Consider the following 144179-nt stretch of genomic DNA (forward strand, 5'->3'; position numbering starts at 1 on the left):
AAAAATGATGTCATGTTCGTTAAATACGAAAATAAATAAAATTGAGATTTTTATTGGAGATAATATAAAAATGAACATACTAACCTTCTTCGGTATTCGCCCAACATTATTACATTTCATATAACCTTAATTTACTTACGTATATAAAAAAAATCCTCATGAATGTATTTATATTTATAAAGATTATTTATATTTATAATGTAGACGCACTTTATTAGCATGAGTGATAAAATTGCAGTTAAAAATAGGTCTGTTAAACGCATATAATTATTACGAGCGAGTTGATACATCGCGCTGAAACGGAGAAACGAGCGGAACGCCGCCGCGCGCGCTCGACTTGGACAAGTTCTACAGCGTGAACATAGCCGCACTATACACAATTTATTTTGGCAACATGAAGTTGGCCGAGGAGTGCCACTTTTAACTCCTCGAAGCCCTGCACTGGTAAGTGGTGCCTCAAATGGAATTGGAGTCACGGCAGAGATTAGAGGAGAGATTGCCGATGCCGTGTTAAAAATTCGTGGCGAATTCGATGATGACGCCACTTGCTGCCTGCAATCGAACTATACGCATCTAGAAAAGGAGTGTAGGGGAAGTATACGCATCCAGCGGCAATGGAGGAGAAGGGAGAGGCGCTATATATTCTTAGATCCACCGCGCCTGACGCGGCGGCGGAGGAAAAGTGACAAACGGCGACTGTAGAATTTGCGCATACACACCTCGCGGTAGTTTCAACCAACGCCAAATAACTATTCGGCCATATTATTGGACTAAAAAGAATGTTTAAACAACAATATAAGTGTAAAAAAATTAGAATCTAAAACTTTTGAAAACTTTAATTTTTTAGAGGGATTATGGTTAAACCGACACAAACAAGTTAAGCTTAAGCTTAAACAAAGCTAAATTAAACTAATAAGCCACTCCAGCCTCCCGATAAACATATGCTACTTTAAGTTTTCATATGCCAACGACGATCGTGGCGGCGCGGTCTACGTTGTTGCTTGGTATTCTTATGCACTCGGGTTCGAATCCAAGTCTCAGTAAATTTTTTTTTTCTACTTGCTGATAAAATATATAGTATACAATAATAACGCAATATACCATTCTACTTGTGCAATTATATTTCAATTTAGGTAAGTATACGGTACAGAGGGGACCTGCAATGTATAACTACCATTATTTATAGTTTTTTACGTAAAGAAAAAATACAATTTTAAATAAATTTAAATTATCTTATTAGTACGATAACGTTTTATTAAATACATTGATATTAAAAAAAAAAAATTATTAATTTGTATTCCTAAAATTCAAGAAGTTTCATTGTATACTGTTTTTCATAAACGATTAAGAAGTAAATTATACCTATATTTATTGCAGGCTCACCGTATACTTAGCTAAATTGAAATATAATTTCAGAAGCAGAATGGCATATTGCGTTATTATTGTATACTGTATATTTTATCAGCAAGTAGAAAAAAAAAGATTTGCTGAGACTCGAACTTGAACCCGAGTGCATAAGAATACCAAGCAACAACGTAGACCGCGCCGCCACAATCATCATTGATGGAGAAAAACTGAAAGTAGCATATGTTTATCGGGAGGCTGGGGTGGCTTTTTAGTTTAATTTAGCTTTGTTTAAGCTTAAGCTTAACGTGTTTATGTCGGTTTAACCATAATCCGTCTAAAAAATAAAAGTTTTTAATTATGAGGGTTGATTTCATAAAGACGATCATGGCCACTGACATTAAGGGCTTAAAGTTTAGTCTGTAATAGAGTTTATCGGTGATTGTTTATAAATATATCATTGTTTATGAATCATATTCACCGCGTAAGCCCGAATCCTTGACAGTTACCGTCGCTTATGTTATTTCTCCTCTATGCTCTGCCGCGCCGCGATGTGATTGTGTATTCTCTACTTCCCTCTTCGCCGCTGCTGCTGGTGAGGAAGCTAGTTGCGTACGGCCGCCCCTACTTCTCCTCCGCTGCTTCTAGATGCATATAGTTCGGAGCGAAAACCGCAGGGCGGCGCTAGCTTACGACTGCATATCGCACGGCACGCTTTCGCCTTTGCTCATTGGCAATCTCTCCTCTAATCTCTGGTCACGGCCACGGCGTTTCGTTTTATGTACTCTAACCTCCATAATTTGTATGTATGATATTGAATATGATTGTATGAAAAATACGTGCGAACAAAGGTTGAAAAATATGGCGAGTTTCAAAAAAACAAATACAAAATTATTTCTGAAAGCGACACCAGATTTAACGATCGACAATTTCTTCTGGAAAAATCATAATGTAAGTTACCAAATATAGAATACACATATATTGCTTTTATTGTTTTTGCATGAAAACGAATACTGAAAAAACTATGTTAAAAACAAATTTTATTAACTATTATTATCATTTTAATTATTATTATAAAAAATAAAGAACATAACGTATAAATTTGTAGAAAACTAAGATACCTGCAAGTAAATAAACACATGTTTTGGTATTGTATGTTACTGTTTTATTGTCTTCATGTATGTTCGCTTAACATCCCAAATGGAAATAAAAAGCGTACACAGTTTAGTTGAATTTCTGTACACTATCGTACGTTTCCGTACGTTGCCGTACAATAAAGTATATTTATGTTAAAATTTAGACATATTGTGCGTTATTGTAGGTCATTCTACGGTATCGTACTGAATCATATGTAAATTTAAAAAAATATACTTAAAGGTAAATCAAGTGAAAAACAAGAATTGAATTTTAATATTTCAAATACACCAAATATTCCAAAAATTGTTTTTAAACTTTTGTATGATAAAGTACGTTTTGAAACATTTGAGAACATTTTTGTAAGTTGTCATAGGTTTTAGTAAGTATTCATATGTTTAGGTATATTTGCATACATTTCAACACCTTTGCTTAAGATTTGGTACATTTTGTTAAGTTTTAATCCATCTCTGTAGTTTTTTGTAAACAAATATTTCCATAGATCATACATAAAATTGTATATTTCTGCATATTTTAGTACTTTCTTGCACCATTATGTACGATTTGGTGTATCATTTTGCGTTTCATATGTTTCTGTACATTTCCGTACATTTCCGTATGCTTTAGCATGATTGCGCATGAAGCTGCAGGAAATGTCAAAATTTTAACAGAAATACACAAAAGTCTGTTCACTGTACATTATTCTATATTAATCTGCATTGAAGTCCTTATGATTTTTCCATTTAGGAGATAACGCTAAGATTTAGTTAAAAAAATTTAAGTACAATACGTCCTCTGTGAATCATTGGAGTGCTCAAAAATATCATTGACTATTAACTCATACATAAAATCACTAAAAGCAGAAAATGTACCTTTATAAATAAATTAATAATCATGTTTGTTATTGTCTAAGTTACCACAAAACAAAAAGTTTTGATTCATATAAATTATTTTAATGGCAAATATGGAACTAACAAATATAGTTACCAACCTAAGGAAGAAGATTAATGAGTTGTAATACTCATCTGCTTAGCGCAGCTACATGTGTTTCCCAATACATTATTTATTTATTTATTTATTCGTTTAACCAAATAAGTTTACAGAGTATTTCACTGAAAAAAAAACTCCACAATCCTGCATAGAAAAACATACAGGGAAAAACCTGCTAGGCACAATCTCTACTGAGGTAGATGCAACAGGGCCTGAGCAGCGTTGAATGCTAGTTTAATATGCCAGAGGCAGTAACATCCTACAGAAGTAGATATAGCTATAGGCCCAGCATACCTATACAATAGATTATAATATAGGACAACATGATTGTTCGCACCAAGGTTCATATAAATACGTAATTCATATATATACTTAATACGTAATACATGAATTCTATGTGACTGTAAGAATAGCTTTTCAGCCCAATTTTCAGAGTTTTGTAAATTTTGGAATCTCAAATTTTCCAGAAAATTGCTTACACTTATGTAAAAGCTTAAAGAACCGTAATTTTGTCTTACAATCGCGTCCTTATATAGAAAAGTCATGACCGGATGTTGTGAAGCCAAGATAGACGTCTTTGAGGTTAGGGCGCGCCACGCGCGCTGTTCAACCTCTAATAAAATTATAAAATGCTTTATACTAATGATGACGAAGTCAAATTTGTTCACATTGGTGCAATTTTTTGTACCTGACTGCTATTTTATTGTGTTCATATATGTTTACTATTTTTTTACATGATCGCTGGATTTCTTACATAATTTTAATTCTCTGACGTAACTCAAAATCTTCATGTGATCGAATTTATTTATGCAAATTTCGCATCTTGATAATTATAGAGATTTTGTTACCTTCTTAAATTTTAAACTGGTTGTTTAGATGACAAGCATTAGTGGCTATGTATACCATACCCATGCTAGGCATGTAGCAATCCTGATCCTACTTGTCTACAAGTTTTTGTTGAACTATGCTATTTAAAATATTTTGGCAGTGGTTGTGCAGTTATACCTATTGTGACTAATAGGTATAACTAGATCATTAATTTAGGGATTATCACATTTTTAACTTGTTTACTTAGTTAATAGTTAATAGTGTAATAGTAAGAATGAGAACTTTAGTTTTATCAATTATAATGCAACACGTTGTTATTTGTTGAACTATGCTATTTAAAATATTTTGGCAGTGGTTGTGCAGTTATACCTATTGTGACTAATAGATCATTAACATTTTCATTGCTATCCATGCATAAGTATTTTCTTTAAAAAAAGGGAAATATGTTTATACTTTTAAAAAAAGAGATTTTTAAGTACAACTATTTATTTATTTATGACCATATACATAAGTCTTTTAAAGCCTTCCTATAGAGGCAAACAAGTTGCCTGTACATAGGTATGGCACAATAATTATACAGATAGCTTTAAATGAATGCTTATGAAATCTTTTAATTTATTTTTTATAGTTACTTTTCTAACTGTTAACTCTTTGAGATCATTAGAGAGTAAATTGAAAATTTTCACAGCCATGTAGTAGCTGCTTTTCTTACTTATAGATTTATTAATTTTTGGCAATGATATACTCTTTTTCCTAGTAGTTTTAGTATTTTTACTATAAATATCCCTTAGTTTCTGTCTATGTCTAATAACCCTGGTAGAAAAAACACCATAAGTTTTGGGTACACTAATTTCTGCTAATATTTTTACCATATTACCTACCATATGTTACCATATTCTGTAATACTTTTAATATAAATATATTAACAATGCCCAAAGTCGTTGTCGTTAAGGTCTGAGAAGTGAATATGAAGAAAAGTTCAGTAGAAGAGTCAGTGAGTCTAAGCCTATCATTATAACGCTATTCATTTGCATTGTAAAAAAGCTAGACAATTGAAATTTTACACAGATACTTGATATGCTATCTATAGAAACATGTAATCCAGATGATTTTAATTTAACTGTTTTCATTCATATTTTCACATTGAGGCCCATGTGAATTTTTTAATTTGGCAGGTCACATTTTGCTTATAGGCAATTACGCAGTAAATACTATCTCTAGCACATTGTATTTCTGGTTTCCATTTTTACATGAAGTAAGTGATAAATATTTTGCCTTTCTTGTCAAGACATAAATAAGAATTTTGACTTTTAACAGTCGTGTGAGATTTTGAGATCGATGCCTATTTTTCTATTTTTGCATTTGCTCTCATTCGAAAACTAACAGGTCTAGAGAGCTCATATTTTACATATAGATTTCTTTTGTGTCAATGAAACAATATACAAAGTTGAATTAACCTTAACTGAAATACTTTTGATTTCGATTCCCACACTGATGTGAATAACTTATACGACTAAATAATTATCATGGGTGTTGAAGTCGAAATCAAAAGTATTTCAATTAAGGTCAATTCAACTTTAATTATTTTCACAATCAAAACAAATCTATATGCAAAAAATGAGATCTCTAGAAATTAGTTTTCAAATGAAAGCAAATGCAATGCAATGGAAAAACCTCAAAATCTCCCACAACTGTTAAAAGTAAATATTCTCATTAATTCCTTGACAAAAAAGCCAAAATATTTATCATTTTCTCCAGGTAAAAATACACTGGAAACCAGAAATACTTCCTGCACTAGACACTGATTGTACATCTCCAAGAGCAGCTCAGGCCGTTTCAACGCGACGATTCTGAGCATTTCTACAGGGATGCCATCCCGGTGCCTTGCCACTCTTAAGGGACGAAGTTGCCACGATGAGTTCGCCTTCTATAAAAAGAGATACCTCTTTTTATAGAAACAGCCCATCGATTACTTTTGCCATCGTTTCAGCTTCCATAGGTTCCGTGTGTTTCATTTCGCCTATCTTTCGTGTAACGATCGCGTATCCATCGCCGAATGGGTCTTTCTCAACGTCGTCGATGATCTTTGTCCAGCGGTGGTGCTTACTCTCTTTTATCGCGTCTCTGAGAATTTTTCGCAATTTGTCCTGTCTTTTGGAAAGGTCCCGGGCTTGAGGCCTTTTCTGTTTCCAGGCTCTTTGAGCCTTTCTTCTAGCATGGAAATTTTCTTTCCTAAGCTCCGCAATGTCGTCTGTCCACCAGTACACCGGTATTCTCTGGTGGCTGGTAGACACCCTGGGCATGGTCGCATCGCAGATCTCAGTAATCAGGTTAGTAGTTCTCTCGACTATTGTCTCTGTTCTTTCGCGTCCGCCTAATTCGTGTGAGATCCCGTTAGATGGGAGGTTTGTACTTTGAATTAACTCCGCGAGTGTCTCGGTTCATGCGTCAGGTGTTCCATCTTGGCGCTCGACTATGGTTTCTCCTTGTACAGATTTGACGGTCTTCGTTGATATTGAATAGAATATACTGGTGGTCGCTAGCTGTATATTCTTCTGTGACGTGCCAGTCTCTTATGTTGCGGATCGTCATTTCGCTTGCGAAGGTTACATCCAGTATGGATTCCCCAAAGCCTGTTCTACGTTAGGTAGTGGTATTACCCTCGTTCGCTACTATCAAGATCAGCCTGGCTGCCATCTCGAGGATGGTTCTGCCTCTTGGGTTCATTGTCGGCATGCCCCATTCTGTGGCCCTCGTGTTGAAGTCGCCCCCATCACAATTTCCCCGGGGGCCTCTCTAATAGCGTCCTCTAATGCTTCTAGTTTCCTTGTAAACTTGGCGGCAGTTAGGTTTGGTGACAGATATACGCTGAAGAATGTTATGCGACCCATCCTTCCCCTTACGTAGTCTTCTCCCGTACCCGTATTCGCCAACCCACGCCTGGGCACCTAAATGGCGGCTGTTTTTTCGTCGTTTGACACCCAAAAGGGTGGGTCTAGGTTCTTGTATTGTTCGTTGATCAGTAGAACGTCCACTTTCTGCTCCCTAACGTATTGGATTAGCAGATCATGTGCGAGCCTACTTCTGTGCAGGTTTCCTTGGAGTATCCTCGCCATTATCTTTGGGTCTTGCTTGCGTTTAGAGCCGTCCGGAAGACTGCGCACGCTCCGGTGCCTGGAGTGTGCATCGTCCTGTCCTCAGGAGTCTTGGCGTCTTTGCAAAGAAAACACTTTATCTGTTGGGTCGGCACGTTGCATGTCGCCGCTCTATGTCCACCCGCACCACACTTCCAACAGCTAGGACTCCTGTCAGGGCCTTTGCATTTGGCTTTTACGTGCCCGTAGCTAAGGCAACTGTAGCATCGCGTGACGCTCGCTCACACCCGCACTTGGCAGTTTACCCAACCGATGCGGATCTTCCTTTTTTTGAGCAGGGCGGCGGCCTTGGTCTGGTCCAATTCAACTACTGCCATCCTCTGCTCTCTCGTGTTTGGCTCGTACAGATGGATTTTAACATCCTCTTCGCCACAGTTCGTCACGGCCGCGATAGCACTATTGACCTTTTCCTTTGTTGTAAGTCCATCGATGTCCCTGATCTCTAGTGTTATCTTGGAGATCTTGTTCTCAATCGTGCCTACTTGTCCGATTGCGTCTTAGATAGCTTTTTGCAATGAATTCATTCTGTCGTTGCTCTTACCTACCCCCACTAAAACGCCACCTTGTCTTGTTTTACAGACGAACTTGACCTCTGTGTTTAGTTCTTCCGGCTTTACATGTGCTTTTATCTGGCCCAAAATGTCAGCATAGGTTTTGCCACTCTCTAACTTTATCAGAATGGCGTCCGTCCTCTGACGTGGAACCTTCTCTTCTCTCATCTTTGGTTGGGTCTGCTTCGTTTTGTCCTACTGTTTCTTTTTTGCCTTCCTGCCAGCAGCTACTTCCCATTGTGTCTGTCTATGAGAAGTCTGTCCGTTCCCCTCACTGTCCCTACTTGTCGAGGGAGTATTTACATCCTTCTTGTCTTTTTAGCGGGGGTACCGCCGCCTCCGTCGGATGATGCTCGTACCCTCTTCTTCGACATTGATGTTTTTTGGGACTTTGCATTGTCCGCTCTAGGTTGTTGAAGGGGCTGCCTCTTCACGACAAGAAGCGTGACTGATTCGATCAACATTGATCCTATTAAGGATAATCCATCTTTAATCTCGGAGTTCACGCCCTTCTGCTTATCCAGGGCTCTCTTCACCTACCGTTCCACTCTCGTATCGGTATCCTGCAGCACTTATGGCGGTACTTATACTGGTACTGCTGCTTGATTTGTGGATTGGATATCCACCGTCTTGCGTTGTTGGCACCCTTAAGGTTTCAAATTCCAGGTTCTCCTGTGAGATTTCTCCGAGTTCATTTGTGGTTCCCATATTATAAGCATTTTTCTTCATCCCGGCATGTGTCCGACCCCCTGAACCCCCCCGTCTATGGGGGCAGCTGACATGGCCCCAACACATTACTGTAGGCGGTGCCAGACTGGGTACATCGTGTCAGGGTATAGCACGCGCTATCGCACTAGCCCACCTCCACTCTCTCGAGCCTCCCACTTCGAACAAAGGTTCTCGGCTCTCTGGAGAGTTTCCGGTGGATGTCACACAATATCACGCATTCGCTTGAGCCGGTTGACCGATACTAGCTAGGTAACCGGTCTCCCGTCTTGCTGTCAGCGGGAGCCAAAGATGGTTCGGGTCACTACGGCACGCAACCCCGGGTCTTAGAAAGACCGTTAGATCGCCTCTCCATTCAAGATCTCCTTTTGGTAGCTTACGGGTCGCACCGCACGGCAAACGCAGCGGCCTGATTTGGTCCACGGAGCTTATTTTATTTCAGCTCTACCCTCCGAGGGGTGTGCCTCAGCGAGCACTCCCCCATCCGCCACCCGGGGAACGCGCCACATACGGGGTTGAAATTTGATTCTTATTGATATTTTCTCCTTCAAAATTAATATCTGCATTACGAATTTTAAGAAAAGCACAATCATGACCTTTATAACAGTATTTAAACAAGTATTTAATACATCGGACAGTTGAACATACTTCTACATTAATATGATGGTTAAACTTTAATAATAAAAAAGGATTATAAGGTACAACAAATCTATTATCAGCTGTCTTTGGAGAATTTTTGTTTTTATAATTAATTTTAATACCATCATTTCTTCGTTTGTATATTGGATATCCTGTTGCTTGGAAACTTGTCTTATTATTATAATTTTTTGGAAATTTTTCAGTACATTTTTCTGTATTTTTATCCATACTAGGAGAATTTTTATTTATTACTTCACAAGGCCCACAAATCATAAACTGTTTTACAATGCTATACACGCGCCGATAAAAATTTTCGTTTGGAATTTCTGCATTTATTAACTTATCTACTTTTTCAGGAGTATCAAGTTTATAATTTTCATCTTAAAATAGTAACATATGCATATGAGGTAGACCTCGTTTTTGACATATCCAATACTTTTTTCTAAAATTCCATAATTTATAACTAATTCTTAAAATTCTTTCACTCACGGAAGTGACCGAAAATAACCGGCAATGAACCGGAAGTATACCGAAAATGAACAGGAAGTGACCAGAATGATAAAAATAAAAATAAAAATTTTAAAAAGTTTGATATGTATTATTCACAAACTGTAAATAATGTTAAAGCCTTTCTTGTACATAAACATATTTATATATACATATTTTAGTGTTGAAATATCAAAATATTTAAAATTATGTACACTTCTAATTGTATCTAATACTAAAAATCACATAAATATAACTCATTTTCAAAAATGTACATTTTAATAAATATTTAACGCAGTATACAATTGAACACACTTTAACATTAATGTGACAGTTAAATTTTAATCATAAGTATAGGCTATATTAAAAAACAAATCAATTATCTATTGATCTATTATCAATAAGGTATTATAAAATACTACTGTTTTAATCAAATTTTCATTTTTAAGAAGTTTTTGTGCTATTTTGATTGGATAAATATACAATTTTATTGTTATCCACATCCATCAGTATGATTCTTTCAAAATAATGAATACATTAGTTGTTTTATCAGCTAAACTTATTTTTTTATTATCTATACAGGGTGACCCAATTTAAACGGGCACCGCTCATAACTCGTCAGGGACAGCCACAATCGAAAAAATGGTAGAGACCAAAGTTGTAGGATATCGAAGGGGCAACCCGATGGTGACCTTGGATTTGACCTTGAACGCGTTTTTCAAGGTCATTTGAAGGTCAACTTTGGATTTTTAAATAGGAACCCCATTCTTTTATTGCGGGAATGGAAAGAGCGGTAAATTTTACGTTCAGAATGGTATGTTCGGTTGCGGCACTGAAGGTCATCTCAATGTCCTGCAGCCAGAATGAAACCCCCCCTATGTAATTCCTCTAGCAACGCCAAATTAAAAAAATAATATTTTTGGCGGAAGGCCGAGTGTGAGACTCTTTCGACAATTTTCGGAGGCTATTTTTATTTTTGCAAATCGAAAGTTCGGGCGGCAGGTACGGCGCGGGGCCGGGGCGCCTGCTTGAAAATCATTCGTGAGTTAAGCGTCGTAGGGGAAGGTTCGACGGAGTCGCGGTGGCAAGACTGAGCGCGGGACTTATTTTAAAAGGCTTATTTCGGGAGCCATTTTTATTTTTCGCACATCAGGAGTTCGGGTAGGTAGGTGGCGACCACCTAGAGGAGTCATTCGCAAGTTAACCGTCGGAAGGGATCATTCGGGGAATAGCGAGACTTATGTTTGGACGCTAGCGAGGGCTCATTTGCGTCTTGGCCGCTGGACAGAGAACATCTAAGAAGGGATTTCATCTCGGATACAAAGTAAAAGTAAAGTTTGAAAAAAAATAATTTGACCTTGAAATGACCTTGTAGGACTGGCTCAAATTCGAGGTCACAATTCTCCCCCCCCCCCCTATACAACAACTTTGGTCTCTACCACTTTTTTTAATTTGGCGTTGCTAGAGGAATTACATAGGCGGGGTTTCATTCTGGCTGCAGGACATTGAGATGACCTTCAGTGCCGCAACCGAACATACCATTCTGAACGTAAAATTTACCGCTCTTTCCATTCCCGCAATAAAAGAATGGGGTTCCTATTTAAAAATCCAAAGTTGACCTTCAAATGACCTTGAAAAACGCGTTCAAGGTCAAATCCAAGGTCACCATCGGGTTGTCCCCTCGATATCCTACAACTTTAATCTCTACCATTTTTTTTAATTTGGCGTTGCTAGAGGAATTACATAGGCGGGGTTTCATTCTGGCTGCAGGACATTGAGATGACCTTCAGTGCCGCAACCGAACATACCATTCTGAACGTAAAATTTACCGCTCTTTCCATTCCCGCAATAAAAGAATAGGGTTCCTATTTAAAAATCCAAAGTTGACCTTCAAATGACCTTGAAAAACGCGTTCAAGGTCAAATCCAAGGTCACCATCGGGTTGCCCCTTCGATATCCTACAACTTTGGTCTCTACCATTTTTTCGATTGTGGCTGTCCCTGACGAGTTATGAGCGGTGCCCGTTTAAATTGGGTCACCCTGTATATTATTTTTGATTGATTTTTAGCAGTTACTTTTTCTTTGTGTTGGCTTCTCAAGTTCCTCAATATTAATTTTATGAAAATTTAATTTAAATTCAGCAAATTTTATTGCGTGGTATACTAATAAACAGCGTATGAAACCATTATATGATGCACATGAAATATTCGTATTTACTGTTGATGTTGCGCATGAAAATTACTAATTTATGATTTATATATCTGATAAAAATTACTAGAAAAAACGAAATTAAGTTATCCTATGTATTTCGGGATACAAAGCAAATAAAAACTCTATTGTACCCATAAGTGCGAAAATAGCTCAGGTAGTAGGATAACAGATTACCACGCTGAGAACCTGGGTTCTAATCTCGCCCTACTAAAAATGGCCAATAAAAATAAAATTATTACGCCACAACGGACCTCCGGTAAGTGAGGCCAAGGTCTACGGCAATAATCCGTAAACGTCACGTTTTCCAGGCTTCTCTCCAGAGAAAAGTGGTCGGTCGCCATTTTTCTCGAGTCACGTCGGTTTGAGGGACGCCAACGCCATCTTGAACCACCAGAGTATGAATATCGCGGAGAAGTGCTGAATAAAGCGTTTGTAACGGTCGTTTCTTGGAATATAGAGAAGTCGCGTACGATTGAAGGTCGTTCTTGAAATTAAGAAGTCGCGTTTGTAAGCACGGACAGCGTCGCGTATTATTGAATGCGAATCGAGTCTTCGCGACGAATTATGCGGTAATTTATGAAGTAAAGTAGACCGTCGCTTTGCGAGAATGCGGAAAACCGAAGTAATTCTGAATCGTTAATAATCATTACTTCGTGGGAAACATTGTAATCATGTGAGATGTGACCGGGGGTTGAAGAATTCATTGCGACTTTTTTGTACAGTATAAAACAATTATTGTGTAACAAATTATTAAACCATCTGCCACGCAAGGCATTCCTGTCCCTTAACCAAACGTTCGTCTCCCTCTGTAGATGTAAATATCTGGAGAAGGTTAATCGTGTTAATATTAGAGTAATCTAACTGTTCGCGAAGCAAAAAAATAAGCCGTTAAAAGTGCAACGATACAATTAAGATTTCAGCTGTTTTTAATCGAATCAGTTAATGCTTTTTCTGCTTAAAATCTAACAGATTCAATGGGATTAATGCCGATTAACTTTTATGATTGGTTTCAATTGTATTAAATAGTTTCAATTTGACAATTCCGGATCTCAATTTTCCGTATTAAAACTAATTAAGCTTTTAATCGTTTTCAATTGGTTATTTTTAGCAGGGGAGTCAGAAAAACTTTTTGTATTATTTATTACTGCTCAATGGTTTCTAGATTTTGTACAAATAAACTCTTTTAGAGTTATTTTTGTAATAAACTACTAATTTCTGGCAATTAAATTATATACAGAAAATAAATGATTTCTACGAGCAATCTTTAAATATTGCTTATAAAGATCGCTCGTAGAGATCTTATAAAGATTGCTCGTAGAAATCATTTACAGAAAATGTACAAGTGATTTATCAAGTGATTTATAAATTGATAAATCGCGCCAAATCATCACTTGATAAATCATTTGACAAAGCAGTTGTGCAACGTCCATATCAGTAGCTAGTACGAGTATTGGTGGAAGATCCAAAGCAGCTACGCACAAGCCTGCTTGGAGTCCCGGGGCCTAGCATCTTTTTTTTATTTTTCATCGGTACGGGCGTGAGCAGCGAGTCCGGCGTTGCGGGCTTCGGCAGAGTAGCCACGCCTATTGGCTCGCTTTGGATGCTCTCTCTCTCTCTCTCTCTCTCTCTCTCTCTCTCTCTCTCTCTCTCTCTCTCTCTCTCTCTCTCTCTCTCTCTCTCTCTCTCTCTCTCTCTCTCTCTCTCTCTCTCTCTCTCTCTCTCTCTCTCTCCCGCGTGGACCCTGTCATCGGCGACCCCAGATACCTAGGCGCCGTCTTCAAACAGTTATTAACACCTAGACACTAAAAATTATACAGCGCACTACCTGAACTCCGACATGAACATAATTAAAAAAAAAACTAGCAATTCTCATGCGGAAAGGGCAAAGCCTTTCTCTTTCCTAGTCTAAAACGCGTTTTAGCCTATTTCGTATAGGTTGCGTATAGGCGCTTCCGTGCATATCAGTTACTCTCTAATCCTCCTAAGCATTTACATTTCACTCAAACCCAAGTAGACAAAGTTCACCACGTGTTTGAAGTGAGAGCCAGAGGAAGCCGGAGGAAATTAATAGCTTGGACCGAGCTGGTAATAGTCCCAAACCGGGATATGAGTATTTAATTTTTATAATTTTTCACTAATAATTTTGCACCTGGGAATCTCCCTAGTAGATCTGATCCGGTAAATTTTACTTAGGTGAAATTTAGCATTTAACTAACAAACTAATCCACCTCTAAAAGAACAAAATTCCGCTGTGTGCTGTCCGGCTGAACAGGCTACGTCAGTTACCGTCGGTTGTTCCAGGACGCTCGTCGTTTATGTTTACTCATTACTAAAATAGTCATTATAACAAACTTGAGCGTATAAATTTCGACAAGCACAAGGTATTACATGCATTTTACGTTGCCGTGTAACGCGTTCCTACTGTGCAGTGGAATTCTATCTAAGTGTATATTCAACAGTCAGTTTTAAGCATTACTTTCAAATATTGGATTATCTTTTGTATCCATTCTAACAATTTTATTCAACGCTTATAAGTCTTATTGAAAACCGGGTGCAAGTTCGTGTTATGGGCAAGCACACGAACAAGTTATTTTCTAAACATTTAGTATATCGTTACAAATCGAATCAATGAGTTTATTAACTGTTTTTCTTGCTCGCGCTATATGAATTATTCAATCCTGTTATCCTCATTTTAACATTCATCACGCATTACAGTAATCAACAAATATCTTTTCTTTTGTAATTTTTTGTTTAAATTTATCTTCGCATTGATTCTTTCAAAAACTGGTATACTATTTTTGTAACACAAGCACGATTTTCCCGTTTTTCGTACCTATTAAGCGGGCGTAAAGTAACTTTTTTCAGACCAGCAGGCAAACAAAAATTTTAGCAGGTGTTTTTAATTAAAAAAAAAATGGTCAGTACATATGCGTGTGTGCGTGTATGTAAACGTGGAAATCAGTACATGCGTTACAAAAAATATGGTGTGCACCAAGGGCTAAGTGGGCTTTTTGGCCTCGTGTGGTTGCCTTACTCGTCTGCGGCTCGGGCTAATTCACCTTGACTCGTACTGAAAACTCCACACTCGGCCTAAAAAAGTCCACTTTACGCCCTTGGTACACAATATACTATTGTGTTATGATATATTTGCATTAGATTTACATATTTTCGTACTGCTGCTATCTGAATAAATAAAGAGAATAAAGGCTCCATGGCACAATATTATATAAACATAAATATTTGATTTATTATTCAATCTTGATACTTCTATCCTATTCTGTACAACAGGGTCCTATATTATTATATATCAATATTTATTCAACTTTTCAATTTTCTCAATTTATCAGGTTGGGGAAAAATAATTTTGGTTCTTCCTAATAGATGGCGTTAAAGTTGTATATCTATAGAAATGCTTATTCAATGAAGCCACACTATAGCATGTTTAGAAGTTTAAAGTCGATAGAATATTCTAGGGTACAAAGTAGCGTCATTACTGATTCAAAAATTATTGCGCTTTGACAATGGAAATTCCAGAAGGCCACTTTCGTCACATTTTGCTTTTCTACCTATTTTCTACCTCCGAAAAGGGTAAACTGCAGCGCAGGCTCATCAAAAATTGTGCAGTGTTTATAGTGATGAGTGCTTAAGTGAACGCCAGTGTCAGAATTGGTTTGCTGGATTTCATTCCGGAAACTTCGATCTTAAAGATAAACCTTGCCCTGGTCAGTCAACCGTTGAGAAAGTCGATGAAATTCTTGAAAAAATCGAGATAGACCGACATAGTTCATCTCACGACATCGCTATGGAACTAAAACTCGACCATAAAACAGTTTTCAACTATTTACATAAAACTGGATACAAAAAGAAGCTCGATACTTCGGTTCCACACGAATTAACGTCAAAAAAAAAAAAAATGAATGGACCAAGTCTCCATTTATGAATCCCTGCTGAAACGAAACGAAATCGAGCCATTTTTTAAATAAATAATTACGGGCGATGAAAAATGGATCACGTACGATAATAATGTGCGAAAGAGATTGTGGGTGAACATAGGAGAAGCTTCACAAACATTTGCGAAGCCCGTATTGGCGCGAAGGAAGATGTTGCTGAGTGTTTGGTGGGATTGAAAGGGTATTGTTCATCATGAGCTGCTCAAACCTGGACAAATTATTAATTCGACTGTCTACTGTCAACAACTAATGCGATTGCAGCAGGCGATTGAGAGAAAAACGGCAAGAATTGATCAATAGTAAAGGCGTTGTCTTCCATCACGACAACGCTAGACCGCACATATCTTTAATGACTCGTTGAAAATTGAGAGAGTTTAGCTGCGAAGTTTTGATGCATCCACCGTATAGCCCGGACCTTGCAGAAACCTCAGAAGTTCTACAGTGACGGGATTATGGTTTAGTCAGAAAAATGGTTTGAAAGTGATATAGGCACAGGAGAGCGGAGGAAAATGTGAGGGTAAAGAAATCTTGAATAACGCAAACCTTGATGTTAGAGATTGTGCGTTTATTCGTTGCTGTTAGTCGCGTGACAAAGTCTGGAGGTGATGCGACTCGTGTCTTAGCGTCGGCCGTCGACGGTCTCGACCGTTTCACCTCCTGTACCGATCAACCCTGCTAAAAATATGTGATTGGATTCGATTGAAATCGATTAAAATTTAATCGATTCAATCGACCAGCCAAATTTGGTCGATTAAATTCCTATCGATTTAAGTCGTTTTAAATTACAATCGGTTTTAATACGAAAAATAAGTATTAAATTTAATATATTTTTATCGATGTTTATATAGTAATTATTTTAGTGCAGTTGAATTGTAATTTTTTTCACTAATTTTAATCGATTTTAAAATCTCTAATCATTACTAAATCGTCCATCGATCTTATTACTAGTTTTATGAATTATTGTGTGTTTAAGTTTTCGTGTACTTACGAGATACTCAATAAATCCAAATAAGGTAGCCAATTTCCGCCTACAGTTTATAAATGATCGTTGTAGATAACCTTATGTTGTGATAGTAAATGTTATCTATGATGATGATGATAGGTAGCCTGAGGTGTCTATGCAGGGATGCAGGTATTTTGCCTGTAAGGTTTTAGGTCACAGATGTGTATTTTTGAAACTAAATGGTTCTCTGCCGAAACTAACTCGTACACCAGTGGTAAAAGAACTTTTGTAACCGTGTATGGTCCCTTATATGGTTTCGCCAGTTTTGCCGCGAAGTTTTTTGACATGTCTGACAAAACTCGGTTACGCATTAAGACGGAATCGCCTACTTTGTAAGTAAGATTGCGGTGACTTTTGTCATAGTAATTTACTTGGCGATAGTGCGCGTTTTCCAAATTTTCTACGACCCAATCTTTAATCGCTCTTAATCTATATAGTCTTTCTGCCCACTGATCTACGTTACCCCGTTCGATGATATCTGAGTTTTCTACTTCTTTGCGCAGGAAGTGTATCGGTAACGGCTCGAGTCCAAAATTTAGGAAGGCTGGAGTGACCTGCGTAGGAGGTATTAAATGCAAAACGGAAGTTTAAAATGTGCTTGTCCCACTCTCGGTGATCTTGTTCGATAAATGCCGTGATCATGGTTTTTAGTACGCAATTTACTCTCTCTACTGGGTTAGCTTGTGGGTGATACGGTGGTGTGGTAGAATATTTGATATTTAGTTGCTTCGCGTATTCTATTAGAGTTTTATTAATGAATTCTGTGCCGTTGTCCGTTATGAGCACTCGTGGTGTTCCCCTGCGAGTTATTATTAAATCGTGTAAAGCGTCTTTAACCGATTTTTCGATGGCTTTTCTTAACGGTTGGATTTCTATCCAGCGGGTGAATAAGTCTTGTATTACTAACAAATAGCGTTTTCCCTTTTTGCTACGTGGCAGCGGGCCCACAATGTCGGCTGCTACAACGCCCCAAGGGTGTTCGATAATGCGTTGGCCTAGCATTCCCGGTGGTGCGAATTGCTCGGGTTTGGCTTTTTGACACGCGTCGCATCGCTTAACGTAATTTACTATATCCTTATACATGCTTGGCCAATAGTAATCTTTTGCTATGCGTGTGTGTGTTTTGTCAATGCCTAAGTGGCCACTCTGTGTGTCATCGTGTGCTTCGAACAATACTCGATCTCGGTCTTTTGAATTTAATACGAGTTTCCAAATAGATTGATCGCGTTTGATCGTGTCGAGGAACGTATCTTCGGTTTTGTGATACAAGATATCCCCGGCAATATGCCAATTATGATATTTCTTAGGGGTTTTCCGTACTTCGTCGATTCTTCTTTTATACCAGTCATCGTTATCGTTCTCAAGAGTATTGACCTCTTTGAGTTGATTTTCGTACATGCGTGATAACGCGTCAGGTACGTGGTGCATGGCCCCTTTTCTATGTTCAATATCGACGTCGTATGCCGTTAGATACATCGACCAGCGAGCTAGCCTACCTACGGGTTTTTTAAGTGTCTTTACTGCAGACTGCTATGGTCCGTAATGACTTTGAAGTGTGTGCCCTCTATATAACCTCGAAATTTTTCGATCGCCCAGATAACCCCTAGACATTCCAACTCTGTGGTCGTGTAATTTTTCTCGGCGTCTGTTATGGTTCGGCTTGCGTATGCGATAACTCATTCTTTATCATCTATGATTTGTGTTAAGACGCTACCTAACCCTACGGTGCTTGCGTCGACTTGTATGGTAAATGGTATTGAAAAATCGGGCTGCATTAATATAGGAGCGGTCATTAAACGTTCTTTTATGGTTTCGAATGCCGTTTGCTGTTCTGGTCCCCATTCCAACTTTTTATCCTTTTTTAGTAGACTGGGGATTGGCTGTATTAATAACGCAAAATTTTTCAATAAATCTGCGGTACCATGATGTCATTCCGATAAATCTCTGTATTTATTTTAAGGCGCTACTTTTTCACTGTCGACTTGAAGTCTGTTTTTGTTTACTAGGTAGCCAAGATATTTTACTTCGGATAGGCAACATTTGCTTTTTTCTTTATTAATTGTTAGGTTAGCGTGTTTAAGTTTGTCGAAGACAACCTTTAGCCATTTTAGGTGTTTGTCGAACGTTTCTGTGACGATGGTTAAATTGTCAAGATATGAATAAACGTGAGTTTGTAATTCGGGTCCGATTAAGGAATGTACTAGGCGTTAAAAGATGCCTGGTGAATTAGATAACCCATATGGCAAACGTTTAAAGTGGAATAGTCCTTTTCCCGGTACTGCGAAAGCTGTAATTTCGCCAAGCATTTTGTCAACTTCGTTAAATAAAATTGTTCCAACGGTGGGTGATATTGGATAAGGTCATTGTTTTATTGCAGGGTGATTATTCACGACGATAACGGCTTCAGATAGAAGATATCTTCATATAAAGATGTCACAGATAGCCTTTGGCTCAATTTTGTCTTTATTAGTTAGGTAACCTAATTTTTCAGAGATAACTTATAAGTCAGCCTTGTCGTTTTTTTTGTGTGCAACTTTTTTTGTCGTAGACTGCGTTTATTTTTATCGGGTGGATATCCCAATTTTTTGTTTAATTCGTCCAGTGAGGCCTTTTATGTTTTCCAAGCCGCATCGGACTTATTTTGCGACTTTAGTCTGCGCTTCCCGTACATTCTGGTCAATTTACTCTGAGGTAGCCTATTAATCCGTAATCGTTGCAGAATATTTCCGTTGGATTACATTTCGGGCAATTTATAAACCGTGTTCCGATTTTTCCGCATTTATACCAAACCGCGCGTTTTGGGCCTTCGCATTCTCGCGAGAAATGTCCGGATTTTCCGCAGTTATAACAGATCTGTATCTCTGTCATTGGTCTATTGTTGTTGTTATGCAGGTTTTTATTAGGTGATTGGTTTGTTGGTGGTCTCTGGTTATTGTTAAAACGTTTTTTGCGTCCGTAACCTAAATTATTTAATATTTAATAGTCTAGCTCGAGGTTAGATAATTTTTGTCTAATATTAAGTTGCGGGCGTTGTTCTCTATAAGCTAAGTCCGGTAGGAGAGAATCTTCGGCGCTCGGGGGTGGTTTGTATGTTCTCGCAATCATTAGGCCTTTCTCTTTGCGTACTGCAATAGCTTCCAGCTCTTGAAACTTAAAGATTTCGGACTTATTGATTCGGGTTTGTAATCTCGGTAGCATATTTCAGAGAGCCAGATTTATTTCACGGACTGGTCCTAGCGGAGGTATCATGCGATTAAACATTGCTTTGATATACGTGAGGTATATTAAACTCGAACGTGACCCAGTTATCCGAATTTATTCTGTACCACTATAAGGCAACTCTTTGAAGGAATAACGGTAATATTCCAAATAAATCATCATCTGAAATGTGCATGATTAAGCGCCCTTCCCTTAGTCGTTTCAAAAATTCTTCACTATCTTCGTCGCGTCTTCCAGAATATTTTAAGTCCCATTTGCAAATAAAGTCGAAAGCGTTAATGTGAGGTGCGATTAACCTACGCTCTGTGTTAATGGGCTGTTCGTTATTATTGTACGCGCCTCTATATTGTTGTCGATTATCGTTATTATTATTGTGAATTGGTAATTGTAGGCGAGACGGTCTAGCTATTCCGTAATTTAGGTAGCCATTTCGCCCTTCGCGTGGCATGAAATTATTAATTCTGGCCGGAATTTCACGTGGTGTCGTGCTAACATAACCATTCCCTGTATGTTCGGTATTTCTCGATAAATTTTGTGTTTGTAATGATATTAAATTATTAGGATTGACTTCTTGTGCTAATGTAGAATGTCGGTTGAAAGTAGCCTGGTTATGTGTGTTAAACATAGCCGTGGATGAAATTAAATTATTTCCAGCTAACTTCGTTGTCCTGTTCGCTCGCAGATGGTTTACTATTGGCCTATCCTGCACGTTTTGAAAATTTGTCGAATTGTGAACATGGCCATCTGAAGTTAATGTTAGATAACCTGAGTCCCTTTGGCTATTATTTTGCTAATTATTTGTGTAGAATTGTGTAGTGTCGCCGAATAATACGCTGCGTCTCGGTACCCGTAGAGGCCTGCTCTTCTCTATCTCGCCCGCGTTCGGTCTCTATAGGTCTCGATGTTCGCGACGCGTGAAACATTTGCTCTCGCGCCGTCGCTATAGGACCCGATACGCTAGATGTTAGCACTGGGACGTTCGTTGAGACCTGGTAGAAGGGCGGCAAATCATCGTGCTCGCGCGCAGCGCCTAACGGTGGAAGTTCCTCGTCGGGTTGCACTATGCCCCTCTCAATGTACACCACGTGTGCCAAACGCCTTCGCAGTTCGGCTAAGCTGACTGCTGTATTTAGTCCGCGGTCCTTCGCTTCGCGTTTAATTTCATCGTTCGACAATGCCATCTTTTTCGTTCTTTTACGATTTATTTGGTGATTTCTTTATTCTAGCGCACGTATTTTCAAGGTTATTTACGGGCTTTTTAAGCTCGCCACTCGTTGGATTATAGGAATCCATACGAGAATAGATTTTTCGTATCTAGCAATAGATATCCGGGAGAAATATTAGTTTTCAAGAGGTAACTAGTAGATATAATTTCAAATTAGAAAGCCAGAAATTGGTGTCACTACAAAATTATTTTAGATATCCAGTCAACTACTCTACAGTTTTTAACTTCACGCAATTAATTTTCGCACACGCGCTCTCAAATTTCACTCACACTGTTTGTTTCTTTTGTCTCGAGACGGCGATTTTACCGATCACGATATTCTTTTCTATCAATCTACACGTTATAGGACGCCAGTTTATAACTAAGGTTTTCGTGCTACCCCAGTTATGGTGCAATCTCTCGCCCGGGGCTTGGAAAATGACCCGGTGCCGCCAGGCGCTCCTCGTGAACGACAGAGTCTCGTGACTCTTTGTTTCCCGGCGCAAGGGTTTTTTTTTTGCACGGGATTTCTGCTCGGCTGCATGCAGCCCCGAAAACGTAAAGGAGAGAGGGCGGTTCGGGATAATAGAGACACGTGGTTTTTTAGACGGAACTGTATATTCTTAATAAATTCTTATAACTTATAAACGATTCGTACAAATTACTAAGATAATTCGTGAACAAAGGCAACGCCGACAAGCAAATACCCGTGCACGAAAGATATCCCGCGTGACTCGCGTGCGTCTCAAGAAGCAACCAGATCACACACACTAGCTCGCACTTTTCGTCTCTCACTCACTCACACAATTACGTCGCACGTGAATTCCGCAAAGGCCGAACGACTTATCCTAGAATTGCCCGACCACCTCACGCCTCGTGCGTCCAAATGTCGGCGCCAAGTATTAACCCACGGTTTCACAAAATAACTCTACACTTCTATCGTAAAAATCTTTAATTCTACACTTCGCTCATTACTCGAGAAGATAACCCATATAAATGTGATAACCCTTTATTCGACGGAACACAATACAAAGAGATAAAGAGATAAAGACAGCGATCCGGAGGTAACTAACGCGTACGCGAAATAACCTTTTTGTTTGCAAAACCGAACGTGGAACTGCCGTTCACCCGCTAGACGGATACGACCGGAGAACACGGAAAACGATTCAGTAACCTTGAATCCTTCTAGCTGGAACACCGGAAGTTGAAGTTGAGGCACGTCCGTTCGGGAGCAGTCGGGACAGGCGAGTGCCGGCTCGAGCGCTCGCGGCCGCCACTCTGCTCTCCCTAGCCGCCGTACCGCGCGCGCGTTTATTGGTCAACGCGTCGCGGCCCAACAGCCCGCTCGCTCGCAACACTATCAGTTCACGCGCCGTTGCCGAGTCGCGCGGTCGCGCATGCGCGCAATAGCCCCGCGGACACGATGTCGAAGCAGATAGCCACGATATTCGAATTCTCGTAGCACACAGACAGCCTTTCACCCGCAGACAACTAAGATAACTCTTGACTGCGGAACCCGTAGTGACTTCCAATACCCCGTCGTCAGAGCCCTTGACACAGGCGGCATCTGTCACTACGAACGCGAGACGCTGTAGTTTTATTCCTGGCGTTCGTGCGAGCGAGCTGCTATCACGCTGGTCCTGCTGCATCAGACGCTCACGTAGGTAGACCTCACGAAGGGCTCCGCCACCTCCATCGGCTGTCTTACGGTGCGCGGGGCCGACTTAAACGCCCTGTCGAGGTGAAAGGTCGCTGCTGCTGCGCCAACGTTGCTCGTCGTCTCCTCGCGTCTCTCACTCACGGGTCGGCGACGTGCGTTGTTCTTTTCGTCCATCGCAGCCACTGCTCCTCTCTCGTCGTTCACTCGAAAAATAAACGATGCACTTAGACACGTTCACTCTCTCATTCACACAGGTAGCCTTGAGACGCTCTACCCCGACCGCGTCGAACGTTATTGTTACACGGCGAAATTATGCCGTGTTACAACTTTAATAATCAAAACGAATACTATTTTTGCAATATCATTTAATTGTTATTTTATCAGTATATATAAATCTGTTCGAATGGTACTTTATTACGAATAATAAAAATAATAATCATTTTTCTAATATGAGTTGTTCGTGATTTTATCAATAAATTTGAATTGATTCATAAGGTAATTCGTTTCTATAATATTTAATCGGTCTCAATCGCAATCTAAATATAAAAATGAAGATATTTTTATCATTTTTTATGCGATGATAACTTTCATGCAGTTCAATAGGAATTCTTTCAATAAATATGAATCAACTCATTAGTCGATATTAAATCGGTTTAATGTTACAAATAATTTTGATAACATTTTAAGTGACTTTAATGATCGAAGTTTTATAATATCCCTTATGAAAAAAAAACTTTATATTTCGATTAGAATCGATTAAATTCATTGCGAAGCTAGTCGATATTAATCGACCCTATGTTTCTTAATATAACCGCTTGATGCCGCTTCAAATATTTATACTCGCAAGTGACAAGATTTCTTCTCCGTTACTATATAAGAAAGATCAAATGCAGTAGAAGACATAATAGATTTATTACCTACAATCGATTTGAATTGAAACTTTATTAAAATTGATTGACTTTATAAAACGATACATGATGAAAAAAATTCATGTCAATTCAAATCGATTAACACCACAATATACACCTCAGTAAAAACGATTGCATAGTTGAATACAGTACGACTGAATAATATCAAATGTTATTCTAGATATAAAAAATCATTAAAACCGTTTTTCTAGTGAACACAAGTACATTGGTTCCGATTTAAATAAGCATTGAATCGATTAAGTGAATATCCTAATACTTATGTATTCTAATCCGGCTTAGTCGATATTATTTTATCGTTTTTAATCGATATTAATGCCATCAATATATTACACACGCAGTAGCCTGAATATAATCGCTTTCAAATGTAAAACGCAGGATTAAGATATAGACTCGAAATTGATTCATTTTTTGTCCATCGATTTCAATCGCATATTTTTAGCAGGAAAGGGGGAAGGTAGCGGGGGCGGCTGTTTACTGTTTTATGACGCCAAGAATTCCCCGCGCCGGCGAGCTTTAGCCACCTGTATCGAGGTGCGGATGACCGCAATAAAAGGTTCGAGCACGGGCCCGAGCGTTTTACTGCTTCCTCGACGCGGAGGACTTATCTGTCCTAATGCGCTCGGCCGGGCCAGAAAAACCGAGCTCTAATCCGGACCGTGCGCGCGAAGTGTGCGCGTGTACGAGTGGTTGCTGTGTGGCCACCACAGTACCCCCTTGCTAGTGATGAAATCACGATACAGTAGAAGTTAACTTAATATTTACAATTCTGAATAATGATGTTCGTGTAAAGTTACGTGTATTACAATATATACATGTGTGTTATGATAGAAAAAAATGTGTCGGTGTGTACCTAAGGTACTTTTTCGAATATAACTAATAACATAATAAAAAAACTGAAATAACATAATTGAACTAATTGAAACTCGCTTGGTAACGTTCCACGAAGCGAATTATTCGGCCGGATGGACGAACTGTTGGTTCGTCCGACGTCCTCTCGTTCTGGATGGCGGTCGGCTGAATCGGCTGGTTCACCGGCCCACACACGTCACGCAGTATCACTGGCCCTCCGACGTTGGCAGAATGATGACGTCAATGTGCACGTGCCCCAATCTGGCCGTTGGTGGTTGAAAATTGCTGACTGGTGATGTGACGTACCAAGAGACCTTGAAGCGCTGGCACTGGATGCACGCCTGCGCCCCGGCTCCGCAGTCGGCTTTGATGGATGGACAGACGTATCGATGCGTCATCAGCTTGACCGTGGTCTTGATCACGTCGCAGAGTATTCGGGCGTCTGCTCTGTGTATCTCGACGAGTTTCAGCTGTAAGTCGGTGCCTGAAGTTTCTAGCTGCTGTAGCTCGGCGTCGTCTCGCTGTGCTTCAGCTAGCTTGGCGTAGTCTATGGGTGTAGAGATGCCCTCGATGCGAGACAGTGCGTCAGCCACGACGTTGTCTATGTCGAAGATGTGCCGGATGTCCGTGGAATACTGCCCGGTGAAATCGAGGTACCGTGCCTGTCGTGGTATCGCCTTCTCCGGTTTTTGCTTGAAGGCAAAAATTAGAGGTTTTTGGTCGGTATTTATAGTCTCTCGAACAAATGTTAGAGACTTGTGGATCTCGATGGACTAGTTGGCAATAAACAAAAACACTCTCAACCGTTAATTTGAATTGATATTCCGTAAGAAAAGGCTTTGACTTTTATTGAAAGATAGAGTGTATTTACAAGTGTTAAATCTAAGCAAAAGAAATGAAAGCTTCTGTATTAAAGTACCGACGCCTGAACAACGATATTGTTACGGACGACACTGCGAAGCGAGTACGTGCGCTCACAGTGTTTCGGTAATACGTACTGACTATACAATCAGCGAGAGCGGCAGAAGTCCGCTCGCGCAACAGGCGGAGAGAGAGAGAGAGAGAGAGAGAGAGAGAGAGAGAGAGAGAGAGAGAGAGTAGGAGCGAGCGAGCGCGCGTTTCCATGGCAACGCCCTTTTCGGTGCCGTGCGAGCAGGCTAATACGTTCGAATTCGAGCGACAACAGCTCGCCTTTCGAACCTTCTCGATCTCTCTCGGCGTAACCGTCTAATTTTTCGAACATACCGCCCCTCTTGCTGTCTCGCAACAACAAAGAGACCGACAATCAACAACTAACATTATTTAAAGATAGGAAATCCTACTTCGAGATAAGCTAGTCCCTATCATGACTCTACCGATCGAATATTCTCACTAAAATTTCTTTGGAATCAATCCTTATATCGAACATTCGATCAACAAACAAATTTACAACAATTTAAGTTTAACAACGTTACAATAAATTCGATACAATGTTAAATTCGCCTATATACTTGAATAATCTAATGCAAAATTTCTAGCAAAGCTAATACTAAAGAACAAAATAATAACTTGACTCTAATGAATCTACATTTAAGACAGTCGACTACGATGCTATCTATTCACGAGCTAAATGAGTTTACAGTGTTGGTGTTGTGTGTAAAATCTCTTCGATTGATGACAACTGGGAAACTCTTCAGTCTTGACTGGACTCTGGTTGAAGGCTGGAGACTGCCCACTGCGCACTCTCGTCTGAGGGCAGAAAGATGACCTTCACAACAGATCGCTGGAACTCGGAATTGGCAGTACGGATGGTAACAACTCAAACTAGACCATCCTTCCCTGGATGTACGGCTGTAATTCGACCCAGTGGCCACTTGGATGGAGGGCAGAGCTCGTCCTTCAGAAGCACCAAGTCGCCCGCGACCAACTGGCGTCCAGGAGTCAGCCACTTGTTTCTCTGCTGTAAATGATGCAATACCTCCAGTCGCCATCGCTCCCAAAAATGGTTTCTCATAACCGAGAGTAGCTTCCACCTGCAAGTGCGAGATTTTAGATTCACATCGTCAAAGGCAAGGCAAGTCTGTGCTGCGTTGCGAAACCCGAAACTCATGAATGGAAATTTAAAGAGTCCGAATGGCATGGTGATGGCTGTCTTGGGGATATCGTCCTCGGCGACGGGGATTTGGTTGTAGGCCCAGACCAAGTCAACCTTAAAAAAGATCCTCTTGCCCCGGAACCGCTGCGCGAAGTCTCGTATGTGTCATACTGGATACTGGTCCACTATCGTACGTGCATTGAGGCCTCTGTAGTCGCCGCATGGTCTCTCGTCGTCCTCGCCATTTGGTGTCATGTGTAGTGGCGAAGCCCAAGAGCTGTTGGACGTCCGTGCTGTTCCGAGGCGTAGCATGAGGTTGAACTCCTTCCTGGCTTTTTGGAAACGGTCTGGCACGAGTCAGCGGGGGCGACTGCTTACCGGCGGTCCTGGCGTCGTCTCAATGTAATAACGCGTCGTGTGCTGCGTCACTGGTGCTCGTCTATCAGGTCGCATGATATCCGGCTATCGGGCTAACAGCTGGTGGTAGCTTGACGATCCAGAGAGACCTTGACGCTCGAACCTCGTCGGTGAGGATCTGGCCTTGCGACATGCGTTTCGTCTCTCACAAGGAAAGGTACCCAACCCGAACTCACCGATTTTGACGATTTTCATATATGTTGTAGAACATAAAAAAATAAGAGACACGTATTTTTTTTTATCGGCTAATTTTCACTTTTAAGGGGTAAAAACCTCCCCTAAAGTTAACCCCCAAAAAGCGTTTTTTTTAAATATCTCGGCTTAAAATTAATATTTTTCAATGAAACAAATTGGAGGTTATTTCTTACAAAAAGAGCAAGTATTTCATGGTGATTTGAAGAGTAAGAGTAGCATCCCCTATTTTTTAGGGGTTGAAAACATATATTTTTTGGCATAATTTTATAATAAAAATGTTTAAACCGACTAAAAAAATTGGAAAAAATGTTTAAACATCCTTAATAACAAAATTTAGTTGACGTCTTTCGGTGTTTTCATAAATATTACCCCTAAGGGGGTAAACCACCCCTAACACAAAATAACTGTAAATATGTAATTCAATACATAATATTTCGTAGAAAGTTTGTATATAGAGGTTTTCGAGGTCGCTGATTACAAATCTGTATCAGATTTTGAAAATTCAAAATGGCGGAACCAATAGGACGGAAATATCGAAAAAAAATTTTATATAATAAAAAAGTTTTAAACGACTAAAAAAATTGGAAAAAATTTGTAAACATCTATAATAAACAAATTAAGTTTTTCGATTTTTTCATAGATACTACCCTTTAGGGGGTAAACCACCCCTAACACAAAATAACTATAAGTATACTTCAATCCATAATATTTTGTAGAAGGTTTGTATATAAGGGTTTTCGAGATCGCTCTTTGCAAATCTGATATCAGATTTTGAAAATTCAAAATGGCGGAACCAATGTGGTGGACGAAAATGTCGAATAAAAATTTTAACTTTCATAAAAACTTGTTATAAATGTGTTATCTTTGTAGCCTGTACATGTGAACTAAAGAGCCTTAAACCCTAAACCCCTAAAGAACAAATAGGCTAAATGGTTGTGCTTTTTAAGCAAACCACCTCAAATTCCTAAATTTGTAAACAAGAAAATTCTGTGTGTGAAGCAGTTTTATAATTTCCGTAGAAATTGTTATCAGAATGTTATTGAAATTCCTTTATTGTAAATTCAACTTATAATGTATTTTTGTTTATAATATTAGAGTATAATAATAATCTACAATCTTTTATCTTTTGCCATAGTGCATTTTTTGTATTGAGCATAAAATATATTATTTTACGATGTTTTTACAATAATGGTAGTCCTCATAAAAGTGTTTAAAGCACAATGCTTTTTTGCACCAACCACATCGTACAATTGCAATGTTTGTGCACCCTTCTATTTCACAATGTGTTGCACAAGACTTTCCAAAACTGAAATCTATAGGATTATCAAATTTATCTGGTTTTTCATTGACGTAACCGCTTTTATACCAGGAATATTTAAACAAATCTATATATCTCGGTGAAGACAGTTGGTTGTGAACCAATGATTGAAGTTTAATTATATTATTTCTCACATGTAAATTCATATCATGATCCATTAACATTACATTATCAGAAAATGTTCGGACAAAGTTTTTCCAAATACGGCATCCATAGACATCAAGTGGTTGTATTTTTCCTGTGGTTCCAGTTGGAATTTTTTTGTGTTAATAATTTTATTTTGTGGCATTGTTTCTTCTATAACTTTGTCACAATGACCACTCCAATAATCAAGTAATAGTATTGAGTGATGGCCTACATAGGGATAAAATATTTTTTCCAACCAGATTTTGAAGTGATCTGCAATTAAACGACTTACTAATTAACTGATCAACGATATTACAATGTAAAAATTGTTATTAGTTCCCTTACTTGTTGTTAATTTTTCAGATTTGGATGCTTCCACGTACACGTTTTCTGGTCTAAATATGTTTTGTTCTACAATAGGGCCAAACTTGCCACTTGGTTCCTTTAAAACAAGAAATAGCGGTGACAACAGTTGTCTAGTAGCTGATATTAGTGGCTGTATAGTATAACTATGCGTTGTTGCTGAAATTGACTGTACCAGACATTGCACTTGCTTTTCTCCTTCTACTGCTAATGTTCTTCCAGAATGCATTTCTAGCTCAAATTCATTAAATCGTATCAAATAGTATTATTATGGAATTCCAGACTGTAAATATTTTACTATAGATACAATAATCATTACTTCGAGAATTCATCTAAAAAACGTTTGGCTTACGAAATAATTGTAACAATGAAAAACTCCCAAGTTTGACAACATTAAATTTTATTACAAAACGCAAAAGAGTTTGATAAACTAATTTTATTAACCTATGTTTTTTCATTTGCAAAAAAGTGTGGACTTTTTGAATTTATAAAATTATATAATTATGCAATTTATGAAATACTTTATAATTTATGAAATTACTTTTGAAATTATGCTAATTTATAAAAGCAGAAAAATAAATAATCTTTGATTGAAACATAAAACGAGACGTTATTTGTTACATACAAAATGATAGAATAAAATATCGGTAATATGTCTATACTCGTGTCTACGGTAAAGCATAGGCCTTCGGCTTGTCTGGAGGTTAGGGGTTTGGAGTCGTTTGGTTAAAATGCACAACCATTTAGCCTATTTGTTCTTTAGGGGTTTAGGGTTTAAGGCTCTTTAGTTCACATGTACAGGCTACAAAGATCACACATTTGTAAACAAGTTTTTTTGAAAGTTAAAATTTTTTTTCGATATTTCCGTCCACCATATTGGATCCGCCATTTTGAATTTTCAAAATCTGATAACAGATTTGTAATCAGCGACCTCGAAAACCTCTATATACAAACTTTCTACGAAATATTATGTATTGAATTACATATTTACAGTTATTTTGTGTTAGGGGTGGTTTACCCCCTTAGGGGTAATATTTATGAAAACACCGAAAGACGTCAACTAAATTTTGTTATTAAGGATGTTTAAAATTTTTTCCAATTGTTTTAGTCGGTTTAAACATTTTTATTATAAAATTATGCCAAAAAATATATGTTTTCAACCCCTAAAAAATAGGGGATGCTACCCTTACTCTTCAAATCACCATGAAATACTTGCTCTTTTTGTAAGAAATAACCTCCAATTTGTTTCATTGAAAAATATTAATTTTAAGCCGAGATATTTAAAAAAAACGCTTTTTGGGGGTTAACTTTAGGGGTTTTTACCCCTTAAAAGTGAAAATTAGCCGATAAAAAAAAATATGTGTCTCTTATTTTTTTATGTTCTACAACATATATGAAAATCATCAAAATCGGTGAGTTCGGGTTGGGTACCTTTCCTTGTCAGTCGATCAGCTGGCTGCCTTGGAGGTCGATGAGTAGCCCGTAGTGCGACAGGAAGTCTGTCCCGATGATAGCGTTGGGCACGTCCGCGATCACAAAACGCTACAAGAATGCGCGTTGGAGTCCCAGGTTGAGTGACTGCGTCAGCGTGCTGTAAGTAGCAATGGCCGTCTCATTAGCGGCCGAGAGCTCGTACGTGGTTTTTTTAAGCTACCCGCGAATCGAAGCACAAGGATAGACGCAGAGGTCAACGCCCGTATCAATCAAGTATTTTAGAAGTATTTTACCCGGCTGTCCCGGTCCGTTACGAAAAGGCGGCGCGAGTTTGGGCTGGGGTCGCTCGCCACCATTAGCGACGACCCGTCTCGTTTTCCGCGAACTTGCAGGGCACCTTGCATTTGGTTGCTTCTGTTCCGAACTTCCAATGGTACCAACATTGGTCGTACTCCCGATTGCCGCGCGATTGTGAGCGGCTACGCGTCGGCCGCCATGACGAGCGCTCGCGATCTTCCCGGGCTTCTCGACGTATCTCGGCGATTTCCTGCCGAAACGATGTCGTGAGCTGGGCGATTTGTGTCGTCAGCGCCCCGAGCAGCAAGCACTGCGGCAGCTGTATTGTCGGCGCGCTGCGAATCGTGATATCCATGATGCTGTTAGCGAGTTGGGCGGTTTTATCAAGCGGCGTATTCTGCTGCGTGGCCAGGATCAACTGCACGCTCGTAGGCAAGCGACCGAGCCACAGCATTCGGAGAAGGGATTCTGAAACGCCAGTTCCGCCAAGTCCGCGTAAAAGTCGTAAAAATTCAGATGGCTTACGGTCGCCGAGTACCTGATCTTCCAGCGGTCTCCGCGTCTTGGCATCCTGCGACACCTTGAGTCGCCCGAGAAGTTCCTCCTTCGGCGTCGTGTACGGCGTCGCAGACGGCGGAGTGATGATCAGGTCCTTGATCACCACTGAGTATCGCAAATCCAAGCTACTGCAGAGGTAACTAAATTTGCTGGCTTCGCCTGAAATCCCCGCACCGGTGAAGCTGTGCTCCAGCTGGCTGAACCACATCTCGGACTCGTTCGGCACATGTGGAGGTGCGCGGAAGGCAATGTGACTGACTCCCAGCAAGAAATTGGCGACTGACTGCTGCTGGGCTTCGATGCTCGCTGCGTTCTGCGTCGTCGATCCCGTCATTTTTGCGTATATTCACTAAACTCGTATCACTCATCGCGCCGATGCTCGCCAATTGAATCGTCCGGTGAATGTGCGTTTACTTACGTCGCACTGTCGGATGCCGTCCGGGTCACCACTTTGGGAGTAAGGTAGGCGCAGGAGAGCAAAGGAAAATGTGTGGGTGAAGAAATCTTGAATAACGCAAACCTTGATGTTTGAGAGTGCGCGGCGTTTATTCGTTGCTGTTAGTCGCGTGACAAAGTCTGGAGGTGATGCGACTCGTGTCGTGTCTTCAGTTGAACTGATCTTAGTCGGCTCTAGCGTCGGCCGTCGACGGTCTCGATCGTTCCGCCTCCTGTACCGATCAACCGATCGGATTGTCAGGGACGGAGCGTGCGCGGTCCAGATAGCGCGTAGGTGTCGGGGGCGGCTGACCCAAGCGGCCGGCTGTTTACTGTTTTATGACGCCGGGGATTCCCCGCGCCGTCAAACTTTAGCCGCCCGCATCGATGTGCGGATGACCGCAATAAAAAATTCGGGCATGGGCCCGAGCGTTTTACTGCTTCCTCGATGCGGAGGACTTATCTGTCCTAATGCGCTCGGCCGAGCCGAAAAAACCGAGCTCTAATCCGGGCCGCGTCGTTCGAGGCACGAACGCTGGAGTCTTCGCGTGCACGTGCGTGTGAAGTGTTTATGTGTGTGCGTTTGCGTGTGTGTGTGCGAATGGGTGCTGTGTGTCCACCACAGTGGCAAAAGGTTATCGATCAGAACAGCACATATATCATTGATTAGTGTTTTTAATTTAGAATTTATATTAAAAAATTTACCTTAAAAAATATGAAAAAAAAAACGAAATTCCTTTTTCCAATCCCAATATTTTGGCTTGATTATTTTGATTTCAACAGTATTCAATTAATTTTATAATGATCACAATCGTATTGATTTGGCAAATAAAATTTAAACTTTATAGTTTAAATTATCTATACAAACACAAAATAAAAATCTTTCAGTTGTTTAATTACGTGATTTATCAAATGATTAATCGAATAATTTTTTGCGCCTTAATATGGCACACTATGACATAGTATAGCACACTGTGGAACTAAAATATTATTTGAAAATAAAAAAAAGTAACCTAAGGTAGGATCAAATACGGGTCTCCGGCGTGCCAGTCAAACGTATTAATGTTTATGGAAAAATTAATACTATTTGTAATAACTCCTAAAGTTACATATAGAGTCCGATCTTATTAGCTCATACTTTGCAGAAAAATCTCACAGTCACGCTCATACACGCACACACTCATTTTCGTAAACAAAATAGCGATTATAGCTATTGGGAGTAGGGCCTCTCGAGTACGAGGTATACGACCGACCCGTTCAGTTTAAGTCGGACAGCACAGGAGAGAGCACAGAATAAAATTGGACTCAGTAATTTAAAATCCTTTGTGTCTTTATTACACCTGGCATCCCACAAATTCCAATAGCACGCATAACCGCCTTATAACCCTGGTAGAAAATAAACCAACCATAATGGCACATTCACCAACGGTTGGCCCACGGCGTTAGCCAACCGCTGCCCAACCAAATTTAACTATTAGAAGCCTGCTACGTGTGTATTAGCAAACACGCGCTCTGCAGCTGATGCCGCGCATGCGCACTATAGTCACTTGTGGCGGCTCGTGCGTACACCTTTTCACATAACCCCAAAATTTAATGAAAATGTATACTCACTTAAGTTCGATCTAATGCTTGTTTATTAATAATATCAATAAATTATTTGAGCAGGCATTGATGATTTATCTTTTTTTACGAGTTTAAAATTGGACATCTGTTGCCCAATGGATAGTGTAAAAGCGTGACGAAATAAACGTGTCTTTTGGCAAATGGCTGCTGGAACTGTTGGCCAGACTTTGCGACGTTGCAAACGTCGCAGCCGCGTCGATACGAGGAATCTCGTTCGATGCGGCCAAGCTCTGAGTGCGCGGAAGAAACAAGCGAGTTGGATTGTTGTTGTCAGTGCCAGCCTGACCTCGAGTTCGAGGAACGGGCCGGCTAACCGTCCACGTTAGCGCGAGAGTGAGCATCGTTGGCGCGAGAGTGAGCCTCGACGGCGCGCGCGCTGATTGGTCCTCCGCATGTCGCGAGCCAATCAGTGGGCGCCGATGTGCGACTCGCTATCCGCGCGGACTGTCAGCCAATCAGGCGCGAGGAAGATGCGCGGGCCCGACGAGCGCGAGTGGAGAGTGAGCGCGAGAACGAGCGAGAAATCGGAGAGTTCTCTCACGACTGTCGACGGAGTACGTCGACGTGCGAGAGAGATACGTGGCCTCCTCTGTTGCGAGGAGAATCGGGAGAGTCTCCCGAGGTTGTGCGAGTGTGCGAGAGTGTGAGAGAGTCATAGGTGCAGCGCGTTGGCACGAGCAAGTGCCGACACCCGGACGAGCCAGCAACCATCCGCACGAGAGGAAGGAAGCTAGCCAGTCCGCCATCATTGTCCGGAGGACCAGAGCAACCTGCAGCCTTGGCGTGGGAGAGCCGAGGAAGCTAGCCGTCACCAGGTCCACGAGAGTCAGGGAGGCGCCGGCGGGAGCACCGACGGACGTCCACCAGGGAGAGAGCGAGTAAGAAAGTATTAGAGAGAGAGAGAGAGAGAGAAAGAGATAGAGAGAGAGAGAGAGAGAGAGAGAGAGATCCGAGAGTGAGACGAGTGTGGTGCGGGCACACTAGAGAGAGAGAGAGAGAACTCGAGAGACCAGGGTGTTGGTGTACAGTGCGGGCGCACACCAAGACGTCTTCTGCGCGAGGCGTCTGGCCAGCGCACGCGAGAGAGAGAGAGAGAGAGAGAGAGAGAGAGAGAGAGAACAGTGCGAGGAGACGCGTGTGCGTGAGATAGAGACAGCGCAAGACCCTATAGCTGCGCGGCTGCAGCAGGTCGGGCTTGCCACAAGCGGGAGGCATAGCCCGCGCGCGCGCGCGAGAGAGAGAGAGAGAGAGAGAGAGAGAGAGAGAGAGAGAGAACAGTGCGAGGAGACGCGTGTGCGTGAGATAGAGACAGCGCAAGACCCTATAGCTGCGCGGCTGCAGCAGGTCGGGCTTGCCACAAGCGGGAGGCATAGCCCGCGCGCGCGCGCGAGAGAGAGAGAGAGAGAGAGAGTCAGCCGTCAGCGGACTGGACCTGGGCCTGTGGCCCGCCGTCTGCTGCACGAGCGTGGCTCGTGTTTAAGCGTCCCAGTGTAAGCCCTGCGTGGCTAAACTGTGCGCGGGAGGCACTACAGCCACCGTATTGTAGGGAAGGGCTGGGCGAAATACATGTGCAATAAAACTTAACCATTGTGTGTGATCATTTTCCCCTCTCCCTAGCGTTCTCCCAAACGTGATGATCGCGGTCAAATCCTACGTTTAGAAAAATCCTAGTGCATGCAAGGCTCTAGGTGTTGCGCACCTGTGTTAGGAGGCACAGCGTCGCAACTTCATGAAATTGGCCCGCCGTTAGCGAATGTCTCGCAAACGTTTCTACCAGGGTAAAGACGGCGGTCCCACCTGGTAGGTAAGAGAGCAGCAACGGATAACTTGCCGATATCGGTAAGTTACCGACCATGTGGGGCTAGGCGTCGACTATGTCATAATCTACCTGAGCGCAAGTAGATGGCGTGCGTGTATGAAGCATTGGAGAGAGGGATAGCCCCAGGCATATAAGGAGATCCGCTGCGCTAACGGAGTCATTCGCACTCTGATGCATCAACCAGGCCGATAGAATGAACTGCTGATCTTATCTACCGACCAATCGTCCAGATACTTAGTATGAAAAAAAATTATAACATAAATCATACACTCGATCATAATTTTTCAAAGTCAGTAGATAATTAAGTTAATTTTTGTATGCGATATAATATATTTACGATTCCTCAACTTCGGTAGGAATATTTGTAACAGCAAAATCAAGTTTTATGATTTTTTTGGCGATGATCCAAGTGACGCAATTTATTTCTATAAGCAAACATGTATTTAAATAATTTATCACTAAGCTTTGAATTTTTAGTCAATGATGGACATCAAGAAACAATTTTATCCTACAGTGACTTTCTTTATTTTGATGTTTGCAACCTCTGTGATTTTTGATTTTTAATCAAGACTCTTACTATTGTTGCATGCGTTATAATATAGTACTAGCAAATAAACACGTTATATACTTTGTCTTTCTTGGATTTATTCGTAAAACTAATTACCTGATTTTATATTTTAGAATATTTAATTATACAAGTGATGTCTTTTTTTGTCTTTTTTTATTTACAAAACGAGCCATGTTACGTTGTAATCGAATAAAAAATAAAATTTTTTAAGAAAATATTCATGTTTTTTGTTTAATTTACACTTTTCTCCTCTTTGCTTGCCTTTTTCTCCTTTTTCTTTGACTTTCTTGTGATGACTTCCTGCCACGCTGCCTTTTTAGGTTGATTTTCCGCTCCTTTATTTCCTCCATTCTATCCTGTGGAGTAGTTAGGACTTCCTTTGTTGTACCCGCCTTCCGAGATCTGAGACTCGGGGTTGTCTGGGTTTCCCTCCCCTGAGTTCCTGGGCGTTGGCATTGCTGTAAGTTATCTTTTGTCATGCAGAGATTCTTATAGCTCACTCTTATGATTCGGGCAAGATCTTTAATTTGCTTGTGAACATTGTCCCTGTCCCTGACATAATCAGTTCATCGATTCTGCTGCCAAGGCGATCCAAGTGCGCATTCCTTTGCGTTATGCATACAGCTCTCTTATCCCTGTCTGCATCAACCTCCATTTCCATATCACCTGCGTCTCTACATGCAGCAGGGGTCAGGTGATAAACCTCTGCGGTTTCTAAGTGAGTTTGCCCCCCCCCCCCCAAACTCCACGGCGGGACTGGGTACTGTGGCTTGATCCGCTTGGGGTAGTAGTGTTATTAACTCACTATCCATGTTTGATTTATCTTTGGGGTTTCCTACCCTAGCCTGTTTGGTCCGCGGAGCATATTTTATTTCTGCTCTACCCTTCGGTCGGTTGAGAAGACCTCGACGCGCCGATGAGCATTCCCCTATCCGCCACCCGGGGGACGCGCCATATACGAGGTATCGGCATCCCCCCGCGTGCGCGCGTGTATGTGTGCGGTTCTTATTTTTGCTGACAGAGATATTTATGTATATTTATTCATGTAGTTATTTATTTATCAAGTTACTTTATTTATTTATTTTTTGTTTCTCATCAATTTTATTAAAATATCGAATTTTATGTTTCAGGCATCAGTTGTGGTAAAAGAATTCGGACCGATCGACTATATTGATTTTTCTCCCATAGAACCATATCATTTTGCTGTAACATGCTCTTGTCGAATTCAAATCTATAACCCTATAACTAAGTTAGTAACTAAAAATCTGAATAAATTTAAGGAGCATGCTTATGGTGGTACATTTCGTAAAGATGGAAGATTAATTTGTGCGGGCGGAAAGGAGCATAATGTCAAATTATTTGACGTGGCTACAAAAAGCCCTTTAAGAATATTCAATGTTCATAGTGCACCGGTCCACAGGACGTTTTTTACTATTGATGGGACACACATAATTTCGTTTTCAGATGATAAAACAACATCACTTTTGGATATACCCAGCGAAAAAAAAGTGGTTTGTTTTAAAGAACATAATGATTATGTACGAGCGGGTAGTGTTAGTCCTATATCCTCTGATATTTATATATCAGGAGGTTATGATAAAATTGTCAATATGTATGATACAAGAACTAATAAAAAAGTATTGAGTGTTAATCATGATGCACCTATTGAAAGCGTCATTTTTCTACCAAGTGGAGGAGTATTTTTATCAGCTGGTAATGGTTTTTTCTTTATAAAAATTAATTTTTGTTTGCTTAACTAATCATTTTTAAAATGATAGACATCCTTTTTGCCAAATTACAGGTAAAATTTTTTGTATATAAAAAAATATGTACAAAGTATCCTCCCTAATATGAATTTTTTCAGATTTTTGCTTATAATACCACATTTTCGTTGATAAATCATGTTTTACTCATTCAAATTTAAATCCCTCGATTCATAATAAAAATACAGATGTACAAAGTATCTTTCTAAAATGTCAGCCTAAAAGACCACTTGTTCACTTAGAATCCTACGGACAGTAATCTGAAATTGGTGAAAACCATTTTTAGAGAATATCAACATTTAAGTCAATAATTATAGTTGAAAGCATACTATAAATAATACTTGCCAAATCCTTCGGAACTAAGTTCTATTGTGCTTGGTACGGCTTTTCTTACCTGTATACAAAAATAAGCATTTCACGTTTTTTTCATAAAAATGTAATAAAACGGTCCGCTTAGTGTTAGTCGCGAACCGTGTATAAGTTCTAGACTCGAGTAGTTGTTAAGAAAGATGTAAGCACACCCGACGAATGTAATGAATCACCAAGGATCATCCGACTCTATGGGTGATGATCAATGATCTACGCAATTAAGAGATGCTTTGAAAGGAACCACAATCTCACATCTACAATTCTGTGTTACCGGCTCAGCCAAGGCAAGAATAAATAGCCCTGTCCCCGAATGACTCAGCGCAGCGAAGCTCTTTATATGTCCGAGGCTACCTCTCTCTTCTTTTTGATTTTAGCAAGGCGTTTGATACAGTGTGTCACGTCAGGCTACTCAGAAAGCTACCCTCCTTCAGCTTCTCCAAGCAGGTTATCCGCTGGCTTGCATCTTACCTTTCTGGTAGAGAACAGGCCGTCATTGGTGACAACAACGAACTCTCTACATTCCTACCACTAAACACCGGTGTCCCACAGGGGTCAGTCTTGGGCCCCTTATTGTTCGCGTTATACATCAATGATATTGGCCTCTGCCTTGACTGAGATGTATCCCATCTAGTCTACGCGGATGATCTGCAAATCTACTGTCAATGCCCCCTTGAGGAGCTCGATTCCTGTTCTGACAAGATGAGTGCTAACGCCGAGAGGATAATGGGCTGGGCAGCACTAAACAGACTTAAGCTGAATGTTAGTAAGACTAAGGCGATCGTCCTGGGCTCACCCTACTATATCAATGTTCTACCTTCTACTGCTAACACCTATATAAATATAGGGGGGGCCCAGGTCAACTTTGAATCATCTGTGCGCAACCTGGGGCTGGTGCTTGACTCAAAACTTACGTGGAAAGAGCACGTTACACAAACTTATAAACGTGCTCACTCTTTAATGTATCGGCTATATTTCTTTCGGAAGAGCACTAGCCTCAGGTTGCGCCAACATTTGGTGTAAGCACTCCTATTTCCCCTCATCGACTACTGCTCACTTGTTTACTGCGACCTGACTCAAGAGCTTGACTTAAAACTGCAGAGGCTTGTCAATACGGGAATCCAATACATCTATGGTGTAAAGAGGGACGAGCACATCTCCCCTTACAGGCGTGAGCTGCAATGGCTCACCACCGCCGGACGTAGGAAGTACTTCATGGCCTGTTTTCTTAGAAAAATTTTCAACACCTCAATACCAGCTTATCTACTAGCCTATTTTGACTTCCACGTCGCACTCAGGCCTGTCAGGGGCGAGGTGACTCCACTGGACATCCCGTCCTTCAAGACGGAGACGCTGAGGAATTCATTTTTCATCAGCGCCTCCTACCTCTGGAACAGCCTTCCATCTCAACTTCGCGACACACTATCCATATCACACTTCAAACAAGCAGCTAAAAATTATTTCTTTAATTTGGAAAACACATAAACATCGCACAAACATACATACATTCTCTTTCATCTCATGTCATCTCTCAACATCACACACACCTTATACTATATACCCTTACACAAATTTTATTTATTCATTTATCATAATACACTATATTTGTTATATGTACAACAAAATGTACAAAAATAAAGAGCAATTAATCTAATCTAATCTAATCTTCAATGCTTTATACACGCACGCCATCGATATGCGCTCCGGTAGATTATTACATAGTTAACGCTAGCTCCACATGGTCGGTAACTTGCCGATATCGGCAAGTTATCCGTTGCTGCTCTCTTACCTACCAGGTGGGGCCGTCGTCTCCGTAAATAAGGTTATTTTATTATGGCTCATAATAAAACTGTATTTTTTGTCACTGTGTCAAACTAACTTAAAATCTGAAATTTATAATTGTGATCAATTGGCGCGGTAGCGTCACTAAGGCGAGTTTAAGAAGCAGACAAAGCCGCGGCGCCTGTGACACAATTTACTTTTATATTGGTATTTGGATTTTTGAGGATACAAAAAAAATGCTTATCGTTACTGTTCGTGAGTTTTTTGGCTTATCAGTATGTTTTCTCAGCTAAACTATTATTTCTAACAAAAATATTTGTAAAAAAGCCGTTTCTTTTCATAATAGGCGAGTTGATATATCACGAATGTACAAAACAGTATCTCTACTTTTTTCTCCAGTGTGGTAGGATCCTGAAGTTGGCTTTCTAGCTCAAAAGTAGTAGGACCGTGAAGTTGGCCGCACAAGCTATTATGTGTAATACAGTTGGGTATCGCTTTGTTACAGATTTCTATAAGCTGCAGAGAGTAAATATATTTATATTGTCTGTTTGAATTTAAGGTTATGTTTTGAATAGCTGCTGCACTGTCGCTGCGCAAACTTTCTGAGTGTTCGGGGTCACCGATGACGGGGCCCAGAAAGTGGATTTCGTGACTTTCCGTGCATGCATGCAAATATCGTTTCGCGGTAGCCGGTCACGCTCGGTGTCTAGATGCCAAGGTTCTTCGATGACGAGGCTGTCGAAATATATGCGGTCTAGGGTGACCGATAACAAAGTCAGGCAGTGCGTAGCGTACTTCTTGATGTAAAAATGTTCAAATCAGTTATTTTTACTGTCCAGGTACATACGGTCGACAATGATGCTATCGAGGTAGTGCACTCCGTAGCTTTCATTGTCTAAGTGTAAAAACTCATTCTAGACACCAAAAGCTATGGGGCGTATTACCCATTTTAGGGCTCGGTACAATGTTTTGGGAATTTGTTTACTGTCCGTAAGATTTCAAATGAATAAGTGATTTTTTAGGCTAAAATTTTAAGAGAATACTTTGTACACTTGTATTTTGGGTATGAATGTAGAGACTTTACTTTTAATAAGTAGAAAATGTTTTATAAACAAAAAGGTGGGATAATAAGCAAAAAACAGAAATTAAGTATTTCTATTACCAAACATTTTCTAAACATTAAAATCAAAACGTCTGCAGTCTTACCAAATTTACAAGTGTAACATGTATCATATTTGATCAAAACCTTGATTTTTCGCAATATTTACTAGTTTTTATGTAATAACATAAATTCTAATGAAAGAAACCGGTTCAAAAGTGGAATGTGACATTCTTACATCATAACAATCGAGGCCCTAAAATGCTGCTTGAAGTCTTTGGCACTTATATTCCTCCTATTTCGCTTCTTGTCATTGTTTTAAATGTAATAGTATATTGTGCCAACGCCACACGAGTTGCACATGCTATTTTTGTATGAGTGTAAGGTATAATTCAGTTTGGCGCACGCATTTTTATTTATTTAAAACTTATAGTAAAATTCATTTATAACTTTATTGTATAAAATCTAGAATATGTTAGATAAACGTATTAGTATTTTTGAATGATTTATTTCCTTTTTTTATTAGTACGTACTATTGAAAAAATGATAAAATAAAAGTTCAGCAAATATAACAAAACTTATTCAATATTGAAATAGAGTAAATCTTCACATTCATCAGATTAAAATATACAACAGAAAACATTCAGCAGTAAGATATGGAACGTGTAGTGGGAGGGGTGTCAGTTGTAAGGGTGGGGTGGCCAAAAAGATAGGTATAAAAGGACTGAATCAAGCATGGGCGGAATAAGGTTACTTTTCCTTTCTTGCTTCTTCTGGGAGAATAACTCATAATGAGAGAATAACTAAGAATGGCTCATAACTCAGGAACTAATCAACAAAATCATTTGAAATTTCAACAGCAATTAGTTTGTAAAATAGTTAACCATTAAATTTTTTTGGAAAGAGTTTGACTGTTTACTTTTGGAGATATATAAGGGATCAAGAAAATTAAAAAAAAAAATTAAATCATCGATATCTTAAAAACCATAGGGTTTTGAAAGCCGCGCAAAGAACTTAGCCGAGATACATAAAAAATATACCTTTTCCCAAAGTCATAGATAATTAGAAGTCTTTATATTCTGTTAAACATTGGACATAGAAAACTCATTTTTTCAGCTTTCGAATTGTTACTGAAAAACTACGTAGTCAAACAAATTAAAATTTTTGTGGTACACAGTTTAACTCATAAGCAATCTTCAAATTTTTTTGTGGGACTTAATATTTCATTTAGAAGATATACCTTATTTCGGAAAAATCACCTTTAAAAAAATATAAGGGGCATGGCAAGTTACGGAGTAAGTATCTTGAGAGTTGTTTGTAATTGATCAATATATAACTTAATTGAATATAATGATTTTTTGTTTACTGTATTATGAATAAGATAATATGATTGTAAACTTGACTTTTTTAAATTGATTTCAGTTGTTTTTCAATCTGTAATTTCACTGTAAACAAAGTTATTGACACGCATGATAATACGCTAAAACATCAAATGCGCCTAACCTTTTTACTTTGGCTAACGAGGCAGTAAGTATAATCCACGATTGGCTAAAGCAGACTGGACTTGAGCTTGTTAGCCATAAAACGAAGGGTGTCCTTATATCTAGTAGTATGAAAATAGAGACAATAACGCTAACACTGGACGAACACGAAATAGACTCTCAGCCTATCATTAAGTACCTGGGAATCATCATGGACACCAGACTAACGTTTAATCAGTATCTCGAGAAAGTGAGTAATAAGGCAGCAAAAGTCGGTGCTGCACTATCGCAACTGATGCTAAATGTGGGTTGACCAACGTAGGATCGAAGGTTACTCCTAGCCAGTGTAACTATATCAATTATGTTATACGGTGCCCCAATATGGGCGGACGCTATCTTGGTAAAGTTCTATGCGCGAAAGCTGTCAACAGTTTATAGGAGAAGTGCATTGCGGATCGCTTCTGACTGCCGAACAGTATCAGAAAACGCAGTGTGCGTTATCTCAAGTATGCCGCCTATTGACCTTCTAGCAACAGAACGAAAGAATATATACGAAGAAAGCCAACGTGGTGACAATACTCAAAAGGAAGTTTAAAAATCTTCGGAAGAACAAACCATAGCTGAGTGGCAAAGAAGATGGGACTCCAGTGGAAAGAAGCAATAGACCGCCTTATACCACGTATTGTTGGCTGGACCAATAGACGATACATGGAAGTGAACTACGACCTTACGCAGTTTTTGAGCGGACGTGGGTGCTTTCAAGCCTACCTACACCGCTTCAAGATAAAGGACAATCCAAATTGCCCATTATAGATGCGGAGCATGTCTTCTGTGACTGTTCGCGATAAGAAATGAAAAGAGAAGAACTTGAGTGTTACCTTCAGACTAGGGTGACCCCTGAGTCAATGATGACAGCTATGCTATTGTCGAAGGATGGCTGGTACGCAGTAAACAACTACGTAAGAACTATTCTCAAGAAGGTTAGAAATGACGAAGAGAATAGAAGGGAAGGACAAGGCGAAACAGCTGAGTAAAACTGTTGCTAGACGAAGGCCATTAGGTAGTAGGTACGAAACGCTCCTCGGACTGATGCAGAGGAACGTAGGTCACAGAGTTAAGCTTTCACTTCCCTGCCCGATGCAGAGGAACGTAGAAGCTAGGGTTGAGTAACTCTAAGTGCTCCTCATATCGATGCTGAGAAATGTAGGTAACTGAGTTGAGCCCAGACTCCCTCACCCGATGCAGAAGAATGTAGGTGTCTGGATTGAGTCTGTCCAGAGGATGGCCGGTCGATGCTGCTCGAAGTAGACTACCGGACGATGCTGCAGGAAGTAGACGACAGGATGATGCAGAATAAAGCAGACGGCAGGATGATGCAGAATGAAGAAGACGATTTTGATCCTGAACCCTTAATCAGCTTGGTGGATGGAGGATGTATGGAAATATCAAACTTCAAAGGAGAAGCCAAAAAAGGCTAGTTAACGGGCCCCACAGAAGTATTGTTCAACGATAGTACCTGTGGAGATCCGGTGTCAGAGGGCCACTTGGGCAGAGCTTGCTTTGCCTACGCTACATAAAAAAAAAACATATACACATATATACATACATAGACACATATGTACATTTTTTTAAAACCTTTTTTTCAGGCTCAGGAACCTCGAAAACGTCGTTCTTTGAAAAAGCAAAATTGTGCAAGGATGCAATCGAGAATATCATTGAGATTAGATTAGAGAAAAACAGGTGCAAAGATACAGTTGACAATATTACTAAGATTAGATGAGAGAAAACTAGCGCAAAACGCGCTGCCTTCCATCGCTTCGCGCACGCCAAGCTCACCGACGCTCGCGCTGCGCGCTCACTACCCAACGTTTGTGTTAATTATTTACTTGATTAACCGTTGTTGTGAATTTGTGCTTAGTTAAAACATTTCTTTGTTAAAAAATATTCATCGAGGTAAAAAGTTGTGTTTCGCAAATATCTACAACTGTTACATTTAACATTTTTATGTAAAACGTACAGCCGCAAAGTTTTATGTTAAATAATTGATTTTTTGCTGTAGAAAAACGATTTTGGGCTGTCAACTCGAGTTATAAGCATTTTTATGATTTCTTGTTGGTAAAGAGTTATCAACAAAACTACCCCAAGCGGGTCAAGCTAGCAAGCCTTGTTCCGCCGCCGAATCCGATCGGGTGAAAGCCCCAATGGTGGACGCTGTCCCCATGGAGATTGGGGGCGGAGGGGGCAAACTCACGAGGTTGTGGAAACGACTCAAAGAGAAGGGAAGAAGGGACTCAAAGGGACTCAAAGGGACTCAAAGGGAAGGTAAAGCAAGAGCCGTCGTCATCAGGGACCCAAACTCCCAATCTGGCTATGCAAGGCTATCACTTGACGGTCCTGAAGGATACAATCAGGAAAACCATCGAGTACGCCGAGGGTAGAACCAACGTGCAAAGACCAATTAAAACAGGCCTTGCGAAGGCGATGGAAAAGCTAGGAAAGATAGAGAAAAAAGTACGTCTTTCTTAAAGGTGCCAGAGCTTCGCTTAGGAGGAGAATCTCTTGGACCAAGATCGAGCAGTCAGGAGAGTTTGGCGAGCATTGTCAGTGCCAAGAGCATAGGCAGCAACTCGTCAACGAAACAAATCGCAGAATACAGAGAGTCTCGGCAAAAAGCCATAAAAGCGCGTAATGAAGAAGAGGAGTGCATAAAAAAGCTGGAGAAAATAGTAGACGAACTTATCGGAGACCGTCAGTCCACACCAAGGGATGTAGGACGTATAGCAAAGCAAGCAGAACAACTTAAAGTTCTGTTAGAGGAACTAAGAGAAAAGTACGAAAAAGGAAATTTCAAAGATTAAAGCTATCAAGATACGGTTGAATACTATCAAGCGTGGCACGAGACACGAGAAAAAGCGAGGAGAGGTGCGCGAGGACGGCTCCTTAAGACGTGGTCTTAGCTAGTGCCGGAAGCAAAAGGTCAAGGGAAAGACCGACCAATAGCCCTGAAGAGAAGAACGTGGAAAAGCAAGTCAGAAAGAAGCAACGACATGAGAAAACAGCAATGCAACGTGAGACTTTCACCCCGAGAGTCCCTTACAATGCACCAGAGCCACTAGCGAAAGCCAGGCCCAACAAAAACAAGCGTTCAGAAGGGATGCTAGTTAAAGTGGGGCAAAACAAGACGTATGCGGAAGTCCAAGGGAAAATCCGAAAGGAAGTAAACCCGGACACCACTGGAACGATGGTTCTGGGAATCAAGCAAACAAGAAGTGGAGACGTCCTCCTTAAACTAGAGAAAGGGGTTGACAGGACAGCGTTTACTTCGGAAGTAGAAAAAGCAGCACTGGGCCTTGGACAGGTCAAAAAGGAAGAACGGAAGGCCACCCTAGAAATAAAGGACATGGACTCAGAAACTGCGCAAGAAGAGGTGAGAGCAGCAATAGGAGGAGCCCTCAGAAAGCCGGACAATGGCAGGCGGGTGACCCTACTGAAGCAATATGAGAGGTGTTAGAATGGCCATAGTGATACTCGGCGAGAGAGAGGCCGAGAAGTTACTAGAGATAGAGCACATCCGCGTGGGCCTTGTAAGTTGCAGGATCAAGAAGCGTGTAAAGGTAATAGATAAAATAGATTCGGGTTGTTTCCTCTGTAAAGAGGATGGACAAAAGGAAGAAAGCTGTAAACATGTAGCTGGCTCCGACGGCTGCACTGTATTCAGGCGCGCCTTAGACACGGCAAAGAAAAAAGAAAGAAGAGCTTAAACGATGGCAATAGCAGGCGAAGTGCTGGATGTAACAGCATCGAGAACATAGCAACAAGAAAACGGGGTTGATGCAGAAAGAAAAAGACGAGTTTGAACCTAAACCCCTAATCACTTCGGTGGATGGTATATGTATGGAAATGTCAAGCCCTAAAGAAGAAGCCAACTAGGCTAATTAACGGGCTCCATGGAAGTATTGTTTAACAATGGTGCCTGTGGGGTTCCGATGTCGGAGGGCCACTTGTGCAGAGCTTACTCTGCCTACGCCACATAAAAACACACACACACACACACATCCATACGGACATTTTCTAAAAACACTTGATTCGTACTTCGAACACACCAAAAAGTATTTTCTAGAAGTCTTGACTAAACTCAAAATTGTACTATTACAAAGCTTCCTCTAGGAGCAAAACGACTCTTTGTATACGGGGTGAGAAAATAAAATTTGGAAGCTTAATATCTTTAAAACTTATTAGCCTCTTAAACAGCTTAAAGAAAGTGATCAAATATAATGCTAACTAAATCCAAAATTTGAACTCGATTATTGCCTTTTTACTCCAGTCATCGCGTCACGTAGAAAAACGACTTTTTTCAGTTTTTGCGGGGTAAACTTCAGAAGCGGTTTTCATCCCTTAAATCGACGATTTAGCACGTAAGAAAAAATACGTGTCTAATTTTTTTTCGAGTACCACAACATATCACAAAACGATCAAAATCGGTTAGTTACACCTAAGGACCCTTCCTTGTAAAATCCCATAATCCGTATAACGCACCCCACGTAAACGTGAATTTATGTTATTTGGTCACTACTAATAATTTTTTTTTTCAAATCAAACCATATATTTTGTATATGAAATGATTGTCATTGAGTCATAATCGTACATATTTTTGTTACTATTTTTCTAACATTTTAGTAATATTTTATATAATTTTCAATTATAAATTATAGTAATGATTAAACAAAATTATATACAGCTCGATTAAGTTATAATAATAAATTAATTTCAATGTTTTATTTGTTATCTCATTACAAACTGTATTAAAATCACAAAGCATTATATTAACGTACTTTATACAAAAAATATAATTTCCGAATATTTTATTCTATAGGAACATGCTCTACAATGAAATATAACAAATGAAATATGTAATCCGCAAGCAAAGCGAGCATTTTTGGCTAACCTCTAATTAAATGCTTTAAATAGATATTATGTACTATACATTATGTACATTACTTGAATTTTGTATATAATATAAAATCGCCATTGAAATATAACCCAGCAAACAAGACATCTACTGTTGATATTACTATTATTTTGACAAAAATTTTATTATTATTTTTTCTTCTAGGTGGAACGGAAATTCGAGTGTGGGACTGTTTTGCTAATGGTCGTCTATTAGCTAAAATATCTCAACATCACAAGACAATTACTTGTCTACAGATTGCATGCAATGGACGCAGAATATTATCTGGCTCGTTAGATAAACATGTTCGAATTTATGACTCTGGAACATATAAAACGTTACATACTTTTGATTATCCCAATGAGATTCTTAGCATAGGCATTAGTGTAAGTATTAATCATAATTCAATTAATGACTGCAATATATTATTGCTTTGTATGTGTATTTACTTTTAAAATTATGTTTCTTTATCCCATGGCCGAAAGTACGTAGTTTCGGCTTGATTTAACTCGGAAACAACTGTGACATTTGATCACATAGTCTCCTTATTGGTGTAACAATTGCTGATTAGATATCTTACAAGATTGCTTGTGGCGTTTATTTTAAACTTATCTAAGCTGTGTTTTCACTAGTGCCAGGTGCATTAACGGATCTTTTCTTACTTGACTCAGGACTCTCGACTAGCAGGTGAAGAGATGAACTATTGAACTGCATGCAGAGTTTGAATTTTTCTCGTACATATCGCGGTCATATGCTGTGAGGAGTACTGACTCGCGGTCAAAGCACTTGCTCTGATTTTCAGCGCTCGGCTTCATAATGTCGCAATCGGTTTCTCGACCATTGAATTACACACATATGTACGCACATGCACATGCACTCACATACACATATTTATTTATTTATTTACAAAAAAATAAACGTACAGAGTATTTTACAAATAAAAATACCCATATCTTGCAGAAGTAAACACAGTTACCTGATCGCAAGTCTAGTGTTACGAAAACAGAAAAAAACGGTGCTAATTCATTGGCACGTAGCTTCCTCCAACTAAATTTATAGGTCCAATAAATAAAATATTGTTTAGAGGAAGTAAAAGTTTTGAAAAAAATCGGTTTTTACATTTTAGCTCTTTACTTGAGAACCGCTCGACGAAATCGTTTACAATTTTAGCAAAAAAGCATAGCTTTTTTCATGGTGAATCACCAAATAAAATTTTGAAGCATTTGACTACATTGTTTTGGAGATATAAGGAATCAATCGCCTGCGGCGCCCTCGACTCCCTATGTGTAATATACTATTAATTTAATGTTTTTTACCTTTATTTTACAATATTGACACAATATTGCAAATAATTTCCGAGCAATATTGTTACAATATTGTTATTGATTTTTTGAAACGCAATCCAAAAACTGAAAAATTACCCTTTACAGCAATATTGCTGGACAGTATCTAGAATGTTCAATAATCTTTCTGCAATATTTCCGAATCTGCCAATGCAAATTTAAGTCAATATTGCCGAAAGATTGGGTGCTATATGGGTGATGAGTTATTAGCGGTATCCATTTAAATTGGGTTACCCTGTTTATACACTATAGGGTTAAATTAGGATCGAAAAAGCGCCAATGTCTTGGATTTTGATTATTATTTTCTATTTTCTGTAGCTTTTGTAAATTATAATTTCATCTTTCCTTAATTACAAATAACTATTACAAAATGTATGTTTTCATAAGAAATCGAATCAAATATAGTTGGAGCAGGGAAGCTTGATCAGGACAAGCGCTATTAAAGATTATTTAAATACTGGGGTTCTGCTGGTTGACGTAATCAGTGTGGATAGACTTTTCTGTGCACGTTCCCGGAGACCCACTATGCCTTTAAAGTTATATTTTTTTGGAAGGATTTGAATGAGAGTGGTTAGAACAGGTAGCCTCGATCAGGGTAATTGCTATGAAGAATTTTCTGAATATCAAAATTTTATTTGTTTTCTAAATCGTGAGTAGGTATAACACAGAGCTTAGATCGGAATGAGAAAAGTTAAGGATTTTCGGAACGCCAAAATTTCGCCGGTCTGTGTAATCGGGCAGGATGGACCTCTTTGTACATGCACTAATCATGAGATCCGCCGGGTCCAGATAGTTGTATGTGATATTGGGCAGTTTGACTGGTCGTCTAGTTTGAACCGATGTAAGTACGCCAGAAAACATCCGTGCCCGGTCAAAAACTGCGTGAGGTAGTAGTTCACTTCCCCGTGTCTTATTCCAATCTAGACTTTTATCCTTGGGCGCCTTCTCGTCTTATAAGGCGATGAGTCCATCGTCCTTTGCCACGAGTGTCCCATCTTGTTTGCCATTCAGCCATCGTCTTCTTTCTTGCGGCATCCCAGATCTCCTTCTAGCTCTTGTCTCCGTTAGCCATTCGTGTATTATACGGGTCGCCTCTTCCGCTATTTCTGTCACCTCTTCTTTATGTTTCGCTACTATCACTATTGCTATGTCGTCAGCGAATCCCACGACTGTTGCTCCTTCAGGTAATTGTATTCTTAGTACCCCATTGTACATGATATTCCACGTCGGTGGGCCAAGCACTGACCCTTGGGGTACGCCTCCTGTAACTTTATAGCTCTTGGTACCGTCCTCCGTGTCAAATAGTCGGACATCATTTTTCTTATATATAAGTGCACATCCTGTTTCCGGAGTGCTTCGTGTATTTCGCTCCATTTGGCCAAATTGAATGCATTTTTGACATCTAATGTAACTATGGCGCAGTACTTCTTTTTTCCTCCCTTCCATCTTTTCCCCTCTATCGCAGTTTGCGCAGTGTCAATCACTAGGCTTACTGCGTCCAGGGTTGACCGATTCTTCCTAAAGCCATATTGGTGTTCCGCTAATCCACCTTTTCCTTCTATAAAATAATCAATTCTGACGCAGATTATGCGTTCTAGAATCTTACCCGGGGTGTCCAACATGCAGAGCAGTCTGTATGATGAGGAATCCTGGGGTGGCTTCTTTCCTTTTGGCAGAAGCACGAGACGCTGTTTCTTCTACTTTGTGGGGAATGTTCCCTCTTCTAGACATGCATTCTACAAGTCTACGAAGACCTCTGGATCAGCATCCGGCCCTGGGGCCTTGTTGTGTCCTACCCTTCTGCAGGCGGCTAACAATTCCTCAATCGTGATCGGTGGAATAGCCTCTTCATTCGCACCTCTTTTGATGACACTTGGCTCTTCGAGTTGCCCGGAGAACAGTGTGGTCACTACCCGGTGTAATAGTTCCGGGCATTTTGGAGGGGGTACGTAGCTTCCTTTAATCTTTTTCATTACGATTTTGTAAGGTCGACCCCAAGGGTCCTGTTCGACCTCATCCTGTAGTTCTTTAAGGCACCGTCGCTTGTTTTCGCGGATTGTCTTCTTAAGCTTCCTCTTAGCGTCCTTCATTTCTTGTCCGCGGGCATATACTATTTCCTGGCCTCTTCCGGTTTTATATCCACTTTATCGTGAGCCCACGTGACGATTTGGTAGACGAACCGAAACCCGAAACTCCGAATTGCCATCGTGAGCACACGAGGCAAACTGAAACACCCGAGTGACATCGAGCCTCGTCTACGTGAGCACACGTAGACGACACCCGGTGCCACCGTAAAATCCTAACCTACATTCCGACACATTGCTGCCACCCTCTGCCACTGTGAGCCTACAGGGTTAAGGAAGTAACCATAGTTCCGCCGGCGATTCGCCCGGTCGTGCGCTCACGTCCTGGTGAAACAAAGGTAAATTCCTAACCAACAAAGCCAGCCTTACGCCGACATCTCACGACTCGCTTTATCTCTGTACGCACACAGGATAAAGAGAGGAACGAGACGAGCGATGAAGACTTGTGAAGCCGTGCGCTCACGACTCCACAAATCCGAGGGACCTCAAAACACAGTAGCACTATCCCGGCCGTTACTGTGCGCACACAGAGCGGTCGAGATCGTTGTTACACGACACATTCGGATCAGCGTAGCCGTGCGCACACGACTCCACCGTACCGAATGGATTCTTAACCTCAAAAGCCGCCACCGACCAGTCATACCGCCACCGAACCGAAACACCGCAGCCGCGAACACCGAATCATTCTTGTAACGAAATCGCGTATATATTCTTGTAAATTGTCAACCACATTAGTTTAAAAAATTCTATTTGTAAAGGCAAAGTATTTTTAACAAGTCGCATAATTGATTTCTTTTTCAGCCGGAATTTAACAACTGATTTAAAAATGCTATTCCTTAATTAAGAAATATATTTTGGTATTGTTGAGAATATAAAAACAGACTCTTTTTTGCTCCTTTCCCCTATCCTGATCCTGGAACCGACTGACTATCCAGTCTCTTGGGGAAAGTTAAACCGTTACATTATGATTCTGGCCATTTTACGGTAATTTTATGGCCATTTTATTTATTAAAAAATATATATATATTTGCTCTTTTTTAATGATATAATTTATACAATATGTATATTCAACAATATTGTACCTAAAAGAGCATTAAATTGCCTCATACATTTATATGTTGTATGTATGTATATGCTTTCACACACACACACACACACACACACATTTATACGGACATTCTCTAAAAACACTTGATATTAACTTCTAACACACAAAAAAGTATTTTCTAGAAGTTTTGATGAAACTCAAAATTTTGGGGAAAGATAGATCTTTTGCTTACCTCGGCTCTTTTTTCAGATTCGTTTTAAAGATAAAAAGATTTAAATTCTTTGTCTCTTACCCTGATTACCCTGTACAACTGAAAATTACTATTTTTGTTGAACCTTACAACTTGCTAACTAAAGTTCAGAATGTTTTGAGAAATTTCATGGTTTTATGCGGTTATTTGGACCTTGTGGTACTTAAAATATTGAGGTTTAAATGTTTTATAAAAATTATATGATTTGATATTGAGACTAGTAATGGACAAGAACAGCGCCTGTCTAACAGCTAATCGGTGCGATTGTGGCCCACCCTTCGAAGCGTCACCGTTTCCCTACTTCAAAGATTTAAAACAAATCTTTCTAATTACCATAGTCTTTTGCTAAGAAAATTTCTCTTACAGTAAAATTATTAAGATTGAAAATATTTTTAAAAATTATTAATATATTCTATATTTGAAAAATATTTTATTAATTGGAACTATAAATTTAGTTGTTGTTAGTTGGTTTAGTCCTAAACCGGTAAGCGTATTCGTCGAAAAGTAATTCTACGGGTTGGTTGACTATTATAAACACGAAACTTTGAAGAACAAAGACTTAGCGCCATCGGTGTTTGACTACCTTCGCGATCTTGTTAAGAACAGCCTCCAGTAGTCACCGGGGAATTATCTCGAAACCGCGCTTAAGATTACGCACTTCTAATATTAATTTAACGTTCTAATAATGATTTTGCCACCTTTTCTCTAGTTATTAAGTGATTAAGTGTGTCGTTTTTCTAGTCGTTATATATTATCGCTTATTAATGTAAATTTATGGTTTTGGGGAAATACAGTCAACTTATAATGTCCCGTTTAATCAAAAATGTCCTAGCGAGGAATACTGCGCCAAGTTCCGAGATGCTATACCAGACTGGATTCGGGTAGAGCTCACGCACGATAATGATTTTTAACGTAGAACGAGAACGGTAAAATTATAAATTCCGACCGAACGAAATTTCTTTTAAGTCCCGGCGAGAGTTCCGCGTAAAAAGTTAAATTTCGACGCGACATACCGGATCGCATTTGCACAGAGTACGTCCAGGCAGATATTATACTGAGTGGTCCGGCTCCCTCTTTCCTTCACTCTTCTCCTCTGCTCTGTTCTGTTCTGTGCGTGTTTCAGTGATTCTGAATGTTTTGTAAACATATTCAATATTATGTTTGTAATTGTTTTACGCTATTGATACTTCATTCTGAATTATTATTATACAAGAGTTTCTTGTATGTTCTATTATTTTATAATGCTGATAATTCTTTTTGAATGAATTTAAAAAATGTCCGTATGGATGTGTGTGTGTGTCTGTTCGTATCGCCTCTAGCTCAGCTTCTACTTAGTGGATTTCAATACAAGTCACATTTTCTTTGATTTTACTAGTACATAGCGGGATAACAGTTCGTTTTTATATTTTCTGGGCCCGCTTTTTTTACATCGATTTCAGTTTTTTCTAAGCGAATAAAGTTATTAGAAAAGTTGATAAACTAATCGCTTAATATGTACCTGAAAAAGAATAAAATTACCTATCTTTTTACCGCGGAAAATTTATATTATCGTTCGTCATTTTTTTATTACACACCCCACAGCACAAATTTTTGCAATTGCTTTAACTAGAAACCTAAATTTTGAATCTTTCTAAAGAATCGTGATTATTGAAAGTTATTAGGACTATACTTCACTTAAATTTTAAGTCATTTCATGGGGCAGATCCTGAGAAAAACATCAACAACTAATAAAAGTCGTTTTTCTAGGTGACGCGGTAGCTGGAGTAAAAAGGCATTAATCAAGTTTAAATTTTGGATTTAGTTAGCATTATATAGCACTTCGATCCCTATATTTGGGTTGTTTACGAAACTAGTTAGTTTCAAAGATATTAAGCGTCAAAATTTTGTTTCTCACCCTGTATACTTTGCATAATTGAAAACTGCATCGCTTATATCTCTAGCGTCCTCACAGTGGCGGGTGGGTTAAGTATTTTGAACTCCAATGTGCGGGTACACGGCAATTGGCGTTCGCGGCTATCTCAGACATACTGCCATCTTGCGTCAGTATTCGCAAGCGGCGGCAGCAACGCCGGTTGTGCGGTGCGTATATGGCTGCCCTCCAGTACTCGAAGCCATCGAAGGTATGATCTTTGAATATACCGAGGATATACCGGGGGTGTATACCAGAGGTATACCAGGGGTATACCAGGGGTATACCGGAGGTATACCAGTGGGATATCAGGGGTATACCGGAACTAATCGAGAGTATTTTGGGCTATCTTCATGACAGTGCGGCCAACGTGACAAATTCCTCCACATATGTGATAAATACTATATACTAGACGAATGCACATGCACCTACATTCGCGCAATATATGCAGTTACCAGTTTAACAATTAGTTATGCGAGTTATGCGAAAGAAAGATAGGGAGAGAGAGGGAGATTTAATTTTATTTATATATATATATATATATATATATATATATATATATATATATGAATCAATTATATATATATATTATATATATATATAATTGATTCAAAATAATTGTATTCATCAAACAAAACAAAAAAGAACTTGATAGAATTATATATGAAGTAAAGACAATTTTGATATTAAGCAAGATATAATGTTGAAGGAAGCTACGTGCCAAATTAGCAGCGGTTTTTTTTTTTTTTTTTTGAAAGGATATTGAATACGATGGTTATGCTATGATGGTCCAATTTTTTCTCTAAAGAGATACCTAATTTGCGATAAACGAAAAATAACATTCGGCAATCAAATTAATAGTTTTATTAAGTTTTTAGAGTAATATTTATGTACGTAATTTATACTGTAACGTGGCAGTTCCGACTGAAGTAAAGCTTGAGAACGTAAAGCTGATTCAAACTGCAATGGCATCTATAACGGAATCTAAGATAAACTATTGGATAATTTTTAACTAATTTCTAGCTAATTTATTACCACAGTTAAAAATTTATAGCCGTTGCCGATCATTTTTTAACACCCCTTTTTTCTAGCTTAAGATGTCAAGCTGGCGGGATTCGCTGTAACTTTGGATCTATTCATCGTAGAGCATTCTACCTGGGTTTATAATTTTTAGCTCGATAAATTGTAAAGGAATCCATCCTTACATATTGTAAAAATTAATTTTTTAACAACAAATTATTAGAAACAAACAATAATTAGAAAGGACACTACTCAGCTATAGTTTATAGAAGAGGAGATCACCGATGGTGCCTTTCTTATGATCTTGTTCACAAGACTAAAAATATTTTTGATACAACATTATGCGTTGTGGCCCTTACCATATATGCAAGGGTTAAAATTTACTTTCTCTTAAGGTCCCCCTCTATACTCGATAATGTGCTACTATTGCTCTACCACTTTCATAAGCCTTGAAAGGAAAATTTCAGATAAAATATAATACTAATACTCGAATAGGATGCATAGATTTCATAGATTAAAACTCGGACTGTAATTAACGTAGTATATCGCGTATAGAAAGGGACCTTAATATACGAGCAAAAATATTTTTATACGCAAATTTACTTTATTCCAGCATTTTGAGGAAATAAAGAATTTATTTCTTGCATTTTGTGGGAATAAAGTTCTTCGCGGAGAAAAAAATATGAGGGAATAAAATGCTACTTTATCTCGCTTTTTAAGGAATAAAGTGACTGTTATAGTTCAGTCGTGAATAAAATTCCTTATTTCTATTACGTATAAAATTGTGAATAGTTTTGAAAAGTTGAAAATGATAATTTGGCTTGATGCTGTGTCCCAAATGTTATGTCATCAAGTCGGAAGTAATTATATGACAGTCACTGATGCGAACAATGAGGATAATTGAAAATATATACATGTAGAAGGATTTTGTGAGGTTAGGAGAGAAGAAATTATAAATTCTAAAATAAAAAAAGTTGGTTTCGACAATTACATGAACTGGAGTTCAGCTGAAATGGCATACAAATACTTTTAATATACGTATCTATAACGGTAGGATTCTCTTCCCTATTGATAAATCTCAGGTCAGATCTCACATGAGATCTCACGTGAGATCTTACCTGAGATCTCATGACAAAATCTCATCTGACCAAGTACGTAAATTAACTAAGTCCTGCACCTAAAAAAATTCCAAGTTCCGTGGGAAAAAATTTACTTGTAGAAGCGTGTTTTTTATGCGTTTCAGACGATTTTGAATCGTTCTACATATTTGCTAAATGTACATTTCGAAAGTTTTTATTCATAAAAAATTCACTTATAATGAACTATACATCTAATTTTTATACAAATATTTTACAAAATGTGTAGAAACGTGCTACTATAATAATTTTTATTCAACTGCTTTGGTTCACACTTTCGCAGTGGTCTCTGTGTGCAGGATTTTGCGAATCTTCCGAAGTAAAAAAAAATTTATGCTGCACTTGGGAACTATCTAGAACGATAAGAAATCGTCTAAAACGCATAAAAAACGTAGTTCTACAAATAAGTTTTTCCCTACCGAACTTAAACATTTTTCAGCGGCGGAACTTAGTTAATTCACGCACTTGGTCAGATGAATTTTTGTCATGAGATCTCATGTGAGATCTCACCTGAGATTTATCAATAGGGAAGAGAATCCTACCGTTACAGATACTACGAATATTAAAAGTATTTGTATTTTCATGAAAGTTCTTCGAAATATGTACGTCTTGCTATTACCAAATATGTTACATTAGTAATATCAAAAGAGCATCGTATATAGATAACATCTATTTTGTAATAAAAAACATACAAATTTACGAAATACTTATTTAGTACTCCTAACCACAAATAAACTTCCTGATACTGGTGTTATCTCTCTCTCTCTCTCTCTCTCTCTCTCTCTCTCTCTCTCTCTCTCTCTCTCTCTCTCTCTTTCTGTCAATCCAAATTTTTATTATTATTGTACACTTATTGAAAAGTTATCAAAATCAGCAATTTACAATTTTAATTATTACTAAATATTAACAGTATTTTTGAATAATTATTTCGAAATAGCAAACGCAAACAATCTAGCATTATAATTCATTATAATAAAAATAATAATGATAATTATAATAATGTTTAAAAAGTTTATTAAATTATAGCAAATATAAATCCAAAACATAATATTTTAAAGTAATAAAAGATTACATGCTTTTTACCTGAAAATTATCTGCTAATCAAATACGAAATTGGCACGCTTTTCCTTTGAAAATCACCTGGATATCATCTGATTATCACTAAAGCTTTTTCAGTAGGGAACGTAAAAGTGAACGAATTTTAAGTTATTCGGTGGAAGGGTACTATAGTGGGGTGGGGCGGTAGGGGATGGAGAGAAGTATTCCCAAAATAACTATATAATATAGGAAGATATATATTTTAGCAAAAACGTTGCTCCATCTGCCATTTCAGAAAAGCTTTCTCATTTCTTTGAATATCAGCTTGCCAATAAAACCTCGTATTTCGTCCCGAATTTCTGCATTAATCGCAACAAATATGGGGGATTTCAAATATCGCCCAACGAATATGGGGGATTTCAAAGAATACTTTTGAGGTTACGTTTTCTTAATAATTTTGATTAAAGCTGTTTATTACACTTTTACGCTGCATGGCCGTGATGACCCAAGCTAATGTAAATGATCAGATCATGCATTATTTGATAATAATTAGTGAATATATTTAATAATTTTTTCTAATAAAAACATTGTAACGGCCCCCCGGATTATTTAACAATATCCATAAATCTTGGCCGTGTACATCCGTGGCTAAAAAAGCCATGTTTATTATAATTTGTGTAGATGGCTAACGCCGTGTGCCGAAATTATCAACACGACGATTTAAACTTAATGCTGACGTTTATTCGGAACAATGATATGACACACGTTTATCTAGGACAAACAGTGGTTACTAAGCCTGAGATGTTCGAGGAAGAGAGAGATTTTTAGATTTAGATTTATATATGCTTTATTGTTATACATTATGTTGTACATATTGATTTATAGAGAAAACAAAGTAGAATACATTATTGCTAGATGTGAAAAGTGTGGAATGGAATAAAGTGAAATGAGATAAAGAAGTGTGTAGAAGTGCGTCATGATTATGTGTTTTCCAATTCAAAGAATTATGTTTTAGCCGCGTGTTTAAAGTGTGATATGGATAGTGTGTTGAGAAGGTGAGATGGAAGACTGTTCCGGAGGTAGGAAGCACCGATGAAAAATGAATTCTTCAGCGTCTCCGTCTTGGAAGACGGGATATCCAGGGGTGTCACCTCACCCCTTACAGGACGCGACGTGGAAATAAAAAAAGGCTATTATGTAAGTAGGCATTGAAGTGTTAAAAATTTTTCTTAGAAAACAGGCCATGAAGTATTTCCTACGCCCGGCGATAGTAAGCCATTGCAACTCACGCCTGTAAGGGGAGATGTGCTAGTCCCTTCTTACACCGTATCTGTTTCTGTCCCGTCTGTACAATATGTAATCATCCAGTGAAAGGATGGATGTTATCTTGTCGCTTAGCCAAGTCTCAGTTATAGCTATTACGTAAAAGGGGGAACGAATGGACAAGATGAGCCTGACCATCTCAATGTGACCCGTTAGGGAATTCGCATTGAAATGACAAACTCTCAGACCCGCAGATAGAGACGCTTTAGAGGCAGATGAGGATGAATTAGATGATTTAGATGGTGTTTTCCGTGTTGGCTATTGGCGGCGTGCGGGCTAAAAAGGCCTCAAGATATGTATCAGTAGAGATGACGGTGGCCCGTTCGCTAACCTCGCCAGACCAGATGTAGATTTTCCCGTCCCTCACAAAGGCGCGGCACCCCCTTCTCTTCTTTGCATCCAGCCTGGCCTTGATGCGCAGCTTGTGGATGTCTAGAAGAAAAAGCTCATTGATGTTAATAAGTCCCTGATGGTCTGGGCAGAGAGCTCTCGCTTCCTCCAGTAGGGCAGCATCCAGTTCACTAGTGTGAAGCTTGCGTTTCCTGGCTTTGGCCACGATAATGGAACGGGCCAGCGCACTGAAAGAGAGAGTGACAACTAAAGGCGGGAATCTGCTGTCACCTTTCGCGTTGGTGTTAGTTGAGTCAAGTCTCCCCATGGTCCTGATGGATGCCACATCCCGCCTTAGGACCGTGGAATCCAATGCAGCCAGGACGGTGAAAGCTAGAAGTTGCAGTGATGTATCCTGGGTATAGGCCAGGCCAAAGATCACCATCACATTATTTGCTGAATGCTCCTGTCTCCTCTGAACCTCAGCCAGCTCGCTGCGGAGGTTGTTGATCTCCTCAGAGGTAGGAGCAATGTTGATGTTCTGCTGCTCTCCAGGGCTCCTTGACGATAGCTTTTGATATTCTGCCTGCAGCTCAGAGATGGAGGACTCGTCATTGTTTAGTCGAGTCTTGAGTGCAGGCAGGTCGTCAAGGGCTTTGAGGCGGCTTTCGAGAAGGCCAAGCCAAGAATTAAGATTCGAGAGACCCTTTCAGACACGGTGTTTTGCGCCTGAAGGGCCGCGAAGATATCCTTCAGGTATGTCTCGATAGACGTCGCCTGTGTCCTCGCAGGCGATTAAGTCCTGGAGCCAGCAAGCGATGGGAGTGCCGATTTGTTCTTTTTGGGCACACCTGTGTTAGGCGTGCTCTTGGAAGATGTATTTGCTGCTGCTGCTGATTTTGCTCTCATCTGCGCGGTCTTGGGCGTGCCAGTGACATACTCATTGGCACAAGCAGCACAGGCGAGTGTGGCAACATTCCTTACCATTATAGATCTGAAAGCGACACATATGGTGTGGAATTGCTGGTCACACAACTCGCAAGTCTTCATTTTTCCTCTTGTTGTTTTTCTGCAGTGAGCCCACATGACGACTCAGCGTTCTTCTCACCAATTCTGCTCATTCTCGATGATGTTGAGTCTCCGTCGATAACTTACTGGCAGTCGATAACGTAGAGAATGTTGTAGGATAGTGGTAAGTGGTAAGTTATCGACAGAGCCAGAGACTTGATACTCTCGAAGCCAGATGAAGTGCTAATCGAGAAGGTAAAATTTGACCGACCTGATATTAATGATGGAGACGTTGCTGGTGGTGTTCCGTCGATCCAACAGGTGGCGCCACGTGGATCACTTTAAGGAAAAAGAGACGCCGTGCAGCGAGGAGAAAAAGCGTGCGAGTTTGCAGGTTAGGTTTGAGCGAAAGATGTTGAAGCAGAAAAATAGTGTTGAAAGAAATCGCAGCCTCCAGTGATGTATCACGTTAAAGATTGCAAAAAGGCGCATGCAACGATCTTGAAAACAACAGGCCCGAAGGCAGCGTGCGGCAGTAAGAGTGCTATGAAATACAAGCGAAGCAGAAAGGAACTTGTGTACTCACATGAGATTAGATTATATTAGATTAGATAGTTTTTATTTGCGTACATTATGTTGTACAATAATAAGATTATTATATCAGCATTATGATGTGAAAGTAGAATACAGTAAGTTGAGGCGTGTTTAGATTATGTATAGTGTAAAAGTGTACCGATGGTGAAAATTAATAGCGCGAGAATGAGTAGGTGTGTGCGTGTGCATGAGTGTGTATGAATTATGTGTTTTCGAGTTGAAAGTAGTAATCTTTCGCAAGTTTTCTGAAGGTGACAGTAGAGTCATGTTATCGGGGGGTACTTCTGCCGCCATCTTGTCCCCAACATCCGCTTCTGCCAAATTTTTTATTTATTAAGAACGTCATTACCTACATTCCTACAAATTTTCAAGCTTGTACCTTATGACGTAAGTTGAATCTTTGGATTGGCATGCTCGAAAATACACCCACGCATACGTCCTCCGTGTACACTTCTGCCTATGCGGCTATGTCTACTTCAATATGTAAGGTACTGATCTCGGTGGAGAACAACCTTGTACCTTATGACGACGATTTTAACTGGCTGGCTTTTGGACTAATATATGTAAGCGTAGCACCGCTAACTCAGACAGACAGAGAAGAACTGAGCGCGGCGCACTCTCGCACACGTAGCTCGCGCAGCAGAGGAGTGGGGGCTCACGGAGCTGAGCTCGGCAGAGCACTGCCGCGTCGCGTATGGGGGCGCTACTTTCAACACTCCCTCCCGCACACATACACGACATTATACGGCCTCTATTCATTCTTTCCTGTAACATAAGAGATTATTATAAAAATTTAAATCAATCAGTTTGTAATACTTTCGACGTTCATTATTGAATTTGTTAGACAAGCATGCAAGTTAAATGCCAAGGGTTTAGTAAATACGTCCGCAATTTGATCTTCCGATTTTATCCAAAATACTTTCACAAAGCCTCTGTCAACACACTCTCTAACACTTTTCTTTCACATCCGGCATATGTCTCAATTTATTGCTTCCGCTAACCTTCGAGCTTGACTCAGCCGCTTTGTTGTCGCACCACAATTTCAGAGGAAAGAAATTGTCAGTCAATATCACTTTCAAAGAGTTGTTCAGAGACATCAGTTCCTGGCAAGCATCACTCATCGAGACGAACTCAGCCTGACAAGTTGACAATGCCACATAATTTTGCTTGCGCGTTCGCCATGTAACTGAATCGCCATACAATCTAATGACGAAACCACTAGTCGTTCGAGACTCCTTGCAGTCGACAAAACTTGCATCAGAATAAGCTTGTAAGTCGTTTGATCTTCCCAAATAATTTAATCCTAGCGTTCGAGTTCCTTTCAAATAACAAAACACTCGTTTAATCATGTTCCGTATAACAAATATCCGGTCGACTAGCATTTGCTAAATATAGCAACGTTCCTACAGCTTCTCGATATGAAATATTTCCAATATTACTTCCTTCGATAAATTCGTTCAAATTTTCATTTTCTTCTCTATACTTTCGTTCACGATTTGCTACCTGATTTGTAATCATTGGCGTTCGCTTTGGATGCAATTTATCAAAACCAAACTTTCGAAGTATGCGATCAATGTATTCAGTTTGAGTTAGTTTCAATTCTTTCGTTTTTCGATTTCGTGTTATTTCCAGACCTAGAAAGATTTTTGGTTCTCCTAAGTCAGTCATCTCGAATTCATTCATCAGCTTTCGTTTGATCTCGTTGAGTTTTTCTACGTCATTACTTGATAACAATGTGTCATCCACGTATAGAATCAACATCAAAAATTTATTTTCCTGTCGCCATGTAAATAAGCATGATTCGTTTTCGTGGGAATGTAGACCAATTTTCAAAGCAGCTTCCGTAAATCTTTCGTTCCATCAATTTGGACTTACTTTCAGACCGTAAAACGCTCTTTCTAACTTGCAGACTTTACTCAATCTTGTTTCATTCGAATATTGAACTCCTTCCGGAATTTCCATATATATGTCTTCATTTAGTGTGCCATTCAGAAAGGCAGTTTTCACGTCCATTTGACATACTTCTAGACTATATTTATTTATGATTGCGAGCACTGCTCGGATTAAAGGTAATCGTGAAACGGGTGCATAGGTTTCTTACAAATCATAAACATTCTAATCTTTAAATCCTCTAATCACAAGTCGAGCCTTGAACTTTTCACGATTGTTACTTTCTATCTTTCTTTTCAATGCCCAACGTGAGTCAATAATGTTTGGCTTTCGTTCTTTGTCTTTCGCTTTTGGTCTGTCCACCAGACTCCAAACATTGTTTTTATACATTGAATTCAATTCCTCGTTGATTGCCTCTACCCATTTGTTCTTCAGCATAGGGTGCAGGATCACCATTAATGTTTGCAATCAAAGCTTGAATTTGTTCATCTGCTGAAGATTGTTCCTTTTCAACAATCAACTTTTTTGGTCGTCCTCTTTTACGTTTTTCAACTCCTTCATTCGAAGTTTCGTGCATCTTATCTTCATTAGATTGACTTTCGGGCTCAAATTCATTGAACCAATTCTTGCATTTATTTCTACATTGACATTGGCCCAGTTATTTTTTTCATCTTTCTTGTATTTGTCTCCAAAAACAAGTATTTCGTTGAATCTAACGTCGCGACTTTCGTATAGCTTTCCATTTTCCGGTTTCAGCAATAAATAGCCAGTGTCTTTGTATCCAACTAGAATCGTTCTAAAACCTAGCGATGGAAATTTCGGACCTACCTTTCGCTGTACTTTCATATATGCCAGACAGCCAAATCGTTTAATCTGTGTCAGGTCAACTTTGATTTGCGGATTGAATTTTTCCAACGGAGAAATCATATCGTTTGCTACATGTGGTGTCCGATTATATGCATAGATTGCCGCACTCAGAGCTAAATCCCATATGTTTTCAGCTTCGAGTCATACATTAGCGTTCAAATCTTACGTTGTATCGTTTGATTCAATCTTTCCGACGTACCGTTGTGTTGAGGAGTATCCGGACAAGCCAATTGATGTTCGGCTCATAGTTTCTTCAAAACTTCAACCGTATAACCCCCGGTATACTCAGTGCCTTGATCTGTTCGCAGGTAACACACCTTTGCGTCCCTTCCCAAGAGGTTTCGAGCGCTCTTTACAAAAGATTCGAAACAATAACCCGTTTCGTCTTTTGTTTTCATGGCATAAGCCATGACGAGTCTCGAACTATTATCAATACAGATATGTATTTATACCCTTTGGGATGAGAAGACGGACTTATCTTTCCCATAACATCCGAATGAATTATCTGTAAAGGTTCTTTCGCTCTAGTACGTGTAGTTCGAAAGGGTAATCTATTTAACTTTGAAATTAAACAAACTTCACAGTTTCTAATGCTTTCGTCGAACTTGCATTCTTTCAAATCTTTAATTTCGGGATGTTTAGTCTGTAATTTCTTTAGATATTCAAGCGACGCGTGACCCATTCGTGTGTGCCTCAGCATAGCTTTGTTACTAATTTGTCTCTTAGCACTTTCGAATTCTATTCTGCAGTCTGGATCTTCCTCAATTGAGGCTTGATCAATTAACACTATATTTCTATCTCTTACTGTCACATCAAAATACGAGCAGTTTCCTAAGTTTGAATTAACAATTTCTTTCTCTTTTTCTCTTTCGAATTCATTCTTCTCTTTCGTTTTCGGTTTCATTTTCCCTTTCAACTAATTCTTCCGTTTCCTCATTCGTACTTTCAATTTCTACACGATTTCTCCTTTTGCTTGCCATGCTTCGCGTTACTACGTATGCTATAACATCATTGGATTTGCATTTAGAATATCCTGAGTTATTTACTTCGAACTCTAGTATCCCAAAAGGTCTTTCATATATACCAGTCAATAAAGATTCGTTCGATTTCGAGTCATAAATGTCAATGCGTTGATTGTCTAAATAAACAGTCAAACCTTGATCAACAAATTTTCGTAATGAAATCAGATTTTCGGATAAATTTTCGGCCCATATAACATTATTTAAATTTAACAGTTTGTTTTTGTTCGTTCTACATACAATATCGCCGACTCCCTCCGTTTTCAACATCCCTTCTTTCAAATTATTCGCGCATTTAATTTCGTCCGTTCTTTCGTCAAAGGTTTTAAAAATAATGCGTGAATTTGTAAGGTGCTCAGTTGCACCGGAGTCAGCTAAAAATTATGCTAATACTTTTCCTTTCTCGCTTGTAACGTTCGTTCTTCCGATATTGCAAACTGACTTGATTTCATTATCTGTATTTATGTCAAAGTACTCACCATTGATATTTAAGACACCTTTGTTTTGCTGTTGATCTTTGTCTTGTTTATTATTGCCGTTCTGTTCGTTTCCTCCCTGATAATTTCGATTTTGATTTCCCCTTCCTCTTTTATTGTTGAATCGACCTCTTTTAGTATTCGAATCGTTCTGACTTTCATTCGGACGTTTTGTACCACCGCGATAATTATCACCGCCTCTACCCCTTCTATTACCACGACTACCTCGATTATTATAATTTTTATTTCCATACCTTTTCTCTTTCGACTTGGACATCCGAAATGGGCACTGTGCAGCTCTATGCGTCACGAATTGTCTGCATTCGTAGCACATCTTAAAGTTCGTGCTCTGCCTTGGACAATCGCGTCCCAAATGTCCATACTCATCACAGTTAAAGCATTTGGTGGCTGCTGTCGTTGCACTTCCAGATGCTTGCGTGTTTCCAGTCTCGCTTTCGTTCTGTATTATGTTATTTTTAAGACTTTCGTAAGATAAAGGTTTGTTCTGTTGGTAAGGCTTTCGAAATAGCATTATAAAACGAATCTCTGACTTCGTCATCGGTTAAGGATTTTACGTCCGGCAAACCATTATACATTCTAACTATGTCTTCGAATCTATTCCAGAAGGCAGATGTCCTTTCTTTACTCTGATTATATTAAATGCTATACAATTGTTCTCGTAATTTCCTAGTAGTTAAATTGGCTTCGCTGAATTTTAAAGTTTTAAGCTTTTCTAATATTTTTTTCGGTTCCTGAATATCACAAACTTTCGAATAATAATTAATTTCTAATCGTCCTATTAGTCTTTCGCAAACATCATATTTTTGCTGTTTTAAGAAACTTTCGTCCACATTCGAATCCGAGCTCTCTTTTTCGTCTATAACGTGCAACAAATTAAGAGAGCGTAATTCAGATTTAAAGAAGTCCAGAAAATATTCAAATCAAGCTTGAGTATTTAATTTGTAATCTCTATGCAACTTTCTGTTTCTAGATTCTAACGAGGTTTTAGCATTATCGCGTTCTTTAAAGCGCTTATCTATTTCTTTTGCAATCAATGAATTTACATTTACAGTGTCGGAATTATTTTCTGAACTCGGTACTTCATTTGAATTACTTACAGCTTTGTATCGTCCGGACATGTCTGGCATTGAGCCTGCTCGACCAATTGATGTTACTTTGATCAGATATTCGGACATAAGTCCTTTGGTCTGGTTTCCATATTCCACCAGTTGATCAAATTCTTCACGAGAACATTTAAGCAGATCATTCATCTCGTCCAACTTTCGTTTCATTTCGGCTTCCACTTTTCTTTCCCTTTCTTTCAATTTATCCTTAATTTCTGTGGAATTTAAGAAATCATTAGTTTGATTTTTCCAACTAGGCGCATTGTCGTTCCAAGAATAATTCATAAAGTCTTTATTTATTATAATTTTCGGAGGTTTTATAGTCGTGATATTCCCTTTCCAGCAGTTTCAACTCCTTTTCTTCAGCCTCGGATTTATCTGCAATTTATTGTACAATTTTATAAGCTTATATTTAGAAAGTATTGGACGCACCAAAGTAAGTTTATGCATGTTTTATTATTGCAGATAAACAGACTGTATATTTATGAGTCAAAACATTGCATTTAAAATCAAAAATGGGAATCGTTCTATAACAACTAATGTTTTTATTCTCATGACCGAACATAAGCCAATCAAATAAAAATGAGCAAGTACTCTGGCATCCGAACACAAGATTACCACAATATTTACTCAGACTCATATGGCTTATTGCTCTCTCAACCGAACACAAGTTAATCGAGCAACAGCGAGTGTATGCTGTCAATTTATAGTATCAAACAAGAGATCATATACCGATTTCCCTTTTGAATCCACTCTCAGTGGTGAACCAGATTTTGGTGTCGTCCAGGTGCTCCATCGCCTTCTCATTGGGAAAGTATTCCCGGAATCCCAAGTTCTCTTCTTGTGTTTTCAAGAATAGGATTAGAGTAGATCGATCTAGAATGAGTAAGGTGCAATTAGTATATCTGGTTTTTCAGACAACTTTTCTTGACTGAAATTTAGCTTTCATTTTAATTCTCGTTCTAATTAAACTTTCAATTCAACAATCCGTTCAAAACTAAACTTCCCTTTCACAAATTAATCTTTCCTTTCAAAATTAAACTTTCAACATTGTTAACTTGCCGTTCAATATTAAACTTTCAATTTTACTTTCCGTTCAAAAATTAATCTTTCAAATTTTTACTTTCCGTTCAAATAATAACTTGGCGTTCAAACATTAAACTTTCAATTTTAATTCGAGCTAAGCGAGCATAGCTTCCCGCTCTGCGGCGATCCACCTATACTAGCAACGCGCCCATATACCTATAGCGCGCGCGGCTTCTCGCGTCGGCCCGATCGATATTTCATGTGTGTGTGTGTGTGTGTGTATATACGGTTGCGCACCACAGCTTAATCTCGCGCGTTTGTTTTCGTTCTGTCTCTCTCTCTCTCTCTCTCTCTCTCTCTCTCGCTCGCGCGCGCGCTCGCTCTAACCTGTCCCGGCCGGCGTTTGACTTTCTGAGAAAAGAGCATGCGTTTCTTCACTTTGTTTCTAAAGCGTGATTTTTGTTCTTTCGGCGCCATTTTAACACATCAAATCTTTCGACTTTCCATCTTTTCTAGCTAGAATGATTTTACTTTCACGTGATTTTATTCGTCTATAGATTTTCGTGCGATTAGATTTAACTTTCCTTTTGAGATTTGGTTGCAACAATAGTATCCATAAAACGTTTCACTTCCGATTTTTATCTTTTCGATTAGACTTCCGAAAAACTATTTGTGTTGTTTCCAGGAAAATCGTCGCGTGCAAACAAAATACTTTCGCGTAAGTTATTTCGCATTCGATTTTTCTTTCTTAAAATTTTTATACACGCACTCCCGAATTAACGCACTTCTTTCAAACGTTCACTCGCGTTTAATTCACCTACTAGACGATTTTCCACTTACTTGCTTTCTTAGCAGCTTTCGATGCTTCCTGTGCTCCTTCGCCTCCTGCAGTCACGTTCTGCGCCGTGGAAGCTGGCTGAGGCTCCATGACCTGATGAATTATTGGTAATGTGGAGGCAGATCCAGGAGAACTGAACAACACTCTAGTCTTTAATCACTTTCGTTTATTTCGTTTAACAGTTTAGTCACTTCCGGTCTAATATCTTTTCTTCGTATATATATGTAAGCGTAGCACCGCTAACTCAGACGGACAGAGAAGAAGTGAGCGCGGCGTACTCTCGCACACGTAGCTCGCGCAGCAGAGGAGTGGTGGCTCACGGAGCTGAGCTCGGCAGAGCACCGCCGCGTCGCCTATGGGGGCGCTATTTTCAACAGCAATGCACGAGATAACCTATAAAACTTGTATGTATGAATTTCTAACCTCAAAGAAAATAAAAGAAGATTTCACTTTTTTACCAGCTTTACCAACCAAAAAGACTATTGGGCACCTGACTTTTATGAATAACTTGTTTATATGCACGTGTATCAAAGACCAAACAAGAAAAAGTAGGTCATTTTATTCTCTTTTAAATGGATTATAGCTGAATTGTTTGTAACAATGGGATGATTGGAAAAAACGCAAAATAGTGTTTTTCAAAAATAAAAAAAATGGCCATAAAAAAATAATTAAGAAAATAAAAAATAACTGTTTTTCATTTTCTAAAAACACTTGATTTGAACTTCTAACACACAAAAAAGTATTTTCTAGAAGATTTGAAGAAACTTAAAATTTTACTATTACAAAGCTTCCTCTAGGAGGAAATTTTAAAGTAGACTTGTGTTGTTATGTCGGTAACAAAATCGAAAAAAAGAACTTATATTACATTTTGCTTCTTGGCCACATATAAGATTTATTATACTAGCAAGTTTAGACGTGCTTCGCGCGTTCTTTTTATCGTATGATATATTTTCTCAATATACACTTTTTGAGGTTAGGAATTCATACATCTGCACAAATCGCGCGCGAAAACGAACAGCTAATCAGAACGACTCTTTACTGTCCTTTAAAATTGCGCAATCAATTCTTTCAGATAGAATGAGCTTTTCTTTACGACAATTTATATATTTAAATCACTTTAATGACTTAAATGGACCTATAAGATTCTATTGTATAAGAAACAAAAAAATGTGTGTTGAATAAATACATAAATAGTGGGCTTCAAACATAAAACACCTACATTTTGTTTAACAAATACAGTCACAGATCGGCATCATCTTGTGAAACTCAGAATGTAAAGTTTAAACAAAACTTGAATAATCATAATCCTGGGTCCAAAAGATTTTTTCTGCTAAAAATATACAATTGAAATAGATAACTAAATAAATTCTGAGACTATATCTTAATCCTGAAAACCGATTGTAATGTGTATAATTCATAATATTAAAATTAATTCGCATAAATAAGTTTGTATCTCTTAAGAGGATCGTTACACCAGTTTCGAAAAAACTCTACAAACATTTTTTTTCTTTTACATAATACTGTAATTATGTATGACCTTGTATAACGGATGTAAACTTTTTAAGTACGTCGGAAATAAACTGTAATTTTATTCTGTTTTATTCTATTCTATCCTATTCTAATTTTATTTATAAATTTCAGGCTGATGATGAAACGTTAGTGACTGGAATGACTAATGGCATGATTTCGATTAAGCAACAAGACACTAAAGGGAAATTTGTAGATTATAATAAAATATCTTTTCAATATGCATGTGATAATTTACATTTACCAAATATAGACACTCACGTACACGAGTCGGCAAAAGAAGTAATGGGAAAACACGATGCATGTTTAAGAAAATTCCAGTATTCAAAAGCTCTTGATCACGTCATGATAAATTACATAGTTAATAAGTGTCCACATATAACAGTAGCTCTTTTCCAAGAGTTAGTTCGGCGGCAAGGTATTGTTCAAGCACTCTCTGGACGTGACGGAAAATTCCTAATTAATATTTTGAAATTTATCATTCGAAACATTGGAAACATTCGATTTGGAAGAGTATTACTAGAAATAGCAAACATCTTAATGGGTATGTAATATAAATTAAAATATTATCCTATCAAAAAAATGAAATATGAATTAATTTTTCAGAAATCTATGACGATAAACTTGAAGAATTGAATTTAGAGGTACAATTAACATTTCGGCTATTAGCAAGAAAATTAGAGGAAGAAGAAGATTTAATAAAATATTTAACAGAGTTACAAGGTACTCTTGAAATGATTCTATCATCGTCAGAAACAACAATTATCAATACGCGATCCGACGATTTAACACCATCAGCGACTGCACAAAAAAATTTGATACTAAATATATAATAATAAAATTTTGATAGTTGTACATACTTTTTTATTTAATAATTATTTATGTTTTACAATTTTTTGTTAATATAGCCAAATTGCTTTTATAGCTGCTTTTCGAACAAATTTTGCTAGTAAAGCATTTTATTTAAATGACATGTTAGTTCTAGAAAGTACTTGTTAGGTGCTTTTTCCATGCATCAGATGACGATCCGTAAGGTATAATCCAACCAGATGGTACTTTCGTTCCTTTTGATTCTTCTAAATATTGGTCCCACGTGAATCTAAAATATATATGTAATTGAAATATTTATTTATACTTACGTATCTATATAAATTTAGTTCTTTAAGGCAAAATAAATATACAATCTCAAGGTAGCAACCGTGGTTCAGTTGAGGTAGCACAACACCTCTAAATCTTGGAAAATATGAATTTTTTATTGCTTATTTTTACGGAAAATTTACGGTCAAATTTGATCCAGTTATTCTTATCGCCATAAAAAATGTATCAAAGTTATACGCTAAATAATCAAAGTAGTTTTTATCATAAATAAGTGTTTTTAGTCACTTGCCACGGCTTTGTGAAAGTTCCGGACCGTATTCTTTACTCTACCCGGGCTTAAGATGTACCTTAAACATGCCCCCTCAGACCTAACGAAAGACATTTCTATAAAATATTAATTAAATATTATTATCCATACGTTGTATACGTAGCTAATAAATTAAATTAATATTTTTCACACTGTACTTGTTGCTAAAAACAGAAGATGCTAAATAAAGAAGATTAAAGGAAGCTACGTGTCTTCACCAAAATGCTCGGAATTATTACAGCGGGTAGTGACCATACTGTTCTCCAAGCAACTGGAGCAGCTAAGTGTCATCAAAAGAGGTGCGAATGAAGAGGCTATTCCACGGATTACGATTAAGGAATTGTTAGCCGCCTGCAGAAGGGTAGGAAACAACAAGGCCCCAGGGCCGGATGACATTCCAAATATTGCATTGAAGCATGCCATTCACGCTCATTCGGAGGTCTACATAGACTTGTACAATACATGTCTAGAAGAGGGAACATTTCCCACAAACTGGAAGAAACAGCGACTAGTGCTCCTGCCAAAAGGAAAGAAACCACCCCAGGAGTCCTCATCATACAGACCACTCTGCATGCTGGATACCCCAGGCAAGATCCTGGAACGCATTATCTGCGTCAGAATGGATCATTTTATAGAAGGAAAAGGTGGATTAACGGAACACCACTGGCTTCAGAAAGAAGCATTCAACCCTGGACACAGTTAGTCTAGTGATTGACACTGCACAAACAGCGATAGAGGGGAAAAGATGGAAAGAAGGAAAAAAGAAGTATTGCGTCATAGTTACATTGGATGTCAAAAATGCATTCAATTTGGCGAGATGGAGTGAAATACACGAGACCTCCGGAAGCCGGATGTACCCTTATATATAAGAAGGATGATGTCCGACTACTTGAAGGACAGAATCTTATTATATGACACTGAGGACGGTACAAAGACCTATAAAGTTACAGGAGGCGTCCCTCAAGGGTCAGTACTTGGCCCACCGACTTGGAACATCATGTACGACAGGGTACTAAAGCTACAATTATCTGAAGAAGCAACAGTCGTGGAATTCGCTGACGACATAGCAGTAGTGGTATTCGCGAAACATAAAGAAGAGTTGACAGCCATAGCTGAAGAGTCAACCCGTATAGTACACGAATGGCTAACAGAGACGGGACTGGAACTAGCCAGTCACAAAACGGAAATTATTTTCATTTCCAGTAGGAAGAAGATGGAGAAAATCACACTGACAATGGATGTACATGAGATCGTTTCTTAACCAACCATCAAATACATGGACATTACCATCGATGCAAGACTAAGTTTCAAACAGCATTTTAAGGCTCGGTGTTTACCATCTGGCAGTAAGAGGGATGGGTTTATTTGGTTTGAATCCGACACACGGCTGACATTGGGGATATCGAGTACGCAGAGGGCAAGAGTAACGTGCGTGGTTCGATTAAGACGGGCCTCGCGAACGCGTTGGAAGAGCTAGGCAAGATAGAGAAGGAAGGTATGTCTCTATCAAAAGTACCAGAGCTTCGCCTGGGAGAAGAATCTATGGGATCAAGAACGAACAGTATGGATAGTTTGGCAAGTAAGGTCAGTGCGAGAAGCACGGGCACTAATACGTCAATTCAACAAATGGCAGAAGAAGAGGAGCACATTACGAAGCTAGAAAAGGAAGTAGATGACCTAATCGTAGATTGTCAGTCCACACCAACGAGCATAAAAGGTATCGCAAAACGGGCTCAAAAACTCAAAAATTTGGTGACTTAGTTGAAGGAGAGGCACGAAGAAGGAGATAATAAGGATGAAGCTTACGAACATGGTCGAATATTATGAATATTATCACGAGGTACGGGAGAATCGAGAAGACGCGCACAAGGTCAGCTCATAAGAGATGCTGTACTCTCAAGCGCAGGGGCTAAGAGTCCGAGAAGTAACCCGACTAGCAGCCCAGAAGAGAAAGACGGCAGAGGAAAGCAAGTCAGAAAGAAACAACGAACAGAGAAAAAAAAAGGATGAACGATGAGAGCCCTATGCCGGGAACCACTGACAGCGCACCACAGCCAGCAGAGAAAAGGAGGCCCAATAAATGCAAGCAGCCTGAAGGGCTACTATTGAAGGTGGGACAAAACAAGACTTACGCGCAAGTCCTAGAGAAGCTACGGAAGAAGGTAAACCCAGATACCAGTGGAACGACGGTACTGGGAATTAAACAAACCAGAAGCGGGGACATCTTTCTCAAACTAGAAAGAGGGTCTGGTAGGGAGGCTTTTACGGCAGAGATAGAAAAAGCAGTACAAGGCGTGGAAGAAGTCAGAAAGGAAGAACGGCAATGGACCCTGGAAATACGAGACTTAGATTCGGAGGCAACAGTTGATGAAGTAAGAACGGCGATAGAAAAGGCACTCGAAAACCAGGACGATAGTAGAAAGGTGACCCTTCTAAAACCCAATATGAGTGGCCTAAGGATGGCCATAGTCATGTTAGTCAAAGGGCAGGCCGACGAGTTGTTTAGAATAGGACACGCCAGACCGAACCAAGTTGCGTTCTCTGCAAAGAGGCTGGCACGAAAGAGAACAGCTGTAAGCACATGGCTGGATCGGGCAGCTGCAGCGTGTTCAGGCGTGCCCTGGATACGGCGGAAAAAAGGGCAAGATGAGACTGTCCAAAGGATGTCCGGACGATGCTGTACGAAGAAGACGGCAGGACCATGCAGAATGAAGAAGACGAGTTTGATCCTTTACCCCTAATCTTTGGTTGATGGGGAATGTATGGAAATGTCAAATTTAAAGGAGAAGCGAAAAAAGGCTAGTAATGGGCCCCACAGAAGTATTGTTCAACGATAGTACCTGTGGGGGTCCGGTGTCGGAGGGCCACTTGTGCAGAGCTTGCTTTGCCTACGCCACATAAAAAAACACACACACGCACGCACGCACGCACACATACACACGGCGTACTTAGGCTAGAGCTACCCGAAGGTGCAACAGTTGTAGGGTTTGCAGATGACATTGCAGTAGTGGTAGTAACAAAGCAAAAGAAAGAGGTGACGGAAATCGCTAACGAGGCGGTAAGTATATATCCACGATTGGCTAAAGCCGACTGGACTTGAGCTTGCTAGCCATAAAACGGAGTCTATTCTTATATCCAGTAGAAAGAAAATAGAGATAATAACGCTGTCAGTGGACGGACACAAAATAAACTCTCAGCCGACCATTAAGTACCTGGGTATCACCATAGACGCCAGACTAACGTTTAAGCAGCATCTTGAGAGGGCGAGCAATAAGGCAGCAAAAGTCGGTACTGCACTATCGCGACTAATGCCAAATGTAGGTGAGCCAACGCAGGACCGAAGGTTACTCCTAGCCAGTGTAACTACATCAATTATGTTATATGGGCGGACGCTATGTTGGTGATGTCCTATGCACGAAAGCTATCAACAGTTTATAGGAGAAGTGCATTGCGGGTTGCTTCTGCCTACCGAACAGTATCAGAAGATGCAGTATGCGTTATTTCAAGTATGCCGCCTATTGACCTCCTAGCAACAGAACGAAAGAATATATATAGAAAGAAAATCGGCGTGGTGACAATACTCAAAAGGAAGTTTGGAAATACATAAAGAAACAAACCCTAGCTGAGTGGCAAAGACGATGGGACTCTAGTGGAAATGGGCGATGGACGCACCGCCTCATACCATGTATTGTTGGCTGGATCAATAGACGACACGGAGAAGTGAATTACTACCTTACGCAGTTTTTGAGCAGCATGAAAGGGCCTTTATCGTGTATAAAGTTAAGTAGGTGATTGTGCATATCGAGCCGTTCACAATGTAGTAAAAATGGTTGGTTTTTTATTTATTTTTAATGGCATGTGGATCTGCAAATATTGTCCATAAGCTTATTTTCTACATTAATTATGAAATTTGTAACAGTCTGAAAAATGGACTTTATGATTTTTATTTCAGACATGATAAAGAGGTATTTTATACCTTATGAGTTGAGAAATAATACATTCCCACATAAAAAGTCCCACATTGTTTTCACGTGAAAACTATGTGGTTTCTAAAATGTTTTTATGTTGTTATCACGTGGGGACTACAAGGCAATTATGTGGAAACCATGTGTGATTTTGCTGTGGTGTGACGTCCTGCGACGTATAGTAGATCAGCGGGGTTTATGAGTATCCTCCGTATACGCCGAGCGACTAGTTGTAATTATACACTTGATTTAGAATCTTGTACGACGCTCCTATCCGTCAACAAGAGTTATCCGGACTTAAGCCACGATTCCGATACCTATAGAACTTTATCTTGAATAAATCGTAAAGGTCAATTAATTGCAAGTGTTTTTCATTTGAATAAATCCATCCTGTATAAGCCTGGCCATAGCACGACTGCAGAGTTGCCAGCCCAAGCAGTTAAACCCAAGTAAATAGAAATCAATAAATAATTATCACAAAAAATTTATGATTGTTCACAAAAAATCACAACAAGATAATTTTTTACGAACAAAATAATTATAACATTTCAAAAAAATTTACAAAGTTTACGATTTTTTACATAAAATCACAAAAGAGTCACAAAAAATAACTATTAAAATTTATAAATAATATAAATAATTAATAATATTTATAATATAAAAATGTTGAATTAAAATATTGCAAAAGGTGATATTCGTGGTCAAAATATTGCGCAAGGGATATTTTTGATACCCAAATTTAGATTTTCACAATTATACCTTTCTAATATTTAGAAACTCAAAATTTAACCTTTCGTTATAAATCAATTCAAAATTTTCAACTTTTAAATCTTTATTTTTCAAAATTTCTCTACTAACCCCAAATGAATATTAAATTAAGAGATTTTGATACATTTTCTTTTTAAGATTTTAAAATATTTTATAAATATTAGGCGGATACCTTTTTTATTTGGCAGAAGTAACATATATTCATAAAATATTTTGATACGTTTTTATCATCTTTCCAAGTCATATTACTTATTTTATTAGCATCATTTTACAATATTCATAAAACAATTTTTTGAAATGTAAAATTATGAGGTTATAATACATTTTCTCAGAAATATTTCGAAATATTTTATAAACATTTTAGGGGTTTAACGGACGGAGTGGAGACGAATCGGAAAGCGAAAAAGAGTAGACGCGGACTTGAACCGCGGACCCCGAGATTAACAAGCGGGAGCTCTAACCATTAAGCTAACGTCTACGATGCAAGCGCATGCTATGCATCGTTGTACGGCTGTGCAGACTCTTATTGCTGACTCATCTTGCAGCACGCGTGTGCGTCTGTGATGGGGGTATCTTTTTTTAAGTCGAGATAAGTAAGAGACTACATTCGGGTAATGCATATTTATTTATTCTGCTTCCTACCTATGGAAGCCTTGGAGGTAATAGTACTTTTTAGAGTTTGATGATTTATTAGTACCTATTTAGTATAATCAGAGTAAGAAACGACAAGTTATAATAGTTAAAAATCATTCAAAAACAAAATCATTAGTAATGATTATCATAAATTTAGCCTCATAGTTAATTTATAAATATTGTCAATAGTTGTCATTAATCTTTTGCATATGCTTAACTTACTTCAAAATTGTGAGTTTGCATGTTATCAATTTTATAGTTATAATAGTTAAAAAACATTAACATTATAATTTGTAAATATTGTGCCGCAGTGCTTGGCAGTGATGCAATTTGAGACGCTGCGGAACGCGGAACATTGTGATATAATTAGGTATTTCAGAGGGCGAGTGAAATAAACGAGCCAGTAGTTTATCTTCTAAATATGTATAATAGATTTATTAACAGTTGAGATGAGAGGGCGAGAGCAAAACTGTACTTGTCTTGATCGCGTTGTGAACTCAAGTGAACGAGTCAGCTAGTTTCTGGTACTTTATAAGTTGCCTAGAAGATTCTAGTATAATCCGAGAGACTACGTTAGTCTATTATAAGTGTATAACCGCGCGACCATTTAAATGATTAATTGACTCTAATATCACAACATGCCCCCTCAATTAATTATTTAACAGAACATTGATATTTTCTTAGATAAAATTTACATTACAAAATTCGTCGACAATTAAAATCAATAAATACAAAGTATCAAAATATATTATTTTTGTTTATTAATACTGTCTTCTCTCTTCATTCTTGAGACCGATGTTCTCGACGAAGTCCCTCAACTTCCTTTGACTGATAGCCTTGGTTAGGGCGTCAGCAATCATGTGCGTAGATGGAATGAAGCTTACACTGATCTCACTACTATCAATGCTTTCGCTAACAAAATGGAGTCGCCTATTGATGTGCTTAGTACTGACACTGAACTTCGAATTCCTGCTTAGATCGACTGCCCCCTTGTTATCACAGAATATTGGAATGGGCTCCTCCTTGCGAATGATTGAAAGTTCAGCAGCTAGTCTTTGGAGCCATAATGCCTCTTGAGTGGCAGTTGACAAGGATAGGTATTCAGCCTCAGTGCTTGACAATGCTACCCTTGACTGTCATCTGCTGTTCCAGCTGATTGCCGCTCCATGCAGCATGAAGGTATAGCCAGTAGTGTAATGTGGGTCTTCCCACTCTGTTGCTCCTCCAGCATCGCAGTAACCTTTCAGTTGACCATCTGCCTCCTTCAAGTACCTGAGTTTATAATTTTTTGTACCTTGTAGATAGCGTAGGATTCTCTTGACCATATTCCAGTGTTGTTCGGTGTGCGAATGATTATATCTGCTGACAATGCTGACCGCATAGGCCAAATCTGGTCTGGTGGACTGTACCAGATACACCAGTGAACCCACTATGCTCTGGTATGGTGCATGATGAGGATTGAATGCTAAGTCTGATGATTGAGAGCTGCTGTAATCACCTTTAGGATCCAGCGGGGTACCAGTAGATCTGCAGTCTGACATTTCATACTGGGCAAGTAATGACTCGATGTATTCGGTCTGGTCAAGTTCAATAACGCCCTTGCTGTTGTCCACGTTGACTCGAATACCCAAGCATTTTTTGATGGGGCCAAGGTCTTTCAGTGTGCATATCTTCTGTAGGCCAGTTTTTAGGATGTCCAGAAAGTCGATGCTATCCGTGAAGACCATCAAGTCATCCACAAAGAGAGCTACAATAATACATTTTTTCTTATTAAAATAACTATATATACAAGTGTCTTGGTATGATTGGATCAGTTTTAATTCCTTCAATGTGGAGTCCAGCTTGCGATTCCAATTGCGACTGCCTTGCTTTAGTCCATAAATGGATTTGTTCAGCTTGCAGACTTTATGTTTCTGGTTTTTGTGAACGTAACCTTGAGGTTGTTCTAAGTACACAGTCTCTTCCATGTCACCATGGAGAAATGCTGTCTCAACATCAAGGTGGTATACGTTGAGTCCTCTCTTCACAGCGTAAGCAAATAAAAGCCTGAGTGATGTGTACCTGACTACCGGGGCATATGTCTCATCGTAATGAATACCCTTTAATTACGAAAAACCTTGAGCAACTAACCTTGCTTTATATTTAGTTGTTCCGTCTGCAGCTGGCTTCTTCTTGAAAATCCATTTACTCCCAATCACTGACTCACCATATGGAAGGTTGCACAGTACCCATGTGTTGTTTTTGATGATAGATTTGTACTCCTCGTCCATGGCTTGTCTCCAGTGATGAGACTCTGGTCCAGATAAAGCCTCCTCGACTGTTCTCGGTTCACCAAACTCACTGATTATAGAATAAACCACGTAGTCGTCTAGGTGTTTAGGTTTACGTTTTCTACGTTGACTTTTGCAACTGGGTGTGATCACTAGTTCATCTTCTGAATCTGTCAGATCCCTTGGTTGGTCGAGTTTGGTAACTGATCTGGTTTGTGGACGAGGTTGGTTACTCAATGGTGGTTGCAGGTCGGTTGATCTATCTGTCAGTTTGGCTGATTTCTTTATCACTTCATCTTGGTTAGAATGGATTTTTCTTTTTCTGGTTATCATTGGATCATCGTTTGCAGGTGCTCCTTTTACAATTTCCCTTTTCTTAGGTGTCTTATTTCTAATCTTATCTTCTTGATTTGCAGGTTCTTCAGTAGTTCTAAAATTTTCTTTATTTACAGGTTCTTCGTTTCTTCTAAAATTTTCTTTATTTACAGGTTCTTCATTTCTTCTAAAATTTTCTTTATTTACAGGTTCTTTATTTCTTCTATAACTTTCTTTATTTACAGGTTCTACATTTCTTCTAAAATTTTCTTTATTTATAGGTTCTTGAGCAAGTACTTTATCTACGTTTGACTCCATAGTATCTGAGAATTCTACAGGAAAATATGCTGGTTTGATTGACGATTCCAACTCCTTCTCAAGGAATTCCACATTGCTAGCCACAAACACTTTTTTGTCCTCTGCACTCCATAGCCGATAGCCTTTCTGATCTTCACTGTAACCTATGAAGATTGCTGGTCTTGAAGTGGGATCAAGTTTCTTTCTCTGGTGACTAGGAATGTATGCTCGTGCTTCACAACCAAAAACTCTGAGGTGTGACAAGTTGGCTCTGGATCCGGTCCAGAGCTCTTCTGGAATAACTCCACCCAAACACCTTTTTGGACTTCTGTTGGATAGATAACAGGCAGTTGAAATAGCTTCAGCCCAAAACTTGTAAGGTAGATTGGCCTCACTCAGCATACATCTTGCCTTCTCGAGAAGAACACGGTTTACCCTTTCTGCTCTACCGTTCTGCTGTGGTTGGTAGGCAATAGAGGTTTCATGCTTCACACCAAGTTCAGCTAATGCAGTCTTCAGCTTGGCATTGACGTACTCACCTCCATTATCTGTCCTGAATCTTTTCAACTTGCGGTCAGTTTGTTTTTCAACATACTTGATGAATTTCATAGTGATGTCCGGTACTTCATCCTTCTGTTTCAGGAAATAGACGAAGGTTTTTCGGCTGTAATCATCTGTGAAGGTTATAAAATACTTAGCTCTTCCAATTGATAATTCTTCCATCTGACATACATCACTATGAACCAGTTCAAGAATGGCTGAGGCACGCTTGTTGTTGATCTTGAATGGCTTCTGTATCAGCTTCCCAGCTATGCAGGTTTGACATCTGTATAGTTGATCATTCTTGAAATTGACACCAATAGCAGCCTCTCGCAGCTGCTTCAAATAGGCCTCGTTTAGGTGACCCATTCTCCTATGCCACAGCTGAATATCAGTAGGAATGGAAACGCTGAGTGCAAAGTCGGACCTGAGTGTATTAGTCTGAGCTGATCTCGGCTGAAAGGTTATCTTGTAGACGTTATTCGTGGTTCGCTGTCCCTGCAGTATTGGGATACCTTTGCTGTTGTATATCTGGCGTGTGGGGCCAGCAAAAATCACCTTTCCACCTCTTCTAGTGATGATACTTACTGACAGCAAATTAACTCTGAGGTCGGGTACCAGCAGCACATTCTCCAACAACACCCGACGTTCTCCAGTTGGACCGTGGTACTGCAAAGCGACATTTCCTTCTCCTTGAACAGACACTTTAGTTTGATTAGCAGCTGTTACACTCTTTATTCTGGAATGTTTTATGTTTGTCATATTGAGTCGGCTGGAGCACATATGCTTCGAAGCTCCGGAGTCCAAAATCCACTCATCTGCCTGTGTGTGTTTTGACTGATTCACTGCAAGGAGTGCGGTGCCAGCCGAGATTGTGTTCTTCGAGTCGACAAGAGCGGTGCCGACGTTCGCCGCGTGAGTATCGCCTGATCGTATCGAGGCTAAGAGCGCACACACGACGTCCTCGTCCTCGCTCTCCTCGTCTGCTGCGGCTGTGCATGCATTTTGCTTTTTTTTATCGGAGCAGTACACTTACTTGCTATATGGCCGAACTTATTACAGTTATAGCATCTCACGTTCGAACTACGCCGAGGTCCTGAGCGTTTATGATACCGTTTGCGCCCTCTATTGGCACTACTCTGTGGCGCGAAGTGCGTCGAGTGCACTTGCGCATGGAATGCTTCGTTTTGAATTTCGTGGCCGTTATTGGAGCATTGAGCTTCTTCTAAAAGTTTTGTTTTCACAAAATCTGCGGTTAAATTTTGGCCCGAATTAGAAAGAGCCATCCGTAACGGTTTGTATGACACCGGTAATCCGGCCAACATCAAAGCTCCTATCAAATCTGTCGGTATTTTCGAACCGATAGCATTGAGCTTTTGCGAAGTCCCTATTATGCGCGCTACATAGTCCTCCATAGACTTACAGTTTTCATACCTAGTCGTTGAAAGCTGCATAAATAGATTGACCTTGCTGTTCGCTCCCGGATCATCGAAGGTTTTGGCGAGTGCCTCCCAGGCATCCTTCGGTGATTTGGCGTCTTCAAGGTATGCGTAGATATCCGGTTCAACTGCCAGTATGATTCTGCCTCGCGCCTTCTGAAGTTTCTTCGCATCTGTTGATAGTTGACCACCTTGTGGAGCCTCAATCGTGTCCCACAAATCTTCTACTTCTAAATATGCTCTCATAGCTACAGCTCAGGATCGGTAGTTTGTCCTGCCGACCAATTTATCGATAGATAAAATTACACCGCTGCTCGTACGGCTCGCCATGTTACGGCTCTCTCTCAAGATGTCGGTGCTCCAAAATTTGCGTATCACTGTCCTGCCAATGCGCACTTATACTGCGACTAGAGCTTTTCAGATCTTCATCGTTGCGCCTGGGCCCATAACCTGATATAATTAGGTATTTCGGAGGGTGAGTGAAATAAACGAGCCAGTAGTTTATCTTCTAAATATGTATAATAGATTTATTAACAGTTGAGATGAGAGGGCGAGAGCAAAACTGTACTTGTCTTGATCGCGTTGTGAACTCAAGTGAACGAGTCAGCTAGTTTCTGGTACTTTATAAGTTGCCTAGAAGATTCTAGTATGATCCGAGAGACTACGTTAGTCTATTATAAGTGTATAACCGCGCGACCATTTAAATGATTAATTGACTCTAATATCACAACACATTGCAGACTGAACGATTCGGATTTGAGCGAACGAGCGGAATTATATTTTAATTTTCAAAGTCCAAATTTTCAAATATATTTTAACTATTTTAATTTGGGACAGAATATACTAAACCTTACTTTATAAGTAATATCGAGTCCAAAGTTTAAAAAAGTAGAAGTCGTCAAAATCTAAGTTGTGCTGTTCTTTACTAATAATTTGAGTTGTTCGAGCCTATTCGTATTGACCAACGATATCACTTTTTTACACGTTATTTTAAAAATAATTAACTTTACTATTTTTATGATCTTTAGCGTGTTTCTCGCAAATAAAAGACATATTCTTTGCACCATAATAAGTTATTTTATATATTATATAAACTATTCTTGAAAAATTTGTTTTCAATTTCGATATGTTGTATTAGTATATGAATATATAATCAGTATATCAGTATTAACATTGATGTCTGTTTTGTCAGATCCGTACATTCAGCAAAAGATTTGTTATTAAGTTTAATATACAAAGTTAATTAAATCGTACTTTTTTGTCAATCAATTTTCGAGTGAATGATTTTCTCCAGACGCGCCTCTGACTGCTCAGACACTCAAAAAAAGAAGGATCCTAGACAAATATATATATATAGACGTGTTTTTCTAGGATCCCAGAAAAATGGTTCGTAACTTTTCTAGGATAAAAGTACCTTCTTTCTAGAATCCTAGAAAAATCACTTGACTTATCTGGAATCTGTTGTGATTCTTCTAGGATCCTGAAAAAATCCTCTCTATAACTATATATACTACTAAACGAAATTAGAGGTCTTCAGCGACCACCTCAAAAATCGTATTTGAAATTCAATGCAACAGTAATGTTGATTCGAAATTCAAGTATAATAGATGTAATATCAATGGCACTTGTTTGAAAATCGTTAAATTATATGAATATAATATTGAAGCAGGAATAATTACAAGAGAAAATAAAGTTTTTATGCCCATAATCACTTCAGATACTGGAGAGAATTCTTCCATTTACTTTTTATAGAAAACAATTTCTAATTATATTAGCTTTCGAAATAACAATAAATAAATCACACCCTGTTGAAAATAAATGAATGGATATCCAGCTGGATTCGACATGGATACCATATGGATTCGACATAAATTCCACGTGGACCATAGAGATGGAAAAAATATAAAAATTTTCAATGATGGATATTGAATACCGATTTTCTACTCCGGTGACTTTATTTTGATATTTGCTACTTCTGTGATTTTTTAGAAATGATCCAAATAATTAATAAGCTTTACTATAGGCTTTGAATATTGATTTTAATCATTTTAAGCATGAATTTATCTTCATTTTTAGCTGATAATACACGGCCTCTAACATTCTGGGACCTATACTGAGACTTTTGCACTATAAAAAGGTATCTATGAATTTTCTGGTGGTCAATATTAAGGTTTAATCGGCTTATAAGACAGGCAACATATATATATATATATATATATATATATATATATATATATATATATATATAACGTTAGCTGTGTTACGTAGCTGCCAAAAGCTATACACACTGTTTGATCAACATTCAGAGATAATTTGTTTAATACTAACCACTCAGATATTACTTTCAAGAAATTAATCATGCTATCTGATGCATAGTCCCAATTTTCTCCTGTTGCTATTGTGACATCGCGAAAAACCCTAGGTGATGTCTTTGAGAGCACAAAACGTATTATCGTCGGTTATTCGAACGAGTATTGAAATGCTCTCTACATTCGCGAAATGGCTTCAGGGTGGTAAATAGAGTAGAAGACAGTGTTTGTAATAAAACAAGTTTTTCGGATAACCTCATAAGAATTTATGTATATTGTTTTAGAACCTAAGTACAATCAACGACGAAATAAAAGTTAAGTCTAACTCTAACGCTGAAGCTAAACTTATGACTCTCGACTCTGACTGTCAGTCTCCGGGACCGCGTAGATACTGCAGGGCCTCTTCTGTTGATGTTAAAGGCGTGACCTTGAGAGTGGTGGAATGAAGTCTCGACGAATCAAAGTGATTCGGCGCGGACTTACAAAACTACGAACTCGAATCAGCGTCGATCAGCTGAGCCTGCGTGGCGGTAAAAAATAAATTTAAGGCGACTCTTAAACCGGGGTAGCAGTTGCTGTTGAAAGCAGCAAGAACGACTGGAGCTATGCCTTTCTATTTCCGAGCTTTTGAGCGGTTTCTCCACGGAAGCCTTATTGCTATTCTTGATGCCATTACCAAGATACACGAGTATGATTTTGCCTTAGAAGTCGTTGATCGTTCCAATGAAGTTGTGCCCCTGTCGCTGGTCGTTTTGGTGTACACTGGATTAATACCGATTTTGTTGCTACAGAATATCGATGTGTATCGACCTAAGAGCATTTTCGATACTGTTAAATTAGGTAACTTACGATTGCTGATTTTTGTGTGTCAAGTTCTATGGAGATGGTACTTTTGAATAATGTGAGGAACGATTGAAGGCTGTTGGAGATCCGTCAGTTCTTACCAAGGATAAAGGCTGTCAAGCTTATAATGTATCTTGGAGAGACTATGAAAAATATTTAATTTAAAAATTATATTTGATAATTGTTTTGGTAATATTATTTATTTATTGATTACTGTTAGTCGTTAAAAAGAGATCTACCATCAACATCGGAGAAGCGGAAGCGTAATCCACTTCGTAGATCATTTGACAATAAAATAGTTCGTTACCATAAAAAAGAGTAATGGGCTTAATATTTTTACGGGTATTTTAATGAATTGCATATACTTCTAACAAATTTAAAGTAAATGAAGGAACAGCAAACTATGATATAGTTTTAAAGGATACGATTGTACTTGCATATATATTGTTCTTTGTTTTATGGTTTACATTACCTTTTGCATTGTTTCAGTTTATAACTATTTTTTTCACTCTCTTTACGTCCATGACCTTGAACTAACCTTGAACTGACCATAAATATAACCTTATGGGACTATAATGACCCTGGATTCGGATTCAGCGACCCCAAAAACCCCTAAATGTCATGGTTTGATTTTACTTTTTATGAATCTTTATGATTCGACCTTCAACTGACCTTGACCATGACCTGATAGGGTTGTAATAAGCCCGGATTCGGATTCAGCGCCCGAAAAAATCCCAAGATACCATGGTTTTAGTGTATTTTTCATGTATTTCGATAATTTGACCTACAACTGACCTTGAGAAAGAGTTCCCTTCCCCGTCGAGGTCGTGCCTAAAAACTCCTAAGAGCGGACGTTTTCACGTCGAACTTTGTATACACTTGTTTGCCACCCGAACTTTCGGTTCTCAGTTTTTATGACGCATAAAGCAGAAATCACCCTGATTGCGCAAAAGAAATTACGTGAAATTTAAACTGAGTAACATTTTGTTTTTTACCTCAAGATCCTTAACATACTCTAAATAACATAAGCTAAATAAAATGTAACATAAACTAAAAAAACCGCTGCCTAGTCATTGGCACTTAGCTTCCTCCTATTCTGATAGTGGAAGATAATTACATGGGACAATCACGTCATTCTTTGATTTAAATATTCGCATTCTTTTTCTTAGATAAATGTTCAATGACATAGTAGTATATTACTTATTGCTTTGCTTGAGCGGAAGCGACCTACTTTGTGAAAATAAATCATTTGAAAATAAACAAAACTTTAAATTTATCATTTACAAAATTTATTCACAGAAACGAATTGATAATAGCCTATCAAAATGTTAGGTCTTTGAACAAAAATTTTACCTATATTATTAATGATTGTTGGTACTTTCAAGCTCATATCTTAATATTTTCTGAAACGTATACGAAAAATTCTGATTTGTTTGAAATAAAAGGATATAATATAATATATAGATCTGATGAAAATGTCAAATCTTCTAAACGAATTATATGCTTCGCAAGAAATGAAATAAATTATAGAATCATGAAGTACATAACTTACAATTCATGTAAAGGTAGCATGTTACAAGTAGTATATGTGCAAGGATAGGGACAAGATGGCGGCCAAAGAGGGGAGGTAAGAGCCTCAGTCGGCGTACAAGGATGGGGACAAAGATGGCCGCCGTTGTAGGGAACAGCTGACGCTCGTACAAGGTTAGGTCCAAGATGGTGGACAGAGTGGTTGGTTTGTGTACCTCTCCCCTCTAGCCAGCGATATAGCGTGGCTATAGCGTCTGTGGGAGTTACCCCCTCCCTTCAGCAGTTGCCAATGCATCGTGTACATGTGGCGTCCTTTTAACTATGTGTTGGTGAGGTAGATTTCTGCACCTTCTAACACGTATGCATACATATGTGTACATGCACGTACGTATGCATACATATGTGTACACGTCCGTACGTATGCATGCATATGTGTACACGTCCGTATGTATGCATATGTGTACACACATCTCCACATTCAGGCATATGTGTGTGTGTGCACGCGAGCGCCTGCTCGAGAGCATCTATACACGCTCATATGAATATAATAATAATAATAATAATTATAATAATAATAATAAATATCAATAATAAATATGTAAAACTAAATAAATAAAAGGTGCAGGATATATGTTCAGTTTCGGTAAATAAGGAAAAATGTAATAATAAATAATTTTTAAACAATTGCAAATGTCTTTTACATTAATTTATTCAGAAAAGTAGTATAAAATTTTATAATATTTATTTTTAATAATAGTTATAATAGTGATAATTGGAATGTTACATACAAATTGTTTATAATATTTTAGGTTTACATGATTGAATACAATATTTCGAATGACGTTTATGACCACTACCTACATGATATTTATATTTACTACTATTTTTAAATTTGACTGTGAAACCACGAAGACGGTTATAAAAACGTTCTACAATTTTATCATTTCTCCTATAATCAGTAGTGAATAATTTACAAAATCTCTCTAATGAATAACCACGTTTCATATAGTCTAAAAACATTAGACAAAACTGACCACACACTTTAGAGTTTAGACTTTGTAATTGTAGAGTATTCCACTCATAAAAAATAGTATTACGCTGCACTGCTCTTATATGGTGTGGAAAAACAGGCGGTACTCCATAGCTGTCAAAAAAGACTCCGTGGCCCCGTCTGTCAATGTATAAAGCGACCCAATGAGATCCAGGCTGTGTGTGTATATCTGTATTAAATATGCATCCCGTCGGTCTCGTCAATGTCCGAGAAATCCTGTCGGCAGGGAATACACCCGCTGAAGGTATTCTTAATAAGCGTAGTGCATCCCGTATTTGACTCGTGTTCATCTTGTATATACGTAGAGTTTGTTTTAGGCGACGGTACTGAGTTTGTATAATAGCAACTGTTCGAAACCTCGTCGTATATTGGTTCTTCTAATGTGCGGCCAGGTGTTGGAGGTCTTGTATATTTAATATTTTTCTTCTGTTGTTTTGAATAATAATAATCCAGAGTACTAGATGGTTCAACACGTATACTCGTTGAAGACCCGCTAGCTCCTGTACAATCAGCGGGTGTTCGATAAACGAGTCTTGGATCCGAATAACTGTAGTGAACATCCAGGGCAGTCAAAAGAGCAATGTTCTTGTTAACCCATGCTTTAAGTCTGTAGGCATTATTTAAAGCACAATTATGAGTACCGTGATGTAGAGATCCGTGATAACAGCAGAAAATATCTCGTTTTGGTAAATGATATGTAGATGGACAATTATAATCCTCTAAATTTTCTATATGGCGTGTAGTTATACTTTGTATAAGTTTTGTCTCTTCAGCACCACGAGCAAAAATCTGTCTTGCTGTTCTTGCTAATTCTCTAAGATTAGCGTGTAGCTGACGGTATGGAATATCTCCTTCGAACCACTCTATACCGTGAACGTTACTTGTAAGCCAATTATTGTGTACTTGTATTTTGATAGGTAAGTCTGAGAATGAATGGGGTGCGGTCGCGATCCAGTGAGTGATATACTCTTTATTTAAAGAAACAACAGCAACTTCTTTGATCATGAACTTGTCAGCACTGTCACGAAAACCCAAAACGTCGACTATATAATCCATAATCTCGAGCTGTTGTAGATGTGTAGAGTAGGAAGTACAAGACCTTTCTAACTGCTGGTCATATTAAGGAGTTGTAATTTATACCTAATGCCGTACAACGTAATGAGTTTTGTTATCAGTAGGAGGCCTAACTTACGTAGTGAAAAGGGCTAATTAGTGGTCATTATATACAGTAAGTGAATCATAAAATTTCTAATAGCTAGCCTCCAAAATCAACGATGACTTGACGAGTTGAGTCAATCTCAATAATATTGTCGTATTCGGCATATACAATGCAATTAACCGATTGTTGTAGAACACTTTCGAATCGTAATTCTAAACGAATGGTGCCATTTTTTATCAGATTCCAGTGTATATTACAATTTGCAGATAGATCAGATGTGAGGTCAAACGCGTATAAACAATAACCGTGGGGATAATCTGTCCTCGATATATCGTTTCCATCGTTTGCAAAATGAATACCCGTGCCACTAAATAATGTATGATAAGCATCTACATATCTATCTGGATAGTTTGGCTGTATAGCTCTACTAGGTATTTGTATCCCGTCTACACTCATTACCAAGTAGTTTAAGTTGAAATGTTGAAAATTGAACGGATTCTCTTTTTTACTGCCGTTAAAAGCTTTATTTGAAACTAAGCCTATTATTATACGTTTTGGTATTTGACCGAGAATAATGTTGTCTAAAGTTTCTCCGGTTATACCAATGTGTAAAGTAAAGGATTTTACTTCAACACGCGTTAAAGGATATTTAGCTGTACCTTTATATAAAGCTTTTGAGTGTGCAAGCAAAATCCCGGGATTAATCTTAGCACGCCTCATACTCGTAATGAAGCATCCAGAATTTTCACTTTTAGATTTTCAGCCTCGTAGTTTATTAAACAAAAAGCATCTTTGGAACGTATAAGACGAACTCTAACTTCTACTCCATTGAGGAGAAATTTCTCCTGATTGAAAACATCAGCGTGTAAATGGCCCAGTAAATCAATAGTTTTACCACCTTTAGTGTAGTCACGACGAGCACAAGCCCCTAAATTAGTGGAAAAATCTGTTTTTCCATCACTGCTAGGTGTCTGTAGAGCTGCATCCATATGGCCAGGTGTATCATTACACCATAGAGCACACGTCAAATGGGATTTTTTAGCTTCTTCTGAATAATTAAGTAATGTTTCTATGTATGCACGATAAGCGTAAGCGTTACTCGGAGGTGAAACTGCTTTTTGATTAAAAAATACGTCCACTTGGTTAAAAATACTATGCAGGAAGTTGTTAACAGGAGCAACTAAAGTCTTATCTTCTATGGGTGAATCTCCTTTTTCAAGACGTACACTGAGATTTATCATAGTATGAGCCAAATCAATATAATCATCTGAGTTTCCAGGAATAAGAAATTCTAAATATGAATCTTCAGAAATACTAGTCACAGGTTTACACTCAATCCATTGAGTACCTTCTATAGACGTCTGAGTAGGCGGTAGAGTGAATAAATCAAGTTCGGATTTTGCACACTCGCAAGAGTGAGCGTGAAGAAAAGCCATGTTTCTTAAGCGGGACCAAAAATATCACGTACTGAACGCGTTTTCTTCTTAATATTCCGTGTCTTTCTTTTCTTGCTTGATTTTTGACTGACTTTCTTTGTTTTCCTCGTCTTTGCTTTACGTGTAGTGTGCTTTCTACGCTGGTTAACTTTCGACTGACGTTTACGCCGTTGTTGTCTACTTTTATAACCAGATCCCTCCATGAGACTCTATTTTTTCTTCAGCTTTTATTTTCAAATTTAGACCTGATTCACGGGCTCGCAAACGCAGAGCTTGTTTGAATGTGGATTTATTTTCACTTACATCATCTATTATATGCATGCCTGCTCTGAGTGCTTATCTTCCTACTGCGCGAGCACCTCGTTTCAGAAATGGCAACGCCCTACGAAAGAGACCTCCGAGAAAACTACCTATACCACCATGACCCTTCTGATACGGGGCTCCTGTATATACATGCTCGACACCACCACTACCGACTTGCGCCTCATAATAATGATCGTAATGCGTCATGTTAAATAGAGTTATGTTATTTGTCTAAAATGAAGTGTCACCGTCGACGTTCCACACTAGTATTACAAGGCCCAGATGATCTCTTATATCTATTCTAATGGTTCGAAAGCAATTCCTTATTAAAGGTACGTAGTTTACAGGTGTAAAAGTTTGATACTGATTAGAAGCAAATACATAATCCTTGTAATTGACAGGGGCTATACGCAGTAGAGCTGCTTGTACGTCACCAACAATCGTTGGTTCACATACATCTGTATAAATATACAATTGTCTTGGTAGTGCATTCAGAATACTAGCAGGGCGAGTTGCTATAGCAGGATTACTGTCTACTTTTATAAGTTCAGAAACCTCAGCAAAGCCTAGTATCACTAATGCAGCACGACTCATCTGCACTGAATGTTCAAAATTGCAGAGCTCATCACTGCATGTGCGTTCGGCAAAAACGTAGGTATTGTTATGTTCAATTGAAAATCTAAATATCATATGTGAATTGTTTATTAACCCATTAAAGCCCATGCTAAGACTGGTTGAGATAGCAAAAAACAAACTGTGCCATCCTTTGCATAGCTGAAAAATAAAATATACGTATTTTTTCTTATGTCATTTGCAATTGTTTATAACAAATTATTTAAACAAATTACAAAAAATTCATAATTTTCAAAATCTGAATGCGGAAATCGATTCTGGGGGTAAAATTGAGACGAAAACCCATATAACACTTTTCTGTCAGAGGCCAATTAGTTATTGTAATGTAGGAAGAAATATTCGGCCTCCTGAGAGTGTTTCAAAAAATCGTATAGAATGAAGCTAATTATTGTATTTATCCATCAATATTCACATGAATTATTGTAAATATGTTCGGTGGGATTGAATTATTGTTCATTCTCCGTCTCGGCATTATCAGTGACGTTACCAATGTAGAACAAAATAAAATCTAAAAGTTTTCCGAAATTATTATTTCAAAGAATAGATCCAATGTATGAATTTTTTCAACCGTTAGCCCGCCACTCAAACGTGATCTCTAACACGGAAGGATTTGCGAAATGAAATAAACTTATCCAATTACAGTATAAGATCTCAAAATTTATCAGTAAAAAATACTGATATGATTCCACATACCATGCAAGAGAATGAAAACACTTATTTGTCAATAGTTTATTTCTACATAAAGATAACATTTTGAACTCTGACAAAAAAGTGTTATATAGGTTTTCGTCTCGATTTTACCTCCAGAATCGATTCCCGCATTCAGATTTTGAAAATTATGAATTTTTTTGTAATTTGTTTAAACAATTTGTTATAAACAATTGCAAATGACATAAGAAAAAATAAGTATATTTTATTTTTCACTTATGCAAAGGATAGCACAGTTTGTTTGTCGCTATCTCAACCAGTCTTAGCATGGGCTTTAACGGGTTAATAGAATTTCATTTAAATGCTCTAAAAATTCTATAAAATTATTATAAACGCCATAGGGAATAGATGCGGTTACTTCTAGGTTATGAGCCGGTTGGTTGCCGTATATATCTCTATATAAAGGTGATATAGTTGAAAACATTGTTATATCTCTATCTTCTTTTCTTAAATGTAAAAATGAGCGCGGGAAGTGTATTTCAGAAATTCCTACTTCCCACGAGCCGTGCAAATTGATTTCTTGAGGTAGCTTCGTGACATAACAGGCAGTGGTGTTCTCTGGATATACTTTCATACTACTATTACTAGGTAAAATCATATAAAACTGGTTTTTCTTCATTTTGTTTAGATTTTTTTGATATCTTTAGCAGGTATCCAAGAATTAAATTTACTAGGGTAGCCAACCCAGCTAACAAAATATTTTTTCTTTTTACCTTCACCACTTGATTTAATAATTTTATCTATTTTGTATTCTGTGTTGGTTAAATCTTTTTCTATGACTGTGAGTTCTTCCTCATAAAATATACCGTCTATGAACTCACCATTTAAATCCTCGAGCTCGTATACAGGTGGCTTTCTATGTTTTAATACTTTGATAATTTTAAAAACTTCCTCTGACCAATTAGCCTCATAACCTTTCTCGAAGGTGCCTTTTGTTTTGCTTATACGCACTATGTCACGAACTGAATACTTGGGTTTTCTCTCCTGTGTTTTATACCTGAGATCCATGTTACGCTTAGCCTGTTGGGCATTATATATAGTAACAGCTGCTGGCGCCATCTTAATTGTAGAATGTCTAGAATTATTGTAACCATAAACTAGATCTTGCAGAATACCAATGTAACGTTTTGTGTTTTATGTGTAAAATAACGCCACATCCATTCTTTTAAAGTACGATTAAATCTTTCAACAATAGCTGCTTTAATGTCTGGATTTCTAGTTACCTGGTGAGTTATATTTTTTGATTTTAAGAAAGTTTGCATTTTAAGGCCTAAAAACTCACCACATTTATCAGTTTGAAATATTATAGGCGTTCTATCATTACTTCTCGAAAGAATTTTTTTAAACACCTCTGTAACGGTTAAACAAGTTTTGTCTTTAATAGGTCCCACAAAGACATATTTACTTAGTACGTCGATAACCACTAGTAAATATGAAAAATCATCGTTATAAGTTTTTAATGGTGTAAGCTCTATAAGATCACCCTCCCACACAGAATCTATAGTCGGTACATTATAATGAAGTCTTTGAAATTTTCGGTGTACTGGTTTATGCAATGTATAAGCATCTTGGGCTCTTAACCACTTGTAAATATTATTTTTATCTGCTTTATTCTTGATTTTATCGACAAGGCGATAGGCTCCTGCGTAGCCTGCTTCATCTTTTGGGTTATAATAAATTTTATTTAAAAACTGATTAGCTTCATCCATATTTATTTATTTTACAAATTACAAATTACATAGGAAATTTTAACCAACCACCTGCTTGTATAATATTACTACCACTACTGTTTTTACCGATTTTTCTTCTAGCTCTTTTACTTCGTACTCTGTATGAACTGTTGACGGTATCGTCGTCGGAGGCCACGTTGTCTATTGCTGCATTTATTATTGTCGAAGCATCCGTATATGAACTATTATTCAAAGACGTTGAACCTGTTGGAGTGGTGGAATAAATAATAAACACTGAGGTTAATAATAATAATGTATATTGAAAAAGTAGTTAGGCTTGAGAGCCCAGTAGTCGGCACGTCCGATCACATCGGAGTCTTACAGGCAAGGGAAGAAAGAGAACAGAGTATACAGTGTAGTCGGCGCTTAGAGTATAGTCGCGAGGCATGCGTGGTACACTTGCTCTCTCGTGAGCTCGTCTGACTGCACGAAAACGTCGTCGACCAATAGATGGCGCGACGTGTACCGGTTTGGTACTTATAATCAAGATTATAATACTTACTATATTACAACAGAACCATTAGTTGATTTTCTATTAGGTATAGGTGTAGAAGTGTATGGCGAGTTTTGAAGAGTCGTTTGTTTAGACAAAAGACTACTGTTGTTAGACCTCGAATAAGGCAATGATAGTGGCGTAAATTTTTATCCTTCTTTATATAATTCAGTGTTCCCGATAAATTCTAAAGGCATCCCGACATCGAGTAATAACCAACCGAAATGTTCACGTCCTGTAGCTCTCACGCCTTTTCTACTACGTACAGCATCATTTATAAGATCTATGATATTTGAATTTGGAAGAATAACTCCATCTATCGTTACTGTCCCGCGATCATTCCAGGTTAATCTTGATGAGTTATTTGAGTTTTTTAAAAATTGTAGCATTAACTCAGCTTTATGTCTATAGCTTACTGGTACTGACATAGCAATGGTTGCCATGTCAATGCCATACTCCTGCTCTTCTATTTTAACACTTGGCGTGTTTGAAATTTTAATATTCTTCTTTAGATCTTCTACAAAAAATAAATATCTTTGTAACACCTGTTTGTATTTTTGCCACTTTTCTCTCTCGTCTTTTTCAGAAGAATTTAAAATTTCATTCATTTTAAAATGTAATCGTGATAAATGGTTTCCAGGGGTTTGTACACTATTCGAGACCTTTACGACCTCGTTTTTGCTTAGTAACATGTCATTATTCAGGGGTTGCTGCTGCTGTTGTTGTAACTTAGTTATACTGTCATGAGGTACTAGTACCATCTTACGGGCGTGTTGCATTTTTACTGCCTACTTGGTATTAATGTCGAAATAATTGTACCTATAACAGGTGCTAGTAACGCACCTATAAACCCGTCACCTTTTTGAACAATCAAACGTTTTTTATTTTTCCAACCTTTCGATTTTTTGTCTGATAAACGACGTAAGATTGATTTATGTTTTTTGAGTTTGACTTTTTGTACTGCGTTTAAAGGTGCGTTACCTTTCAATGTGTTTAAAGCACATTCGCAGATACCTTTTATTAGATTCCGGTTTGCTTTTTTCAGTACAGCTTTTCGCTGCTCCTTGTTTAAGTGATACAGAGCATGTAATATCCTCGCTGTTTTAGCATCGAGTGACGTTCTAGATGTTGACGGTGCCATTATATACGCAGGACTGTTAAATCAGTCTCACCTACGTTTCTTTTTATATTACGTGGAATATAGACATATTGATGCTTGTCATCAGGAAAAATGCATGTGCGCACTCTACATGATTCAGGAGTACTTTGTTTTAAATCTAACAGTAAATAACCGCGAGGAACCGACGTGGCATCGAAATAAGCTTCTTGTAAGAATTTCGAATTTTCAGGATAAACTTGACGCGCCATATGCTGGATTTGAGCACGATCTCGTGGATTTTTAAAAATAACAATATAGTTAGCATTTAACGAAATATCTCTTTGTTTCGGTCCTTGATGAAATAAATTCTGTGAGATTAAAATACATGATAAATTTCGATGATGAGAACCTTTTGTAAAAAGATCACAAATCGTATTGTTGGAAGATTCGCGCATAAGGTAGTCGATAACTATTAATTTCGGTCTAGAATCCGACACAAAATCCTCATCCTGTGGAAGGCCTTCATGAAATTCGACGTCCTTACCGTATTCTAAGTAACCGTCTTGCCATTCTGAATAGTAAAGCATTTTACGGGCAAAAGGTGTGTCTGACATGACATCTATATTCCGAAAAAATCGTTTAACAAAGTGCGTCTTTCCGCAGCCTGTCGGGCCACATATCATAGAGGTCCAAGGGTGTTTCCATGGTAGACTCATTTTTATTTTTCAGAAAAAGCTTATTTGTCGAGCAGGTCACGCACGCGCTCCGTGTACACGACAAGCTATTATTTAGCTAATATACAAGTTCACTCCGAGGCCGCTACTCTAGCAATGACCGCTATCGTTTAGCTTCTTTCACTTTATAAGCTTGTTAGCGTATGTAATATTAATAATGTAATTCATAAGGTAAGCTATTGAATTTAGAAATAATTTACACATTAGAATTATTTAAAATTATTATTTATTAAATTTAGCAAATACACAAAATATTACATTTTAATAACGATGTTTCTTCGAAAAAGGCATTATTATTTTTTCATATGATAAATCACCACAAGTTCTATACATATATCTTAATTTTTTTGATACGTGTATTGGACAGTAGGGATTATCTGTAAAACCATATATTTTTTCAACGTTGGAAACCATAAAGTCGATTGACGTTACATCATATATCTCGATCATTTTTAATAAATGACTAATATGTCTATTTTTGAATGAAAAAATACAATAACGTTTATCAAGAATTTCATCGTCCACCATGAAACTACAGTTGTGTATTATATACCGACATTGAAATGAAAACAACATTTTAGTAAATTGTGAAAAGTATTTCAAGTTTTTTAACATATCAACGTATTTTTCCTTATTCTCTTTTTTCTTTAGTAAAAGTGTATGTACAATACGATGCCATGCCAGCCCTTCCAATGATTGTTTATACTCAGGAAAGAAGCGACAGTTAGATACGCTACAGTTTATGCAGAATTTTTCCTCCAGGTCAATTTTTTTAGGTACTGGAAATAAGAATAAAACAAACACATTAAGACAAAAATAAAGTGCTAACTCTTTAAACTTTATTCAATTTTATGAAACATTAAAAATAATAATCTAAACTAAGTTTTGGGTCTCCTTTTCGATGATTACAAAAATACTTATCACTATTAACGTGTATAGGACATCTATGGTTATCTGTACATACTCCAATATCATATTTGTTATCTATAGTAAATTGAATAGATAGTACATCACAGCAAATGATCCATCGTAATAAATCGGTGACTTTGGCGTTGTTTGAGTAAGTACAAAAATATTCATAGTCTACTATTGTAACTCTTCGAGGACAATCATCGGTATTGCAAAATTTACTATTACATATAATACACCACTCACACTTGCTTTGATATTTGACTTGGGCACTAAACTTTACATTGCAGACCTTCGCAAATACACTTAATTCATCTAAATATTTTTTATAATAATTATTTTTCTCCAACTTTAACCTAAGTAAATAACCTATAGCCTGTCTCCAGGCTATACCCTCCAAACTCTGCTTGAATGTAGGGAAATAATGACACGTCGGTACGTTATAAGTAGCAGTGCTCTCTGAATTTAAAGCTAAAACAAAAATTTTTTTAAATTAACATTATGTATATAACGAATAAAATAAATTTTTACATTCTTTAAAATGGTTTCCGTATATTTCGACTTTTATTACAATTTTAGTTGATTTATATTTCTAAGCAAAATATTTACAATATATACATTTTATAAATATTTCTTAAATTTTATTTACAATAAAAAGTTTATTAAACTTAATTATTTATACGTCTTTTTTTAAATCCATAAGGACTTGATGAATTAACGCTATTTGAGCGTCTTTTCATGCTGTTTAATTTACATGTTTTTGACTCGTTACATGGATGTAACGACATCATGCATCGCCGTACGCCTGATTGAAGTAAAATTATGCACAATTCTATCACCCTTATTTAAAACTAAAGATTTTATTTTTTTAAGGTTAATTTTACTATTTGTTGAATAATTTAAACTAATACCCTTAACTTTACACACCTCATGCGTGGAACCATCGGTTTTTTTAACTTTATACGAATAAAATTTGGGTCCTGCTGTAACGAATGACTCGATATAACTTTTCACACCATAACTTTCAAGCTCATCAGTCATATCACCTAAGAAACATCCTGTAGGTACCTTGTACTCTCCAGGGGTATTTTTATTTAAGTATATACAGGAGTCAGTGTCATAATACAGCACTCTCCTACCAAGTTTTTCTAAATAAGAGTATAGTTTTAACCTAGCCTGAGCCGTAGTATAAGCGGCTATACTAACGTTTGTTACAGATGATGGTTTATAATTATCGTCTGTGTAAGCCCAGTTGATATAAAAAGTTTCCTGATTGACATGTAATACATTTTTCAAGGTTCTATCAGATGACTGTAAAATTTCCATAAGCTTAACCTGATCCTTTATAATTTCTGTAACGCCCATATTTTCTCGCTGGCCAAACTTACCCCAAAATGAATTTAAACAAAGTTTAGCTAAAAATCTTAAGCCAGGATTTTTAGCTATTTTTTCTTTATCTAATTTTATACCCTCTTTTCGCTCATATTCTGAAATATAGTTCTCACGTGATTGCGCGTCGTTACAGTGACTGGGGTATCCAGAAGCTTGCTGTTTTAATTTTAAAAAAGTATTTATATAATCAACAAACAGACCCGATTCATTCTTCTCTGGATTATACTGTTTAACTTTGTACTGCCATATTTCATATATGGCAGTCATTTTATAACCTAAACTAAAGGCTTTTTTCAACTCCTCCGATATCCAAGTGCCTGTAAGCTCTCTATCTTTTAAACACTCGTGGTTACAATCCTCCTGCTCTAAATTCTCGCAGCATGTTCTACAAAGCGGAAACATTAGACGTTTGTGCATTCGCACAGGTAGTACAGGAAGAAATAAATCACGTGGAGGCAGAATTCGACATTTTACTAACCCCTCGACCCTACTTAAACAGTTATTATCCCCGGTTAATTGCCTACACAGATAATTTCATATGAAAATAATTTAAGCTGTCAACAAATTTGAGCCCTTCACCTATAGTCATAAGCATGATACTAGTACCATTCATTATAACTTTAGGTGTACTGTTTGTTTTTTCAACAAAGTATTTTAATATAAATTGAGCGTCAAAGCTCTTACTATTGTGTGCTATACACAATTTGTTTTATATTTTTTGGTTTTGACGCTTCTGCATTTATTATATATTCACTAAACAGTTTTACGGTGTTGGTGCCTTTGAACACAACAGTTACACCGCCGCCACAAAACTTGCATTCTTGATTCATATTTGAATCAATACATTTTTCACAGCATAACTGCGCTACACCTAAATTTACATTATGTTTAAAAGAAGTTTTACTGAGACCTTCGAACTCTTCCTCTTGGGTAGTTTCAAAGTCATAAAAAAGAAAAGCATGCGCTGGTTTTTCTATGGCTTTGCTATCTACCGTATTCTCAACATTTTTTTAAATTTTATTTCGTACAATCGGTACATACCACAAATGATTATACGGTCTTACGCATGTGCAAGTGGGACAGTATGATTTACCGCATTCATGAGCGTTCTGTTCAACGGATATGATATTATTACAAGTGTTGCACCTTTTCACGGCAGCGCAGATGCTGATATTTTTATTAAATGAGTTTATTTTTAAATATCTATTGTAACACGTTTCACCGTAAAAATTAAGTGAACAATCGTGACATTTTATTATTTCGGTATTTTTCGGGCACATAGGTGTAGTCATACACCGGTCACACGTATACGCGTATTTGTGCGTTGATTTACGATTTAATTTTTTGTTACAAAAGGGACAGTAATATCTACAAGCTGTTAAACCAGTTAAGCTGGTTATAACGTCAAAGTGACCTACCTCATTATCTATTTGCTTATATAGTATGTTTAAAAAAAGTTTTGGAGTTATATTTTCAGATTTTACGCATTTATAACCATCAAAAAATATTGAGTCACCAGTACCTAATTGCTCTAACGTGTATATGTTAATTATAGTCTCAGCTAATTTTAAAAAATCATGAAATTTTTTTATTTCGGGCAACCCACAACCAAGTGTTTCATTAATATCAACACCTGCGTTTCTACACAACTCTTCAGCTTTTTCCAGCTGAAATTTCAATTTACTTTTTCGTATCCGTTCCCACTCGCTCTTCACGATAGGCGAATCCTGCTCCTGTTTTGCACAGTGCGCTAAGGCTACGACTAAGGCGCGCGGTAGACATTTAGCGTCTTTATTAACTGTGCTAACTACGGATTTTGATTTTATAAATAATTTGTTAGGGATCCTCTACCCGTAGGCGGTGTGATGCTAATTATTCTAATACATAACGTGTCATCAACCTTCAATTCACGCGAACTCTGAGTGATAAGATCTATCATCCTCCAGAGATCGTTGAATTGGTAGTCGGTCAACAATCTAAAATTATGTAATGGTCCGTTTGGTAGAAAATTACTAGATATTGTGATTCCTACGTAATCAGTCGACGCACAATTTTCAGTTATATAACTAAATAAATTCCGCATACATCTCTGTAAATCATCCGGTCTATCGCTAACTAAAACATCTTCATTTATTTTTAAATTAACTTCCCTAGCATTAGTCTTAAATCTAGGATAGTAATCTATACTATCCGAAACTACAGCAAAGTACTCACTATTTTCCGGGACGACTGGTTCAGGTGCTCCTGGAAGGTCTGCAGCTGTTGGCGCGGAAACCCCCGCTGCTGCGGCCTCTTGAAGCTCTGCTGCTACCTCTTGAACCTCAGCTGCTGCGGCTTCATTAGATTCCGCTGCTGCGGCCTCCTGGAGCTCCGCTGAGGTCACCTCAGGGTGATCTGCTGTGGTTCTTTCACTTAGTGAAAAGTTTTCCTCAGCTGCTATGGCTGCTTCTTCCAATAGCGCGTCCGGAATCTCCATAGACTCTTCATCCAGGTTCTCCACTGTACGTATTTTTTCGTACTCATTGAAGCAGCCACTCAAATCACTGGTCCAGCCACTGCCTAGAATTGAGCCGCCCTCACTAGAGTCACTATAATCACCTATGCTATTCACACATTCTTCTTGATTTTGACGATGATGATTAGAACTTGCGTCGTCAAACTCTTCCAAAACCATCAATTCGGCGTCCCGATGGTCCTCGTCATTTAAACCGAATGACACGTCTCCAGGTAGCTCTGCATTCAGAGCATCGAGAGCATCATTCTCGCGTTGTAGACCTAAAATAAGTAATAATATTAAAGTCGCAGTTTTAACTAATATATTACGAATTTTAATAATAAATATTTACCCTCTCTCAGTCGAAGTAAATGACCCATCAAGGCTCTTACTTCAGGTGCGTTTTCGGTTCCTCGTGCTCTAAGCACTATAGACACGGTTTCTAAAGAGTCTAAATCCTCTTTAAACACCCTGTGTCTATGTAAGACACCGATACACACCGTGCTTTGCGTCTGGATAAATTCCCGGAACAACCTTCTCACATCCCTGACAGCATCCCTCAGCGCCGTGGTCAGGGTGCGGTTGGTCCGTTCTCCGCCACGAGGTTGATAGGCTCTCATATAGAGTTTCACTTCGTGAAGTTCATCCCGAAACCTACGTATTTCTTGAATACACCAGCTGTCACCTCTAGCGTGGAGGAATGCCACGTCCAGGGCATCCTTGAAGATTTTGAACAAAGACTCCGTCTTGAAATCCATTTTGTACACTCAAGAAGTTCTCTGTGACTTAGATAGCTGCACAACACACTAGACACTATGCACAATCCACACTTGTAGACAGTAAGTTTGGAATAGTAAACTTAACTACTCCTTAGGACCTTATATACCGATAGTTTCCCCACTCTGAACCTCCTGACGATACCGTTCTTTAATAACAGCGGACCATCCTTAGCCATACGTATATCCACGAAAATTATTTTATTATATGTAGGCACTTTAATGCACCTGTAATAAAATAATTTTGAAGGATACTTTTCGGGCTACAAAGTGAATCTTTGGAAATTCAGACGTACGTTTGGCTGGGGCTGGAGAGCGCTGAACCAACCCGAGACCCTTAATGACCTACCGAAGTGACCGTTTAGGGAGTTTAATGGTCTACAACGTCGCGCTGTGTATGAGTCGTTAATGACGTGCTTAGGACGGACACAGGCTACCCATGCATGATATTGCGACTGATGATCTAATAATAATAAAGTCATTTAGATAACCGATTCCTAACTAAAAGAACGATAACGACGCATCGTCATTACTGAGGCTGCCTTTGAACGACTGAGTTTATGAGACATTTTAAATGCATCAGTGAAACGTCGCTGTCCGATACTATCAGCCGTAGTGGGGCGACGGTATAGCGTACTATCTAGGTAATTATATTTAAACACAAATTTCACCATACTCTAGTCATTAGAGTTATTATTCATACATGCTCTTTTCTCTTTCCCTCTCTTGTATAAACACGTATACTACCCTTTCACGCAAACGTATTTAAAGGATGGCTGTAACAGTCTTTGAGTATTCAAGTTGCTACGGCATTAAGTAACAGACGTACGTTTTCACATCAGTTTTCACAGTAGTATTACAAGTTTTGTTTAAAACATGAACAACACTCGTTTGTCAAGAGATACAAAGCGCATCGCATTGGCATCTTATAATTCACGAGAAGATGCTCTGCAATATTTACTATATTCAAGAGTTTATCCATTAAACACATCGTGTACTAAAAAAATTATCGTTGGTCTTAAGCCCCAAAGCAATAACGATTTTACTTGTATTGTAAAAATAATTAATCAAACATTTTTTGGTATAAATTTCACAACCGACACATGGACTACGTTCAAACTACATTTTGCTAAAATTAATAGCTATTTTAGTGACGAAGTACAGAATAATCCAGCAGCTTTTGACAAGATCTCGTTCAACGGAATTACACTGAGCTTTACAACTTCATATGGGACCAAAGCTATATTACTGGATAAAATCGAGGAGAAGACCACCACTAGCTACACATCAGTAATCACTAATGAACGTGTAGAATATGAAGTGAGCAATAAAAAAAAGCGTACTCTCCTGCAATTGTTCTACAAAAGACGACTTTTGAGGGCATTGTTAATATGCTTCAGTGTATCGACTATACGATTGAGGCATGTGTCAAAATAGCCTCTGCAGTGTCACAGTGCAGTAACGATATTATTAATAATGTTTACAAAAAATTTATTGAAAATACTGTACTCCCTCAAACTAAATCTTATGTCAAACAGTATTTACGCTCGAAAAATACTGAAATTAAAAATGCAATATCAACTAACTTTGACGAGAATTTTAATAAAAATTATTTTGACGTAATTTTTAGTGAACTGCTAACACTACATTGTAATATAATATCAGAAACTGTAATGGAAAAAATTATGACACCTAAGTGAATATTATTATTGTGAATTATTATTCCATAAATATTGAAAATACAGCACATGATATATATATATATATATATATATACATAAAATAAAAACCTGTTTTTCCTTATTTACAGAAACTGAACATATATCCTGCACCTATTATTTATTTAGTTTTACATAATTATTATTGATATTTATTATTATTATAATAATAATTATTATATTCATATGAGCGTGTATAGACGCTCTCGAGCAGGCGCTCGCGTGCACACACACATATGCCTGAATGTGGAGATGTGTGTACACATATGCATACATACGGACGTGTACACATATGTATGCATACGTACGGACGTGTACACATATGTATGCATACGTACGTGCATGTACACATATGTATGCATACGTGTTAGAAGGTGCAGAAATCTACCTCACCAACACATAGTTAAAAGGACGCCACATGTACACGATGCATTGGCAACTGCTGAAGGGAGGGGGTAACTCCCACAGACGCTATAGCCACGCTATATCGCTGGCTAGAGGGGAGAGGTACACAAACCAACTACTCTGTCCACCATCTTGGACCTAACCTTGTACGAGCGTCAGCTGTTCCCTACAACGGCGGCCATCTTTGTCCCCATCCTTGTACGCCGACTGAGGCTCTTACCTACCCTCTTTGGCCGCCATCTTGTCCCTATCCTTGCACATATACTACTGTTACATTATATCGATATGGTCATGATAAATATTGATGAGACATATATTTTAGCTGGTTATAAATCACCTGTAGTTGATAAATAAACATTTTGAATCATTTGAAATAAATAAGTACAATGGCAGTAACGTTATTGTTATTGGAGATTATAATTATGATGCTTATTTAGAAAAAAGCTTTATTGAAAATTACCTTAATAATTACAATTTAAAAAGAGCTCTTGAAACAAAAATTTCGACGACAAATTTTAATACACATATAGATATTTTTTATTAATAAATAAAAGCAATGAAAATTTTGAAGCAGGAGTATACGAAACTTATTTCTCAGATCACAAACCAATCTTCGTTGGTTTATCTACTAATAATTTAAATATAATTGATGAGAGTAAAATCAACGAACATACCAAAAATAATAGCGTCAGCAGTGAATCCAATATTTTAAATATTATTGGTTTACCGAATCAGGACAAAGTATCATGTTATACCAAAGCAACAATTCAGTCATTATTACACTGCAATACATTTCGAGAATACTGTTTAAATTTTTAAGAATTTTTTGTCAACATCAACCAACGCTAAAGCTACAACCTACACGCATCATTCCACCACACCCACCATCAAGCTCATCTGCCATGTCTTCACCCGATTCTAAGGTATCTCGGTCTGAAGGTCTAAGAGTCGGTCATTTTAATGCGAACTCTCTTACGGGTCACGTTGAAATAATCAGGCTCCTCTTGTTTACTCGCTCTCCATTCCACGTAATAGCTGTGACCAAGACTTGGCTGAGCGACAAGGTAACATCCCTTCAATAAGGTTTGTTAAAATAGTATATTTTGATACGAGTGCGTAACACTCCCACTTGTGTAGAATCAACTTTTTGCATGTGTATCAAATGTTATTTTTCGATACAGGGGGCGTAAAATGTGCTCAAACACGCTGTGCATGCATAAAAATGCATTTTACGCACACTGTAAGTACTTTTTTTATGTAAAATTATATGGTTATCATTTTTCAATTCAACATGTTTTCTCTAAAATCAATAGTTTACGAGATATAGTCAAAAAAACCATAATTTTGCAGTTATTTTTGTTGCAAAATACCTTCAAATATTTCGAGATGTAGACCTAAATATTCTTATTCTGAAATATCAACCTAATAGATTGACGTGATAAATTGGGGGGATCTTGTACTTTTGCCATTTTTTTAAATATTCTTGTTCTACAATATCAAATTATATCAAATTGATAGATTGACGTTGAAAAATTGAGGGCACCTCGCAAAAATACAGAAACTTAGCTGGCGTGTGTATTAATTGATCCTTAGTGGAAAAAGAATACTGCACATAACAGTTTGTATCTGAAGCGTTTAAACTAAAGCAGAAGATAACTGCACAAAACAAATTTTTAGCAGAAGAATGTCGGAATAGAGACAGAGATAACAGTTATTTACAGGTATTATTAGTTTTTTTTCCAGTTTTTTATCCCATTATGTTATTAAAGGCGTGTTTAAAAAAGAAAATGTACATTGTGCAACTACGGGGGGGGGGGGGGGGGAATTGGCTTTTTCTAGCGATCGTCCGAGACTGAAAAAGCCACTTCCCCCCTTGTTACACACCGGGTTTTTTGTAAACAGGCCCTTTTTTGTGCACGGAAAATGCAGTGCAATAAAATATTAACAATGTTTTTCACTGCTTGGATTTTATTTTAATTGTTTAAAGGAACAAATTATTAACAATCATTCAATTGTTTATTTAAATAAAATTTGTAATATCATAAATTATAACAAGAATAACATTTTTAATAATTTTTTTACAAACATTTTTCAACAATTTTAAACATTTTAAAAATTCTGCTTTTTCAGCAGGCTAAAAAGTGCGCTATCGATGCCCCGATTATAAAAAGGACGGTACACAACAAGGGGCGAATTGGCTTTTTCAGTCAATTAAAGTGTTATCATTTTAATTGACTGATTTGAGATTTTGGTCCAAAATCACCGATGCCAAGAAAAATGTGAAATTCTTATCAAATGTACTCGAAGCCACAATGAGTGTTTGAATGGGTTCATTTTTAGTTTAATATTGTTGAACAAGGGATTTTGTACTATTATCGTCTTAATACAAACAATTTCTACTTATTTTATTTAATCAGACAGCATGACATTATAAAATAATAGTTGATACCACGGTAGAAAATTAACGGTTCAAATTTGCTAAGACCTCTAGATTTAGCTAACTGTTTTAACGGTTGCCAAGCTAAAGTTTAACAAAAAATGTGGCTTCGGAACCGCTCAGTTTCCAAGATGTCTGCCGGAGTCTACTTTGAGGTTACAAGGTTAGGATAATCACCAGCTAAATGAATCAGTTTAATTTTATTAATATTTTAGTTTTTTACATTTAATACAGTCCTACTCCACTATCTAAACAAGGTTTGTATGATACGCATGCACTGCACTTTATTTTCCTTGACCGTACTAATAGTCCGGGGGCCCACAATACCTGCCGTGGCCATTACGAGCCCGCCCCGAACATTAAGGTTTTTTTATGTATTTTCACCTGCTGAATCCGAATTTCGAGGGTGTTTGGCTCCAAAGTGGTCAGAAAAATGTTATTAACAATTTATTGTTGCAATTTCGGAAATAATCGTTTTTAACCGGAACAAATGGGTTTCCAACTTTTAACATGCATGTGTATGTTTTAAATCATAAGTTTATCGATAAACAACGATGACTTTTACAATATTTAACATTTATTTATTTTCGGGTTCGCGAAGCGCGATCTGCTTTACCGACCATGCGCTCGCTCTCGCTCCGTATTTCGCTCCGTGCTTCGCGCACCCAAAAATAAATAATTGTTAAATATTGTAAAAGTCGTCATCGACAGCTGATAATCTGCTGATAATCATGCCAAAATGTCAGCTGATTATCAGGTGATATTAGCTTAATATTTTTATTTAAGCTGATAGTTATAAATATGCGTTTATATGCGATGAAATGCTAGTGATAATCAGCTAATTATCAGGTGATAATCATCAAACATTTTTAACCATCAGTATATTTTTTCGAAGTTTTTTTAAATTAATAAAATGTATAAAATTCATATAATGAGGGCCTAATACGATGTTATCATCCAGATGATAACACCAAAACACTGGCTGTGAGCTGCAAAATTGTTATTTATTAATATTTAGAAAATTTTTTGTTTGAAGCAAATTATTAGAAAATAAAAATTTTGCAGATCACAGCCAGTGTTTTGGTGTTATCATCTGGATGATAACATCGTATTAGGCCCTCATTATATGAATTTTATAAATTTTATTAATTTAAAAAAACTTCGAAAAAATATACTGAAGGTTAAAAATTTTTTGATGATTATCACCTGACTAGCTGATTATCAGCTTATAATCAGTTGATTGTCATCTGCTTTTTTCAGTCGGGGTTGTTCCTTCAGGTAATTGTAGCTTTAGTACCCCGTCGTACATGATGTTTCAAGTTGGTGGGCCAAGTACTGACCCTTGGAGGACGCCACCTGTAACTTCATTAATCATGGTACCGACCTCAGTGTCATATAATAAGATTCTGTCCTTTAAGTAGTCAGACATCATCCTTCTCATATATAAGGGTACATCCTGCTTTCGGAGTGCCTCGTGTATTTTACTCCATCTGGCCGAATTAAATGCATTTTTGACATCCGATGTAACTGTTGGAATTCGCCAATAATGTGTACGCATAAATACACACAGATATACACAGGTACACACAGGTACACACAGATATATACAGGTACACACAGGTACACACAGATACAGATATACAGTACAGAGAGGCCTAAACCGAAAAGTCTACTACCTGGGATTTATGACACCCACGCCAGCGTCAGTCTAGTTGAAGCAGCAGCGCTTCAGTCCAGGCAGAACAGCAGCCAAGCGCACATCAAGGGAAGGGCACACAGCCTATAGTTTTCTACAGTATCTATACCTATATATAGATAGACTATATATATATATATATATATATATATATATATATATATATATATATATATATATATATATATATATAGACACACACACACACACAGTTAAGCAGCAGTCATACAGTTTTCATTGATATTTACACTTATTTTTGTACACATATTTTAATAATTGTTAACCAACAAAGTATTTTATATAATCATACACTCAACGCATATTCCTGATATTTCCAACAGTAACTATGGCGTAGTACTTCTTTTTTCCGCGTATGTATGTACATGACCATGGGTATGTGTGCGTGTGTGTGTGTGTGTGTAAGTAAATGTAGTGCTGACGTAAGCGTGTGTGAAGGTAGTGCTGACGGGGATACCCCCACATTAGTCGTCAGTCAACCATCGGGGAACTAACACCTTAAGAAGTCGCTCTCCAAAGTGTTTCGAAAAACCCGAGGTACATTGGATAAAAAAGAGTAGAGAGTGTGGGGTTCTCTCCAAAGTGCCTTGGAAAATCAGAGGCACTTTGGATAGACAGAGAGGGGGAGGGGTTTCTACCAAACTACAAACTGCACCATGGAGAGTAAAGAATTTTGACCTTGACCTCCCAGTGGCTTGGGTGAGGTCAAGGTCAGTTTTGTTTACATTCTCCATGGTACCATGGTACTACTATGGTTTGACCTCATATAATTTCCTCCCTTAAAAATAGTTTACTTCTCTGTCAATAACCAAACTTTTTTATATCAATCCTGCTTACAATATCTCGTATTATAGCAGGCACGCACAAGTATATACAAGCACAAAAGCGGTAGCGCCGGGTCATGACTTAGGATTGCCTCTATTTTATACACCTGGAGCTGCTTTGGCATGTTTGCTAACGTATATGCATACCTGTTGTAGCGGCTATGTTAAACCTCAACTCACTTACTTATACTTGTGTACTTACGCTATCTCCGTGTTATGCCTATTCTCATATCAGACAGCTTGGTCCACAGTTTAGAGAGGATATTTCTTACTCTACAACACCCGTGTTTGTTTTCCCACACTTTCCCAGGTTTGGCGGAATTTATAACCACCTTAGTCAGAGTTTCAACAACATGGAGTCCAAATCCATACCATCAGTTTTGGCTTCAGAATTACATTTTGTCTTATTATTTTCATAAAGTTATTCAAAAATTATAAATTTTAGTTTGACAGCACTGTCGCTAATTGCTTCGTTTAGAAATTTGATCAGGCAAGGCCTATGCTATGTTTTCTAAGATTATAATTTGATCGGAATTAAAAGTTCATTTGTTTTATTAGTCTCAGGTTGCAATATCCCGCACACGATCCGCGGATTAATTAAAATCAAATCAATATAATATAATTCATAAATTCTGAAGTCACTCGACTATTTTTGAGAAATCCAAGAATGCTTCGCTGCCCCGCTCTGGCACGTAAACAACACCGCAGAGTAGCCAGCAGCGGCGGGAGAGGAGCATAATAAAGATTGCGTAACAAGAGCGAACACGTACCGGCGTAGCTCTCACCTATGAATACATGTATGCGTGCTGTCTAGGACCGAGCGTGCGCAGCTTTGCTCGCTAATATTTTTATACGTGCGAGATATGCGAGGGTATGATTAATTTCGGCGACTCGATTCGCGCTCGCATAGAATGATATAAAAGGCCCTGCGCGGCCTAGTATATTCACTAGCTCTGGCGAAATTTAAACGCGCTAGTCTCTACTTAAGAGCAATTTACGCCTTGAGTAGAAACACTTAGAAATATGATTTCAAATTAAACTCGTTCAAATGATAACGCAATTTCCGCGTATCATTTAGACTTAAATTTAACATATCAAAATTCATATATTGATAAACATAATTCAAGTAGAATTAGATGACGCAATTTATGCGCATCTAATTATAAATTGTATCTCATCAAAATCAACACTTGCGCATTTAAATATAAAAATATTTAAGCGTATCATTTACGAATCAAATATAATATATAGATTTTACACGACATCTATAAAACGCACTTTAATTTGTTAGGGATAACGCAAAATAACGCGTATCCAATAAAACTCTATTGTAAAAATCAAAAGCGGCTTGAAGATTTCCAATCACTTTGACTGGGACATTAGATTCACGGTAAAATCACAAAACATCAAAACCCAAGATGCATTCTTCGAGCTGTTAGCCTTCAAAGACAGCGGTCATGACAATACAAAATCAAATTTAAAAAAACCAAATCCGGATAATATTAATACCGAACCCGCAGGGAATAATTATAAAACACCTAATCAACAAACAAATTATCAAAATAAAACAAATTTCCAAAAGAAGTCACCGCAAGTGCAAACGTTAAATGCAATTGAGGCAAAAGCGAGTCACCCAACAAGTACCCTATCAAAAGATACGGGTACAACGCAACAACGCAAAATAACGCGTATCCAATAAAACTCTATTGTAAAAATCAGAAGCGGATTTACACAATTTTTCGTTAAAAAGAATATTGCAATTTACGCAATATTCTAAATAAGAACGATTCATTGAATATATTTCAGTTACTATTTAAACATATAACAAAATCTTATTTTGATAAAACCACTACCTGGTATCCCGGACCTGACCTATACTTAAATCATCAATTATATTCAATTTTCTCTTTCTTTCTTGACCTGTCGTCAGAATTACGACACAGGGCAGTAAATGTTTATAGCTATTTAACAATAATATAAATGAAATACTCTGCACTGGACCTAGAAGAACCGTGACCGTTTCAAGGTATAGGTACATTTTTATATTATTTTAGATTTTCTATTTCTGAAAGACGACTTTCAGCGTCCGAAATGTAAGAAGATTAACGTTTATGTCAAAATAATTCGTTACGATCAATTTATTTTATCTTTTCTAAAAAGTTTTAAACTACTTAGAACTTATGAAGCTTTGTATTTCTGAATAGAGACATTATTATGACAAACGATTCGCTCGATACGAGCACTTGAGCACAAGAAATGATTTTTTTCATAAAATTTATATGTACTAGAAAAAAATAAGCTATACTTTATCATCTCACATTATAAAAAAAAACTCGCTTGCAATTTTTGTATGCGCTGCGTCCATGCTTTAGTTGCCTCTATAGATAGTTTGATGACATGATTTAATATGTCCCAAAGGCATGAGTAAATACTTATGCAATTAAACTAAGCTCGTTCTCTCTATGTACATTACTCTTCAAAAAAGTGATACCGGAAAATTGAAGCCAAAAATAGATTGGTTGATTTTGATGAATCGAGAAATGTGATTGGTAATGGCGGCGCTATAGCTGATATCTAAAAACTCACCATAATTGATTGTTTTAATGGCGCTAAATTCAAAAATTTTAACCTTAAAATGTAGCGTGCGCGGAACGCGCTTAGATGCACATAGTATTAAATAAATACAAACCTATATTCCGAATAAATTTGTAAGTTGCAATCAAAACCATCAATCAAGTATATTATTTTATTAAATAACATTGATTCCCAATCACTTGAGATGTTTTTGGAATATTTGGATATTTTATACTGGTTATCGGTTTTTATCATTAATTTTAGTCCTTTTTCTTCTAAAATGTATTCTTTATCTAGTACTGCCCACTGTTGTGTTAACGTCGCTGAAAAACATAGTTTATAGTTAATAATTAAGTACAAAACACAGGCTGTTGTGGGTCACAGTCTATAGGGCGTTTTTTACGCAGCAGCCAAGATAAAGCGATCTTCTAATCAGGCATCGATTTCATCGCTTCTTACGATGACTGGTGCAACTTAGATTTTCTACGATTTTTAGCACAACTCAATTTTTTACAGTTATTCAAAAAAGGACTAAATTTTTTGGTCACAAGATTGACTTGTCATTCAAAAGCACAATACTTACTTCTTAGAATCCGTAGTGAAAATGAAAATTCAGCTGTAGTGTGTGAAATATGCCACACTGTGCCAAACTGTGCCACGTCGTGCTACTCTCATGTCATTTCGGATATGTCGCTCGAATTAGCAAAGATTAGCACAACTTGGCAGAGTATATACGACACAGTATAGCATGAATTTGCACGATTTCAAATAGTATGACACAACCTGACATAATAGGGTATAACTCGCGTTGAGTGACAAAGCTTATAGATTATAAAAAGCTTGAATAAAATAATCCAGAGGCTTCGACGCTTAACAAATCGATAGCTAAATGGAATATGGTCGTATCGTGTTGGCGTCTTCGAAAACGACGTATCTTCGCGCACAGTGGTGCAAAACGGGATTTTTCATTTAAAAAATTTGGTAATAAAAAGCCAAATATGGATCCCCCTATATAGAGAACAATTCTTATTTTATGTTTGTAGATGTATATATAAATATTTTATTTTTAAGTGGCATTTGGAACTCGATAGTTCATCGCCTCATCGACGCAAGTCTTCCACGCTGCCCTGTCTTGTGTCAACCCCACCCAAGATGCACCCCTCCGATCGACACCCACCCGTCCTATTTCTACTAGATTCGCTTTTACGTTATCGTCCCATCTGCGTCTAGGTCTACCTAGAGGTCGCGTTACCATCGGCCTGCCCTTTATTATACGCGCTACTGTACGGTCGTCTCCCACTCTCGCTACGTGCCCTGCCCATCCCAATCTGCGTGATTTTATTATTCTGTTAATATTTGGTGACGAGTACAGATTGTGTAACTCATCATTGTGTAGTCTCCACCATTCCCCGGTTTCCTCATCGTTCTTCGGCCCGTATATTTTTCGCAAGCCTTTATTTTCAAATACCCTAAAACGGTTTCCCGCCTACTTAGTGAGAGACCACGCCTACTCGGACCTTTCACGTGCTTCCGTTCAGACATATTTGAATCAATCTCACGAGTTTTTTTGGTACACCGAGAAGTACTAGAATTTGATACATTTTGCTTCGCTTAATAGAATCGTACGCTTTTTTAAAATCTATAAATAGTTGGTGTATGGTTTCGCAAAATTCCCACTTTTTCTCTAACAACTGTCTTATGGTAAACATTTGATCGCTCGTCGATCTGTTGCACCGAAATCCGCACTGATAATCTCCTACTATATCTTCCGCGTATAGAGTGAGTCTAGCTTGTATTACGTTTGACAGAACTTTGTAGCACGTTACTAAAAGTGAGATACCCCTATAGTTATTGCAGTCTGTCTTATCCCCCTTTTTAAAAATCGGTATAATGATAGATTCCTTCCAATTTTCGGGTATTGTTTCATTTTTCCAGGTGGCACATACTAGTTTATAGATTTTAAAAGTAAGCTCGACGCTCCCATATTTGAGTAACTCAGCTGGTATAGAGTCATTCCCGCTGCTTTGTTGTTTTTTAGTTTTTTAATCGCGGCCTCTACTTCTTGGTAGCTCGGTTCCTCCACGCGGAGTTCAACAGTGTGAATTTCGTCCCCTAATTCTTCGCTATTTTTGTGCACGTTTAATAATTTATCGAAATAGTTTTTCCACAGCGACAGTAATTCGTTGTAATTTATTACGAGGTCCCCGTTTTCGTCCTTCACCAATTGTGCTCTATTCCTAAAACCCTTTTTGATGGCATTAATCCCTCTGTACATTTCGCGGGGGTTATTTTTCTTACTGTTTGTTTCTATTCTCTTAATAAGATTTTTTTGATACTCCCGCTTCTTATTTCTGTAGATCACACCCGCCTTTGCCTTACGTTAGAATACTCTTCTACGGTCCTATCGCTTCTATTGTGTAAGCTATCTAATTTAGCCTTTTTGCGCCTTTCAAACCAGAGTTTGCACTCTTCGGCTAGCCATCGTTTGCTCTTTTGCTTTTTCTTTATACCTATTACTTTGTTCCCGGCCTCTTTTACCGTTTTTTCGATGTCCCCCCATAAGCTATTCGGTTCGTCATTCCCCTCCGGCGATGTGTTTGCTTCTTCAAGTGCCTGAAACCTGTTATTAATTTCTATCTGGTACCTAATTCGCTCTGTTCTATCTCGTAGCTTTTCAATATCGAAGCTTTCTACCTTCTTTGTTCGCTTACTATTTTGATTCGCTACTAATCTAGCTCTTAATTTGGTTACTACTAGAAAGTGGTCCGAGTCGCTATCTGCCCCTCTACGAGCCCTTACGTCGAGAACGTTAGTATGACGTCTTTTTTCAATGAGAAAATGATCAATTTGGTTCTGTGTGGCCCCGTCCGGCGATGTCCACGTTGCTCTGTGTATGTCCTTCTGCTTAAAACATGTAGTTTTGATTATAAGATCTTTTGCTGCCGCGAAATTTATGGCCCTAATACCGTTATCGTTGCTGGCTTCGTGCAAGCTTTCCATCCCTATAGTAGGCCTAAACATTTCCTCCCGACCTATTTTAGCATTGAAATCGCCTAATACTATTCTTGTGTCGTAAGACGCGAACTGATCGATTACCTGCTCTAAAGTTTCGTAATAGAGATCCTTAGCTTTTTCTTCTTTGTCCTCCGTAGGACAGTGTACATAAATAAATATATATCTATACCATTCACCTTCGATAATGATTTACGAGAGACTATTATTGACGGATTTGAAACTTTTAACCGAATGTATGATGCTTTTCCTTACGAGAAATCCGGTGCCTAGGGATCCCCCGCTCCCGGCCCCATACAGGTACGTAAAGTTACCCGATGCCAGTACTCCGCCATCTGGCCACCACGATTCCTGCATTGCCACTAAATCTAGATTGTACCTATCAGCTTCCTTTATGAGTTCTTTAAACGCGCCTGCGCTGTATAGAGTGCGAACATTCCTGGTTCCGACCCTAAAACCCCTTTTGGTTTGGTTTTGATTTTTTTGAGCCATGATAGTATGTTAAACCCGCGCGCTTTGGATCCTGTTCCGATCGCAGGTGAGTCTACCGTTCTAGAGGTGATAACCCCCATACCTCTCTAGAACTAAGTATAAGAGCTTTCCGACTTTGATGAGGACAGTGTAAACTCGTCGTCAGACACACTACGGTTTCATTCTCGCATCCTAACGCCCCCCTGCAAGGCAGCGCGCCTTTGCTGGCATCGTTACCGCGTAAGACCAGGTGACGAATCATTCTACACATCCCCTTTCGGGGCAGTTTTCATCGCCCCCGCATCCTCCTCGGCAGCAGGATTTTTGCCCATTTTTGTAATGTGTGATGAAAGAGATAGATTAAGAGATAAGAGATAATGTGAAGTGTTTTTTGTTGTGGTGCTTGCGTAGTGTTTCTAGATGAATGCGTTCGACAGTGTGGGCTCATCACACCCACGCCTGTTCCTATCGGCTGTCCGCGGCCGCTTATTCAATTTATTCGCAGCTAATCTCCTTCTCAGGGGCTGTTCCTCTATCCGCAACCTGATGACGCGCTGTGTACTGGTGATAGGCACCTACCCGTCCGATCTGGACGACAACGCCCAAGACCCGCTTAGGGTAGCGGCATTGTAACGGATATAACAACTATATACCTATATTATATAGTTGTTTTGGGCCAAGGTGAAATTCAGCCGCCCCTCTCGTCCCCTCCCTTAGCCTTTCCTCAGCCCCTCCTCAGCCTCCCACAAAATAACATTGAAACGTTTCAAAAAACGCGTTATTTTCTATTCATGAAGCCCCCCTCCCCTCGCCTCCTCCCTTATTGCCCCCTCAGTTACTTTATCCAACATTATAGTAAAAAATATTATTCGTTATGTTAAAAGTTCTATTTTTTCCATGCCACCCATCAGGTAAATAGAAGAGCGCATTTTTTCTCTGATGACAAAATTTTTAATGTTTTTTAATGTTTTAGAATTAGAAATTAATATAGAATATCATAGTAATTTCAATAAGCAATGATGTATTTTATTTGTGTATTTTCAATACTTTATTCTGTAACAAGCGGTCTCAAATTCATATTGCGCGGGCTCGTTTGTTTGAGCGATGTTAGCTCGGCATGCAAGCGCAGTGTTGCCAAGTCGTGCGCGGAGGCGCGCGTGAGACACTGCGCATAAAGGTAGACTATTTCGGGCTTGAGACCAGTAAACACACGTGCGCGGAGACTAAACTAAAGTATCCCGGTAAATGTATCGTGTCGACGAGCATCATCCGAGCAATCAACTCCCATGGTTGGCACCTTCGATCTCAGCTTGACGTCCAGAAGCAGCTACCCAGGAGTCTTTCGAGGAGTGGAGCAGCTTGGCTAGGAGGGACGCCTCCTTGACCGGAGTCTGTCATTTGACCTTGGTCACCAGAGATCGTACTCGACGCGTGCTTCGCATCTCCGTATATCTCACGAATTTCTTTACGTGACTGTAAAGACGTCGAAGTCGAGATTCTTGCCACCGAATCCGCGGCTCGTTTACCGAACACCGTCCTCTTGCGCGACGCGCGTGACTATTGTAAACAATTAAAGTGATTAATATATGCAACTATTTTATTCACAAGTTGCGCTTTTTGCTGTTACGATCCCCGTCCATCCTATCTCCTGTTCGCGGACTTGACACGGTCGGACTGGGATATAGCCGCAGCATCGTCGTCGCCGTTGGCAGCCGAGCAACTAAAGCGCAGCGAGCTTCACTCACCGTGCATTTTGTATACGCGAGTGTCTTAGTTGCAGTGCACAAAGTCGTCATTGCACCGACGGTTAACGTGGGTGACTCCAGCGTCATCGAGGGATAGCCGTGGCGTAGTATTTTAACAGATAGAGAAACTGCTTGTTGACTCTGCGGCATCTTCGTGGCCGCCGTGCACACGGCCGGTTCCCCCGTCACAAACTGGGGCCTCAACGTTGCAGGTAACGAGCAAGAGCGTCGGAGTAGGTGGGCATTAAAATAAATTCGTGTAGCGAGAAGGAAGAATTAGCTCGTCTCACGGAAAAACGAAATTTAACCCTAGCGCAAATGACCGAAGCAGATACGATGGCGGCTCTGCCATTCGTATTTACAGGCGTAGCCGCAGAATAATGCGAGAAAAATAAAGATGAGTGGTAAAGCTGGGAGTTCTATACGGCAGCGGCGAGACGGTAAGGCACGAACAGGCGATTCCAACAACGGACGCAGAGAGAAGATACCAAGGCGCGCACGGGCCCGTGCGCGATTTTGTGACATGCCTAAGAGGCATGATGAAGGAAATAAAGCCACAACCAAGCCTGAAAAAACAACTAGACCTTTTACATTAAAATCTGATGCCAGAACTGCAAAGGTTGACCCGTCATATGAACTGCTACGACTGGAAAAGTTTCCAAAGAAGCCGAAACCGTACTGGCGACCGGGCAAGAGTACCGCGAACCACTACCACTCGAGCAAATTCTACTAGCATCGCTTGCGTATATCTCACCGACGAAACGTAAACAGCGTGGCGCCTCAGCTGCAAAGTGGTATAGACAATTACTGGAAATTTACGCAACGTTGGCCGGGACTTTGACTTGGCTGACAAAGAAAGATCAGCCGTTCGTTTGGGGCGATGAACAGCAATCAGCATTCGTTTAATGTTTACGCAAGGTTTAATGATTTGTGTCAAATATTAATGCATTACCGTAATGTTCTACATTTTTCTGCACATTCGAGGAAATTTGTGGATAGTCAAACATTCTTTTATTGTTTTAGGGAATCCTCTCTAAGGACTCGGATTCATATTCTACAGACAAAACCGTATATATTTGCCCTGCTAAGTTTTACTTCGCCCAACTAATTTTATTTTCATCCCGCAAAACTAGTTTTCGGGAAAAATATGCCATTTCTGGCCCGCTTATCAAAGGCAAAAGATGAATTTTTCGGTGGGGGTGGAATTAAACAATATTTTCGAAATGAAATAAAATTGGCCCTGGGAACAAATATTTTGCCTGAAAAAAAGAAAGAAAGATTATTAAACGCAAATAGATGATGTCTAGGTTTTCGGGGTCACCGATGACGGGATTCATGGTCCGCACTTAGGATTCCGTTTTTTATCGATATCTCGTAAAGGGAGGCTTTTCGCGGAAAGCGGACAAAATTTTCGCCCAATAAATGGGGCTCGAACATCGAATTTCCATTAAGGTAGTATAGTCAGAATTTCCAATTTAATAATCGCACTTGAAATATTAAAAAGCAAGTTCAAGAGTTCTTGCTTTCTGATTTTGGCACCAAGATAAGTGTTGATAGCGGAAATCTCTTTTACTACAGGCAATACATTACTCAACTTGTGTGTACTATAATGTAGTAAAGTTTTAGTCCATATGAGATCGCTCTCTCATTCTTGAGAAAAGTTATTCCTTAGCAAAAGAAAGGACAGATAGAGAAAAGCTGCTGCAATTAAGCTAGGTGGATGATGGTAAACTGTGATGAACCAGGCATTTCTCCAAAAAGTATTTTACTTTGCTTATGTGTGATGAACTGGCAGAGCTTTTCCAGCTTTACTGTATATCCTGAGGAAGTTCATCGGAAGCGGCCGTTCAAATGAAAATTCTAGTGTTTTAAACATGAGAAATTCCATTTGTAAAATTTCTGGCTTTGTGTAAGCATTATCCGTAATACATACGGAATCGCTTATTTCTGGAAGAATACATTTCTTCATACATGCTAGCTATAAACATAGCTCTTACACCTACTAACTGTTTTGGGGTACTAACTCTTTTGAGTAATAGGTCGATAGTCCCGTAACAATCGATCAATAAATCCTTTTTTGTGAATAATTAATTTTAATTGGAAATTTGCCCGCGCAGAACGTAAATACAAGCATAATTTCGACGTTCCAGATTTGAAAAGTAATCTCAAGGGTACAACACAGACTTCTGTCTCAGGCGGCCCGCGCTAATCACCCTTCACTGTATACTTACTGGCCTGGGTATCTAAGTGCGATACTGCAGCTAACACGTCCGATTCCGTTATGGTGCCAAACTCGAAATGTTCCGGGAGGTCAAGACTTTCCAGGGTTAGAAGATACTCCTCAACAGTAGGAGCTAATGGATAATTGGAGATCGAGCTGAAATGCTTGTTGAGTTCATCTGTGCTAAAGCGAAGTGGCAAAGGGGCCTTAGTGGCAGAAATTCCAAACTTCTCCAGCTCTCTCCAGATCTCGGCAAAATCAGTCAAGGTTGACAGGCGTGAATAGTAATAATTCAGCCTGGCTTCCTCGACCTGTTTGTGAGCGTTGTCTCTAACTAGTCTGTATAAGCGGAGATCTCAATCAAGCCTGGAGTCCCTGAAACGCCTGTAATGTCTCTCCCTTTCAGATACAAGGTCACGAAGAGCCGTGATGAACCACGGGTGACGTTGTTTTCTCGGTGTTACAGTCCGTAATGGGGGGGGGATGATTAATGACTTTAGTGAGGTTAGCGTTAAGTGTAGAGATGCATTCGTCAAGTGATGAAGCGATGAGGGATGACCAGTCACATGCGCTAAGAAAGTCCCTTAGCTTCTCGGCGTTGATTTCCTTAAAGTTTCTGTAGGAGTATGTGTTAGGTACGTATCGTGTTGTCTGTACGTCGAGAGTGGCCGTGATAAGGTCACGTCCATTGATGAAAGGTGAGTCTGTCTTCCAGTGTGACAGCAGGCGATCCTGCTCGTCGATTAGACACAAGTCAAGCCAGGTATCCGAACCCTGTTTATGATGCGTGGCACCATAGGGGATAGAAGAAAGGGAATTTTCATCAATGAAGGCCTTGATGAACTTGGCATATTCAGATGAAGAAAGCTGGTCAGAGTTGAAGTCTCCCATTATGACCTTCGTGGAGTAGCTGTGCATGTGGGTTGTTAGCTGGTCTATAAAGTTAGAGCCTTGGAAGAATGGAGCGTGAGGAGGACGATACACAACCCCCACGAAGATCGGAGAGATTCCCTTTGCCGATACCTCGCAGAAAAGATATTCAGGCTTACCTGGCTTGCCTGACCATTCACCATCAGATGATGAAATAACGCTAGCTGTCAGTGATTTATGTATGTAGAGGGCCACACCTCCTCCGTTTCTGTTTCTGTCCCGTCTGTACAGTAGGTAGTCATCCAGTGAAGGGATGGACGTAACCTTGTCGCTCAACCAGGTCTCGGTAACAGTTATTACGTGGAATGGAGAGCGAGTGGATAAGAAAAGCCTGATCATCTCAATGTGACCCGTAAGCGAGTTCACATTAAAATGACAGACTCGTAGACCGTCGGACAGAGATACCTTAGAACCGGATGAAGACATGGCAGATGAGCTTGATGGTGGATGTGGTGGAATGATGTGTTTGTGTTGTAGCCTCAGTGTTGAACGATGTCGGCAGCAAGCGGAAACCGGGCTAAAAAAGTCTCCAGCTCAGCGTCGGTGTTGATGACGGTAGCACGCTCGCTGTCGTCGTTGCAGCGCATGTAGAGTCTCCCATCTCTGATGAATGTTCGGCAACCCTGCCTCTTCTTGGCCTCCAGCCTGGCCCTCGAACGCAGCCTGTGGACGTCAGAGGGGAGCAGCTCGTTGATGTTTACGAGTCCTTGATGGTCAGGGCTCAGAGCTTTAGCTTCCTCCAGCAAGGTGGCGTCCAATTCGCTGGTGTGCAGCTTACGTTTCCGGGCTTTGGCGATGACGATCGAGCGTGCAAGCGCACTTGAAGATACGGTGACGACTAATGGTGGCAGTCTGCCGTCACCCCTGGCAGAGCTGTTGGTTGCATCAAGCCTCCCCATGGTCCTGACTGATGCTATGTCCCTTCTGAGGATCGCGCTCACGACTGAGAAAGCGAGGAGATGCAGCGAGGTATCACGGGTGTAATGCAGGCCCGTGACAAAAAACACACTGTTAGAGGTCTGCTCCTGTCGCCTCCTGACCTCTGCCAATTCACTGCGCAGGCTGCAAATCTCCGCAGCGCTGGGCACAGTGCTGCTGTCCTGCCGCATTGTCGGGCTCCCTCGATGAGAGATCTTAAATTTGTGCCTGCAGCTCGGTGATGGTGGACTCAGCATTTTGTATGCGGGTCTTGATGCAGGCAGCTAATCGAGGGCCTTCAGTCGCCTCTCAATTGGGCCCAGACGCTGCTCAATTTTGGAGATCCTCTCCGACACGATGTTCTGTGTCTTGAGGGCCTCCGTTTGAGCATTGCGAATGTCGTCAAGGGCACTGCGAATATCCCTCAAGGTAGCCTCAACGGACGGCGTTGATGTTGTCACACCGGCCGAGCGGGCTGGTGAGGGATTTCTCGATGTGTTCGTTGATGGTGGTGCTGACCTTATCTTCTTGTTCCCCGGCTGCTGCTGTTTGGGAGTGCTCTTGCCTGCTGATGTTGTTGCAGTTACTCCCGTGGCTGATGTTGTAGTAGAGGTGGACTTAGTCCTCACTTTGGCACCCGTGGCGTTGTTTTTGTTTGCACATGGGAGACAGGCGATGGTCTGCCTGTCATTCACCACGATAGCCTTCACGTTGGTTGTGTTCTGGCACCTGGCGTGGTAGTACAGACCACAAAACTTACACCTTTTGGGGTCTTTGTGCTGTATAGGTTGTGTACAGCTGCTGCATGACTGAAAAGGCACTTCCACGCTCTTCTCGCCGTTTGAACTCATTTTTCGTCGATAACTTACTAGCAGTCGGTAAAGTAGATATTCGTAGGAGGATGATAAGTTATCGACGGAGTGAGAGAGTAGATGTTGTAACTCTTACGGCTAAATGGAGCGTTAGTGGAGAGAGTGTGAAAGTACCGACCTCGAAAAGTGTGAAGACGCCGTGAAGATTTTCCCGCGAGGCAGCAGATGTCGCCACGATGTTGATTGCAGTGAGAAAGAGACGCCGTGCAAATGAGAAATCAAGCCAAGCCAAGCCAAGCAGTTTTGGAGGTTAGGGGTCTTGTAGAAAGTTTGCAGTGGAAATGATAAAAGAGAAAAATTGCAGCCTTCGGCGATTTATATATCGACGTGAAGGTTGCAAAGTGAAGCGTGCAACTATCTACAACAGAAGAGGGCCCGAAGGCAAGGAGCAGCAGAAAAACAGTACAGAAAAAATGATGTATCAGCAGAGCTGTCAACTGTACTCACCAGAGAGAGAGAGAGAGAGAGAGAGAGAGAGAGAGAGAGAGAGGGTGGGAGGGGGGGATTTCAAAGCTACCACCCATCCTCGAGACTCTGCGCAGTTTTACGTCAGGACTCGCGGTATATTGGTCGACCTCTGTCGTCTGAGATTACCAATTTTTTGGCTTCTGAGACCCCCGGAGTGAGTGAATTGTGGTCCTTCCAAAATTGATTTGTTAAAGTACCGAAGTTGTAGCGTGAGACCTTAATGGGTCTCGGTCTACTGTAATTAATTAATTCAAATGTCTGTAATTATTAAAATGAAATAAAAATAATACATGTATTAAAAAACCACTGTAACAAATTTCAATTCTCATATTTGTTAAATCGTATAATATTTATTTTCTATACTTTCAAAGAATTACAGATATTTGAATTAATTAATTACAGTAGACCGAGACCCGTTAAGGTCCCACACTACAACTTCGGTACTCTAAGAAATCAATATTGAAAGGCCACAACTCACTCACTTCGGGGGTGCTGGAGGAAAACATATCAATGTATGCTTAGCCCATGACTAAGGGATGATAAGGCCTATGACGCGTCTGGATATAGCTCGAGATGTTATTGCTCGTATACGAGATTTTACGTTTTGATAACAGACGCGGAGTTGTTGGATTTTCGCTCAAAGTCTCGAGAGAATACATTAACATTGTTGCAGCTGTCAATGCACTAGCTTCCACGAGAAATGGATATTTAGAGGAGCAGAAACGAGCTGGTCAGCTATTATCACAATCGCTGCTGCCAAGAGTCTCAAGATTTTGAGTTATCGAAAACAAGGTGCAATATTATGATCTCGACTACCGCAATCAAACTCCCCGCAGCACGAAACAGCTGCCGCGAATGCGGACGTACTTCGCTCATTGATGTCGCTCCTGGAAAATCGTTGCGGCTCGCGCACACACGTCCCCTCGTCTATCAATCGCGTTAATAACCTAGTCTACAAAAGTCGAGAGAGAGAGAGAGAGAGAGAGAGAGAGAGAGAGAGAGAGAGAGAGAGAGAGAGAGAGAGAGAGAGAGAGAGAAGCAAACTTCAGGCGAGGGCGTTTACAAGCCGCAGACGAGTACTGCAACCACACGAAGCCAAATAGCCCCCTTAGTCCTTGGTGCATACCATATTTTTTGTAACGCACGTACTAATTTTCGCGTTTCAAACTGCTCTTGTTGAATTTCACGCGAGTTTAGAAGATTTGAGCATTTTCAAAACTTTTTTTGCCCACCGGTCAAAAAAGAGTCACTTTATTCCCTATTAATAGGTACGAAAAACGCTAAAACCGTTGGTGTGTTACAAAACAGATTTTTCAGTGAGTACAATATGTCGCACTAAAAATAAAAATCGTAAACGGGAGCGTAACTCGGCGCTAGTCCCGGCGCTGGTGCCATCTGAGTGTAAATTTTGAGCTCCCCTTAGTAACTTAAAGTTTTTCTATGTTTTTTGGATTCTGAATCGAAATTTGTTAGTTACGTAGTCTGAAACCCGTCAGTTTTTTTGTTATAAACATATTACTGATTTACAATAAACAAATAATCGTTATTTGCAATTGAAAAAAATTTAGTTGCATTATTTAGGTATTTTTGAATCGAAAGCGCTCTTACATTTTTTTTCGTAAAACGCATACTTTTTGAGTTGATGAAATACTTTGATTTTTTGAAGATTTTCGATTAGAACTTTCATATTATTATCGTAGAGCCTGCATTGCCATAGTACATGATTGATATCCTCGTTGGAAAAATCGCACTTGCACCGAGCGTCATTGACAATACGTACACGATGAAGAGATTCAGCTAACCCGTAATGATTGGCTCTGCATCTATTGACAGTGACAATGTAGGTCCTTGAAAGCTTAGACATCATGTACCAAGGGTATTTGGTATCTCTAAAAAAGATTTCAAAATATTTCTAGCCCTTAAAGTTTCCCTGAGACAACGAGGTGTAATTAGCGTTAAGACGCATCGTTTTCATAAATGTCTCTTTAAGATCGGTAAAGGGAACGGCTGGGGACTCAGTTGCTTTGTTTTGAGTTGCTATTTTAGCGAGTTTGTCGGCATATTCGTTACCAAAAATGCCTACATGCGAGGGGATCCAGTAAAATCTCGGGGCATAAGTTGGGTTTTTGACTGTGATTTGGGAGTATGTTTTTTGCAATAAAAAATGAATGGGTTAGTTTTAACCGTTATTCTATTGTTTGCCAGACTTTGCAGAGCACTTAAGGAGTCGGAAAAAATTGCAGCATTTTATATGTTGTTATGAAGAATGAATTCTAGAGCTTTAGTAATAGCGCCACATTCGGCCGAGAAGACAGACATTAATTTACTATGACTTGTTTTAAGTTAGATGTTAAGACTAGGGCAGTATATACTAGAGCCAACAGATTCACCTTCACTAACCTTGCTGCCGTCAGTGTAGAGGGCATATTTTGTCGCTAGTCAGTAATTCGTCAATAACTTTATTCGGGTTAGATGAATTTTTTCCTATATCTATATTAACAGTAATATTTGAAGAAATAACATCATAATCGTAACAATATGCATTAAATTTTACATTTTTAATAATATTATTTTCGAATTCCATGATATCACAGATACCTTGACTTATTATTCTAAACCTCTTTGGTTGTTTTTTAATGTAAATATTGTAATAAGTTAAAATGCACTGATACGTCGAAGAACTTGTATTGGACATTTCTTTAGAGAGATAGGTATCACAGAGATATTTTACCCTAAAGATAAGAGGAACAATTTTAAATTCTGCATGTAGAACATTAGTAGGAGTAGTTATTCTATCTATACCCTAAAGTGATTCTAATCTTAATGTCAAAAAACCGGGGAATTGAATACGGTTGTTGGAACTGAGCCATGTCTCGCCGCATATAATAATTAAAGGTATGTCTGTAATCATAGTTTAGTCTTTTTAAGTCGATCAAACGTCCGAATCAGATTCACTTAGAAGATTATGCGACTTTCGTATTTTTTTCTTTATTCTCGCAATTCTTGCTTTGAGACTCTTCTCAGAAACTATAGGATAGCTTAAATCAAGCATATCTAGTAAACCTTCAGTGTCATCAGCGTACGAAACTGCTATTTCTGCAACTTTCGTTTTGCCATAAGTTTCATTAAAAAACCGAGAAAAGTTGTCAAAATCTAGAGCGAACTTTTTTGGCATGGAGTTGCTGGATTCTAACGCAGATTTGACTGCAGCAAGTGATACAGCTGTGAAAGTGGAGTTGTCTACAGTTCCTGTTCCGTTGGAGTTTTCGTCGTTTGGTTTAATTTTCTTAGCATCAGGTTTTATAAAAGTATTTCGCCGATTTAAACGCGAGTTTAGCGCTGTTTCATCTATGTATTGATTCTACTCTTCGAGACTCTCAGTAGTAGAAGAAGTAGCTTGTCGCTTGTGTCCTGTATCGATTGTTGTTAGGAAAGGCTGAAGAGGAATTCTGTTTTGAATATCATCTTGACCTGAAGGACAGACTTTGGCTATGTGTCCATGCTGTTTACACAAAAAGCAGTTGGCTGATTCAGTACTCAGAAATATCCAGTGCGTAGTTTCGTCGTGTATAATTTGTAAAGAATCAGGTAGCAAGTGCTCATCTTCTTCTTTAATAATTATATACTTGTCTTCTGAAGGACATAATATGAGCACGGACCGCTTTGCTGGACGGGGGTTTAATGTGATACATTTGGGAAACGGTTAAAATACCTTTACTTGAAAGGCTCTGAATGATGACATGATGCGGAATGTAAGGGTTGACATTGGAAATGACTACTATACGTTTATTTTTTTCTATATAGGGACGGATAGATAAAACGTTTTGATTAACTACCACTTTTCCACTCGCTAGTTTGTTCACTAAATTCACACTGTTCAGATAAATGCACTCACGATTGCCAGATATCTTGGAGATAAAACGCACGTTTGATAAATTGGTAATTTTCTCAATGCCGTCCAAGTAATCATCAATGGTGCAGCCTTCTATAGAATCGAGTATGATCGCTTGATCCTTGGGAGGAGTGAGAGCAGATGGGGCAATACTTGCATATCAGCTTGTATAGGTGTGTTCACGGGGCGTCGCGGCTGACTCGCATTTCGTTCGATGCGCGTGCGCGCTCATTGCGCATGCCGCGTCTATCGCAGCCGCCTTTACACATGTTTATGTGCGAGACTCGTGTTTCGTCACAAAACATAATATCGTAGGGATTAGATTTTATTAACGACGGACAAAACATAAGAGAAACAGGAGTAAATTTAACGTCAAGACACAACTGCATCAATATAGACGATAAATGGAAAGTTGCGAAATGTTCGTCATGGTGACAGTCATAGTTTTTTAGATTTTCTTTACATCGAGATCTGACGATGAGACGAATTAACTTTAAAAAAGCGCAATATGATATAGTTGTTAATGTCATGTTCATTGAACTACTTCGATTGGTTGTTAGAGTCATACAACAGACATATGACATTGTAATTGTTTTAACGCGGTTTTCTAATGTACTTAACACGGGATCGTTTATCAAAGTTACTATGACTATTTGATTCTAATAAAGTGATCGACATCAAAGATCACGATGGCTCGGTGGTAAAACGATTGCTTCATAATCTTGAGGCTCTGGGTTCAAATCTCCACGAGTCCGGATTTTGTTCAATGTAATATCTATGAAAAAATTAATTCTCGATGCAACTTACAAATCAGCAGTACAAAGAAAGATAATTAATATGTATCAAGTAGGGGTAAAATAATTATTTATTTTTATGAGAATTTACGATATATCATATGACAATCATATGATTCTCATATGAGGATTCGGTCGAAAGTATCATATGATTATCATATGATTATTTTCAGCAGAGATGACAGCCGGCAGGGTAGAATGCGTACATTACACAGCCACACAACCAAAATTAATTGTTTTGATCTGGGGTTGAGACACTTATATCCTATAGTATTTTGGCCTGCTGAATCCAAATCTGCGGTCAGTTTAACTCTATCAGGTCAGGATCGAGGTCATTTCAAGGGCAATTTGAGAAAAAGCTACTTTTACGTTTTTAACTTATATATGTCAAAATTTTATAAATTTAAGAACTAACTTTAGAGTTTATGTAAGCGTCTTTTACTCATTTTCTTTTTTGGTGCTGTAACGAGTTCTCTTTTCTTCAAATGATCTGTGCAAAGGTTTCCTTTTACGTTTTTTATCTTTTCTTTGCGCATCTCTCTTAAGCATCTAACAAAAGTCTGCCATCATATTTTCATCCCACGTACCCTGATATCGAGTTTCCATCACCTTTATGTCTAGGTGAAAGCGTTCACCCTGCTCTTCGCTAAAGTCTCCAAGATTTTCTGGAAATTTATCTAAATGGGAATGCAGGAAATGCAATTTTAAATTCATTAAACATCCAGAGTTTTTGGGAAACAGGAAAAGCCCACAGTATATAGAAATCGTTGCTAAAATGGTGAAGGACTTTAAAAAATTGGGAGCATAAAATTGCCTACTTTTTCCCGCAAGATTTTCCAGATTGACCGTTTCGTTTAATTTTTATGATAAAAAAAGGTGATTGTAAAAAAAATTAATATTTCCAAAACTAAATTGTCAAACGTTTTGAAAAAATGTATGACAATAAAAAACGATAATATCTATTTGCGGTCAAAATTTTAAACCATTTTGATGACTAGTTTTCAAGCTACAAATAAAAAACTAAAAAATATGGGTTTTCTATGTCGTGCGATTAGGGGAGTAAAAAGACTTTAATTAAGTTGAAATTTTGGAAAAATATCGATCTTTTGATCACCTCGGCTAGGTTCTTTTTGCAGCTTATAACACCGTTTAGTTTAAAAGATATCAGGGTTCAAATTCTTTGTCTCTCACCCTGTATACCCTGTATAACTGAAAATTACAATTTTTGTTAAACCTCCTAACTCGCTAACTAAAGTTCAGAATGTTTTGACAAAATTCATGATATTATGAGGTTACGAGAACCCTATGATATTGAAAATATTAAGGTTTAAATGTTTTTATGAAAATTATATGATTCGATATTGTGACGGGTGCTCTTTCGGTAAAATAACTAAGTTTGAAAGTATTTTAAAAATCATCAATATACTGTATATTGAAACAATATTTTATTTATTGGGCTTATACATTTAATTGGAGGAAGCTACGTTCCAATGAATTGACAGCGGTTTTGAGTTTATTTTAAATACATAAAAATCTCTATTCGCAATGGCAACCTCATAATCAATTGAAAAATGACACTAATAGGTACCCCTCATGGTCACCTAAATTAATATGGCCAATCAGAGCCATAATACACACAGCTAAAAACTTGAGCGCATATATGCTCACCTCTTTGCATTTAGTTGATGAGGACCTTGCAGACGATCTCCACTATGCAGTATCAGGATTTTTATCTGAATTTATAATAGAAGCCGCTACGATTTTTCTTATAACCTTGTAATATACCTGGTAGACATTAGTAATGGACATTTGCCTAAAAATAGATTTAAAGATGTATTATCCTGATGATTGTTCAAAAAACAAAAAAGGAAATTAATAAGTTTATACTTACAAATGAGTTCTTTGAGTCCGAATCTCGTCTTTCCTATCCTACGTAAACCTCTCACAGTCTGCCTTCCTGTTTTGATCGGTTGGTATATCAAAATTAGCAACACTTGTTACTGGCTTTACATTTACATGGCTTTAAGTCATCTCTTCAGCTAACCAGTAACAGTTTTCCTTGTGCGGCAAAAAATAATAGCCTGTCCAATTGTGATCAAGCCATAAATATTAATAATAGCTTGATATTTTTTAACATCATCTTTACACTTAACGTAATACTGATTAACATTATATACTGACTCTTCTTCTTTCAGTAGTCGAATGATAATTGGATTACTGAAAATCTCAGCAAAGTCCATAACTTGTCGTATATTGCAGGCAAAAATATCATCTAACACGCTTGAGGTAGCATTAAATGTCTTCAAATACCCTGACTGACCATGATGGCCTTGAGTGACGATCATAACCGCTACCTCATTCATGACTGTTGTAGTCGTGTATTGAAAGTGATATTTGAGCTGCTTCAATTACTTTTTTGCTTTGACTTATTATGATGTAGTTCATCCCAAACGTTGTAAGCTTGCAATGGTGGACGTAAAGAAAGACGTAAAGAACATGCAGTCCAATATGCACAACGTGTAATGCAATAATGTATAAACTTATACAAGAAGAGGAGACAAGAAACCGCTAAATAAAAAATGATCTCTGCATGTTGAACTGGCTTCTGCTATATTGCCCAAAGCTCATACTGCCTGTTCTTGAACATCATTAAATTCAGAACTACGCAATGCTATAAACATAGGCACTTCACCTGTATCGACCACTATGCGAGTTAGCATTTAATCTGTCATACTCTTTAGCTAAAGACTCTGTCTGTGATTTGACTGCAGCTTTATCTTGCTTTTCCTTTTCCAGTTCACTTTCCAACTACTTTAATTTAGCCTTCAGCTCAGTAGCTTTGTCGTTCACTTTATTTGTGTCATTCAGTGCACTTTCTCCAGATTTTTGCAGAAGGTTTCTTGCTGTTAATGTAGTAGATTGAGCCTGCTTAATTAAAGCTTCACTCTGGGCGGTAAGAGTAGCTTGAGCTAAGATCAGAGTAACCAGTCTACAAATCACAAGACTCAAAAATAGTTCAAATCCGAAGATGCAAAAGTTTCTCTAAGCACGAAACAGCCTCATGTTGCCTAAGACAAAAAGATTTTCATTTCATCACGAGAAATGCATGTATTTTTTACTGATAAATTATATTACAGATCAAAGTTATATCTAAACCAGCTTATCAATTTTTTTCAATAGACACATTTCTAATTGTATGCAGTCGATTACATATATCATTTATCGCAGATTTTAATTAGAAACTATACCCCAAACATTACATACCTTGCATCTCAGTATCCAAGTGCGAGTGTGCATGCTAAGTAACTTCATGGCTTGAGTACTTCCTGATCTCACGAATAGTATCTAACAGCCTAGAACTATAAAAATAAAATTTCAAAATGAAGTAATAATCAATAATAGTTCTTTAAAATAGTAGTCCTAAACTCGACTAACCTATAATGTGCATCCGATCATTATTCGGCGACTCCGCACTACAGCGTAAACAATGCATATAAATTGCATACGGGGAAAAAATATAACAATTCCATCTAGCGAGTCAGTACGTTTTCTCGGAATCATCTTTAACTACAAACTATCATTTCAACCCCAAATCGATCGCATACATAGAAAATCACTAAAATCTCTAAACTTAATTAAATTTCTAAGAGGTACGTGGTGGGGATGCGATCCAGCCACTTTACTGATTCTATATAAGAGCTTTGTAAGATCTACCCTCGACTACGGATGCTTCATATTCATTCCTACGCAAAAACTTTAAATTGAAAAGATAGAAAAGATTCAATACGCTGCTATCAGATATGCACTCGGCTTCAGAATAAGTACACCAACCAATGTTCTCCTAGCCGAGTCGAAACTTGACCCAATTGAAGAACGCACCTCATACCTCTGCCTTAATTACATACAAAAAATCATATCTAACAAAAACCTGTAATACACGAAACACTCGTTCACTTTAACACCAATCTAAACAAAGGAAATAAAAATAAAAAATACAGTAACAGACTACTACTCCAATAGATCAAAACTGCATTCCCCAAGGCCAAAGAAATCATATATAGATTACACTATAACAATTACGCTTACAAATGCGACGTTTTAACCTACACTGTCATTACTAACACCGAGTTAGGAATAATCCTTAAAAAATCCACTGATCCCAATAAAATACTCGATGACCTTATAGAAAAGGCAAAAGTGTATGCCATTTACACTGATGCCAGCAAGATAGAGAACGGTAAATCGGTTGGAACCGCTTGTGTCATTTATGAACCGCCACACTCCGTTAAAAGCATAAATCAAAATGCCTCGATATTCACCGCAGAATGTATCGCTCTAAACCAAGCAGTAGACTATGCATTAACAAGACCGAACGAAAATGCCATTATCTTCACGGATTCCTTAAGCACTATAATGTCTCTCAGAAACCTTACGATTAATGTAAAAAGCAACCCCTATATCCTTGAACGTAAGAAAAAAAATCTTGAATTCTCAGAAAAAACTACAAACGGAAGTATCATTCAATTCTTTTGGGTACCAGCACATATAGGAATCCGTGGAAATGAAAATGCAGACTTACTGACTAAATCTGCAACCCAGAAAACGATTACAAGCTCCTTAAAAATACTCTTTACTGACCTCAAAGAACAAACCAAATCCACTACTAATAATAATACCTCCAAACTCCTCATAGAACAAAGCGCCTACAAAGGAAGCGATTACTTCCGCCACTTTTACAATAGCTCATCCAAACCCTGGTTCAACAATCTAAAACTTCCTCGCGAAATCCTCACCACTATCAACCGCTACCGATCTGGGCATTATAGCTTAGCATCTTCTCTCTCTAAAATTGGTCTTGTTGATTCTACCGAGTGCGAATGCGGATATGAAGAACAGGACATTAACCAAGTACTCTGGCAATGCCCACTCTACGACACACACCGTCTCAAATTTATTTCACAATTAAATAAAATAAAAACATTTCTGCCGAATTCCTACACCTCACTACTACACAAATCGACTCTCAGACTATGTCAAGTCATACACTCATATCTGAAAAACTGCGAATTACAGCTATAAATCATATTATGTAAATCATCGTTCTTACTAAACCAAGCACCGGCCAAGCACCGGCCGTGGCGGCCCGACAAGCGATTCAGTCGTAACGCGCCAGGCGGCGGGCGCAGCAAACACACCTGCCCGACATACACGCACAACAGCACACACATACACGCCGCGGGGCTTTATAAGGCCGACCGCGCGGCGTCGCTGACAGTTCAGCTCGAGCTTCTAATCCAGGCAGTACCGTAAGCATACAATACTGCAAGGAGAGCCAGAGTTAGACCACCGCCGACGAATCCGTCTCGTGTGCACACGTGACAGCTAGTTCTCGATACCGTACACCGATTCTCTGAATTAGCGTCGTGAGAACACGAGATAATCAGGAAACTAGAATAACAACGAGTCTCGTCCTCGTGAGCACACGCCGATCAACAACTATTTGAATTGCACAGGCGAAATATTCCTAACGCCCGCGAATACATATTTCTGTTACAGGTGGGCCTTAATATCACTCACCCACCTTGTTGATTTATCCACAAAATACATATTTACTTTTGTTAAACAATACAAACAGAGTCTTTAATACCCCTTTTCCTCTAACCAAATCCTGGATCCGACCGGCTACCCGACACCGGTGAAAAGTAGAAACGTTACAGTTGATTTCGGCGCACGACACAATCTTCTACATCTATATCTACATCTACATCTTCTACATCTACATAATATTAATTTGCTTAAATTTCTGTCCAAAACATCATTTCCAGTTCAATTTATTCAAATTCCTCCAATACCAATGAAAATTTTTTTAACTGTCACATGAGTTCTAATATCTAAGAATATTCTTACCGTTTCATTTTTTTTTAGTGCACCAATATTGCAATATTTTAATGTAAAGATGAAATATCGCACTTTCCGGATATTTCAGGGAATCTTTCTGGACTTCTTGGAATTTTGCTCTTCCTGGAATTTTGACGCTCATAGTATACTTATGATTATAAACGACGTTTCTTGGTGGTTAAACTTGGTGTAATTTTAAAGGTAGAACCATATATCATTTACCATAACTATAATGGGTTAACTTAAGGGTCAACCTGACCCCTGGACATCATCTACAGTAAGTGAAAATTTTATTTGGTATATTAGTTGTAGTGAGCATTGTATGGTAGACCATGTTTCGCCATTCGGGAGGTGATTTTAATACCTGGACATAGTCTGCTGTGGTTAAATTTTTTTTTAGTACATTTCTTGTATACTTATAGTGCATTGTATCATAGACCCTGTTTCGCTATTCGCTATAATAATAAGTGTCGAATGGTTATGTATCAGTAATAAATGTGTAACCTGAATAAGGGGCAAATTTTACCCAGTTTTCATCGTGTAAGATACACAAAGAAAATTAGTTATTGTTTAACCACCTAAAAAACTGGACAAGTAAAAATTTTACTAGTCATTTTTGTCTTAGGTATAAAATATACCATTTTAATTAAGACTAAATATATTTAATAATGAAAACCAATTAATAATATTTGTTCAGTTCATTTTTAATGAGTTAAGTAGGGTAGATGCGGGTTTGATGGGTATTTAAATTTTGCGCCGCTGCGCGCTCTCCGTTGCGACGTTGAGCGGCGCGCACGCATGCGTCGAGGTGCGCGCCGCCGGCCCCGTTCGCGAGCGCGCAAAAGGCCCGCGTGCACTCACTCCTGTTAGGACCGCCAAGCGACTCGTGCGTCTGGCTTCCTTGCACTTTTCTACGTTTGCATTGTAAAGTGAATTTGAGATCTGCCCTTCTAAGAGCAATCCCTGTTCAATTCGTTCTGCATTAGTGTTTTGCGTTTTGCGGAAAATTCGCGATCGCGTCGTTCGCGTGTGTGTGTGCCTCGAGACGTTAGGCTAAGTGTGCTTTGGGAAGGTGCTCACCTTGTGGACGTGGTTCCTTCCAGGGCGAGCGAGCTGCGGCAACACCTTGTTGCCCTCGTGCCAAGCGTCTGGCTCCCCGAGACGTCGGGGCGCGCTTGGTACACGGTTGCGGACCATCTTCTCGCTCCCCAGGCCCGGTTTCCAGACCTCAAGGACTAGGACAGAAGCAGCGGCGGACTACAGCGAGGCCAGCTCATCGTCTTCTTCAGCTGCAGCTTATTTCTGTGCAATATTGCGGTAAGAGAGCTCTCTGCGTGCGTCAAAGGTACCTCGCGTCTTTGCGTTTCTACGTGCGTCTTTTTGGATAAGTTTTTCTTCTCTAGAGTCACTTTTCTTTTCTTTCATTTGTATAATTTCCTTTTCTTATTTTCAATAAAGCTTACACTTGCTGAGGCTTTTACCTCTGATCCGTGAGGGTTTTTATGCCACAGCAAGTGCACTTTTCTTTTACCGCGAAATAGTGTGTTTTTAATTAAAGAACCCTTCACTCACTCAATCCCTTTCCTTGTCGGAACTCACTCTGAGTTCTTCCACTCATTTTTAAATTATTATGCAATACTTTAAAAATAGAAAATATATTAAAAATAAAATATATTCAATCAATATTTAATCAATAGCTAATACAACCATTAAATTAAAATAATAAATATTATTACTAGTATAATAACCTACGCATTTTACCCTGTCGGCTGCCATGCTACCACGCGCCCCATGAAACATGGCTTATATTACTACATTAATATACTTTTTCATTTAATATTTTTTAACTTATAAATTTAAAATTATCTTATTATTATATTAAACTTAAATTAAAGACTTCAATGTTATTCCCTTAAATTTTTATATTAGTTTACAATTAAATTTATAGTATTAACTAAAATCTAATCCCTACGATATTATGTTTAATACGTCACATCACATTAAAATAAATATATTTTCTCAATAACTACATAATATTACTCAACAACAATACATTCTTCTAATTCAATTTAAATTAAAATAATAAGTATTAAGATTTAATGTTATAATTACTTCAGATTTTAAAATAAAATTAGATTTTTAAAAATAGTATATTATTTTATTATTGTTTTTGTTTCATAATTCTTTTATTCTAAATTTGTGGATTATATATTTTACAAGGTGAAATGTTGGCAACTATAAGTTTTGTCTCCAGCCTGGCAGAAAATAACCCAACAGTAGATTATGGTTGGCCAATGAACCTGCAAAAACCGTCACTTTGGCCAACAGTTTACCGTTGGTAAGCATTTCTACCAGGGCATAAATATACGCTAATGAATGAAATGAAATCAATTTTATATATGTCAAGCATCAAGTATTAGTTCAGCAAGTGAGATATGGTCAGCTGACTAGTGGTTATTAAAAAACGACGCGGAGTCCGGGTAATCGTGATCCTCCTGCCTAGCGGTCCAGCGCAGTGGCCAAGTCTCGCAGCCTGTCCAAGATTAGGAACGTCGTCGACGAGAGAGAGAGAGAGAGAGAGAGAGAGAGAGAGAGAGAAGGTTTGTGCGACGCGCAGTGCATGGGAGAGAGTGTATGTGTGAGTGTGTATCACCCATGCGAGGGTGATCCGGCGCGCGCGACCTTCACGACGATATACGCGTGCGAGCGCGATTATTCTGGCGTCGCAGCGAGTCGCAAAGTTGTTGGCGACTCGCTTATTATTATTTTATGATTGTAAATTCACGTTTATTTCGCGACTAGCAAATATAACCATAGTCTTATTATTTTACGTAATTTGTCATCATTTCTAAACCTCGCTCGCTTACTTCCGATTCCTGTTCCTTCCTGCGAATACTGCCGCCTCCACGGGCGTTATTTATTAGTACTTATTTAATGCAGTTGAGCAGCCGGAGGTGAGTAGGGTCTATCCACTACGCACTCCCCGCACACTAAGGTAAACCACGCAGCTATTAGACTGATGTATAAGGTACTGCCATCTCACCATGAATCTACGACCAGATACGCCACCTAAGAACAGGGTACTACCATCCTGCACCGATGACGCAACTGAAGGAGGGATGGGAGAGGGCGTACTAATAAAGGGTCAAAATTATTTATATTTTCATTCATTCCTTTGTTATTCATTTATTCCTTTGATAGTTATTTGTAAGCGATACTGGATCTCAGCCTACAGGAGATGGAGTAGACTGCATACATACTCTTCGAGAGCCTGGGGCTCATGGACTACTAAGTATGGTGGATACCGGAGCAAGCAGCGAGTACTACCATTCGCACGTTACTCAGTTGAGAGCCAGATCATTAATATGCTGCTGACTCCGGGACTCCTTATATACCCGAGTTACTCCCTCTCTCCTGTGTTACATGCGCGTACGCCATCTACCCGCGCATAGGTAGACTATTTACATTTGGCTACTAGCGCCATTCGGTCGGTAACTTGCCTACGCCAGGCAAGTTATCTGTTGCTGTTCTCTTATCCCCGGGCTGGGCCTGCCGTCACATTAAATATAGATAAAACAGTCTGTATGACTTTCGACAGCTATGTTGATAGTGTGCCAGCACAAACAAATATTAAAATGAGAGACAAAACTATTACCCGAGTTGAAAGCGTTCAATATTTGGGGATTGTCATAGATTACAATTTAAAATCGAACAAACACATCGAATACTTAGTCAAAAAAACAAAATACCTTGTATATATATTTTATAAAATTGCTAGAACAATGACATTTGAAACTCTTCGTATGATTTATTATGCTTTCTTTTATAGCATAATAAGTTATGGAATCATAGCTTGGAGAGGCGTATATAAAAATAACCTAGATATACTACAGAACAAAAAAATACTAAAAATAGTAAATAAAAACAATTTTATAGTTCTTCAATCCACTAAATATTGAACAACTATTCTGTTTTGAAGCATTGAGACTACACTATGATGACCTTAAAACACAATTTCTTACATCGGATAGCATAACTAGGAACAAAAGTATTATTATATCCAAGAACAAGAAATGAATTAGCAATAAGAATAGTTTTAAAAAAGCCATAGTAATTTTCAATGCTCTACCAAATAATCTAAAAACTGTAAATATAAAGAAATATGTACAAATGAAAATGATTAAAGACTGGATAAAACTCAACTGTTAGTAGTTAGATTAAGATGCTTTATATATAATATACATTATCGAAGTCACTATTAACTCAAAGTGATCTCAATAATATATTATAGTTATATTGTTTTTCTTTATTGATACAAATCAGTAACTTGTTTTTTTAGTTTGTAAGAATTTAGATATAAGTACTTTATTTTTATATGTATTCATTCTTATATTTTGTACATCCCAGTCCTGCGATCAGGTAACTGTGTTTATCTTAGCGGGGATTTCGGGTATTAGTTGTAAGATTAATACTCTGTAAATTATACTGGTCTAATAAATAAATAAATAAATTATATATATATATATATTTTTATATATATATATATATATATAAAAAAGAAACGAATAATAAAAAGTAATTACCAATTATATTATTGAAAAATGTATCTGCTTCAGCAAGTATTCTGCTGCCTCTTAGTTTTAAAACTTCAACTTGTGTTTTTTTAAGGTTTTCTACTTCTTGTATCGTATTTAAAAACTTCCTAACCTCTGTGCGTTTTGTTTGAACGTCTAATAAAACAATGTCTGCATCTTTACGTAACATATGCTTTTCCTTTTCCCAAACTAATTCATTTTTTTTTTCTTCGATAAAAGTGTCTATATAATTAATTAGTTTACGTTTTTTAGTAAGTGACATATTTTTAAATGTTATCCATTTTTTTTTATTTTCTTCCATTGTTTTTCGTGAGTAATAACGTTTTCGTAATTTTCTCTTAAAGTTACTCTTAAAATTATTCTTGCATTGCTTAACTATATTTTCAATTTGACTTTTGAACGATCCAAAATAGTTTACTCCGTCGCCCCATATATCTAAACTATTTATATTGTTATGCATCGTCTTTTTCAGAATTTGTAATTCTTTTGTTGCATTACAAAAGTTTACCATGTTAAGTTTATTAAATGAAATTTTAATATTTCCATGGTTGAGATTATTGTAAGTTTTTATCAAAAATCTAGATTTATTTTCTAAATTCATATCGGTTTTTGTTTCTGAAAACATTAAAAATAATCATATATTTTTAATTTATATATAAAAGCTTGAACAAAGAAAATACGTTAAAAATTTTTTTAAAAGATTTAATGAATATTTGAATATAGTAACCGTTACCTTTATATAGTTCGTTACATATGCAATAATTCTTTTATCAGTTGAGATTCAGATTCTCTCAACATTTTTTCAGCTTCTGAATATACGTCAGTTTCTTTCAGATCTTGTTCAGAATCAATTATTTTCTTTAATTCTTCATGAGCCTTAAATAAACGACGTTGACAATCTGGTATCATCATAAGTGATTCCTGCAAAACTTCTTCTTGTTTTTTAATTAGATGCTCATCCTTACCTGTAATACATTTTTTAGTTAAAAATAGATAAATGAAAAATTAAAGCGTGGCTTAGTTGGCTAAAGCGCACGCCTTGGCCGACCGAAACATACTCGCTTAAGGGGTCGTGGATTCGATTCCTAGTAAAGTGACTCGAATTTTTTCTAAGTTTTTTTCAACGGGAAAAGTACCCAAGACATCAGCTGTTTGGAGGCAGTTTTTTTACAGAATTTTCCTTCAACATGATTCTGGATTTTCCCTGCCTTACAGGCGCAAGCCTGGACAAATGCAAAACAGTGGTAGGGACTGTGTATGTAAGGTAGGAATTGAGGTATACAACCCGATGCATTAGGCAAAGAACAATGACTTTATCAGGGAGGAGCTGATTTCTGAAATACGAAACCTTCTTCGCAAAGGTCTACGCTGAGACATGGACTAGATGCTCTCTCGGGGACAGAGGCTGCTGGCTTAATCAGCAAGGTGTGCGTCTGGAACATCTCCTAACTGAAGAATTCACTTAGGGAGATTAAAACGCTGCGAACTTCATTAGCAGTATATTTTCTCCAAGTGATATGGTGTTTAAATGAATCGTTTGTGGTGGGATTACATGAAGTGTATGGTGGGGAGGTGGTGGGGAGCGTAGACTCACACGTGGTGTCTCTCGCAGCACAGCACAAGTCGCTACACGCATGGTGTGACAGCGTTTAATGGTTAGAATCGTCTTCCGCGCACAGAGTGAACGCACATCGCGATTCGGCGTGCACGGCACTGCGATGCGCGGTGAGCGTTTCTCGGGCACCGCGCTTTCTGCTGAAAACTTCTCTCCGTGCATCTCGACTGGACCTACAGTTTAATTATACAGTACGAAACTGTATACAATGGGATCCCAACCACTGGAGCTTTGACGTTATAAGACACTTATGTATATACCCTACAAACGTATGTAAACATAGAGGTGTCCCGATTTCAGAAAAGCCGAGAGTCAGGCTTGAACCCAGAACCTTCGGATTACTAGCTCGACACACTGCCTACTGAGCCATCGCCGCTCTACTTAACACACACTTAATAGCATTATTCGTGACAACCATCCTCATAAAATAACGACACAAGTTGCCCTGAATTTAAATTACAATTACTAAAAAACACCATAATTTAATGGGTATTATACAACAAGCACACATCAGTTATGGAGTATATATATATATATATATATATATATATATATATATATATATATATATATATATATATATATATATATATATATATAGTTTCCATGTATCATATAATAAACATAGTTTATACTTTCTACATATCTTACAATATTTAACGAAGGCCTGGAGGGACTTTAAACAACGCTATTAGGGTACTCGTGCGGGCTATAACAGAATATGTAATTGTGTGAAAGTGGCCAATCAGAACGCCAAATTTAACTATTTTTGAGCTAAACTGCGCAATTGCGCTAATTCGAAGGAAATATGGAGCGTAATCGGGAAACTTGGAATCACAGGATCCCCCGAATCGCGACAAATGCTTACCGACGCAAATGCTCTTAACGCACACTTTATCGGCGCAGCTGAGCCAGCCCTTATACATCTCTCCAGGGTGGCAGTGCGCCCGCCACTTGATTCGTAGTTATTTTTTAGATACGTGATGGTCGAGGATGTCCTTCGACGACTTCTTTGCCTACAACGCGGGGGACGTCGACGGGATCTCTTTGAAGGATTTAACTGACTACCTAACGGACACGATGCACGCGCTGCTAGACATTTTCGACACTTCCCTTAGACTGGAAACGTGCCATTGTTCTGCCATTGCCATAAAAAGTGTTGCTGACTTTCGCCCAATCAGGCTTCCGTAAAAATCATAGCACACATACTGCGCTCATAAAAATTGTCGATGACATCCGGGAGGGCATCGATGATAGGTATGTCACTATATGGTTGGCATTGATTTCTCACAGGCGTTCGATCTGCTCAAAATACACTTTTTCACTAGAAGAGCTGCATTTTGAGTATTTAGCCTGTAAGTTTGTATGTAAGTTTAGCCTGACAGAAACATTTATGTAAAAAAAATGCGCTGCTATAGACTGGAGTGTAGACGGGCGCGTGCGCGCTGCACGATATGCAACCATAGCGTCAGCTCTAGTCAGCCAGTGTCTACAGGCTTCTGTACGCAGACACAGACACACACACACACACACACACACACATACACACATATATATATATATATATATATATATATATATATTGCTTTACTCGCGTAAATAAAGAAACCTGTTTAATCAGATAATAAATAAACAACGATCAGTTGAGTACTAAGGCGTATCCGATGTAAAATTTCACGCTCTTCAAGATGGTGGCATCCATTTTTCTGTATTTACCACTGTTTTCGAAAAATTGACGAAAAATATATTGTTTTGCTCTTTTTACCCCCACCCCGGCCACTATGAGGTCTGCAATTTTACATTAATGTTTCTGGCAGGCTAAACTTACATATACTCAAAATGCAGCTCTTCTAGTCAAAAAGTGTATTTCGAGCAGATTTTGACTGGACTACATCATCGGAGTCTAAAAAAGCCAATTCGCCCCTTGTTGTGTATCGTGCTTTTTATAATCAGTGCATCGATAGTGCTCTTTTTAGCCTGCCTGAAATAGCAGAGTCGTCCAGTATCTCATAATAGAATTTCGTTGTAAATTTAAATTTTGTTTGATGTCATACGGACCGATGGTATATACATACATGTATGAGATGCGTCACACACATACACATATGAAAATACAAATATCTGAGGCGAAAGGGTTTTTTCCCTAGGGGCGAAAGTGATTACTGCCTTGAGATATATGTATATATGTATGTGTGGGTGTGTTGTATATATACAAACAAAAACACTAAAAAGGCCTCTCGCCTCAGGCTTGAAAAACTCTACTTTCACTTCAGGTTTTCGTAGGCGAAAAGCGCGTTTTCGATGCACGCGTTATGAAAAATGCTATATGCAACACTAGGCAGAAGTAGATTTTCCCTTAGGTGAATATACTTCCCGTATGAGAATTTTTTCCACCCGTAAATTCACCCGCGGGAAAAATCTTTTTTTTGGCCCCATGTTACATAATTGACTATACTATAGTCAATCGGCTTCAACATTAAATCACTTCTTTATTAAGTTATACTTGATGAATCTGTACAGTTTTAGTGTAAACATGTCTTTAAAAGTCATAATACATTTTTTACTTTTCCAAGATATTAATGTTAAAAACAAATTTTTTTAAAAACGCGCTTTATTTTAGTCAATCGGCTCCAAAATTTAATTAGTTCTTTGTTAGCTTGAACTTGATAAAACTGCAAAGTTTTAGCGAAAAATACAAATGCGTTAGAGAGTTATCGTGGTCACCATTTTTGCGCACATACAGACATACATTTTTCAAAAAATACTTTTCCTAACTCAGAAACCTCGAAAACATCGAAATCTATCAAAATCTTTGATATCGAATTTTTCACCATCATAAGGCTTTCTCTTGGAGAGAGCAATACCAGGTAGGAAAACTGCAAAGAAAGCGTATGCAAGTAAGGATAATAGGATCATGGAATACTTCCACATAAAGGTGGACGGCTCCCGGCATCTTGGCCAAAAAGGGAAACTGTGACACTCGGTGCAATGTTATAGGAATTTTTTTTACTGTCCGTATGATTCTAAGATGAACAAGTGGTTCTTTTGTGCTAAAATGTTAGGACAAATAAAACTTTGTACACTAGTAGTTTTGCTATGAAAGCAAGGATTTTGATTTGAATAAGTAGAAAATGTTTAGCGATGAAAATACTGAATTTTTTCCTTTTCTTTCACGTATAATGCCACCTTTTTATTTATAAAATATTCTATTTATTCGAATTAAAATCCCTGCATTTATACTAAAAATACAGGCGTACAAAGTGTCCTCCTAAAATTTTAGCAGAAAATCAACCAATAAAGAGTATTACTGCGATAATTTACAGAATCATAAGTGCTTCAAGATATTAAACATGATTCATGTTGGGTTTTGTAGGCCTTATAAAACGTCGAGCGTCTTATGATATTTATCATTATGTTAGCATTATTCAGAGAGTGATCATGGCCGCATACTATTGTAAGAAGCTAGTGAATATTAAAGCCTATGGGCTTATAGCTCGACATTATAGAAATATTACTGAAATATTAAATAAGTAGATTAAGCTTAATAATTAAAATTTTAAATATTTAAAACTATCGCTTCAAAATGCTACAACACACCTTACAAGCAGAAATTTGTATCAACAATTGTGCTACTCAAGGGATTTAAAGAAAAATTAAAGTGTTTATTTAATCGTGGTGAAGGTGTGCGTGAAAACCCCAGTAATAGAGTGAAATGGTATGATTTAGAAGCAGAACTTCTTATATGCGTGAAATGAGAACTGTTTGTCGTTAATCGTAGCAACTGAGAATAAATTTCTTCGCATTTCTGGCACATACAGCACGTCATGCAACTCTCTTTCTATAAACTTTCCACTTACGAGGTCGGTAATAACGACAGTTCCTGATCCTTCTGTAGGCAGGAGCTTGGCGTCAGCTATTTTCACATAACAAATTTCACTGACGGGATTCAGCGACGTGAAGAAATCTTTTGTATAATCATGTCATGTGCTTGCTTGCACCTGAATTTGCTAACCATATGTCTTCATCACGTTCACTTGTTTTAGAATAAAACGCACTTACGTCACAGACGTTTGCTGTTGCTATATATGAGTGAGCTGTTGGCTGCGTATTATTTTTCTTGTCTGGACACTCTTGCACCCAATGTCCTTTCTGCTTACATGCTGCGCACTTTGCACGTTTCTTTAGATCTTCGATGCTCTTTTTCCCTTTGACATGTCTAGAATTATACTTCGTTGCTGCGGGCTGCTGGCTATCTAACTTCAACTTCAGAGCTTCGACTTCAAGAGCTAAGGGCGCCGGAAAGCCAAAAATGTTTGCGGTAGGCTATTCAAAAGTCATGACATCATATCCTTGTCAGACTGCTTCTCACCTGCATCTTCAAGTCGTTTGCAGATATTAGCGATGGAGCTTGTTTTCCACCGAACTTAATAAAATCGTTGCTGCTTGCGAGGCGGCCGCATTTCACTTTTCCCAATTATCCGATTTGTCGGTCTTACTGGGCTCTACTTTGCTAACGTCGATATGACCAGCAAGGTGTTTGCTTCCTAGCAAAAATCGAACTACTTACTTCCACAACTCGTAATTCGTTTTGTTGAGCTTGTTCAATTTAAAAATTTCCTTATCAGCCATGATTAAAGAAACTGCTGCTAGAACTTACACAAACTGTGCAAAACTGTGCAACGCAAAATTTGCACAAGAGACTATCTAACGCGATACTCGTGCGATGCTAAGCTTTGCTTTTTTTTAATATTAATTTAATAATACACTGGCTCAGTGGAAACGTGCTGGGCCCATAACCTGTTGAATATTTGAAATAAATATTTAAGCAGAGGCTTCCAAAAATAAGTGTATATTTATCAAAACAAAAATATAATATTCAATACAAGTTGTAAGAGCGAGACAGTTAAGAGCATCACAACTGCTCGTGCTCGGTGTAGGACTTAGACTAACTACTATCCTCCGCTGAGGGCATTACATTACCACGGTGACGCGGCTCTTATTACCAACGGCTCATCACAGGAGGGACGTTGCCGATATCCAGGTATGCGACTACGCGATCGAAGCGTGAGCGGACGGACCCTTGATTAATGGCCCCTTCCGCCTACCTGGGTATCATAAAGGACGCGCGCACAGCGGAGTGCACGTCCCTTGTTAATCCCTAATGGCCGTGTTTTTCGCACGTATTTATCGTAGGCAATAAACGCACCATGTCTCTGAGAGGCTTATCAGCATAAAGGAGTAGACGCGCTGCCGAGTTCGGCGACGAACTCGGTGCAGCGACTGCTCTTGGGTTTTCCCCGCTATGATAAACTAAAACAATACTAGGACTATGCTTATTTCGAAATTATACCTACATGCCAAATGTTAGCAAAAATCCAACATTCGTGAACATAGGCAAACGTAACAAGTAGATATCCGAACATAAAAGATACCCTGTATGACTCGTGCGCGCCTTAAGGCTCAAGGAACAACCAGTTAACACACTCGATCAAACGCTTCGTTACATATTCACTCTCACGCTTTCGTCGAACAGTATTATCCTACGCTTTTCACTAAATCCTTAACTCTACGATTTAATTATTACGCGATGAGATAAACACTACGATAAACTAGATAGCTCTTTCTTTGGGACAGAACACAAGATAGAGAGAAAGACAGCGATCCGGAAGTAAACAGCGCACACGCAAGATAATCGAACCGTTCACGAGACCGAAACGTGGAACCGCTTTGCACCCGCGAGACGGATTCGACCGAAGAAGAAAACAACTCATTGACCTTAAAATTCCCTTGAAAGCGATGTTGAGCTAAAGCACTGGGGCGAAACTGAAGTATCGGGAACACGTCCGTTCAGGAGCAGTTGGGGCAGGCGAATGCCGGCTTGAGCGGTCGCCACTCTGCTCTCCCTAGCCGCCGCGCTGCACGCACGCTGATTGGTCAGCGCGCCGCGGCCCTGTGAGACTCTATGTATTCGTTGAAGTTGCAACCCATTAGTCAGAGCTTGATTTAAATTTTATGTTATAAAAGCTCGCCAAACCATTTTGCAGGATCAGGTCCTCTATAGGTACGATAATATGAGAGTAAATCATCGTAACTTCATTTCATATAATATCCAATACTAAAAGCTTCGTGCTGCTGATAAGCATTTCCGACTTTTATGTCTTTAAGGATGCACTCAAATTCGGCATAAACTACAAATGGTACATTTTCTTCGGTTTTGAAATTTTTAATTTGCAGAATCGAATTTTTGGAATTTGGCAAGTTTACTTGACACTTATTCAGTTATGAGCAGTCACGTTCATGTATCTGTAATTGCGATTAAGTTCGAAAGTAATGTAAGCATTGATTGAAGACGTATAGTTTAACTTTTTGTTTTGATAATTGTCTGGATACTAAATGAGACGAATCCTTAATCCAGACATTTAATGATAAATTATAAGTTTGTAATTAGCAT

At 38.5% G+C, this 144179-nt stretch overlaps 4 protein-coding genes and 1 pseudogene across 6 annotated transcripts in view; 1 reads left to right on the plus strand and 4 right to left on the minus strand.

Annotated features, from left to right (window-relative positions):
• The first annotated feature begins 1934 nt into the window (after window positions 1-1934).
• Window positions 1935-70272, plus strand: LOC100123359 (U3 small nucleolar RNA-associated protein 15 homolog). The gene is made up of 5 exons (XM_001606938.5): window positions 1935-2295; window positions 37236-37818; window positions 47710-47930; window positions 69509-69938; window positions 70001-70272. Exons 1-5 carry the CDS (start codon window positions 1993-1995, stop codon window positions 70225-70227), a joined length of 1764 nt encoding a protein of 587 aa, XP_001606988.3. The 5' UTR covers window positions 1935-1992; the 3' UTR covers window positions 70228-70272.
• A 21350-nt stretch (window positions 70273-91622) lies between these two features.
• LOC116416446 lies at window positions 91623-92057 on the minus strand. The gene has a single exon (XM_031925129.1). It carries the CDS (start codon window positions 92055-92057, stop codon window positions 91623-91625), a length of 435 nt encoding a protein of 144 aa, XP_031780989.1.
• A 3643-nt stretch (window positions 92058-95700) lies between these two features.
• Tbca (tubulin-specific chaperone A) overlaps window positions 95701-144179 on the minus strand; it is a 95589-nt gene continuing 47110 nt past the window's right edge. Inside the window, exons 1-3 of one of the 2 annotated variants that reach the window (XM_031925106.1) lie at window positions 136847-136867; window positions 110413-110620; window positions 95701-96434 (exon numbers count right to left, since the gene is read on the minus strand). In XM_031925106.1, the coding sequence (XP_031780966.1) occupies window positions 95914-96434; window positions 110413-110452 (561 nt within the window). In that variant the 5' untranslated portion in view covers window positions 110453-110620; window positions 136847-136867 and the 3' untranslated portion in view covers window positions 95701-95913. 2 annotated transcript variants of the gene reach the window in all.
• Window positions 128194-129504, minus strand: LOC100116144 (annotated as a pseudogene).
• On the minus strand, window positions 135804-136724 carry LOC116416453. Of its 2 annotated transcripts, none has more exons than XM_031925144.2 (2): window positions 136102-136724; window positions 135804-136008 (listed from the first exon to the last, which is right to left on the minus strand). In XM_031925144.2, exons 1-2 carry the CDS (start codon window positions 136712-136714, stop codon window positions 135953-135955), a joined length of 669 nt encoding a protein of 222 aa, XP_031781004.1. In that variant the 5' UTR covers window positions 136715-136724; the 3' UTR covers window positions 135804-135952. The 2 variants fall into 2 exon arrangements, with proteins under 2 accessions (XP_031781004.1, XP_031781005.1); XM_031925145.1 differs by having other exon boundaries at window positions 135880-135991.

The sequence above is a fragment of the Nasonia vitripennis genome (assembly GCF_009193385.2).
Source record: "Nasonia vitripennis strain AsymCx chromosome 2 unlocalized genomic scaffold, Nvit_psr_1.1 chr2_random0005, whole genome shotgun sequence".
NCBI classification, from domain to species: domain Eukaryota; kingdom Metazoa; phylum Arthropoda; class Insecta; order Hymenoptera; family Pteromalidae; genus Nasonia; species Nasonia vitripennis.

Coding starts and splice junctions, on each gene's coding strand:
- LOC100123359 (XM_001606938.5), top strand. CDS start 1,993: ATGCATATAGTTCGGAGCGAAAACCGCAGGGCGGCGCTAGCTTACGAC. Junction 47,931..69,508: donor TTCTTAGCATAGGCATTAGT/GTAAGTATTAAT, acceptor TATAAATTTCAG/GCTGATGATGAAACGTTAGT. Junction 69,939..70,000: donor AATAGCAAACATCTTAATGG/GTATGTAATATA, acceptor TTAATTTTTCAG/AAATCTATGACGATAAACTT.
- LOC116416446 (XM_031925129.1), bottom strand. CDS start 92,057: ATGGCGCCAGCAGCTGTTACTATATATAATGCCCAACAGGCTAAGCGT.
- LOC116416453 (XM_031925144.2), bottom strand. CDS start 136,714: ATGAATTTAGAAAATAAATCTAGATTTTTGATAAAAACTTACAATAAT. Junction 136,009..136,101: donor ATTTTTCAATAATATAATTG/GTAATTACTTTT, acceptor TTTATTTATTAG/ACCAGTATAATTTACAGAGT.